At 38.1% G+C, this 101,882-nt stretch overlaps 3 protein-coding genes and 1 long non-coding RNA gene across 6 annotated transcripts; 1 reads left to right on the forward strand and 3 right to left on the reverse strand.

The window, feature by feature from the left end:
- Positions 1-10,876: 10,876 nt before the first annotated feature.
- Positions 10,877-19,778, reverse strand: LOC139982090 (transmembrane emp24 domain-containing protein 5-like). Its single transcript, XM_071994629.1, has 5 exons — positions 19,591-19,778; positions 16,659-16,756; positions 15,523-15,592; positions 13,558-13,686; positions 10,877-13,088 (listed from the first exon to the last, which is right to left on the reverse strand). Exons 1-5 carry the CDS (start codon positions 19,744-19,746, stop codon positions 12,870-12,872), a joined length of 672 nt encoding a protein of 223 aa, XP_071850730.1. The 5' UTR covers positions 19,747-19,778; the 3' UTR covers positions 10,877-12,869.
- Positions 19,779-19,845: 67 nt separating this feature from the next.
- Positions 19,846-37,051, forward strand: LOC139982087 (uncharacterized). 3 transcript variants are annotated; one of them, XM_071994623.1, is made up of 13 exons: positions 19,850-21,186; positions 22,429-22,490; positions 23,105-23,212; positions 24,393-24,482; positions 24,902-25,080; positions 26,376-26,571; positions 27,273-27,453; positions 29,342-29,533; positions 30,004-30,108; positions 31,285-31,401; positions 32,054-32,452; positions 33,211-33,371; positions 34,338-37,051. In XM_071994623.1, exons 1-13 carry the CDS (start codon positions 19,908-19,910, stop codon positions 34,539-34,541), a joined length of 3,273 nt encoding a protein of 1,090 aa, XP_071850724.1. In that variant the 5' UTR covers positions 19,850-19,907; the 3' UTR covers positions 34,542-37,051. The 3 variants fall into 3 exon arrangements, with proteins under 3 accessions (XP_071850725.1, XP_071850727.1, XP_071850724.1); XM_071994624.1 differs by lacking the exons at positions 33,211-33,371; positions 34,338-37,051 and adding an exon at positions 32,747-32,886 and having other exon boundaries at positions 19,846-21,186; XM_071994626.1 differs by lacking the exons at positions 33,211-33,371; positions 34,338-37,051 and adding an exon at positions 32,747-32,886 and having other exon boundaries at positions 19,846-21,186; positions 32,054-32,446.
- A 1,227-nt stretch (positions 37,052-38,278) lies between these two features.
- Positions 38,279-101,221, reverse strand: LOC139982091 (fimbrin-like). Its single transcript, XM_071994630.1, has 14 exons — positions 100,737-101,221; positions 69,413-69,568; positions 65,345-65,498; positions 64,093-64,201; positions 61,656-61,863; positions 60,274-60,418; positions 55,660-55,778; positions 54,638-54,712; positions 53,325-53,448; positions 52,250-52,338; positions 47,026-47,218; positions 44,828-44,937; positions 43,458-43,607; positions 38,279-42,941 (listed from the first exon to the last, which is right to left on the reverse strand). Exons 1-14 carry the CDS (start codon positions 100,803-100,805, stop codon positions 42,771-42,773), a joined length of 1,872 nt encoding a protein of 623 aa, XP_071850731.1. The 5' UTR covers positions 100,806-101,221; the 3' UTR covers positions 38,279-42,770.
- Positions 48,032-52,164, reverse strand: LOC139982092 (uncharacterized). Its single transcript, XR_011797977.1, has 4 exons — positions 51,824-52,164; positions 50,420-50,585; positions 50,003-50,139; positions 48,032-49,413 (listed from the first exon to the last, which is right to left on the reverse strand). It is a non-coding gene; the product is annotated as an uncharacterized lncRNA (long non-coding RNA).
- Positions 101,222-101,882: the final 661 nt, after the last annotated feature.

The following is a 101,882-nucleotide window of genomic DNA, read 5'->3' on the forward strand; positions in this document are numbered from 1 at the left end:
ATTTGAATTTCTCTCTAGTATTCTGCGTAGTATTCATATTTATGAATTAGCCTACAAAGTTTGCTTAGTTCAGTACATATATCGACTAAAATGGAAGTAAAGGTAATATGTAAATGATTTAGCCATTATTTTTCATTTAATGGACAAAGGCTCTTTTCTCGGTGCAAGCATGTCTTCTTTTATCCTTCCAGCAAACTAAAGATTAACAAGTGCTTTTATGGTTTAACATGGTTTCCTTTGTTCATGTAAATATTGAAGACAAGATCTTTCTGAACTAGCACATACATTGAGAAATACCAAAGAGCTATAACAATCTTCGGAGATCTGAAAACAGAATATATAACCAATTCAAGGCACTGCTAGGAGCCAGATACTTAGATAAAGATCCAAGGCACTGTTAGGACAGATGTGACCGCGCCATCTGCCAAATATCTCTATTGCTGTTAAGATCAGTGGGGAAAACCATGGGTCACTAGGTCAGTTGCGGAAGCGAAACATATCAAGTTTTCATATTTGCTGTTGTAACATGGGATTTGTATATGAAGCAAAATCATCCAGTTTTGTCGCTAAGAAATATTTGATATTTTATTGACACTTTACACACGAAACAAAACTGTGATACATTGCGACTTCAGGAAAATAACAGCAAAAAAGACGGTTATCTCGTCATTTAATGACCCAAGGGTTACCTGCATACGATACCCATTCGCCGTGCATTATTCATAACAGTGCAATAGTCTTTCATGATAAGAATGAAGATTACTTTGTAGATTGTCGTGCACAGTTACAGTTTAACATAGTAGAGACATGCGCAGAAGAGTAAACATTGAAAATAAAACATTGGTTGTACGATATAAAGTATACGTCATGTATAATTACATGAACCACAATACTTGCAGTAGGAAGTTAAAGAAAAGACGTTTAACAATACAAACAAACCGGATGGATACACTGCAAATATGATTTCATTCATATAGAAACTTGTTCACATATAATTAATTTGACATTGCAACGCTATTCACTTCTCAAATCGTGTCATACTTTAATTTAATATGAACTTCAAGTGGGCTTCAATTAGTTTTTTTAAAATCCACAGATATCAAAGACAGCTCATTTACTTTGCTTCATATGTAACACGAGGAGATAAACATGTTAGGTGGAGTGACATGTTCTACATAATGCATAAATCTAACATTATTTGACTTATTTAGACTTATTTAGACTTATTTGATAATTATCGTATGTAGTAGCGCTGATGCCCTTTTGTGAGAAATTCAACTGGGAAATGAAAAGGAAGTTCTTCTTCTTCAGCCGTTGTCGATCCACTGCTGGATGAAGGCCTCAGCATGATATCTCCAACTCTCTCTCTCCCTTGCATGTGTGTACCAATTGGTTTCATTCCAGAATTTCTGTATTTCATCTCTCCATCTCTTTCTTTGCCTGCCTCTGTTCCTTTTCCCGTCAAGCCGTGTCCATACAGTGGTTAGCGTGCTCCATCTTCCATCTCCCCTTCTAGTGACATGGCCGGCCCATGTCCATTTACGATGTTTGATTACTTCCATTATATCCTGTGCCTCTGTCTGTTCCCTTATCCACTTATTGGTTTTGTGATCTTTGTATGTTATGTTGAGCATACTCCTCTCCATGTTATGTTGTGCGGCTGCTAACTTTCTTTCCATTTTAATTGTTAGTGTCCATGTTTCTGATGCATATGTCATTGATGGGAGAATGCATTGGTCATACACTTTCCTTTTTAAGCATAATGGTAGATTGCCCTTCATGATGTGGCTGTATCTGCCAAATGCTTGCCACCCTGCTTTGATCCTCCTCCTTATTGCATTATCTTGAAGAGGAAGTTAAATTATGATAATTTGACTTATTCCTCAACGATAATTTCTATTTGAACGAATACAAAAAGTGATAAATTCTCAACAGAACCATTATTTTCTGAAATGAAGTTTCTTTAAAGGAGTAAACTATATGCAAATTGTGAAAGGCTCAAGAAAATAGTCCTCTTGTTATCACTAACTTTATATCATTGGTGAAACCTGGGTAGATTAGGTTAAATTGTTGACGAACAACTTTCTGTACATTTGCAGTTACGTTGGTACGTCTTCACTTATCGACACACAAACTTTTCGTACTAACCTTAAAAGTATTGGAAATAGAAACAATGTGATAATAAATAAACCGAATACTATCACCAGACCGTTTATATCATGATCAACTACTGTAGTACCACCGCTCACTGTAACAGATACAATATGAGTCAATGTTGTTTTCTCGTGATCCGTTTCGCATCTATTCAGATTTACTGAGCTAATCTTTTGATTATTGTATTCATTGGGTGTCGCACAACTAGGATAAAGTCTATCGTGAGTATAGGAAATTAATAAATAGTCTCTTAAATGAATTGCATAGCAATCGCACTTAATAGGATTATCTAAAAGGTTCAATGTTGTATATCCATGCAAGTTGTTTAAAGTGTCGACGTCAAGAAATTCGATTCGGTTTCCAGCCAAATCGAGGAACCGAAGATCGCGATTGTTATAAAAGAGGTTTGGATTAATCGACTCTATCTTATTATATTCAAGTGAAAGAGCACTTAACTTTTCATTTTGATTAAAAAGGTCTGGATCAGCAAGGTTTTTAATAAGGTTGCCAGACAAGTTAATTTCTTCCACGTTAGGGAACTTTGAAAAGAATGGTGAAGAAATATCTTCTATGAAATTATTTTTTAGTCCAAGTTGAACCACTGATGAAGAGTTGTTATTAAACCAATTTATTGGCAAATTTGAAATATTATTATGGCTGAAATTGACAGAACGCAGTGACGTAATTCCGTAGAAATAAGCTGAATTTAAGTTGACCAAGTAGTTATTTTCTAATACTAGATATTTTAGAGATTTATGGTAAACATATGTTCCAGTAAGAAACACTAACTCGTTGTCATCTAAATCAAGTGATTCCAAATTTTGCAGATACTGAAGTATATTAAGGGAAAATATTGATATCTTGTTCTTGGATAAGTTTAAAGTTTTCAGCGAACTAAATCCACGTAGTGTATCGTCTTTAACAACCACCAATCGGTTATGCGATAAATTCAGGCTTTCTACAGAAGTTAAATTTTGAAAAACATTACCAATATCAACGATACCGTTGCTACTTAAATATAGGTTTTCCAAACTCATCATGCCTTGGAAAATTCTTGTGGGCAGTGTTTCGATATTGTTATGATATATGTAAATACTCTTCAATTTCGTCAAATTTTGAAAATATGTCGAATTAATATCATCAAGCAATAGCTTACCATTGTTAATAAAGGATAACTCTCTTAAGTTACTCAGACCGGCGAGAAACCGCCAGTCACCAGTTTGAATGAAGGTTGAATTACTATTGCTTATGACCAGAGCCGCCAATTTATGAGAGAGTTCCTTTTCAAACTGGTCGGAACTATTTGACATAAGTTTGCTGCAAACTAGAGTATAATATAACGGACAACAGTTGGACGGGGTAGGATTCTCGCAGTCATCATATACATCCCAATATAAACCACACGTTTTAGAACATATTTTCAAAACTAGAAATGTCAAAGTCGCGAGAATAAAGTATTGAGACATTGTCCTTGAAAACCTTATTGGCCTTTTTGTGGCAAAAAGACAGCCCAGTAACGAAATGAGTCAAACCCGTGAGAGGGTCTGGATAAAAACTACTATAACGAACACATTGAGTGATATGATCGTCAGCAGGAAGATACCAGTCTTTGTAGGAACCTTACTTAAATTATGTGATCGTTTCTTATAAAACTTTCATACCCGTTCCTTAACGTATTCCGCGCGCGTGCCGTCGTTTCTGTTATAATTCGTTTATGACGGATATTACAATTATTGTTTGATACAAGTTTGATACATTTCTTCTGCTTTCCAAGTTACCTTTAATTTGCGGATATACAATGCAGAGCTGTTAGGAATGAACATGTCCTCTCTGGATCGCTGTGAAGGTATTCACCCAATGAAACCAACATTTGGTAATGTAGTGATATTTAACCTTATAGAATCAACATTGATCAACTCCAACAGTTCCTTGGAGAATTATGATAACATATATTTTAATACACAAACTCCAAATGTGTTGAAAATCGTTGGCGATCAAAAGTCGAAAATAGGAAGAGCATTCCTCCCCAAAAAGGTGTATTCATCTGGAGGTGAGGTGTAAACATCACCCGTATACACAGAACAAAGATTCTTGTTAGCACAACAGAGCGATGAATAAAGTAGCGTCGATACACCAGGACGTTGAAACTAATAAAGCTGATAAACCAGGACAGTTTTATCAAGATATTTGAAATACATATTTCCTCCACAAAATTATCTTGAAAAAATGTATTAGATGCATGAAAATTAATGAGGTATTTTGTCCATAGGAAAAAACTTACTTTAAGGAAATCATATGCAGTTGTAATAGTCGCATCGATACACCAGAACGGAGTTAGTATTATATACCAGGACAGTTAAGCAAAGACACTGAAATTATGTTTTCCAGAACAAATTCCTCTTTGTAATTTTTCCATCAGTTCCATGAAAGAATATATTAGCTACATTCAAGAATAGTGAAAACATTTACTTTGACACAACAAGGTTGAGATGTAAATAGCTGCGTTGATACAATAACCCTCCTAGGACTAAAGTTCACATGATCCATTAGACCGGTGCATAACACATAGAATTTTAATAGTATGTTGGATGTCGTAAAAATATTCACTTAAATCCTTCTAGTTATGGTATAAAAATGTAACACTGGTCAGTTGATGCTTCATTCTCTCCTGGTATTAAATTTATAGAAAAGGATTTAAGAATAATCAGGAGACAGCCGCAAAATCTTTCGACAACCTTACCTAGAGAAAAAACAACTGCCAGTAAACTGCTATGTTAAAGTTAGAGTGCCTTACTTTTGTAACCTATCAGAATCTTCTTCAGTGGCAAACTGAACGCAAACAAATACATCAAGGGACACATATGGACAGACCATTCAATTTTGACAAATTAGTAATGAATAATAATATTAATAATGCCAAATGAATATGCAACTCTTATCAGTCAAGACGTGTTCAATCGCGCTTACAACGACAACAAATTACTAACGAAACAGATAAATGAATGAATAAATGAAGGGTTAAAGCATGACCACTATCTAGCGGACAACACAAGAACTCCACGGTAGTGCTTAAACCAAAATATAAATAAAGATAGGAGAAAAGAGAAATCGGTTGATAGTTAACTTACAGAAGTATTCATCGTAATTAATAAAGAGAAAATGTTTTAGACGTTTTTTAATAGAATAGTTTGGAATGACACGGAGTTCTATTGGTATTGTGTTCCATAATTTAGGGCCACATTTGACAAATGAGCAATCAGCGGACTTGGTTTAAGTTTTTGGTTTGAGTGCAATGGCTATGGAGGGAGTGAAACTAATTATATCATTGATTAACTAAATAGGCGCATAGTCATGTAGACATTTATAGACCATCAGTATCATTTTTAATAAGATTATTTCAAGCACTCCCTATACAATATGCCATGTACCGGCGACTGTGGTTAGTACCATTATGTTGATCGGGGTAACGTAAGTTGGTGTTAAACAAGAGCCCAAGGGCACTATGGTTCCTTGCTTGTAAGGAATATTTACAAGGGAGCAGCACTGTCCTAAAATTGCTATGTGGTCTGATGTACACACACAATATTATTGCCAAAAATATCACAAATCAACTGTTGGTCCTTTCGAGAACCTGTTGAAGACCAGGTGACTAATATGATCAAGAGTTGGCTTTTTTTTTCGTTTACAGAACTCACAGAACCATCCTAACTGTACTAATTAAGAATTTTAACAAAAACCAAACGAACCTTGATCTCTAATAACTTCGCACACAAAGGTTGCAGAGGAGTCAACTTATGGACAATTCAGATCAGAATATGGCCACGAAAATTCAATCAATCAATTTGAAAGAAACTAATACAGGTCACTGGCGGTCAACCTGAGGTCAAAGGTCATCCAATGCAGGTCAACTATTGGATTACAATAGCGTTACTCCCAACCTTGACGGACATTTTGTTCTCAAGTTATTGCAAAATACTAGGTTGTGACCCCTAATTGACCTTTGTTGACCTCGGATCACATGACCATTATGTTTTGATACGGTCCCTTACCCCATTCACAACTAGTCCCAAAATATCAACCATGTCCGTCGGACCCTGTCAGTGGGAGTTTCACAAGTTATTACAAACAATAAAAACATTTTGACTCATAATTGACCTTTTGTGACCTTGGATCAGTTATTTTGGAAAACGTGCCCCTACAACCTTTACAACTTGTCCCAATATATCAGCCATGTCAGACTTCGTGGCTTGAAGTTGTTGCAAAAATTAGCATAAGTTAGCAGTTTTTTGCACATAAGCAACCTTGAATGACCTTGGATGACTTGATGGTTTTTATCAAAAATGTTCCCCTTGATGATGTGAAATCTGACCTAATTTTTTTATGTGCTCCAATGTACTGACACAGTGTTATTGCTAATAGGGTATCAGAGCCAACATTTGGCACCTTATAACTTGAGAACTGGGTGTCCGATTGAAGCAAGAATTAGTTTCCTCTATAGAGCACAAGGAGCTCTATCATATATCAAAATATTGACCAACTTTTTTTGTTTGCCCCATATCTCCTTAAATGAGCATATATTTCAAGATTTGACCTTAGATTCTTTGACCTGACGGTCAGATGTAGTTTGACACGCTGATTCCAAAAAGCAACATGACAAGTCTGTACGACCATCCTAACTGTACTTATTTAAACAAAAAAACTTGACCTATGATAACTTCACACAGGGGTCAACAATAGACAAGTTTGATTGGAAGGTACCTTTGAGATCCGATTATGGCCACCAAAATTCAAATAACCAAAGAAACTAATGAAGGTCACCGGAGGTCAACCTGAGTTCAAAGGTCACCTAGATGCGGGTCGACTGTTGGATTACAATTGCGTAACTCCCAACCTTGACGGACATTTTGTTTTCAAGTTATTGCATAAATTCTAGTTTATGACCCCTTACTGACCGTTGTTGACCTTGGATCAAATGACCCTTATGTTTCGAAACGATCCCTTACCCCATTCATAACTACTCCCAAAATATCAACCATGTCGGATCCTGTCAGTGGGAGTTTCACAAGTAATTACAAACAAAAAAACCTTTTGACCCATAATTGACCTTTTGTTACCTTGCATCACATAACGGTTTTATTGGAAAGCGTGCCCCTACTACATCTACAACTTTTCCCAATATACCAGCCATGTCGGACTTCGTGACTAGAAGTTGTTCTAAAAATTAGAACAATTTTGCATTTTTTTTGGCACATATGTATGTATGTATGTATATGTGATCTTCCCGCAAGCAGGAACTCGCGAAAGAAGCCATGGAGGCTTAAACATAAGCAACTTTGAATGACCTTGGATGACTTGATGGTTTTGATCAAAAATGTTCCCCTTGATGATATGAAATTTATCCTAAATTTGTCATGTGCTCCAATGTACACACACAATGTTATTGCTAATAAGGTATCAGATCCAACCTTTGGCCCCTCATAACTTGAGAACTGGGTGTCCGATTGAAGCGGGAGTTAGTTCCCTCTATAGAGCACAAAGAGTTCTATCATATATCAAAATACTGTCAAACTGTTTTTGTTTTGCCCCGTATCTCTTAAAATGAGCATATTTTTCAAGATTTGACCTTTTGACCTCACGGTCAGATGTAGTTTGACAGGCGGATTACAAAAAGCAACATGACAAGTCTGTTCGACCATCCTAACTGTACTTATTAAAAAATTAACCTCTCATAACTTCGCACATGAAGGTCGCACAGGGGTCAACCATGGACAAGTTTGATCGGAAGGTACCTTTGAGATCCGATTATGGCCACGAAAATTCCAATAACCAAAGAAACTAATGAAGGTCACCGGAGGTTTACCTGAGTTCAAAGGTCACCAAGATGCGGGTAGACTGTTGGATTACAATTGCGTAACTCCCAACCTTGACGGACATTTTGTTTTCAAGTTATTGCATAAATTCTAGTTTATGACCCCTTATTGACCTTTGTTGACCTTGGATCACATGACCTTTATGTTTTGAGACGATCCCTTACCCCATTCATAACTACTCCCAAAATATCAACCATGTCGGATCCTGTCAGTGGGAGTTATTGCTGGTTTCAATATTTTGGTTTTTGGCCTCTAACTGACCTTTGGTGACCTTCACAGGCACCAAAAACAATAGGGCACACGTTCTCACTATGGCAGATCTCTATACCAAGTTTGAGTTAAGTTCAACTTATTCCTTGTTGAGTTACAATGTACCCAAACAAGTGTCGCAGACGCACACACAGACGCACACGCCAACCTGACTACATAGGTTCCTTTTGCTAAAGCAAGGAACCAATAAAAACCAATTTGGAAATGTATCTATCACGAAAATAAATGTTTGCACTGCAGATGACGTATAAGGAACAAACGTATTTGTTATTTCTTCTGAAATACAATTCTCATTCGACCACTCAAAATGTATATTATATGCCATCCTTACTCATTAGGAATATAACCCCTGTGACGCGGTACGAGTACGAAGGTTCTAATATTTTTGACTTATGTTTCTAGAATGACTGGCAGTATTCCAAATGTAATTGAAAATTAAGGTAAGTCATTGACTATGAAGCCAGAATCTTACTACTGATATACTAGAAGACTGAAAAACACAAGAAAGTAAAACTTTAAACTTTCATCTGCCTTAATTTTATTGTCTATAGTATTCCATGAGGGAATGATATAAAAACAAAAAAATCTACATTTACTTCAACGGTATCAGGACAAAGAAGAAAGCCAGCATTGAGAACAAAACAAAACTTCCCCTAAAAGACATGTCTTTTGTAATCGTTTAAAAAAAAAATGAAATAGCGGAATCGCGTGGCGTTAAAGAACGTAACGATTCATATGGTCGAACAATTTATTGGAAGAACTAGATTATGTTCTTGTTTTACTCATCTATAGATGCAGCTCTTACCAGTTTCCATTTCAAAATTGTTATCATAACCAGTAACTACAGCAACCTTTTTATTTGTTGCCCCTTTTCTTTTTCTTTGATGCATTTTTATTTTCAAAAGGAACTTTCCTCTCCTTGAAAGAAAGAATTTACCATTGTTCCCATGAGTGGTACAAAAGTGATAACTTAATGTAGGAAAGCAATAAAAAAAAACATTCTGCTACATAATTTAACACACAAAAACAGCCTTTGTAGTCATCAAGGGCAAGTGGAGGGAAATGTTGCGCCGTTGTTTAGTTCGATCAGTGCTTACTAGTCGTTTCACTTCCATAAGAAAATTGGGTTGTTGTGTGATGCATGAAAGCAGAATCATCACGATTCTTTGTTGGTTTATATCCATGCATATCCCCTGAGCACAGACCTCGCTATATAATGTTACTCGGCAGAGGCCAAAACATTTTGATACAGCGAAGAATTATGATTAAAGCTGGAAAGCAAGGCTTCGCCCCAATTTGGCGCTACAGTACCAAACTATTGAAGGAAATGTAAGGTACCCACATGGGGTTTCGAGCCAGGAATCATGTACCAGGTAGAGGAACACAAAGCCAATCAAGTTTTGCAAAAAAAAATGAAACTTAAAAAGTGCCACTGTACATTAGTTAGAAATTCATTAAGTTCATGAACAGGGGCAAAAATAGTAAAATATTTATAAAATGAAAAATTAACATGGCAATTATTTTGTGTTACATTGAAACTTATGTACTGGAATACATATTATGTAGCGGCAAACAAACGATTGTAACTGTAGCGATATTTCCTGAAGCGTGAAGGTTGTTTTGTGTGAATATTACACGACTAGCACAGAATGATAGAAAATTGTAATCTAACACAGATAACACCTTCAGTAAAAGACTAGAATTAAATGCATGCTATAGTTCTACTTGAGAAGATGTTTTATTTCCTTCAGCCACATTGTGCAATGCCCCAAACCACGTGCATCAACAAAAAAACTTTTCTTGACTCAACTTCCATGTTTCTTAAAACTTTATGACAAGCAAAACCCTGTGCCACAGCGTTTGAAAGAATTTCAAAATTCTAGATATTAGTTTCAAAATGGAGGTTATACAGACTATTTTACATTTTCTCTGGTCCACCCACTGAGTGCTACTTTTTATTTATTATTAGAATGATGTCTTAAGGACTTTGCTTTCTGTCAGACTTTTCTACAATATGATGGTTTTACATTTCAGTTTGACGTTTTCCAGGGATTCCCGATTATTTAGAACTCAATGTGTTTGTTTCTAATCAACTGGAATCATTTTTAAGTACTAAAGTTAATTTGGTGCAAATAAATATTGAGATTGATTTCAGCTTGATTAATCTTATTATGAGTGATAGTTGGTAGGCTCTGTCGGAAAATGATGACCAATTTAAGTAAAAAGTGCTTTAATCCATGAAATAAACAATTACAGTACTACTGCATTTGCAAATTTGGACTTTTATATAATGGAGACTTCAGCAGCATCAAAGTTAATACGAATTTGGTGTCTTATTTGATTAAAATTCCATTACTTTTCTGAGTTTTACCGTGGTCAACGGTTTCAAAGGTACTAGTAGAATTTGATGTATTTACTCTCTAGCTTGTGTTTTAGGTTACATTTGGGTGAAAGAGAAAAAGAAAAGTCCAGAGTATGGAACAACTTATATTCTGAGTGTGTGTGATTGATACATGGTCATGTTTATGCATGACAATTGTAGATATGTTTGACAAATTCAAGTCCACAGGGTATTCAATCTGTTTCTTGCACAGGAAACATATCCAAAGTCTAATGTGTAGGGAATAGGTATCAAGTTATTTAAATATATGCCTTACCAGTTACATAAATAACATAAATTCAGAGAACATAACCTGTGCTTTAAAATCCCAAGTTTATATGATGGGTTTAAGTTCTTTTTTTTTTTATATTGTGATATTATTAATTTTTTACTTTTTGTATCGCAACAGGTGTCATTAAAATCCCAGTTTGGTTTATTTGATGTGTTAAAGCAGTTCTTTTGTTTTATATTGTGATATTATTACTTTTTTGTATCCCTTCGGGGGGGTCATTAAAATCCCAGTTTGGTTTGTTTGATGTGTTAAAGCAGTTCTTTTGTTTGATATTGTGATATTATTACTTTTTGTATCCCTGCAGGTGTCATTAAAATCCCAGTTTTGGTTTGTTTGATGTGTTAAAGCATTTCTTTTGTTTTATTGTGATATTAATCCTTTTTTGTATCCCTACGGGGGTTATTAAAATCCCAATCTTGGTTATCTATGTGTTAAAGCAGTTCTTTTGTTTCATATGGTGATATTTTCATATCTCATTACAATTCAGTGAAACCCATTAGCTTTCACTTTCAACACCAGACAACGAAACCAATTAAAGGAGTTGTTTAGCACAAAATTGGATGAAGATGTAATTTGCAGCATACAGTATGACTCATGATGCATCATTTCACATCTACAATTTTAATTCTTTAAATATCTTCATCTGATCCTAAACAGGTCTACATTGGTCCATTTTTTTTGGGGGGGGGGGGGAAGGGTGGAAGATTTTTATCAAATGAATGAAAAGCTTTACCAAATTCTGTGAGGGAAAAGGGTTCCTCAAAGATAGAAAACTCAGTCTGAAAGGGAATAAATTGCAAGGTATGATAACATGGCCACACCCTTTTCAATACTGAAAACGTAACTGTGAGTATATTTGTCCTTTTTTTTTGGGGGGGGGTGGGGGTGTAGTGTTAGAATGCAAAGCTGTATCTATAATTATGTGACAATCTCTGTATGAATTCAAAAGTTGCAATTGAAGCAAAACTTAGCAACAAAACAATCATCCCTGATATATGTGCCACCAACAGATGCTCTCTTTAACATGATAATGTCACACATCACTGAATATATTACTACCAATGGGGGCTCTCTTTAACATGATAATGTCACACATCATTGAATATATTACTACCAATGGGGGCTACCTTTAACATGATGTCACACATCATTGAATATATTACTACCAATGGGGGCTCTCTTTTACATGATAATGTCACACATCATTGAATATATTACTACCAATGGGGGCTCTCTTTAACATGATAATGTCACACATCATTGAATATATTACTACCATGGGGGCTCTCCTGCATATTCACAGAGAGCACTGTCATATCAGTACTCATTTGCATAATCTCTACAGCTTACAGATCCCCGAACAAAATGACCACGTTCGAGTTGAAAGTTTCCTACAGGCAAGTGAACAACCCCGGATGAAGCTCACAGGTAGATTCCAAAAGAAAGAAAAATACGTGCTTCAGAAAACACAAGTTAAAGGTGCTTAACACATTTAATTTAGCTTGAACCTTTGAAAAAACATGTATCAAAAGGTCTCTCCTTCATTAACAACAAAGCCACTGTAGTGATCAACTCACGGCACCACTACCATCTACAGTAGTCAAATACTGGGTGTTGCCAAGCTTTGTGGAATTAGGACCCATATGACAGCAACATCTGTTGAGTTTTGGGGCCCAGTTGTATTTGCTACATGTTTGTAAAAAAAAAAAGATTACTCTGAGCCTATCACTACACCCTATTAATATCATGTGACCGACCACTTTATTGGTATTACCGAAAAGGCTTCTAATCATAACAACTTGAACGATGAACGTCTGTTGAGTTTTGTGGCCCCGTTGTATTTGCTACATGTTTGTAAAAAAAAAAATTATTACTCTGAGCCTATCACTACACCCTATTAACATCATGTGACCACTTTATTGGTACTACCGAAAAGGCTTCGAATCATAACAACTTGAACGATGAACGTTCCCACCAAGATAACAGATGTTGCGACTGACCAAAAGCCCACCCGTTCATAGTTGCGTTCTGCAATGTATCTATCCCTGAATTCGATGTTTCGCCAGTTGCGTTGATGGGACTGTGATTTAAAGAGGTTTTCTTTGACTGCTGATAAGGTCTCCTGAAATAAAATGAAATAAAAATCCATCAATCTGTCGATTAAAGAAAGAAAGAATATAGGCAGAATATAGGCAGAATACAGTCTGAAAGTGTAATCTCAGGAAAAGAAAAATGTTATGATTTATTCTGAACCCAACCATATTAAATATTCCCTACTGTATATCTGGGTTCTGCAAATATTTCCTCATTTTCTATTATGGTTCTTGGGAGGCAAAATTGTACAGAGCCTTGATTCTACTGTACCCCTGAATTCTACCCCTGTCCTCCCCTGAAAACTGTATGTTATGCTATGTTCTTTTGTTTCAAAACAACATAGCATTGGCAATTGTACAGTAATGTTTTATTCTCTCCTGAAAGTAAACACAGACCAGCATTGTCATGCTTTGTGTTATATCGAAAGCATTTTAAAATTGCTAATTAATGCTTCATGGTCTTCTCGTTGTTCGTACGGTGATTTCTTTCAGTCTCACCTCTATCTCTTCTATCCTTATCTCATAGAGTTCCTGAGCTGCAAAAGTATCCATGTATGCCTTCTTCTCTAGCTCATCTTGTTCCTCTGGTGATTCATCATTCTCTACGATGAGGTCGAAAAAGACAACCTGCCAAGTAGTAACAGAACAAAGAGATAACACACAGGGCTAATGGTTTGATGCATGAAACCTCTGCTAACAATACAGTGCACCCCTAGAAACATATATCTGATGAATGATGAAAAAAAAATATGTACATTACTGTCGCGTCTTTCCCTTCTTGGTAATGGAAAGTGATGGCTTGTATGATTCCCCAGAAAGGGGGGCGGGCTAACAATGGAAATTGTACAGAATTTATGACTCCAGAAGCCCAATACTGCATAAAGTGTGTGTATTTGTTCAGTGACATACTGAGATATTCCCTTTGTTATGTATGATATTTGTAGAAGCAAACAGAGCGATATGATCATAGAGGCAATTATTTATCTGGTAACTCATCACAAGAAATACTATCATGCAAGGCAAATTGCTATACGAGTGTGAAGATGTATATCAGTTTGTGCACACAGCAAGCCTTACATTAAGCAGACCCCGGGCGATTTTCATCCCCCGGTCCCCAAGATTTTGCGCCCGGTTTGCCTCGAAAATGCACGACCAGACGACAGCTGATTTTTGTAAATGGCGCCTGGTCATTCCCCCAACGTTACTACAACTAAAGCTGAATTTTGGCGATTTAGAAAATCAATGCTTAACTCCAACAACGGCTGCACAGATTTATACAGAATTACTGATGGTCCCAATGAAAAAGAGTCCAGATAGAACGTGGTTTATGTATACCAACAGTACCACATTAGCTACACACACCTTGTTGTACATGCTATATGCAGTGATGTACTTCGCAACTCCGGACATTAAGCGACACACTTACGTCAATGGAGATTTGGTTGCGGCTTATGATTCAAATTTACGGATGCCTATAAGAATAACTTTCAATTGCCAACGCCCGCTCCTATTCTTATGAGGGGAATAGGACATGAACATTATGTAATAGGCTGATCGGTGGGAGATACACTACAGTATTATGAAATCATGTTGCTATGACTGAGCGAGTGTATGGCTGCATACATGTACAGAATAAAGAATAACTGGAAACCCTTGCTAACTTTGCTTGGCTACAGTAGCTAGCGCTATTGCAACAACGTAAGGGTGAACGTTTTTTCTGTCAAACCTCATGAGTTGATATCATGAAATTAAACAATATTACAAAAAAAAGAGGATTTATAAGCAAGATGAACATATTTTGTTGTAAAAACATGGAAACTGAGAAGGCAATATATTGGGGTTCAATATGGCAATGAAGAATCACGGTTTTACTTAATAAAATTTGTCAGAGTTGTGAGTAGTTGAAAACTTTCACAGTAATAGGGTATACATTTTACACATGATCTATATAGCAACACACTGGAACATCATCGTGATGCCTAAGTAGTTCATTAGAAATAAGATATTGCTAATACATAAAGTTAAACGCGTTCGTGATGGCTCCCGGCAAAAAACCAAAGGACCAGGAGCCAAATGTGGATTCGACTGGCCCCCCTGTCCTTGGCCTGTTCATGTAAGGCTTGGCACATAGGTACCAAAGTATTATATAAAAGAGACAGTCCAGAGCCTACACATATATGAATAATAAATTATAATACATTATGCGTATACACAGTTTGAACTTTAATACAAATGACATGACCCAAGATACAGTGACAATTTGTCATTTCAGTTAAAATCACCTTGATGAAGTTAACTTTGAAATATTTATGCACAGAGCAATATATGCAGAATCTACTGTGTAAAACATATTGTGGTAACACTCTTCATACATACTTCCCAAGACACTCCCCCCCACCACCCCCCTCCCCCACCTTGCCTCCACCAAAAAAGATAAGGTAGATAAGATTTTAAGATAATCACCTTTTCTGCCATTCTGCTGAATGTGTTGTCAAAACAAAATAGGTACTCCCCTGTTTCTTTTAATGTAATTCTGTATTGGAGACAGGCAGGGTATAGAAACAAGGGAAAACAAGTCAGTTGAAATGACAAAACAGTTTGAGAGTTTGAGACAAGAGTTAGCGAGCAGATTTTAAATTTGTCAATGTCAGTCGTACTGAGAGTAAACATGTCATTACATGAGTTTTCAAGAAAAACTTGGTTCTATCGCCGATTGGCTGCAGACAATTACTGACGAATCAATATTGAAAAAGGAACTTGTAATAAATTATACAGGATAAATAACTTGTCTTAGAAATTATTTCTGCATGGATATTAATTAACATACATGTGCATTAATACTTTGCACTATGGACTCTGGTTAGCATTCTTTTAAAGGTCTACGGACGTCTATGAACAACATTGCCCTAATCATTCCAACAGGTTATTCAAAATCATGAAAATAGCTGCAAAACTCCCATCAAAATTCCATCAAAGATTGACCATTTTACAAGTCCTTTTTTGGGACATATAGATTTATGGTTATGTACGTACATGTCTGTAAGTAGTGGACACACGAATTAAAAACCATACAACAATTCAAAATAATAAACCTCTCAGATTGTGGAGCAGGTGAAATTTTGAAATTTTTGTTGTCTGCTCTGAAAAGAGGATCATCACATTTTTCTAATAATATATGTGGGTTTGTGTAATAAGGGTTTATTTATGAAGGCCTACACTAAGAAACTTTGATGAGCGCAACACTCCACATCATAGTTTGCACACATTTAATGAGTTTCCCATGTTTATCAAAACTTCAAATGTGTAAATCTTGGAAACGAATATCCACCACCATTCTCCTTTCTCAGCAACCTGAGTATTGTTTGTTACATCTTGAGTATCTCTCTTAATGATATACATGTGTTCACCGTTCTGGTACTGTACCACTTTAATACAAGTTTTGAGCTGTCAGAAATAAGGTATGACATCGAATACTCTGGGACAGACTGTTGCTAGAATTTAGACAGAACATGTGCCACCATAAGATCAAAAAGTGAAGGCTTCTTGACATGAAAAAAACTTTGACAAAAGATGGGGGGGGGGTTCTTTTTGAGACTCACGTATGGATGGCATCCTCTTTTCTTGCATCAGTGGCTAAGGCTCTGTTCGATGGTGATCTCAAAATGAAATTTATGTCTAAGTCTCCACCTTCTAAAACCTGTACAAAGAAAAAAAGAAAATTATGGGAACTCTAGATTTTTCTTTTTAATATTTAAGACTAGATATTTGCTTTGATGTCCAAGGTCATACAGTACATAATGATGGCATTTCAGCTTACAGTATTCAGCTGCTCCACAATCACCTCTATGCATGTCGGTTAAGAAGGAAAATATTTAAGTCTAGATGCATCGTGAACAACCCAATCATGAATGTCAAAATGAGGAATTACACAAAACTTTTTAATTCTTTATGTAGTCATATATATTGTTTTACCCAATTTAAAGGAATTGAAAATTTAAGTTCAATAATTAATTATGACACAACTTCCTCTTACATCAAGAAAGCATCTAGGATGCTTGGATGAGGAAAGTTTCTAAGTGTAACTCATGTGACTAATGCATTTACACATTGCATCTTTCACTGAAGTTTTGTAGGTAAAATGCAGTTTGAATATGTATGTTTGTCTAGGTCTTATTGTGGAAAACTTAGCTTATCCTGCTCTTGGGGAAATCGCAAATACTAAATGTATTTGGAAAAAAAATATAAACAAAGAGAAGAACAAAACATAATAAAACAATATAGCAAAAGCAATGCAAAATAGGGAAATGTGGTAAAAGTCAGTCATTTCTCAATATTTTTTGGAAAAATGATAGAGTAATACCATGTGGCAATGAGTTCCAGAGAAACTTTGCATGAGTTCTCCTAAATGCATTATCAGTTCTAAAACATGAAGTGTGAAGGTTTTCAGCTGACCTAGCGTTATAAAATTTGTGGATTTTGTGATTGTAGAAACGACATTTGTGATATTTGCTGAGAGTAGATTATGAACAATGTGGTATTAAAGCAAAGGTACTTAGCTACATATATATATTGACATATCCTCTGATTTCAACAAGCTTGTGCCAAGTTTGAGAAGAAAACAACTTACTTACTAGTACACTCAGCATGTTCACGTGTAATATATTACAAAATGCTTTCCTAAATTGTTAAAGTATTAATTTGTTTAGGTAGAAAGCACCAGACAAGACAGTTAAAAACAGTACATGTCAACCGTGGTAAAATTCATGTGAGATACGGTATAAAGAGCGAGGAATACTTTTTGGAAGGTAATGTTTGAACTTTGAGAGCATACCAGTTCCCCGACACCAAAAAATTTGAATAATTTATTTTGTGAATACTGATGTTATTTTGTGTTAAAAGAATAGTCCTTGAGGTCAAAATTTCGTTTTGACATGTTAAAAGAGGAACATAATCTACAGTAAGCATCCTAGTGAAATTTGCATTCAATTCCTATGTACTGTTTTTTGAGATATATATTGACAGCTGAAGTTATCTGATATTCTACCAAAGGTCAACTTAAAGCAACCAGGTGTGATGTCAAAGTTGCACACTGACAAATAATGTTTTTTCTTTATTTTTCAGTCTATTGATTTGACCTTGGATTGGATAGGGTTACTTGTTTGTCTAAAGGGGATGTGAAGTTTATAAAATATTACCAATACCTATGGTACATTCACATTATGGATGCATCCAATTGTGGAGTATAAAGTAAGACATTAATTTTAAAGGAAAACAAACATTATTTATCAGTGCGCAACAATGACACCACACCTGTTGCTCCAAGTTCACTTTTGGTACGAAAGGTGGCAACTTCTACTGTCAACATCTCAAAAACCGTGCATAGGAATTGAACGCAAGTTCTCCATAATGCTTTGATTATGTTCCTCCTTAACATATCAAAAAGAAATTTTGACCTGGACTATTCTTTTAACTTAGCTTAACTGACGCTAAAGAAATGGATCGTCTTGGGCAGATTAACAAATCATTGCAAGTAAAAAGAAGTAGCTCTGCTGTTAAAAAGAAAAGTTCAATATCGGTTTGCTGTTATCGGCAATTAGGCAAAATTTTACCGATACCAATACGCTGCCGATATTGAAAATATCGACCGATACCGATATTGAAAACGATTATCGTAGCAACACTAATAATTTTTACTACTTATGTTATTAAAAAGAATGTTATTAGTTTTGCACACATTAAGTGACAATTTGTTTGCAGAAAACCAATAATGATAAGCTTGTAATTTATGGCACATTGTGTCCTCCAGCCCATTCAAGTCATACCCTTTCTAAACATATATATGTTTGTATCATCAGCAAAGAGAATATTAGAACTTATATTTCAGACATTACAGATATCATTGACGTAAATAATAACCAAAAATTCAAGTGTCTTAGTAATTCCTTGCCATCATTAAAATAATGTTTAGTCTGTTGCAAGATTTCATGTGTTCATAACTAATGAGCACAACATCAATGTACAGTAGGGATATATTCATGCATGAACATTAGCGTGATTATAAATGGTATGAACCTAAAAATGAAAGGAGACAATGTGAATTTAAATTCCTAAATGTTTCAATACCCAGAAAAGAACAGTCTTCCTACATGAAATATTGCCCCATAGACGTTTGACTAAAATCAACCATGTCCCCATGCAATCATCCCTTTAACAACACAAAAATCTCTTGTATGGGGTAAAAATAATTAGCAGAAAATTGACAATGTTGAGAGTCCATTTGAAATGTTGACCCATTAGACCCTTTCAGCACTTCTTTCAGTATGTCTAAAAATGGTTGTAATGTATGTCACACGTAGGCTGCGGTCACCAGGTTTAGACTAGATCCACACTGCAGTGACGTATCTAGTCTGTAGTGTAACTGTAAGGTGCTGTAGGCTAAGCGTCACACTATTTCGTGAAACTAGACCCTGTAGTACAACTGGACGTTGTCAGGCAGAGGCAGGAAATGAACAAAATATTACGGGAGAGCACCTGATATTCGAAGTCTAAGGTTTCACCTTCCTTCATATGTTGGTGAAAGCATTCTCGTTTTCCTGGTGGTACAATCACTGTCAGGTCATGCTCTGTTAAGGACGAAACATAAGAAAATATAAACGGTAGAAAAAGTATCGCAAGTGACAGCTCCATTTTATTGCCAGGTGTACTAAGTTGACCTTCGACCCAAAGACAATTACGTCATGAGGTGTAATAAAATGTGCGCATTCGCAGTGAGGTCTTATAAATAATTAATCAATCTCAGAAAACGGCCACAGCCCTGATTTTCCAATGGAGAAACCCACGTTCTTTTGATGGACGGGGCTACAGAATTTACGAATCAGGGAGGGAAAGCCCCTTCCTACGACCACAACAAGACACTGTTAGACCTTCATCAAGAAGGGGAAGCCCCTGTCGGAGGTCCAATACGCTTATCTGGAGGTGAAATTTTGGAAGAGTTTGCAAGAGACGATGATGTTCCTCGTTGCAGTCAAAATGGCGATTCCATGCAAAAGGCAACGGATAGTGTACAGTCAATGGACGTTTCAACGCCAACTTCGGAACAACAGTGTAACGTAACGGAGTTACCTGGGATATTGGACTTGAGCTCCACTGCATTTCCCAGTTTTGAAAGTGACCTGTTTGGAAGCCCAGACAGGGACTTGTTTTTATCACACGATGGTGGTGAAAGGAGTCGGAGTTACCCTCCTTCACCGACGGCGCCGAGATCCTCGTTGTCGAAAGCGGACGAGCTGACAGGACTAACAGTCCTAAGTTTAGAAGGTGGCATGGGAGGTTTGAAGAAAGGCCAGCCGATACCCCAACTACCATCAAACTGGCTTACAGCAGGGCTTGAAATATCGGCAAAGGAATTTCAAACCATACGGTTGCAGGATCCGCAGAGGGATGAAGAAAACGAAGAAAATGAAAAAGATAACAATGGTAATGACAGAGAGACAGAATTAGCAAATAGCATAATGATACTCAATAATGAACCACAACAAGTTACCAATGATAGGCCTACGGAAAAACGCCTCAATAATGTTGAGACATCAGTGTCTGAACTTAATATGAGTCCCCTCTTGTCAGACACAACCTCTGTGCTGGGTGAACCTCCTAGTCCATTAGTAACAGGCGATTCAGAATCGACAGAGAATTTCCCATTCGCAGTCGATTTGAAGCAGCTTGCATCTTCACTGAGTCCTTCGATAGTAGGTGAGAGTTCGACCGGCCAGACAGGTAACGTTCTCCTAAATGTGGCCACCATCTCTCCAGTCGATGTCGGTGAGTCACAATTAGAAGATGGTAAACTTGTGTATGTCATCACCACAAAAGACCAAAGTAATGGTCTGCTTCAGAAGATTCAAGTAACAGTTGACCCGAAGGCTATTCAATCCATCCCCGTGGAAACCATCAGTGGGAGCAATGACGTCCAGTGGCTGGTAGAGACCTTGGAGTCTGGTGGAGGAGACGATACCGATAATGACGAAGAAACACAACCACAGACTTACATTTTCCCAAATTTGGTTACCCCGGAAGCAGTACCGTTACTACCAGCAAAACGAACTCGAGAGAGATCCAAGAGTAAAAAAGGTAACAATTAGTATAGCCTTTAATGTAGGATTAGCCCATTATAGATACCTGTCAACTCTCCCGGTTTTACCGGGAGACTCCCGGTTTTTACCCGAATCTCCCGGCCTCCCGGTTTCATATTCTATTCTCCCGGTTTTTCTATGTTCTACACGTGGGACATTTCTGAAAATAGCCAACAATTAGTCCTAGGCTTAGTAATTCCCCACAGTAACGCTGAACAGGAAAGGCTATTCAGTGTAGTTCCCAAGAACAAGACAGACAGTCGGTCAAGTCTCAAGCTTGATGGGACTCTATCTAGCATACTAGCCATGAAGTCACAGTACCCAGAGTCCACTGTTCCCTGTTTCAAATGGAAGCCTACTAAAGAAACCCTGTAGAAATTTGCGAAGCGAGCTGCTGTAAACTACAACAATAAACACTGATTGGATGATTCTCACACTGTATTACATAAGTAGACTATACTTATTTAGGAGTATATATTTAAATCATTTCATTTGAAAATTACCAACCTCCCTATTTTCCCCTTGTTCTCCCTATTTTTTGGCCCTGAAAAATGTTATTCTCCCTATTTTGGGGTCAAACAGGTTGACAGGCCTGCATTATATTATAAACTGGAATCTAAGCCTACTGTGTGGTACTGCACTGTGCCTTCTGTATGTAGTTTGCTATGTGGTATAGTCAATGCAAACGTAAAACGGGCGCCTAGAACTACTAGTCTTACAACCTACAGTAGGTATAGACTACTGTTTAGCCTATAGTTCTTGGCAGTGTGTTTCACAGTAAACCTTTGGAAAATTTTAACAATTTAAACCATAGAGATGCAAAGAACGTTCTACCAAAATATATGTAAAATTAAAATATTTGCATTCTCTAGGTACGTAACACAAAAATTTGCTCAAAGTCGGACAAAATAAATGCGCCCTGTACTTTCCTGGAGGTCTTTACTCTCCAAATTGTCCTCAGACATTTTTGAGGAACACACAAGATGACTGAATGTCCCAGTTGGGAAGATTTCATCGAAGATTGTAATAAAAACAGTTAAAGAATATTGACCAAAGGTGACCATATTTTAATATCTTGGGATCAATACAGCATACCTTTAAGCTAGATGCCATTGTGTAAACATAGTGAAATGCTTTAAGAAACACTTTGATTAAATTCAATGATAAAGGGATCTCAAAAACAAAAGATATTTATGAAATTGCTCGATTAAAATTGATCAAAAATTGTTTCTTTCGGCAGATAAAAGTGTTGCAAAGGATGACAGTGCAGGTGCTCTTAATATGTGGTTGAAGAAGAACCAGGTGAGATAACAGATCTCATCACAGCTTCAGTAAATTATAAATATATATACAGTATAATATAATATATATATATACAGTATAATATATATAAATATATATAATATAATATATATATACAGGTATTTTATATTCTTGAAATGTCATAATCATAACCATATATGTAAAAAAAAATGAAATGTGATCGCTAGTAATGATTTTATAGATATATTCAGGTTTTTTACATGTTCATCTTTAGAATATATATATCAGGGAAAATTTTTAACCTCATATCCTATCGCAAAATGCTTCACAAAATTGGCAAAATGGTAAACATTTATATCCAATTCCAGCGAGATGTACGGTATTTAGTTCTTGTTCACAGGATTCATTGTCTCTTCTAAGAGGAGTTCGCACTGCTATTAAAAACTACGATTGCAAAATATGAATTGACTAAATCATTCTCCAGATGTGCCTATAACCTCTTGCCCGTTTCCTTCAATCCACTCACTGATAACAGAAATTATATATATCGTCTGTCCTCATCCTGCATGGTCGGGCAACGGAAAGTTACCTCATGATAAGCTTTGATTTCACGATGATATCATCAAGTTTCTTTCTCTTCCTGTAATGTTTAGCCTTTGACTATCATCGTCTGCCCTCATCCGGATTGCGGGATGGAATTTACATCCAAGACAAAGTTTGAGGCCCATTCTACCACCCATGCCGAAGATAGACCATATAAGGTAAAAAATTGCAAATAGCGGTAATTTACACACAAGTCGGAAGTTGATGTGTTTGAGACAGACTTCAAGACCTGTATGAGAGTATTGTGATTTTTTCTAGCTTTTCAGATTCCATCCAAGTGTACAGTGGTACTGTACGTGACTTGTTAGTACTGCCAATAATTCCTACGATCGTTTAATACAATCGTATTAAACGGTATAAGTCTGTATCAAATGATTTAGAATTGTTGACACTATTCAATTCAACTAGTTGACGACACTACAAGTATCGTAACAACATTTTGTATGGAATGTATAGTACATTGTGCAGTCCATGATGCTGTATGCAACCACACACCGCAAATGTGACCGTTGATCACTTGTGAGGGTTGGGATTGGGTCAATGAATTGAAAAGATAATCAAATTGTTTGTTTGTATATATTAGGAACCCTTAATCTAACATTTGCTCTTCAAAAGATGTTACATTGATACCTGCTGTAAAAATAGCGCAGTATAAAAACACCTGTGTTTTTCCCAGCCAAGTGGGCCCAAAGACATCATCGACATTGAATTTGTGACACTTCTTGGACTTGTGCCCAAACTATTTAACTCAATCTTGTTTGATGCTAGTATCAATTTTTTAGTTTTCATTTCTTTTGTTTTCGTTTTTTTTTTTTCTAATCCTGTTTTTTTTTTTTTATCCTTTTTTTTAATATTTTCTACGACCATGAAGATACAAACCTTTACTATAACCTAGCCCAATTAAAAGCATGGTTTTTCTCCATTTTTCCCTTCAAATCAGGACTGTGTGATACTGAAATATCTTTGAATGATTTGAGTCTATCATGTACATGGAAATTCTGTGCGCTACGAAATTTACTATATAGTAGTTTAAATTAATGTAGAATATTTTCAAGTCTAAAGCATGTGGTAATCTTGTGTACATTTAGTCCACATCTCATTGAGCTAGATGCCCCATGAATCCTAAAGTTGAGGAATTTTTAATTTTGTCAATGTTGCCAATTAATACAGAGAGTACCGTGTCCTTCCTTTATTTTGCGACTGATATTCTGCATTTATTCTAGTTGACTATAAATTACTCATACACATCACATAGCTCAATGCAAAGAAATACATACATAATCTATCGTTCTTCTTATTGTTTAACTGTAGTTATTGCTATTGTTTTGTATTCTGCAGTGTCCATTCGACGGTTGTGAGTGGTCCTTCCCAAGCAGGACCAAACTGCATAGACATTTAGCCAGCCATGATGGTATTAAACCATACACTGTAAGTATTTAACACCACCCATCTCTTTAACTTAAGGTGGAAATAAGCAGCCTTGAACAGCGTCCATGACTTCCCACCTTGTGCCCAGATGTTACATCAACGAATAGGCTAGGCGCCGCTTTTCTTCAACTTAGTAGCTCAGCCAGCTAATTCCCCATACAGTATATGTGTACCCAGATTACTTTAATGGAATGATGCACAATCACGCACTATTTGGTCAATAGTCTTTTGCTATCTTCATCATCAATTTTAACTAATAATGCATGCAGTAATGCATGGTGTTAGCTGTTTAGTTTTGTACTGATAAATGTAAAAGCACCCGGTAGCAACTAAATATCCTTTCTTAAACATTATTATCATTGTTGTAATTCTTATTATTATGATTATTATTGTTTTTGGTTTTGTTTTGTTGTTTTCAGTGCCTAGAGAAAGGTTGTGGAAAGCAATTTGGCAACCCTTACAATTTAAAAACACATAAGAAGTGTCACCACCAGTCCATGGTATTCTGCTGCGTAGAGGACGGTTGTTCAGAAACCTTCCAGTCGAAGAAGAAACTGGAAATCCATCTCCGAGAGCATTACGCCGAGACTCGTCTCAAGTAAGTTGAGATTTAAAAAAAAAAAAATCAATTATTCCGCAATTTTAGGAAGCTTGAAATTTATTAACAATGTCTGTGAATAGAGGTGGAAGTCTTGCAAATGTCGTGAAGGCTTTTATCTGTAAATGGGCAAGTCATATGCACAGAAAAAGTAACCCCCACCCACTCCTCTCCCCCAACCGTCTTCCCACCTCCGACACCCATGCATGCACACACTCAGATGTCAATGAGAAATGACAGATTTGATGGTATGGTGTTGGGAACTACAGTAGAATGGAGCCCAAGTCATTTCCTGATTTTGATATTGCCCTTTCAGATTATATACATTCAATTATCATTACCCCACCATAAACCATGTTATTATTATGATGATCTTGCAGAATGTGCTCTCATTAAAACATTTTTTTTCTCTTAAAGTCTCAATACATGTTTGTTGATGAATTTTCGGAAAACAAACTTCCGAAGCAGATTCAATGTTTCTTATTCTAAATGCACTCTGACCAGGTGGGTTTCACTGAAGAAAGCTGTCGCAATCTAAAGTTAGAAATTTATTTTCTGTCGCCCTTCTGGCGCGGAAGATTTACTGTTAAATCACTGCGGCCGCCCATATCAACATGTTCATTACAATGTAACCTACATATACACGTACCATCCACTAATTTAACCCAATTCCACGGACGAAACGTCTGAAAAGACCTGTTTATTGATTGCAATGGAAAGAAAATAACACAAATTTGCAAGCTACATCGGTAAGACCAAAAGAAAGATACTATTCAAGAGAATTAGAAACCTAACACAGGCAAGCCACGAAATTGATCTGTTGGGGCGGGGCTTGCAAATTTTGATTGAAGTTTGTAAAATCTACAGACTTGTTAATAAATCTGGAGAATTTTATTCAACTCAAAATGTTTAACGACAGATAACTCAATAAAAATAATGAATATCGATATGAAAAATTGGTATAGAACGGCGCTATTTTCACTGAGCTTTTTGGGCAGTAAGCTGGAAAGGTCGAAGTTAACAATTGGCAAACACACATTGAGACTTAAATAAACTTCCAGGAGTACATTAATTTAAATTTCCTCATATTTCTTTGGAAATGAAGCTTGTCTTCAAGATTTGGACTCGCTAGCTGTCTGTGACTTTTATATTGTACACTTGTGATAACCATGCTGATGTAGTATCTCATAGCTTCCATGTAGGGAGTAATTAGACTTGTTACAAGTTACCATGGTTGTACAATTTTCGCCATGTGGTTTCACTCTTATGGCCTGTACCCGCCCCTCCCCTTGCAGATGTCCTTACCCTGGATGCGAGGAGACCTTCATGACCCCTAACGCCAGAGGTTCGCACCTCCGGAAGCATGGCCAAGAGACCAAAGAATTCTGCTGCGAGTACGAAGGTTGTGACAAGGTCTTTGATAAACTCTCACGTTTGGTCTACCACACCCGATCACACACGGGAGAGAGGCCCTACAAATGCACCTTCACGGTGAGCTCTTTCAGTTTATTAATGCATCGTCTTGCCTGGATGTCCTGTCCGTTACCATTTTATCAGTGGGGAAAATTCCATTGTTGTATGTGTGAGGGGGGTAACTTGGGGAGTGTGAGTGGGTCTTGTGGGGAGGTGGGTTGGGTGGGAATGCATATTGAGTTAGTAAGGGAGTTTGTTAACGATTCGATTTGGGAGTAGCCTTATCCTTTCGTTTGAAATGTCTAAGATGATAATTGTTTACAGGTCTACAAAATGAGTGAAAAGAATTTCATTTGGATGATCTACTCTGCCTTCTACACTCACCATTAACATGCAACTAGAATGACCTAGTAAACTATTTAAATAATTTCTTTTTAAGTAGTCCTCTACCAGTTTTCGGTCCATTCTGAATTACCCATATTAAGTACATGTGTTTCTTGCAATATGAACTATGTATGCAACAAAGCAGTAATTAAAAAGTGCAAAGGTTGTGATTTAGCATTTTGAAGAGTGGTTGGTGAAGGAGGGGGGGGTTGGGGGAAGGGGTAAGGGGGTGGTCTTTGGCAGAGGGTAAAATGTTTATTTTTTATCATATCCAGTTTTGTCATATCATGGTGTAAACTGGTACTGTTTTGACATTTCAAGATTCTTCTAGATCTAGCTTCTTTGCTTCTCAGATATATTTTACATGTATAACACTATTTTTGTTCACTTACCAGGGGTGCAAGTGGGCTTTCACCACGAAACAGAAATTGAAGAGACACGAATGCCGTCACACCGGGCGGAAAGACTTTTGCTGTCCCGTCGAAAACTGTGGCAAGAGCTTCACCCGAAAGGAACACTTGCAGAGCCACGAGGTGTTTCACCGAGGAGAACTTCCATTTGAGTGTAAAGAGCCAGGTACAGTTTACTCAACAGGTTCAGTTACCCCCTCTCACTCTCTCTCCCCCCCCCCCCCGGCAGGTTTTGCCCCTCCACAAAGAGTCAGAAAAAACGGAATGTGCGAAATGGAATTACCACAAAATATATAATTTTTGTTGACGCATTGCATTATTGGCACAGTAGTACATGATATCTCTCACCATCCCCCCTATCCCCCCCACCCAAGAAAAAAAAAAGAATTGAGCCCCAAAAAGGGTTTTGGATTAACTTAATTACATTATTGTCACTCGTTGATCTCTGTGATACAATTCTTTTAAAGGGTTATAGATTTGGCCTGAAGGCATAGGCGTAGGAGGTGGGGGGGGGGGGGGGCTGCAGTCCCCAACCAACATTTTTTTGTAAAAATTTGGGCAATTTGCTGAGAATTTTTCGGGCACCTACTGAAAGAAAAATAATTTGCAATGTGTTTTTCAAATTTTTCGGTGAAAATTCGGGCAATATGCTGAGAATTTTTCAGGAACCTACGGAAAGAAGAATAATTTGCAGTGTGTTTCTTAATTGTTTTGGTGAAAATTCGGGCAATATGCTGAGAATTTTTCGGGAACCTACTGAAAGAAGAATAATATGCAGTGTGTTTCTTAATTTTTTGGGTGAAAATTCGGGCAATATGCTGAGAATTTTTCGGGCACCTACTGAAAGAAGAATAATTTGAAGAGTGTTTTTCAATGGTTAAACTTATATTATTATTATCATTATTCCCCAATAATTATAACCAATATGGAAGGGTAATAACACGGAAAATGATTGTATGTTATTGGCATGTGATGTAATAACCGATGAATGCCTATATGATATGCACATTAAGATGTTGAACGTGCGCAGAGCCCGCGAAAAATTGTGGTTATATTATTCGGGCAAGTCGTTACAGCCCCCCCAAATCAAATTAGGCTCCTACGCCTATGCCTGAACGTTCTTTTAAATTGTCAGCAGGAACTTCACTGAGTAAGCAAATTTATCCACCCAGGATATCCCCTTATTAGACAAATGTTCAATAGGTTAGAGAATTTTCTCTCAAAGAAGCAGTCCATCATGATTATCCCTAACTTTTTGAATGCTAGAATATTTTGTTTTCCAAGATATTCCTTGTTAAAATAGGCCATTTATTATCCCTGGAATGCCCTAACCCCCCCCCCCCCAACCTCAATGTAGATAAGAATTGTCGTTCTTGAAGCATTTTGCTCTTAATGCCACCTTTATGAACAAAAGTCCATATATGCATGAGAGCATGTGTGGATACACCCACTTATCCACACCCTCGTTAGAAAATATCCATATGAGATGTCCTTGTTTGTGAAGGATATATATGCCTAAGTAATTAGTGTGTTCTGTTGTTAATGGAATTGAACAGTCTATATGATATGTCCTTAAAATGTGGATAAAAACTTCAATTGTCCAAGAGAGTGTGGTAGGTGTTTCAGGAGAAACATTGCCCAATTGCCACCACAATTTAAAGGCATTGAAGACTCGCCCCAAACCGCGTGCAGCCATCTGAAAAAGTTAACTTTCTGTTGCTTGCAAGTGACGTTTTGTTCGTGCCGCTACAAAATGCATACAGTAATGAAATGTGATACCTTGTTATCTTTAGCTGGACCTGAGATGTCCATCGCTGTATCGTTTATACACTGTGCTGTGAGTATTGACCGCAGCTGTATGTACTGACTGTACACTAGTGTGTAATTACCGACGGTAGCAAGCTGTGTGTGTATTTTCTGGGATCGATAGTGGTGTCTAACACTTTTGTTACACCTCATTCGAAACTAGGTCAGATTACCGGCATTAGATGTTTCTTTTTGCGCGAGTCTTCACACCCTTTAATTATTCGTCTGATGGTGTTTTCTTTTCACAGGTTGTAATGCTCGATTCTCTCAGAGGAGCAGCATGGCCATGCACAGGAAGAGACATTCATCTGGCAAATCTCACCGAGGGAAGGTGTTCTTATTCAGCTGTCCCCTTGACGACTGTAATAACAGTTTCTCTAGTAAAGTCGGACTCAAGAATCACATGATCAAAGGACACATGGACCATTTACCAATGACAGGTATTTAGAGTTTGATCCTTATCTGATCTGATCAAAATTTTGGGGAAAATAATGAAAAAAAATAAATAAAGAAAATAAAGAAAAAAAAGGGTAGCAACATGGGGAATACCTGTCTTTGATGAGATAAACAAGATCTGATCAAACTGTGAATTTAAAATTCTGCATGAAACTATCAACCAACGGACTATTGACCCAAATGGAGATGGGAGGGGGTGGGGGGAGGGGGCAGATTCCCGAAGCTGTTGAGTCTGTATATGACAAGGGGGGGTGGGAGATTGAAAGGTTAGATAACCCATCTAGTAATGGCACCATAAGAAAATGAATCTAAACTAAAATGGGGGTTAATTAAGTTTCCCATCTTTAACAGACTAGGCTTTGAGTCTGTATATGACATGTTGCATTGAACTGGCTGTGTCGTATTTACAGCAACCCCTTCAAATGATACATTATGATTTATTTTTTCTTCTCAGATACATCGTCAATCGATCTGTTAAACAGCAAGACACTGAGTCAGTGTATGGTCAATCTCTCAGGGTTGTCCCCGACGACGGTATCTCTGTCAAATTCGTCTTCAGGTGAGCTCAGTATTTATGGACAGTTTGATGAAACAATATAATATATATATATATATATAATAGATTATTAAACATCGCTTTCCACAGGAAAGCGACGCTGCATTCTGGAGAAAGTACTTCCGTCAATACATGACATGTCTATTTTCACTGTCTCTTTGAAGCTCTGCTATCTTCAAACTTTATATGCTCACTGCCTCAGAAACTTCAGCTGTTTGCTTTCTCTACATCATTTTAGGGTTTTTTTTTTTTTCCTGTTTTTCTGGTAGCATTTAAACATTTGGTATAATCTTTTCTTTATTATTCGGTTCGAGTCACTCCCAGATTAATGTATGTCGTCCAGTTACAGAGTTGTTGACAATTAACAATTCATAATCGTGGACGTTAAATGTGAATCTAAGAGACTGACTTCGGTCAGCTTGCGGCTTTGATAAGCCAATGAGGCTTGTTCGCGAGTTCCTGCTTGCAGGAGGATCTAATATACATTCTGGAAAAGTGGAGATAAATCTTGAAACTTGAAGACCAGGATAAGTGTGAGAACTGCATGCTGTGTAGGATACTGCAGTTGAGAACACAGTTATAACACCTCAAACACTGCTGTACTGGTTATATTTCAATTCCACTTTTAGGTTGTGTTTTTTTGTCGTTGAGAAATGAGTATTCTAAAGGTCAATATTGTGTTAATCTTTGGTATAATCCATCGCATGTTCGGGAAACTTTGCTAACGAGTGACGTCAACATGTTGTTCAATTTGACCAATCAGTGTCCAGGACTCTGAGTATTCTCTGTCACGTCCGAAACAGACCTGATTTGTGAATTGGCTCGGTTTTTACGTCAACTGTGATGGCTTTAGTCACGATTGCTTCGTTCATATTGCTAATTGTTGTAAAGTTAAGTTTTCATTTTCATTTTAAAGGGTTTAATTTTGAACTGGAAGCCCAGCAATTTTCAATGCAAATATACTCCTTTAACCATCTGAGGTTCAAAAATACACAAAACATGTTGCTCAGACTGTTCATACACTCAGTTCAAGTGCTTTGAAGCAGGACATTAAAGTACAGTCTGTATAAAATTCTCGCCGCTTGGTTCGTTCCATCGTAAAGTCGACCGGTACGGTGGGTGCCATAATTATAATTGATTATAATTGTGATTAGTTATTCATTGTCTTTCACTTACTAGCCGTGGCATCTCTCCAGCACGCTGCCTCATCTGTGATCTCCAACCAATCAGACACCGTCTCTGTCGTTGCCATGTCTCCGACCTCATCGATGTTAACATCTCTCAAGGATCCAGACAGTAAGAGCCCAGATATTACCCACAATCCGTGCATGTACCCATAATGCAATACTTTTCTTCGCCCTGTGAACTTGCTTGCTTTGCCATTCTTCGACACCTTTGTGTGTGAACAGCATTATTTTGGATAAATGTTTATAAGGATGTTTGGTTACTTGCACATAGGCAGGCAAGTCACCTATGCAGTCAAGTTGATGTGTGTATCTGTGTATGTGATGCCCTAGCTTGTAAACATGATATCTCTAAGATGGGTAACCTCTGCAGTTCTCATATTTGGCATGTGGCAATAGTACAAGAACCTTATTGTTTTGAGTGTGGGTGGAGGCCAAAGGTCACTTGAGGTCATCAGAGGGGAATATGTGGAAATCTGAAAAATGCTGGACCTGAACATCAAAAGAGGTCATACTGTACATGAAAGGTAGTATAGCCTTATGAAGTGTTAAGTTTTTATACAATTTGATGTAGGTCAGAGTTCATTTAAGGTCACCGGGGGACAAATCTTGAAATCCTCGATAACCCTATATCTCCAGATTGGTAAGTTGATTGGCTCTCATATTTTGCATGTGGATTCCCTATAATGAGTACAAGAACCTTGTTGTATTGGGTGGAGGTCATTTCATTTTGTGTTTGGACATTTTCATTTCTTCTTCTGTAGATGTGTCCGAGACAGTCCAGAGTACCATTCAAATACAACTGCAGGATGCGGTCCAGCAGCTAGCCCCCGAGCCTTCGTTACGGGGGGCCCAGGGGACCATCCAAATACAGCTGCAGGATGCTGTCCAGCAGTTAGCCCCCGAGTCATCCCTTGGAGGGGACCAAGGGGCCATACGGATACAGCTACAGGACGCCGTACAACAGCTGACCCCAGAGTCATCCCTGGGAGGGGACCAGGGGGCCATCTCTCTGTTATCTGCAATTTCCCTCCCCGGGCCGGGCTCCCGAGTGTTTCATACCAGCGTCGGTGCGTCCTCTGTGAGGGCCGATTTGAGCGGTCTGGGCAAGAAGTCCCCCATGTTTCCCATCACAGCTGGGGACGGTCTCGGCCAAGGTAAAGGTAAGTCCACTCCCCACTGTGGAGGAGGGTCTCAAACAAGTCTCAATTCAGGAGACTGGGTTTCGCTTCAAGTCTCACATGATTTAACTTAAGCAACTCAAGGCTTTAGCAATGCGGGAAAACTTTGTTTAAGATTGGTTGGAGGTAGGGAATAAACTGCTAAATCCTGTTATAGTAAGTCCGAAGATGGAAGGAGGGGAATGGGGGTTGGAGGGATGGAGGGGGCAGGGGCGGGGGCATAAGTCATCCAGTTGGAGACACTGCTAAACATCGAGATGAACACATTCTTTTCAGATTCTGAACTAGACGTTATTGATAGTATGGATATATCACCCCCATCCATCAGTTCTGTTACCTCATCAGTGGTTCCAACCTCATTTGGGTGGGGGCATAAGTCATCCAATTGGAGACACTGCTAAACATTGAGATGTACACATTCTTTTCAGATTCTGAACTAGACGTTATTGATAGTATGGATATATTACCCCCATCCATCAGTTCTGTTCCCTCATCAGTGGTTCCAACCTCATTTGGGGGGGGGGGGCATAAGTCATCCAATTGGAGACACTGCTAAACATCGAGATGAACACATTCTTTTCAGATTCTGAACTAGACGTTATTGATAGTATGGATATATTACCCCCATCCATCAGTTCTGTTCCCTCATCAGTGGTTCCAACCTCATTTGGGGGGGGGGGGGGCATAAGTCATCCAATTGGAGAAAAGGCTAATCTTTGAGATGTGCACATTCATTTCAGATTCTGAACTAGACGTTATCGATAGTATGGATATATCACCCCCATCCATCAGTTCTGTTACCTCATCAGTGGTTCCAACCTCATTTGTGCTGACATCTTCACCTTTGACCCTTCGTGACCCAACAACCGGTGCTCACTTCATCCAAAACCAGCTGTTACAGGTAAGAAAGAACATATTGTTGGGAAGCCATTTTGGGCTTTAATAGTGGGAAGCAACAGGGAATATTTTTTATTAATATTGTTGCAGTTTTGGGGGATTTGGATTCATAAGAATTGTCAAAATACTGAAAACACGACACAGGGTTCGTGTGGTAGAAAACCTGCCATAAACCTTTATATGATCAGCAGTTTGCTCACTTTGTAGGAAATGTTGAAATGTGCTACTAGATAAATTATTACCAAGCAGAAATTGATCTAAAATTGATGTGTCTTGGTCTTATACTTTTCTCTTGTATTTTGGGAGGGGTGTTTGGAATTTGTCACTGTTTTTCATGGAAAATGACAGAATTTTGTTATAACTTTCAGAAGTTATTAACACTGTTTGAACCACATCGTGCTGAAAGTTTGTACTGACAAAGCCCGATATTTTATTTTGTATGCTTCTCTTATCAAACAGTAAACTTGCCTCTGAACTATATATTTACTTTTTTATTTTCGAAAGTTAAAGGGTAAATTTCACTCGGCATCAAAAGTAATTCCAAGAGGCACACATGACATTAAACTCTGTATGGATCAATGATATATGATATAGGGTCACCAAACATTCAGATTAAGCTACACTCTCTCTCTCTTTTGCAACCAATATATGTCGCTTGCCCGGCGAGCTAGATTATCTTTGCGACATTCAGAACATCACTGTTTTGCGAAACACAAACTAAACAAGTGAAAAAAAAAACATTACACTACACTACAGATGTGGGGTAGATTAAAATTTAGTATTTAATCATTTTTGGCACAACCATACTAATAATAAACCACCTTTTGATAAGGAAAATTACTGGAAAAAAATGGGTTTCTCCCACATTCATGGTCACTTAAGCGTCATAAAAATAACTGCTGGTTAAAAATAACTGCTGATTATTATTATTATTATGATTATTATCCCCCCCCCTTTTTTTTTCTGGCAGGATGATCCACCAGATGATACGGACATCAGCTTTCCCCTGGTGGCCTCAGCCTCAACCTCCAACCAATCCTCCATGCACGGTGTATTACCCGTCTCATCCATCTTAGGAGATGCAGATAACTGCCCTGTCTCCACCGCAACAGACTTCCTCGGCTCGGACGGCAGCTTTGAGGAGAGTACCATAAACCTGCAAGATTTGGCTTAATGTAAGAGAGTGCACCTATGAAAACCACTCAGATACACTTATCAATACCACTCAGATACACCTACGAATACCACTCAGATACACCTATCAATACCACTCAGATACACCTATCAATACCACTCAGATACAACTTTGAATACCACTCAGATACACCTATCAATACCACTCAGATACACCTATCAATACCACTCAGATACACTGGGGGCCCCCTGTCACCACCCATCGCTTCATTGCATCGATAGATGTACTATTCCTTACACCTACTACCCCATCCCCTAGCCTCCTCCAATTCCCCCCCCCCTACCACCCACAGTATTGCACAACTGAGTATATCTCTGACATACACTAGATCTTCCCAAGATTCCCCTCTCCCCCCCCCCCCCCCATCACCAGCCATCACGTACTCTTATCAGTCTCAGTACTACTCTTCCCACTTCCGCCCCTCAAAAGTAAGAATATCACCAAAATTAAACAAATTCATATCTTCATCAAATAGAATGCTATGTGGATGTGGTTTTTGCCTAGAGGTGCAGGAAAATTTTGCAGCAGCATTTTTGAGAAGCAATTCACTTCAGCTACTGGAATACTCCTTTAATGGTCACCAGTATAAGTTACCCTCCATATACAGTATGGTAGAAACTTAAGTAATGTTCCCTCATGCTCAATAATTCAGGAAACATTTGACCGCCACTGTACGCAGACAGATATTTTTAAATAATCCTTAATGTCTAGAAAGAAATGTGTGAAGGAGGAGGACGAAGAAGAAGATTATGGAAAAAAGTAGCAATTTTTTTGGGTGATAATAAGATTTTCTGGCACTCAGCTCTGGTCGTTGGATTCTGGTTATGGGGCGGTTTATGGCCGTGGGATTCAAAACTTGGGGTCAATGAAAATAATTTAGAGCGACCTTCACAAAATTGCAGAAGAAATCATGTGAAATAATTTGTGGTAAAAATAAGGTGGACAAATCTTGAAAATTAATTACTTCCAAAGTGGTCATAATACGAGAGCATTTTGTAATTAAGCTCCTTATATCATAGAAGTAGTCTCAAAGGAGGGGATGGGGAGGAGGGTGCCATACCTTCTCCCCGTAGATACTCCTCCCGAGGCCGCCACATCAGACTCTTAGAGGGCTGCGAAGAGAGCCATAACATTGGCGTCTGCGAGGAACACAATGTGAATACCAGGTGGTATATCAGACTGTAGCTAGAGACACATAGGCTATAAACTGAATGCAAAGAAACTGTGATAGGGAACATTGTTTGGTGCTGGTAGTATTTGGATGTGGTAAGGGTACAGAGCAAACAACATTGACACCAACGTAAAGTAACAGTATACTAGATGTGCCGGTATTTCACAATTCTCGTGGGAGGATCGTTTTACGGTCATTACAACAGCATGCTCTGTTAAAGTAGTTAAACATAACTCGCTTTGTATCCAGTCATTGCCGATATTTGGACAAACCCCGCCATTCTGTTACGTGCGAAACTCAAGGTTGAACTGTAGATTCACTGTCCAGAACTGGACATGATTGAGTCCATACATAAGGTATATATGATTGTGTGGTATGTGCATACCATCACGTAATCTAATTATTTTCAGTATGCAGCTTAAAGCTCATTCCAGAATATAAGTCTTACAGTGAGAAACATTTTTTTTTTTTTTTGTGGTTGTTTCTTTCTTGTGTTTTGGTTTTTTTTTTTAGAATTTGTGTTGGCTTTCATTAGCATGGCGATTGTGTTCATTAAGGCGGTTGGCAGTGTTTAAATTTAGTCAGAAATTAATGAAATCACAATTTTTTTGCATTCATGCAAACACGGGGGGAAGGGGGGGTGCTTAATACCTCAAAAAAGGTTGCAATATTAAAATAAACAAAAGTGTCTAAATCGCCAAGAGATGAAACACTGTCTTATCAGATGTAGCTAGAATTAGTCTAGCATATTTCCCATGTTGGAATCTGGAATGTGGTTAACATTGTTATACGTTATATAATAATAGCAGTGAAATAAAATTATAAAATACAGCCACCAGGCTTAGTTTAAGAATAACAGCAGGCAAAATTTTATTGTGGTTGTAATTTAAACATATCCAAATGAGTGTTGTTCCTGAAGTTACCCTGAAACTATGAGATTGCCTGTCTTGCCTAGCTCAGAATCGTGGACCTGGTCCGAGACCTGGTCCGAGACCTGGTTTGAGACCTGGTTTGAGACCTGGTTTGAGACCTGGTTTGAGACCTGGTTTGAGACCTGGTGAATGCCTTGTAGTTATGTTTCCTCTCATTCTCTTTCCGAAACACAACAATTCTTTTGGCAAGTATTAGTAAATGTTTATGTTAGAAAAATGTGGTACATGTAACACAATAAATTATGCAATGTTTATCAGAAAACAGTTTATATTATTTGTCTATTTAAAAATATTGAAGATTTAAAATTTTATGTGTGTAAAAATTTCCCTTTTTCATTTTGTTAGTATTGTCTGTGAACTTGAATAAACAAAAGTGTTCAATAAAATGCTGTTCTTTTTCTCATTTTGGGGGTGGGGTGGGGGATTTTTCAATTCTAGAAAGTGGTCCCCTTCGACCTTAAGTGTTTTTTGTCTCTCTTTAACATGCTGGACTGAATTTGTGTTGAAAAGTGGGTTTAAGTTTGATTTATTTATTGTAAGGTGATATATCATTCAGATCCCTGTGTGAAATCCATTAAGCTATCACTGGCTTGACCTACCAGGGAATAGCATCTATTACCTACCAGCTAGGGACCTTCATATGGACACCTGGATATATGTGCACATCCATAATGAAGGGTACCCTTAGTTGGGTAAACCAAAGGTATAATACCCCAAAATTTGGTAACATTAAAGAGAAATTGGTTGTAACATTCATTACTCGACTCCACCCCCACCCACCCCCCTCGCCTGAATTACTTTCTGACAGCTGAACCCCGACCAGCCTTTGTAACAACGCTTCACTTATTACACCCCTGATGACAGCAGAGGTTACTGTAATGTCTACAAGGATGCTAATGTTGGATCTCAAAATGACCTCTGACAAAAATGTTAACCCAGGACATCCATGACAACTTTGTGGAATATGTATTAAAGCCCTTAACTTAAATTGAACAGACTAATAGATATATTGACAGGCTTAGATCCAGGGGATCCCAACTCCCCCTCCTACAAACCCTCACGAACATCAAAAGTAGTTATTAGCACAACCTTCCATCTAGACCTAATTTATATCCTCACTGTGCCTCAGAATGCACCATTTTTTATCTTAAAGTTTACGTTCCCCCACCCCAGATTCCCCTAAAGGGGAAACAGTTTCAACTCCCCTGGCCAGGTTCCATCCTTTTTAAAATCCTTGATTCACCCCGGATTGACAACATTGTTGCAATTTGGGAACAATACACCAATGATACTTTTTAAGAAAATTCACCCAGGAAAGAACCTGGGCACGAAAACCAAACTACCGAACGACTGATCCGCTCTCAACCCCAGACTCCTTACATCGGGACTGTGACTGTGTGATCATCGTCAGAAGTGCATCACTATTCCACTCGAAAGGGGAACAGATACTACACATGATCTTAGCCAAAAAGGCCAATGTAAAATTTAACTCAGTCCTGCTAAGCAGAGAATTTAAGTATTAGTTTATTATGGGATGATGTCCAGGTGGGTAGCAATGCAATGGAGGCAGGGGTAGAAGAAGAATGACAAAAAACAATAACAACAACAAAGAATCATTTTTTACCAGTGCATTTCCCCAATAAATGATGCAGGCTAACAAATATGTTAACAACATAAACTACCATTAATATACAGATCACAAAAGAAAGGAAACTTATTAAATCTTAAAATAATTCAATTTTATTCTTGCATAATTGTGCAGGTGGTTTTAAATCTAGCAGATACTAACACCTTCTTAATCAGTTCATACAACATAGTTCCTCTTTCCTTACAGTTATTTCAGGGGGGTCTCTGTCCAGGAAAACCTAACCATTTTGCACCTGTAGGTCCTGAGGTTTATGTATCGAAAAGAGAGAAGAAAAAAAAACATGAAATACCAGGGCTATTATTTGATTATGTATGAATGTATCTTTAGAAGACAAAATAGAATTTGTTGAAAGATTCAAAATAGTATTCTACTTCGATAAGAGTGACATTTTACTGGATGTTTGAGTATGAAAAGCTGCAAGGGACAGGAGAAAGGAAGGGACAAGGTGGGGAGGGGGAGCTGTGTGAAAAATTATAATAAAATTGATATATATGTACATACATTTGTGTAGATGTGGATTCGGATATATCTTGGTATTATTTCTTTCATAGATGGAATGTTATATACTATAAATAAAGGACTTCTTTTTTTGCTGAGAATTTGTTACTCATTATCCGTGATTTCATATGAAGTATATAGACTAAAAATAATCATGTGAGCCAAGTAGAAAAGTCTAAGCTTTGTCCTCTGTCTAGAATGACACATCATTTTGGAATGCTTATTATTCATATGCAGAAACGTAGTATGTTTACTTCTAAGTTTGCTGATGAAATTGTTTGGTCATACCCTTGGTTCTTTACCCAACGATAAAAACTCAATCAAACAAAAATAGATACATCTCGAAATGAAACCGTTTTGATGGCTTGTGGAAATGCACAAGTGACTTGCAATGCAACTTCCACAGCACTGACAAAAACATGATGAACACTATTAATTGAACGTCACCCATGGCAACCCATAGTAGTATATGTCAGAGTTTTCCATTGGTCAGAATTGTCAGTTTTCCATTGGTCTAAAGAATATTGCTAGCATTTATATCCCAACATGCTCATTTCTTAAGAGGTCACAAGAATTAGTGGAAAGACAAAGGGATTGTGGGATATTATCGGACTTGATGATGTCATAATCTCCATGGCAACCATATTACATGATCAAATTGCTTTACTTTCTAAAGTTATGGAGAACTTTGAAATGTACGTCATGTTTATTGGATGAAAATCCTGAGATGGAACTGCAGACAAATGTTGTTAAATAAATTAGATTTCATATAAAAAATTTCAATAAAGAGAAGTTCATGTTTGACATTTTGATCCATTCCTAAAGAATTCAGTTTATAGAATGCATGATTACTCTAATCGTACAACTGAGTAATATTTTACAGAAACTATAATCCTACCACTGACATGCACAGACACATTTTAGCCTAAGCTACTGTACTTAAACATTCAATGTAAGAAAGCGCTGAATCATTTGGAAGACAATTTCTGCATTTCTTTCCTTTTCTTTCGAAACAAACTGCAATGGAATGCAAAAACCTATCCGCCAAGCTGAAGGAAGATAATTAGGCTATTCATTGGTAAAAGAAGAAAGTGGATTTTAATAACTGTGTTTAATAGCTTTTCACACACTTTGTACTGTTAGAAAAAGCATAATCGAAACAGATTTTCAAAAAGCTCCATTTACACATCCATCAGAACACTTTAAACATGTATTATCCTGCTCAAGTGTCGAATGCCGATGGCGAAAACAAACTAATAAAACGCAACGTTTGCGACCTTCTGCAACAAAAATCGACTTCATTGAGGTTAATTAATAGGTCACAACGAAAAATGTCTGGTAGTGTATGGTCACACCAAGAGTAAATAAGTGGATCCTGGGTATGGACCAAATCAGGGCATCTGCCCAACAACAAGACATCATATGCACATAAATACAATATGACTTTATGAAGATTTCAATAAAGTAGCCTGGTGACATAGTTGTCCCTGGGGCCCAACCCAGCCCTTCTTATCGAAAGGTCAAACAGAAACTGGTTCAAGATCTCAATGCAAGACATGATCATTTTTTAAAAGACACAAATCTGTCACACTAACCACCCTTTAATTTACAAAAGTAAGCGGAAGTTAACATAGCAACCGACATGATGCGCCTCTTTCCTTAAAGCCTGTGCAATAACTTCCCTTCAGGACGAGCGCTACTCATACTTTGTAGCGCCCGATTGGTATGTATGTCCTTTAATAGGATTTTTGCCGACTTAACCGATTCAGATTCAAACATTTGTTTTGTACTTCAAAGGCAGCTCAGTATGTTACCACGACTACGACGCAACAAATATGACGTCATCAGCCTAATGGTGACCAATATCCTAACGGAATTGTGCACATGTATTTTTCATTGTTTTAAATGGAATGGTTTCATACAACAAGCAGTAATAGAGACAGACAGATATTTAGGTTACAAAACGACCGCGTACTAATTCACAGACAATTAGACAAACATCCTATCTTTAATAGCGGAATTTATAGTTGGAAATCTCTGGTATAAAATATGTCTGTAAGAATGAACAAGTAGAAAAAATACCTCTGTATTATTACACATAACATAACTAGGTCACAAATAACCCCATCTTAATGGGATAATTTAAACAAACACACAAGTAAGTTATGACATATATTGTTTACCAACAAACAGTGGCTACATGCCAAACAACAACAATATTCACTGACGGTATCAACTTTGAAATATAATAAATGGTCATTTTTCTCGAGATTAACATTTCTCACTGTATAACTACCTGGCACTGTACCACCGATTGAAAGCATACATCGATGTAGGTTTGACCTTGGAGCAGCTATCTGAGTTTATTTCACAATCTTAATCAAACTTTAATCCACTAGTATTCATCAAAACTAAGATGACATCCCTTCTAAACTAAAGTATGAAGTATTTAATGATTTCAATTTTCTCAGCCAGACAATGTTTTCTTGATCTTTCATATTAATAATAACTCACAAGTAACAATGAAAACTACAAAGTAATAAATTCATGTTATCATCATTGTTTATCATGTTAATGATAAATATTTTTTACGGCATTTCATGATCAAATCGTACCGAAACCGCAAATTCAGCACAAGAAAACAAACCCTGCTCTGAAGAAAAGAGAAAGGAGAACTGCTTAAAAAGCAAAAACTTTCAGAGTGTTTACCGCAGACCTCATAAAGAGAACGAAATAACAGGAAGTCATTAAAAGTTGGAGGAACCCAAGATGCTTTCAGGCAGAAATATCTCTGGAATTGAAAGTAAACGTGCTTCTTCGAAGATTCTAAATTTAGAGTCACTTGAGAGTCATTAATTAATATTGACATTAAAATATATCAACAGACATAGCTGGAAACGATGATATGCTTGACTTGAAGCTTCCTTCATTAAAAAAAAAATAAGGTGTAATCGAAACCACTTTTACTGGACTCCCTTGAAATGGCTTACATGGACAGATTGAATATTAATATTGTGGTTGTTTAACATCTTTAACTATCTTCTAAATGTATCTCACACAAAGTCAAAGTGAAAATAAAACGATCACTGTGAAAACTTGAAGGGAAACCAAAAATAGAATGAGTGCCATAAAATAAAACACGATTTTCGAAAGCATTGTTATGAAAAATAAATAAATGACTATCGACTTATTAAAGAACAAGCATATTCTTTCTACTTTCGTTCGCTGTTTTTAATCTGTTCAATGTTACAAAAGGAAAATGAAGCTGTATTCAAAAGTTTGATAGCCCCAAGCCAGACCAGATGAAGAAGTAAAGGGTATAGTTTGAACATACCAACTGACTTTTTTTTTTAAGATTTACAGACCTATGATAAGCTGTCAGTTGGAAGAAGAATTTACAAAGCAAAAAGTTTTCTCATCTACCTTTCCAACTTATCAATTTAATTTTTCTAAGAAGAATTGGAAAAATTATTATTTCTTGTGAAGTTGCTACTTTTCTAAAGAAGCATAATTTTTAGCGCAGGTAGTTCGCAGCTGAGAGCTTATAGAGAGACATGACAAAAATAAGAGCTAGCGAATAATTGGGCAAAGACGTATTGTGTAGAGGCGTTTGCAATAATTTTCTCGGTAAAACGTTTAAATGAAATTAAGTAGAACCACCTTGCCCATATATCTTGTTTGTTTTATTTCTATTTTTTTTTTTTGGTGTCACACTTCTTTTTGACTTTTTAATTCTTTTCTTTTTTTTTCATTTTTGGATGTTACTATTGTGCAACTATAAAGAAATAAACCCAACTATGCAAATGCTTTGATTCCATTTGGCCATGAGAACATCATGATAAATTGTTACTTAAACTTCCATCAATTCTCATTCTCAAGACATGGAAAAGAGGGAAGCAGGGGGGTGTAACAGGGGGGAAGCAGGGGGTGTAACAGGGGAGTGGGGGTGGGTGTTCTTGCTAGTTTTGCTCAGTTTCTCCTTTATTTGCGTATGCCACCACCATGAGGAATGCGAACATTATGAGAATCGGCTTAGGCTTCACTTCGACGATATCTTCCGGCAGAGAGTAAAACGGCGCCCCCACTCGACGACCCAGAGACAGAGCATACTGGGCATTCAGCATTCGATCCTGGAAGAAGAAGAAGAAGAAGAAGAAGAAGAAGAAGAGATGAAAAGGAATAAGCAACGTCAAACTTGTTCGGATTGAAACTATTTTCACCTGCTTTTGGATCATCGGTGTCACACAAGTTGCTAACCTTATCCCTTTTGAGTTCAGTAACCAATTTTACTAAATCAAACAAATATATTGGGGGAAACCCAAAAAATATCAAAAATGGCTCAGAGAACTGTTTTTTTTTTTTAAATTGTTAGAAACTTAAGTCATTTTATCTCTCACAACCAAAAGTATAAACACATAAATGTAATCCTACCACACAATTCCATGTAAGAAACCTAGCCTAAGTTACACATTTGTCAGTGCTCTGCATGTGCAAGCTGTGCTTCTGTATGCGTGTCTGTGGGTGTGTGTGCATCTTACCGTGATTCACAATGCCGGCTCAAAGACCCCAAACTTAAAGTAAAACCTGGTGGTGACAAATCCGGTATGGATTAATGTAAGATTAACTTCAAGGGATTAAGTACGTACCTCTTCGGTCTGTGGTTTCATAATCACATTGTCCCACTTGACGCTACCCTTCTTGATAGCTTCGATGACTTGTAGGATAGCTATACTGTCAGCCAAGGTGGGATCCTTGAACGATCCGATACGGACCGGATTTTCAGCATTGTCTTGGATCTGCAAAAGAAAACGAAAAATTTAAAAAAAAATATATATATAACACCTTGACACTTCTCTTGGTTTTAAAGATTGGCTTGAAAGAAATTCCAAAAGATTTTTTTTTTTTTTTTGAAAAATGCAGAGATAGAACATATACAGTCTAAGCAACCTGGTGAAATTTGTGCATGCAAGTACTAAGTTGTGGTCTTTGTATGAAGATTGATAATTATGATTTTCATAGTTAGTACCGTAAGTGGACAGGTACGATGCAATAACTGAGCAATGAGAGCAGAATGCTTTCATTTTCTGCTTTACTTTGAACAGGGTTCCAGCATTGCCTAGGGGGGGGGGGGGAATCTGAAGTTATCAATACCGCAATGACCGCAATGTATTCATAAGTTTATGCATCTCATTTTTTGAAGAAGAAAATTGGATAAACATTTTGTGGAAAAAAATATGAAACAAATTCGTCAAAATGTGTGCTTTAACGACATCACACCTGTTTGCTTCAAGTTCACTTTTCGTACGAAAGAAACATGTCAACCTCAATTCCTTCCTTTTGAAAGACGATACGTAAGAACTGAATGGAAATTTCAACTGGATGCTTAGAATATGTTCCTCTTTCAAAAGCCCAAAATATTACTTTTTTCACCCGGACTATCCTTGTAAACTATGCAGCTGTTTTTGAGTTGATACTGAAAGATACAAATGAATGCTGCTGTTTGCTGCTGAAATGTCTCCCGAATAGGTAACAAGGGCAGTATTGATGAACTTACAGTAGCATGCATAGAATCTGGATGTGTGAGCTGATTAATTCACTTTGGCTTCGGCTTTGAGTACAGCGTTTCTGTATGCTGAGCTGTGCTGGACGAATCTAACCGTAATAGTAATTATCGACTTTGCTATCTGCGTTATAGTTATTGGCGACTATGCAATAGGCGGTCCCGTCACAACATTTGCGAGGTCAGTAGGAGTGACTCCATTCTTTTCCCTTTCGGGAAACTAATCATAATAAACTAATAAATAATCATACATAATGCATACATAGAGGACTCATTTTTGTAGTCTACAAAATTTACTGGACGGTTTCATTATAGAAGGAAAAAAAATGTTATCAATTAGTTTGATTTGGTATCCAACGATGCTTAATGGATGCCTTTAGGAGGGAGAACTGGTCAGTATGGCGGATATGGTAGCAAATTACAAACTATTAAACTACAAATACATAGTTTTCATACCATCTGATTTGCCCAATCAAGAATTTCTGAATCTTGTATGGGTTTATCTTGACCCGTCAAATCTGTTAGGATCTTCAAAGAATGAGCTCTCATCAACTGCCACACAAGAGCTGGAAATGAAAAATAAAGAGAACAGATGAGAAATGATGACCAAATTGCTTGAAAGAATTGCTGCAAAATATTTAACTTTAAAACTTGTCAAGGTTTACAGATGTTGTCAACATCTCCTTAAAGTACATGTAGATCCTAATGACCCCCCCCCCCCCCACCGCCTTCACCTCTTCCCCAATCCTCTTGTCCATTATCATCATCTCCATATCTGCCTTTCCTGCCAATACATAATTTTCATTGGTCAGCCTCTTCTGTTTCTATAGTTTCACGATTGATTCTAGTCAGTGGAAAGTGAAAGTAACTCCCTTTTTAAAGCTCAAACAGTTTCTATTACCACCAATTTTTTTTTTAAAAAACACTTTTCCTACTATTCTTACTTCTTGCCAAATCAGCGCAAAACAACCACGACAGCGCTGACTCACACTGGAAATTGTGAATCTTGAATTCAGGATTAACAACTGGCAGTACACTACTACACAGAACACTACTACATAGTACACAATACACTACTACACAGTACACTATGACACAGTACACAATGCACCACTACATAGTACACAGTACACTACTGCACAGTACACAATACACTACTACACAGTACACTACTACACAGTACACTACTACATAGTACACTATGACACAGTACACTATGACACAGTACACTATGACACAGTACACAATGCACTACTGTACACAGTACACTACTACACAGTACACAATGCACTACTGTACACAGTACACTACTACACAGTATACTACTACACAGTACACTACTACATAGTACACTATGACAGTACACTATGACACAGTACACTATGACACAGTACACTATGACACAGTACACAATGCACTACTGTACACAGTACACTACTACACAGTACACAATGCACTACTGTACACAGTACACTACCACACAGTACACAATACACTACTTCACAGTACACTACTACACTGTACACAATACACTACTACACAGTACACTATGACACAGTACACAATGCACCACTACACAGTACACAGTACACTACTACACAGTACACAATACACTACTACACAGTACACTACTACACAGTACACTACTACATAGTACACTATGACACAGTACACTATGACACAGTACACAATGCACTACTGTACACAGTACACTACTACACAGTACACAATACACTACTACACAGTACACTACTACACAGAACACTACTACATAGTACACTATGACACAGTACACTATGACACAGTGCACAATGCACTACTGTACACAGTACACTACTACACAGTACACAATACACTACTTCACAGTACACTACTACACAGAACACTACTACACTGTACACAATACACTACTACACAGTACAAAGTACACTACTACACAGTACACTACTACACAGTACACAGAACACTACTTCACAGTACACTAATACACTACTACAAAGTACACTACTTCACTGTACACACAGTGCACAATGCACAACTACACTGTACACAGTACACTACTACACAGTACACTACTACACTACTACACAGTACACCACTTACGATACACTACTACACAGTACACCACTATACAGTACAAAGTACACTACTACAATGCAGTACACAGTACACAATGCACTACCACATTGTACACAGTACACTACTTCACAGTACACAATGCACTACTACACCTTACACTACTACACAGTACACAGAACACTACTTCACAGTACACAATGCACTACTACAAAGTACACTACTTCACTGTATACACAGTACACAATGCACAACTACACTGTACACAGTACACTACTACTCAGTACACTACTACACAGTACACCACTTACGATACACTACTACACAGTACACAATGCACTACTACACTGTACACAGTACACTACTTCACAGTACACAGTACACAATGCACAACTACACTGTACACAGTACACTACTACACAGTACACCACTATACAGTACAAAGTACACTACTACAATGCAGTAAACAGTACACAATGCACAACTACACAGTTCACAGTACACTACTACACAATACACTACTGCACAGACTTACAAAGTACACTACACTACTCTAGTCAAGCTGAGCTTGTTCTCACCCAGAATTAGAGTTTTTACACCGGCATTGATGTCGTTTCCACCGATGCCCACCAGCGAAAATTTCATCTGGCGACCGACTTCGACTGCATAGTTACAATTTTCTATCCTCTTCATGTTGCCGCCCATTTGCTTGAAAGGCCGCTGGTTGACCTTTGACCAGTCCACGATACCTGGCTGGATCATATCCTCAAGCTAAACAAATAACAAAATCAAATTTATGTGGAAAAGAAGCGAAAGGGTGATATTTTTTGACATGCCCAAACAGAAACGGACAAGCCTAGAGTGCCATATACGTAGCTATAATCAGACACAGGATATTCATCAGTAAGAACCAGACGCCAAAACTACACAATGTTGGAAGAATCAAATTCTTGGATACATCGGATAAATCTAATACCTTCTATGAATTCAATTTACAAATTTAATTCAGCTTTTACTCAATTAGTTACTTATCAAAAGTAGTCTTTTTATGAGTAAATCAATTTATTTTGATTCATTTTACGTAAATATCAGGTAAAAAAGACATTTGCAATGGAAGAAGAGTGCAGTCATTATATGGAGACGATCGAGGAATAAAGTTAATTATTCTGATGGCATTCATGTATTTCTTACTTTGTCAATATCGATATTGTTTTGGTGGTATTGAAGACGATTTTCTAATGACGTACACTAGCTGCGTAAAATATACACTCTTAAAACATCCGGATCAAATTTGATTCATTCCGGATCAAATTTGATCCGGTTTCCGGATCCCAGGGGCACCGACCCCGTCCGGATGAAAATGATCCGGATTTCCGGATCAAAGAACATTGACCCCATTCCGGATCAAATTTGATCCGGCTTCCGGATCCCAGGGGCACCGATCCCGCCCGGATCAAAATGATCCGGATTTCCGGATCAAAAAAACAATGACCCCATTCCGGATAAATTTGATCCTGTTTCCGTTTCAAGGGTTCTTACGTTCTGGATATGTTATGAATAAGAAACAACATGCAAATCTGAAAATAACTTGGCCATGTCTTTATTCTTTTTAACAACTTCGTTAACAAACAACGTCAATTATTTCTACTTATAGAAAGAGGTTGATTTGGGTTACAATACTGATGAACAAAAGCGGAAATGGAAAAGTGGATGGAATGCGAGAGTTTTATCAAGGCAGCAAAAGTATACTATTTTTAGTTATATCCCTGCTATATATGTGACTCGTGACTTGTTGTGGCAATTTATGTGTAACTTTTTGCTTTCAAAATCTTTATTTTCTAACTAGAAGCATGTCTTATGCTTTAAAATCTCCACTAAAGATATATCCTACAATAGGTTCAAATGTTAGAATGTGCTTAAAAGAGATCATCTCCTGCTAACTTTAACCTTTGAAATCTACATATTGCAGGAAAATGAAAAATTCTGAAAAATGCTACTCCACCAGCCTCTCAACGAATGGTCTTACATTATTTACCAAATAATGATACTTTGATATATGTTGGTTTGTTACGAATAACTTACTATTATAGAATGACACAACTTTGATATTGTACAACTTAACAATAGGTAAGACTTTAAATTGCATGCACAAAACTTTGTTACACACAGCAGAAATGATAGAGATGTGATTTGTCATGGGAATAAGAAAATGTTTGTAAAAATAATTTCCTTACTATGTTTACCTCTGCAAAATTGTATTAAATATTAATTGCATCGAATGTTCTATGTATTAAAATAAATGAAAATACTTTGAAAACTTAAGTATTTTACTGAACCACCAACATGTTTGGAAATGGACAAGTGCTTGCATAATCACGTATGAATGCTTGATGATGTTTCTCTTGTTACTTTGAGTGGCATAAGCAGATTTGAGTTGGGGGAGATGGTGGGGGCAGGTTAAGTACCAATGCATCACTCACTCTTTATACTAGAAATAACACAATCCCTCTATTCACCTCTTTAAAATCTGAACAGCTCACACACAACAATGAGGAATTTGTGCAATTAAATTATGCAACCGGCTCACCCGAACTATTCCAGTGCAATTTGACCTGTCAATATTGAACATTAGTGGACAAACTGAACTCAAACTATGATAAATTTGTTATCTAAGATAATGTGATATCCATTAATACCATGACGGGTAAAAGAAAGGTGATGATTACTCAGTCTTCTGGTTCAAAAAGTTCTCAAAAAGTCCCAGGTAGTATCATTCTATTTCAAGTATCAAGCATTTTAAAACATATGTCAACTGTCTGCAGAAGTCATTGGCAAGGTAGCCCCCTTTTTTCAACTCTACTAAACACCTGCTCTGGTTGCTCTGGTTGCTCTCTTGGTCCTCATGCCAAAACGAAAGGCTGTGGCTGTTGAACTTTATCAAGGACAGATGGTACGTTTGTGCCAATCTATTGAAAAGATATATGAGAAATTACACATTTTTGTTTTCAAATTGCAACATTCTGACATACAAGGATACAACCATACATTGCCACAATTTTGAAATTTTGCAACCAGCTCCTCATCATCATCACCATCATCACCGACACCACCATCATCATCATCATCACCACCACCATCACCAACACCATGCATCATTATCATTGTGATTCTCAATCATTTCATAACCTTAAGTCATTCTCTCTGAGAAACATATATGAGTTTAAGAATGTGAGGCAACCTTCGTTAACTTAAAGTACTAAAAATAGTAGAGTCATAAAAGAAAGAGAAAAAGCAGATTTGCATGATTTTGAAGCTCAGTAAAATTGCAATCAACCTAACAGGTACCCAAGGAAAGGCTAGGAAAGGACCAGCAAAACACTCATACCATACTCTTATGGCCCAATTAACGTTGATATATAATGTGTAGCCTACGACATGGCATTATTCACTCTTCTTAAGTCTTACAGCAACAGTAAGCTTGTGGCACTTCAGTTCGGGTTCCTGTTCGCCAAGTGACTGAGCTAGAATAGCACATGTATTGAGTAAAACTCTTACCATGTCATCTGTTGTGTATTTTCTGAGAGAATATCTCCCACAGAACTCTTCTTATTGTCTCTGATATTAAAGGCTCTGTGATACTCCAGTCTCCAGACACGTTACCACCGCTGAAATAACACACTCCTCTGCATCATCTGTGAAGAACAATCATTGATATCGTTTTAAGCAACAAAAGTAACTAGATGCAAAAACTACATGAATGAATGAATGGATGGATGGATGGATGGATGGATGGATGTATTGATGGATGGATGGATGGATGGATGGATGGATGGATGGATAAATAAATAAATAAATAAATAAATAAATAAATAAATAAATAAATAAATAAATAAATAAATAAATAAATAAATAAATAAATAAATAAATAAATAAATAAATAAATAAATAAATAAATAAATAAATTTAATTTACCTGATGTCAATTCCAAATCTGTTGTGTCAACCAGCTTTGAAGGTTTATGAGGGTCGCAAACAGACTTCTTTGTCTTATTTTGGTCCTTTCTCCTCACATATTGCAGTCGGTTTTCCAGGTTGCCTGTTGCTTCATGGCGACCTGTGCCAGCACAAAACTAGACTTCCTGAAATTTAGCAAAGACAAATGATAGCAAAATATGATAGCAAAATGTTACTTCTCTAAAAATTTATTGTAGTAATACCTCCATGAAAGTTCATTTCTGCATTTTTTTTATATCTGCAGACCTCATGCAATTAAGAGCCTATTCTTATCACAAGCCATACTGTACAGCACCCACTTTTGCACACAGTATGGTATATGAACACAATTTGAAAAGACTTGTATTTGGCCAATTTTTCCTTACCATATTTTGCATTTTAAAACATATTGCCATAAATGAAGTTTACAGAACGTTTCAATACGGATCTCAGATCTTTATGATCTATTTCCATGAACAGTATAAGAATTCAGAGAAGTTTCTGCATACCATTTAGTGTGTTATTTTGCCCCTCTTTTTGCCATTACTAGGCAAGACCATAAGCAACTTTATGCTAAGGTGCATCAGTATAACTAGCATTAACATAAAGCGGCATACCTGCTCGGTATAACCGGGTATACCTGAAATATTCGCGGAACCGCTACTTCAAGCGTCGACTGTACTATTACACAATACCATGAACCTATGGACAGCCTACAAATTTATTTGCGATTTAATGATGACTTTACCATCTGTTTTTTTTCTTTTGCAGAAACTTATTTAAATATTGATTAAAAAAAAAAAAGTACGAAAAATCGGTGTTGTTTTCATTTCAACGCAAAAGTACAGTTCAGTACACTCCACTACTGGGCCCAGTCCAACCACAACACTACAGTAGCATATAGGCCTATGCCTTATTTGTAAATGATCACCTTATATAGAACATACTGTACAGGGAAAGACTGATTCCCACTGTAGGCAAGTCTTACATTACCTAAATCTAAATTACCAGGAACCCTTATTAGGCCTTGCCTGCCTTACTTATGTCATTCAATTTATTTGGTTATCGAAAAATGACAATCCACGTTGTGGTGAAGTAGCAACTGAACATTAGAACCCACTATACAGTAATACTGTTTGCCCTGTAGCACCATAGAGGCTTCACAATAGTACTGCATACTGTTGTGTGTAGGCATGTACAGTACTGTAGTATACTGTACAGTACAGTCAATCAAAAACCACCACACGCTACACACTATAGTGCACACTGTATAACGCTAGGCCAGAGTAAACCCGTCACGGAGTGAGCATAGCTTCTTCAAATCACTAAATTGATTGCGTATGATTAACACAACAAACGAAATGGAAAGTGCCTAATAACTCACCTTTGAAATTCTTGACGTACTTCTCCAATCCCCATTGAAGTAATTTTGCTTCTACGAGATCCATAAGAGCATTTCGTGAGTGCAAAGTTTGGAAAAGATGGCTACGATAGCGTACGTTCGAGAGCTGCAAGCACAATCAAAGCTTATGTCACATGATGTACATCAGCCAATAGCATCAAGCGCTACGTTCTGATCAGGAACGGTACAAAGGAATGATACCATGCCTAATGAAATTGAATCGGGAATGGTTGAATTTTATCCGGGAATGGATTAAACTTATCCTGAAAAGGATGAAACTATTTTTATCAGGAATCCGGGTCACAAAAGTGACCCGGAAAAATTAAGAGTGTAAGCAAATGACATGCATAAAAAAAATAATTCAGGAATTTCAGCAACAAAATACGATAGCCTCTTTTTCTTTTATACCTGGAGCAAGATGAGGCCATCGTTGAGGTCATTGTATAGGTAATGTACACGGGGAGTTGCGCCCAAACTGTTCATCCAATTACGGAAAGCTGAAAATGTCGAGAGAAAAAAACATGCCAAGAGTGAAAAATGACACTAAATCACACCTCTTTTATCTTGTATTCAAGCAGCTGTATTTTCTGTTAGGTTTGAACTTTTGCATGAATCTGAATACATCTATACCGTAACATTTAGGGACATTTCGGGAAATATGTCAGTTCTTTGATTGTTTTGAATCAAGACGTTTCATAGTATATAAATAAATATATATATATATATATATATATATATATATATATATATATATACATATACTAATACATATACATATATATATATATATCAGGGATGAGACTGAGCCGGGGAAAAAAAATCTGAAATTTATCGATCGCCGTCCTGGGGGAGGGGTTTAAGGAAAGGGGGTGTCCCCCTCCCCTTTAGAATTTTTTTGTCAGGTAAGGAGGGCTTAAATGCAAAATGGTGGACTCTAGATGGAATCTATCACATCACGTAACTCGCCAAAAAAGTGTGGAATTTCTGCTTGTATAATTTATCCATTAGCTTTTTTTAACCAAAAAAAGGCTTTTTTGCTTGCTTTGTGCTACTTGATTCCACCACTGGTCAAATTCGGTGTTCCTTTCCTTCACAGTCCAGCATGTTCGGCAAAAAAAATAAAATTCAAAAAAAATTCAAAAAAATTAAATAAAAAAAATTAAATAATAAAAAATAATAAAAAACGCGAATTACTAGAAAAAACGTGAAAATGAAAACAATAAAAATCGGAAATCCGTGTTTCCGCGCAAGAGTCTCATGCCTGATATATATATATATATATATATATATATATATAAATATACATTCTACATCATCCTTGCAAAATCTGATCAAAGTATAAGTAAACATCTATACTGTAAAATTTGGGGATATTTAGGGAAATTTAGGGACAATTTAATGCCTTGACTGTTTGGACCAGAGAACGTTACCAGTATATATATATATATATATATATATAACTGCTACATCAACAGAGACTTACTCTTTTCTTCTCTGGTTTCCTCAATATATTCAATTTCTTCTTCCATTGGTTCCAGAGCTGGGTAGTGATTGAAGAGGTTAGCCACGAAAGCCATATTAAGCTTACTGTTCCCCTTGACAATGTCCTGTAAACAACATCACAAACATTAAATACTACACCCAGGTTAGAGGATCACTGTTTGGCAGTGCTTGATATACCATAGTCCAACAAACTAAAAGATAATGTACAGTAAAAGTGTTTATTAATAGTGATGTGTCCACAGCTATTCAGCGATCTCAAAAATATTTCCCATTCAAAGTTTGTGTCCCATAGCCAGATGCCAACAAAACAAGACTGTGTCCTAACCTTTACTTAAAGACTGTTTGTTTCTAAATTATTATTCACATACAAGCACATGTTGATGATCCTGTTAAGTGTGAAACTGCATAACCTACAGTGTGCTGCGTTACCTACTGCAAGCTGCCTTATTTACAGCTTGCTGCATTACCTACAGCGTGCTGCATTACCTAAGGCATGCTACGTTACCTACAGTAAACTATGTTACCTACAGCGTTACCTACAGCGTTACCAAGTTTGCTGCATTACCTACAGCGTTACCTACAGTATGCTGTGTTACCTACAGCTTGCTGCATCACCTACAGCGTGCTGAGTTACCTAAAGCATACTACGCTGCCTACAGTATGCTATGTTAACTACAACGTTACCTACAGCGTTACCTACAGCATGCTGCGTTACCTACAGCGTACTGCGTTACCTACAGCGTGCTGCATTACCTAAAGTGCTGCGTTACCTACAGTATGCTATGTTACCTACAGCGTTACCTACAGCGTGCTGGGTTACCTACAGCGTTCTGCGTTACCTACAGTTTGTTACCTTACTTACAGTATGATACTTTTACCTATAGTATGCTATGTTACCTATAGTAAGTCAAGGTCGATTTTAACTCTTTCTATGATCCATTTCATTATTTTTCGTCGAGGGGGGAGGTGAGGAGGGTTCAAAGAGTGGTGAACCCCAATCATACATTTTCAACAAAAAATGATTTTAATGCAATTAACTCTTTAAACTTGCTGGTGTAAGTCATATGATATAAGAAGGAGAAGTGTGCAAATGAAGAATTTATTTTTCTCAATTTTCTAGACTAAGCATCAAATTCAAGAACTTTCAAGATCTACAGAATAGGTTTCTTTCCATCACCCTCATTTTTTCCCAGACTTCTCATATTTTCCAGCGGGTGTGGGAGCCAAGTTTAAATAACATACAGATCACCTATGTATGTAACAGGAAGAACAGCAAGAATGATTTTAACCTACATTGGGAGTAACGAATGCACGACAACCGATGACATCTGCATTCCTAAGGACACTTTCGGCTCGTTGTGTGTGGTCCTGTGAGTGGAAAAAAATCATGATAGAATGATGAGTAAATTTTTGTTTTAACATATATAAAGATCTTTACCCTCTTATAGATTACTGTCCTGTATCTGTAAAGTCAGCAAAAGTTGAGACTTGCGGCTTGACTCTGCTTCATGTTTCCCCACCCAAAGCAACCAACAAGACAGTGTCAACCCGGAATATATTCGGTGACACCCAATGGCATTAAAAAAAAATTGGAACATAATCTGGCAAATTGAAGAAAAGTTCTGTCAAAAGTTTACAAAATTGTATATAATGTTAATAGTAGTAGTTCATATTGTTGCTCCCTTTGTTTCTCTTTTCTTTTCTTTTTTTTGGGGGGGAGGGGGGGTACCTCAAAGCCCTATGACTTTAACAGAGAAATATAGCTATTATTTTGATACATTATATCTTATTAATTAAATAATAAAGAATTGATTACTATAATTCAATAAAATTATTTACATTTTTAACCACTCCAAAAAACATGTGTATATCCTGATAGTAAATGTATAAAGAGTACTGTTCCAGTGTTACATCATATTTTTATGAATTTGCCGAGCAGTAGAAAAAACTTATGAAACGGAATTTAAGTAAAAAGCCTCTCAAACTTTTGTTTTCATACTTGTGTAGTGAGTCGGTTCTTGTACTTCTACTTCCCAAGTAAAGATTTGTACTAGGACTAGGTGCATTAGGAAATCCAGTATACATATCATATACTAGTGTAGGATTTAGAAAGTACTTGTACTCACGCTTTGAGCCTCTACTTACTCATATTCAGTGAAAATCTACTCGTAAAACAAGTCTGCTAGCAAGATCGTTTCTTTATTAAGGGGCTAAACCACAAGAAGATGATAATAATAAGCCTATTGAGTGCCATGTAGCCCTTCCCGCCCCCTTTCGCCCCCCCCCCCCCCGTTTAATAGATTAGAGATACTTACTGGTCCTAGCGATATGTAGCCCAGAGGGTTATCCTGGGGTGCAATCTGGTGAAGGAGGATGGAGTACACCTCAGAATCCTTGATGTCTCCGGAGAAATTTTTAATTCTTCGCATCGAGCCTGATGGTGGAAACAGAACGGTGCAAAACTATTATTCAAATGAAAATGTAGACGTAAATAATGTACACTTTCATGGCTCTACGAGTCATGTCTCTATATGGATTCAAAAATCTTTTGAACGTTCGAGCAAATTTGTCCTGCAACAAAGATAACGATCAGCATTCTGCAAAGAGTCGCATTGAGATTTGAAACACTTAGCAGAGATGGACATTACAGATTTGTGTTTTAAGTTCAGGACCAGATTTTTAAAGCCTAAGCTAGCTTAATAATGTTGGGTAATTTTTTTTTTTCTCAAAGCTGTCTCAAATTTACAAAGCCAGGAAATCAGTGACCTTATCACATTTTCAAAATCTTTTCCATTCCTAATTTTGAACTCAGTAGTTATACTGCAGGAATGAAACCGGTCTGCTAAAAAGTTTGTAGGCTTGATAAACATAACCAAATATTTTGTTAATAATTCAGTGGTCTAAACAATATGAATCGTAGATATCTTTCAGTATTTTTGCCATAATGGAAATAAGGATATTGAGAAAGATGTCAAATCTAACATCCTTAATTATCATGACCTACTGTAATAGTGACACTGGTTCATAAAATGTTTAAAAACTGTTTACATACTCATGACATAAATTGCCCCCTTACAGAAATTGTGCAGCCTGGCATTTAATGATAATCACTTGAGTCAACAAACCAGTGTCACTGATTTCCTGCCCATGACTTGAGTCTTATCTGTGTAAGAAGATTATCTTTCTTTGGAACAGTAACATCATATTTAAGCACTCAGGCAAAGAAGCCAACTCTGAAGTATAATAAACAGTGGTCTTTCCTGGCCATGCTGTTTGTGTACAGAAGAGATTATAAGCATCCAGGCACTTCCACAGCATGCTCCTAAACCAGCTGTAGTATTTATATTAAAATTTAATATGACAAAAACATAATATTACAAAAATCGAAATACTGTAGGGATATCGCAGACATGTTGAATCTAACATCAGTGGTATCTCCCTAAACCGCAGGTTACAGTGAGTTTTCGGTATTTTTGCAGACATGAAAATACGGATATTGCCAGAATGTCAAATCTCAAATCATTATCATGACCTTATAGGCCTTAAATGGTTTAAATGTCCACTAGTGTTCACATACTCCAAAACCGGCAGTACTAGTACTAATATTAAACTTGTGACTTCCATAACATAACAAATTTAAAATTTAAAAATTTAAAAAATTTAAAACTTTCAAAAATTTCAAATTTCAAAAATTTCAAAATTTAAACATTTCAAAATTTAAACATTTCAAAAGTTAAACATTTCAAAATTTAAACATTTCAAAATTTAAACATTTAAACATTTAATACTTTTAAAATTTTTAAATTTTTAAATTTTTAAATTTTAAAGTTGAATACTTTGAGATACTGTAGCAATCCAAACTACACAGATGGTTCATGAGACTTCCTGTCTGAGTTTAAATCAGCAAACGATAGAAAATGAAAATGACCTATAGATGTATGTCAGCTGTTTCCTTTCCTTATGCTTCCTTAAATATTAGCTTTCAATTAGCAGTTTTCTCCCCAAACTTTCATGCTCTCATTTCGTTTTCATTATTCAGCTTGTCAATTTGGGAGTTTATGCAAATATTTAAGAATGGGAGCTCTTATTACAATTTCAAAGTTCTGAACAAATTTAATTGGCTTTTTTTCGAAAGTGTGGGCTCTTTCACTTTCCTTGATCCTTAGCATTAATGCCATGTCAGTATATTTCAGGGAAAAAAACCTAATACCTCCTCAATTTGGCAACCTTTGAATACACTGGGGTCAACTTCAAGTTGATGTTATCATACACTGCTGACTACAAAGAAAGTCCTTCAATTATATTACGATTCTGTTGTACGGTTTGTAAATTTTGTAAATTTTCAGCTTAAACTCAAGCAGTATTATTTTCTCTTTTCTTTGTTTTTTTTTCTTCTTTTTTTCCCCAAACATTTCCCTACCTCAATTGACTTCTGTCCTAGATGTTATCATCTCCATGGATAGACACTTAAAAGCCTTGACCCTTGACCTGTGACCACCATGCTATAATATCGTGCATATCTTGAACTATTCTCAATGAAACTAAAGAGTACATTAAATATATACAATTCAATTGGATTAATGTCCTGATATAAACAGAGTCAACGATTTACGAACCATAATATTTACAGAACGACATTATTAGGAGGACTTTCATTATAAATAAGCCCTTTGGACACTATGCTATAATATGGTACATGTTTTGACCTATCCATAACGAAAGTCAAGAATATTTTGAATTGATTTCAAATGGAGATACAGTTTGTTCCTTTAGCCTCTATGATTTAGGAACAACTCTAAAGGACGACCGTATTACAGGGATGAGACTGAGCCCGGGAAAAAAAATCTAAAATTTATCGATCCCCGTCCTGGGGGAGGGGTTTAAGAGGAGGGGGTGTCCCCCTCCCCTTTAGAATTTTTTTGTCAGGTAAGGAGGGCTTAAATGCAAAATGGTGGACTCTAGATGGAATCTATCACATCACGTAACTCGCCAAAAAAGTGCAGAATTTCTGCTAGTATAATTTATCCATTAGCTTTTTTGAACCAAAAAAAGGCTTTTTTGCTTGCTTTGTGCTACTTGATTCCACCACTGGTCAAATTCGGTGTTCCTTCCCTTCACAGTCCAGCATGTTCGGCAAAAAAACAAAAACAAAAAATTAAATATAAAAAAATTAAATGAAAAAAATAATAAAAACACGAATTACGAGAAAAAACGCGAAAATGAAAAGAAAATAATCGGAAATCCGCGTTTCCGCGGAAGAGTCTCATGCCTGGTATTAGGAGAACTGTGATAATAAATAAACCCTTCGCAAACAAGGCTATACTACAGTGCATGTTTTAACCAGATCCATAACGAAAGTAAATAATAATTTAATTTCTTTTCAAATGGAGATACAGTATGTTCCTATAACCTCAATAATCTAGGAACAAATCTAAAGGAAGACCATATTAGATGAACTGTGATAATAAATTGAAACCCTTCAGCCCCTATTCTATCATACGGTATATGTTTTGACCTATCCATAATGAAATTGAGGAATATATATTAAATGTATTTCAAATGGTCATACAGTATAATTATCCCTATGACCTCAATTATTTAGGATGACCATATAAGGATAACCATAACAGTAAAGATATTATACATATAAGTGGTTTCCTGGTTGATCTGGAAACAATGACTCCAGAATAATAAACAAGGTTTCTTTTATTTCCTGTATGAGTCATTAAAAAAGCTCCCAGGGGAGTGTGATATCAATCATACTCACATTAGATAGCCAGACTGATAAAACATTTGAAAACATAGAGTAGACTAACAGTCTCATAGAGTGCAAGAGAGTAAATATTAATTGGCAATCTCTTCACTCAGATAGACCAATTCATTCTGAACCTCTTTCAAAGTCTCTAACAGTTCACACCATATCATTTGAGGAGAAGAAGTCCCAACATGTACGTATAAAAAACACTTTTAATGGATTGTTTACTTTGTAATTGTTCAATGTAGCATCACTTGATCTGCTGGAAAGGAAGTGAACAGCAAAATCAAATAAAATGAGAAATGAATTAGGGATGCACCGGATCCAACTTTTTGGATCCGGCCGGAACCGGATTTTGCCGGATAGTACATGAAATCCGGCCGGATAAAATCCGGCCGGATAAAATCCGGCCGGAACCAGAATTTTTCATTACACAAAAGAAAATCATTAATAAGAAGTAGAAGTATGAAACAAGGAGAAAATCTTAGGTCAGACCATTGAGAAAATTAAATTAAACATGTTAAACCTAATTTTTCCTTACTTTGAATGTTTTTATTAAGTTTTGGAAATAGTTTACATTGATTTAAGTTAATACCAACACCTTTTTAAGGAATAAGTTATGCCAGATATTGAAAAAGATCCGGCCAGATTTTGAAAAAAAACCGGCCGGATTTTGAAAAATATCCGGCCGGAACCGGAACCGGATAATTGCTCACTATCCGGCCGGATAGTCCGGCCGGACCGGATATCCGGTGCATCCCTAAAATGAATTCTGTAATCTGAGACCAGGTTTCAAGGCTATCCAATAAAAAATATGGGTTGGTTTAGTTGATTGTATTTTTGTTTTTAAGCCAAGCAGTGAGTTGAACCACTATTCTTTACTTCAATCGACTGCTGATTTTATAAATTTTGAGGAAACTGCAAAGTACAGCTATTTGTGTTTTAATAAACTGAAGAGTGGATGTCTTTATATCACAGTCAAAAAGCTCTCTTTTCAGACTAGCAGATCTAACTGTCTTACCCCAAGTGGTTAGTTTCTCATAGAAAGGGAAAAGTGAATCACTTATCTGTGCGTTAACTCGATTGAGTTTTCTAAATTGTGAGGAAACTGCAAAGCTTTTTGTATCCAGTGAATTGTGGATGAGTTTATTTCTTCCGATTAACAACGTCTTACCGTCTTGCTCCAAGTGGTAATTAACCCATCGGATGAGGAGGTCCTCAGGAGACAGCGCCCTCAGGTCTTCAATTGTCTCACCGTCCCTGAGAAGACGGACCAGTCCTGGCACCTCTGCCAAGTCAATCTTCGCAAATAGGCCAATCTGGGAGAGAGAGAGAGGATAGATATTAATTGAGAGCTTCACCGATCCATAGACCACTGAATAAATTCATCAAATGTTTACCTCAAAAGGCTATCATGTACTGAGTTGGGTTGTAGCCGGGGCCTGTAATAATTATGACCCATCTGGCTCCTTATTTGCAAGTTTAATAAAATGGACACAAAAAAAATTGGGCCCACAAAGTTAAGGATTTCCTTTGTTTTGCCTCATCAGCCAAACCTCATGCACAATTTGATCATTTCTGTTGCATAAGAGATTCTGTTTTTGGTCAGAGGTGTCATGTGTCACTAGGTTACTGAGTGTAGCTACAAGTAATGTTACTGAGAGTAGCTACAAGTAATGTTACTGAGAGTAGCCACCAGTAACGTTACTGAGAGTAGCCACCAGGAACGTTACTGAGAGTATCCACCAGGATTGTTACTGAGCGTAGCTACCAGTAACGTTACTGAGAGTAGCTGCTAGTAACGTTACTGAGAGTAGCTATTAGTAACGTTACTGAGAGTAGCCACCAGGAACATTACTGAGAGTAGCCACCAGGAACGTTACTGAGAGTAGCCACCAGGATTGTTACTGAGCGTAGCTACCAGTAACGTTACTGAGAGTAGCCACCAGGAACGTTTCTGAGAGTAGCCACCAGGAACGTTACTGAGAGTAGCCACCAGGATTGTTACTGAGCGTAGCTACCAGTAACGTTACTGAGAGTAGCTACTAGTAACGTTACTGAGAGTAGCTACCAGTAACGTTACTGAGAGTAGCTATTAGTAACGTTACTGAGAGTAGCCACCAGGAACATTACTGAGAGTAGCCACCAGGAACGTTACTGTGAGTAGCCACCAGGATTGTTACTGAGCGTAGCTACCAGTAACGTTACTGAGAGTAGCTACTAGTAACGTTACTGAGAGTAGCTACCAGTAACGTTACTGAGAGAAGCCACTAGTAACAATACTGAGAGAAGCCACTAGTAACAATACTGAGAGTAGCCACTAGTAACGTTACTGAGAGTAGCTACTAGTAACGTTACTGAGAGTAGCCACCAGGAACCTTACTGAGAGTAGCCACCAGGAACGTTACTGAGAGTAGCCACCAGGAACGTTACTGAGAGTAGCTACTAGTAACGTTACTGAGAGTAGCCACCAGTAACGTTACTGAGAGTAGCCACCAGTAACGTTACTGAGAGTAGATACTGGTAATGTTGCTGAGAGTAGTTACTATCACTTACCCTGATAACTTGCCAGAGTAAGCCAAGAATGAGATGTTCTTTCCCCTTTGTGATGTCTTCTGCACCGATGTTTACGATACAACAGCCAATTGATTTTGCAGAGTTGAGTGCGAGGATGCAGTTTTCGTGCTTGGTGTAGAGACTCAGTTTGGTTAGGTTGATCGTTCGTCTGTCGATGGTATTTGGCACTGCTGCGTTTATCATTTTACTGGAAAAAGAGTGAACAAATTAGGAGATCTATCATGTTTAATTATTGCAGAATATCCGACTGACAAAACACAAAAACAATTTACAGAAGGGACGGCGGTATTCTCTAGCGAGCACTTCCGACATTCTCGACAAATTTAACCAATCACGGGAAAGTCTTATTGACCTAAATAGGCACTTGCCTTTTACAGAAAGCAGACGATGTGTGTGTGTGTGTATCAGTCGTTCGGAGTACAGGGGTCGGTTGACAGACTGTGAGGCCTTTACTCTCATTGACAAGTACATGTTAGGAAACGATGGTGAAGTGGTCATGGTCAGTAGTGTAGCCTTTGTCGTATATATATAAAATGGGCAATCCTAGCCAAAAATACACATGATTTCAGGCACTGACTGTACAAGTTTACGTTACAAACCGCAGTTGCCTGGACTGGTGCACTCATCTCCATGGAATTATACTTTATACTCTGGATATTTTGAAAATCTACCCTGTCCTCATTCTTTTGCATATTCATACCAAAAGGACTCGCATATAGGCTAGTATTCATTCTTTTCATTCTTTTGCATATATTCATACCAAAATGACTCATGAATGTACTTGTATTCATTCTTTTGCATATTCACACCAAAAGGACTCATGGATGTACTTGTATTCATTCTTTTGCATATTCATACCAAAGGGACTCATGAATGTACTTGTATTCATTCTTTTGCATATTCATACCAAAAGGAATTGCATATATATGTACTTGTATTCATTCTTTTGCATATTCATACCAAAATGACTCATGAATGTACTGTACTTGTATTCATTCTTTTGCATATTCATACCACAGGGACTCATGGATGTACTTGTCCTCATTCTTTTGCATATTCATACCAAAGGGACTCATGAATGTAAGTTTGTATTCATTCTTTTGCATATTCATACCAAAAGGACTCATGAATGTACCTGTATTCATTCTTTTGCATATTCCTACCAAAATGACTCATGAATGTACTTGTATTCATTCTTTTGCATAATCATACCAAAGTGACTCATGAATGTACTTGTATTCATTCTTTTGCATATTCATACCAAAATGACTCCTACATGTGCTTGTATATGGACATGGGTTTATGGATATGACACATATTATCTCAAGTTGCCATGTATCCTGTGCAAGATTTGATTTTCAGTGCAGGTGTTCTCCAGAGTTGTGAGTCACCATCCTGTCAGCACTCTGAATTCATCGAAATACATTTCCCTGGAGTTCTTTAGTAAGCAGTTTTTTTTTAGTATTAGACCGTACTGGAGTTAAAATAGTTTAATAGTTCAGTGCCGGGAATCCCAAGGGTAAGAATGTCAAAAATAAAGCTTGGTTGAATTCCATATGATGACATAGGAAGCACACTGGCATATATCATTATGAAATTTTCATCCAGAGAACAGGCAACCGAGAATGTTATTTTTGACACCTACTCCTAACCTGAGAGACAAGAGTGTGTGTTCCCATGGAGTGAGTATCTGGCCATTTCCTCAGACACTGAGGAAGGTAGGTCTGCAGCAGTGAAATGTCAATGCAAGTCATATCGAAATGTCAATGGAAAATAGAATAACAATTAAAAGCCAATATCCCAACTGACGAATGTAAACCATACATACAATATATAGCAAGATCCTCAACACCTCTGGACAGCTGAAACTTTGAAGATGTCAAGACCATACCGTTGGGGACATCTGGGTTTTGACCAGGGAACGAAGGCTAATGTGACACATACGTCAGCCACTGCAACGACGACTTCACCTTTCTCTCTCTCAGTTTAAGTGATAAGCAAACTTCACTTCACGTGTGTGTACAGTAATAATGTCATTCATAACATGCACAATGATTGTAACTTTGAAACTTAATACTTTAGCTATGCAGGTTTCAGCATGTGATGAGCACACATTCTAAGCTAATGCTTGTTTGACTCTGTTTCTCCAGTTTCTACTCAATATCTGGTTATTTCTAGCCAAAGCAACTGAAATCCCAACAAAGGAATATCGGGTTTGTCTAAATATTACACAAGCGACAAGCTTACCTGTCTCCTCACACAACATTAGCTCAGGGTGTACAGTGTTACAAAAGTTACCATTTCACTCTAGACATGAACTAGTAGAGTGAGTGAGTCTGCTGATGCTGTGCGGACAGGTGAGCTCGTGAGGAAGCAAATTAATTGATATTGTGTTTACTAATTAATGCAAACTTACCAGAGCAAAATACCATCCTTGACTACTTCAAAGATGGCATCGGAAGCAGAATCTATTGGCAACATCTTTTGGACATCTTCATCATCTCGGAGCCAGTTGTTAATGTAGTCTAAAGGCATAGAATGAAAACGTACAGTTGTCACGCAATTAGTTGGTAGTTGGTTTCTATGCAAGGCAGTTGCTTAGCAACCAAAATGTTAGAATTTCTTTGCACACTTCTTTTCAATAATGTTTTGCAACACTCTTAGGCTAAATCCAAGTTAATATACAATCATATTGTTCAGGTAAATATAATGCAGTAATATTGAGCAAAGTCGGTGAATCAAATTTCTCTTTTCATTGTAAAGTATTCCTAAAATATGTAGTGAGATTTTATAGTCAGGGACACAAAAATCTCTGTGCACTTTAATCTATATCACATTATATACGCTGCCATTGCGTACAAGCCGATGTGCCGTCAGGGGTCATCGTAACAAAAGTGTTGTTTGTTACCGTAGCGGCATTTCTAAAATGCAAGCTTTGAGGGCCGACTGAAGGGAAGCAAGCTTTCTCTGAGCAGACACAGACACAGTTTAGACTAGATGCGTCCTGTTACAAACCTAGTAACATTACTGCATTATACTGCGTTATACCTGAGTTTAAAACTTCACAGTACAATTATAGATCAGGATATCATGCCAACCACTACAGTGGTAGTTAGCATACAGTACTGACAGGAAACTCAATAAGCTTGTCCGACGGTAACCAAAACCTTGCGTTCCGGTCAAAGAGATAATCGGGTCATGTATATGAAACTCACTCTGTGTATTACTTTTCCTTTCTCCAGTTTCTAATCAATTTCTTCTTTTCATGGCTTCAAAGTTTCTGAAATTTACCATTCGGGCTACTTTAGTGAAGGCTCGCAAATCTATTGTAGTTGCCCGTGATTGCCCGACAAGATTATAATATCTATAGGTATTGAGCCAAAGAACTAGATATTAACCACAAAAACTTACTGGTTTGGCTATTTACAAATGAGGATCTATAATTTACTTGTCTCCTACACATACACACAGCTCCTATGGGAGTGCCTTCCAGTGGGAGAATGGGGGGAGGGGGTTGGGAAGGGGAGGGGAACAGTCCGTATCTACTGTAGGAGAGAGGAGAGAGAGGAGAGAGAGGAATGAAGTGCAGTTATTTACATGCATACCATAGCAGCTTAATAATATCAAAATAGTATACTAGACTCATGCTTCGATGCAAATTAACATACCAACAAACCCGACCTTCTCCGCATCTGAGTAACTGTGTGTGGTGCCTTCAGCTGATGTCGCTGAGGTGCCCCCTTTCTTGGCAATGCCTGATTTGGCTTTGACAGCGGCTTGGAAAGAGTACTGCACCTTGCCCGACCTAATCCCCTTCAACATCTGTGAGAGATTTATGAATGATAAAGAAAGTTAGCAGCCAAGAACAAATGAGAGTGCATATATACAGTACAGGTCTGTCTTCTAGAGCCCTAGGCTACCGAAACCTTTCTCTTAGCTGGCCGTACCCTCCATAATTACAGCCTCCCTGGTGATATTACAAGGATAGTTCTACCAGAGCAAATTTCATAATATGACAGGTTAAAGGGGAATAATATTTGTTCTTAGCATCCCACAGTTAAAATATTAATTATATAATTTACTTGCAAATCAATTAAACTGAACATTATTTGAAAATACAACATCACAGCTGTCCAGTTCCCAAGTGATTTATTTTGCGGTCTCAACCCATATTTTGTGATATTTAAGCTTTGTTTCAGAGCTCACGGAGATCAAATGTGCAGAGCAAGAGAGATTGTGTTCTATAACAGAGAAATATCTGATTGGTTTCCAACAACAATAGTTCAAGATTTGAGAGATCACATGATCTGTTTCACCCTTGACCTATTGCAACCAAATATAAACACTGTTTGTACTGTGATATTACAAGACTCTAATGTGTGTGTTTTATCTACACAATGGAATCATATACAGTATTGTATTTCAATAGCTTGACCTGGCTTGCATCACAGACCAGTAGTGTCCAATAGTAAGTGATTAAAAGACAATTTCCTCTTTCAGAGAAAGAGGTCAAAGGATTACTAATCAGAGGCTTAAAGGGATAACCTGTTGTCTGACAATGTGTGAATGTTTACAAGTAAAATATTATACACTGTAAGTTGAGAACCCTGATGATCTCAGATAAATATATACCTCAAGTGTTCCTAGCTCAAGATATGGTTCAATGAATGGAACTTATTTTTGGCAAGGCTATATTGCAAGAATCTTCCCTAGCACCATGGATCATAATATAAAATAGGGTATGTGGAATTAAAAGTGCAGATGTGGAGTGGGGAGACAGGTAAGAGAGGAGCAAAGTAAATAGCAAATGTTCTCTGTTGACAGATAAGAGTTTGATGCCAGCTTTACTTTGTTGTTTTTCTTTTCTTATAAAGCCAGCATAATTTCCAAAAGGAAGTTGTCTCTCTTGAAAGTGATGTAATCCTAAATGTGTTATCTTTTTAGAACAAGGTATCCCCTAGGGAGCTGGACAGTATTACCAACTTCCTGCCAATTTATAATGCAATAAAGAAGTTGTATAGATCCGCCAGTCTATCCAGACACTGTGTAAACTACTGCATACTGTAGCACTTACTGTGTACATGTAAACAGTATGTAGTCTCCAGCTGCAACATCCTATAGTAAAGTAATGTTAGAAAGTAAACACTATTGCATAGCCAGGGATCAAATTGATCTGATAATACTGAGCAATTTCAGTACATAAATATATAGCGCTGCTACATCGAGATCGTAGCGCTTTGACAACTTAGCCTTGGTCATTGAGTAACTTGTCACACCTACACACCAAAGTGTGCACAATTCAAACAATCTCTCCTGGGGCACCACAGTGCACCACAACCATGTGTGCCCCGAGGGACTTCCCATAGGGTGCAGCCACAAACCGCCGCACGCAACTATATTTACAAGTTACCTCGCATGTCCCCATTTATACACCTGGGAGTGGGTGAAGAGAGGCAATGGAGATAAAGTGCCTTGCCAAAGGACACAACACAATGATGATTGATCTGGCCAGGGCTCGAACCTGTAATCCTTAGATCACCAGTCCACTGCCTTAACCACTTGACCAGTTCAGTTGTATTGTACGTATCAGTGCAGTCAATGCAGTCAGTGTGTCAGTGCAGTTGTATTGTAAGTACCTCTCTCCTAGCAATTTTACCTCCCTCCATCAACCGTTTACTATTGATTATCTGAAACATATATTAGGCTCTTAGCAGCCACTTCTCCTCTACTCAGGTTAAAATGTCAAAGTCATAACATCAGTTGAAGTGCTTCCCTACAAGGTGTTTGTCAATACTCATAAAATGTAAGAAGCTCAGCTTAAATTAATGTAACTACGTAGCATATATATATCAGTTACATTGGAACAATCTTCCAAAGTTCAGAGTAAATACTGTATGTACGGCTCCAAGGCTATATATCCCAAACAGCGCAATCTGCGCTGGTTTTACATTCGTACATGTATGTATTAAAACATTTGCAGTACGTACTTAATAGGCTACAGTGACGCAACATTAAACATGTAAATTTTATTGTTTTCCTCAAATATGAGTATAAATAGTAAACATCCTTTTGCACAAGATCTGCACAATTTTCCTTTAAGACTTTTGTCGTAAATGTATCAAGCATTCCAGATATCAGACCACACACAAATATATAAACCCATTCCTCATTTTTAACATCCTAGCACTAACACTGGTCTGTAGTACATGTAGTGACCTTCCCAGAAAGTGGCAACTATGTTATAGCCTGGTAAAAATATGTCTACATCTAAAAATACCAAAGCTGCAAAATAAGGAAGTCAGTTCTCAATCCAGGATACCGTCCATTCCCAGGATCTGTTTTTGATTTCCTCATGGCTGTTAAATGGGTCGTAACCACTTCTGGCTTGCCAGCATTCTGAAAACCAAATTTCTGAGTACCCGTCTGAGAGGGGGAAATCCTTTTGGCACACTGGTAAACCAAGCTTGGAGCAATTGGGAACAAGGAACTGCAGGTCACATAAATTGAGAAGCAGTGCAAGAATATATATCTTGACTGGACTGAAATGTATTGATCCAAAGTATACCATCAACTACCATGGCATCCTATACCCTCTGTAGAACGAATCCTGTAACAGGTACCTTAGAATGCATGCTGCGTCACAAAGATTGTGGAGAAAATCCAGTGTGGAATTCTGCAGAGCTAATGCGTAGTGCAGCAATTACTGTACGTATTATTGCAGAGGTGATGTAAAACCTCACATATTTCTCTCTGTAAATGTTTTCATCGCTATCATGTGTACAAATGTGACGATATCCTTACCTATTACAACTTCCCCCAATTGTTATTCTAACTTCCCTTTTTGTAGTGGATGGAAAAATTGTTTTAAACACTACCCTATTTACGTGATGAAAGACAAGTTCTGTAGAGCTGCGATTTGCCAGTACTGTATATATTCTAAAGCAAAACGGTGCAGGCTAACACAAATTTAATTTAAAAGACTCATTCCTAAACATTCTTCCTTTCAATGGCAACCCCATGTAGTGATTTTCCCAGGTAAGCTGTGCAACCCATAATTAATTAATGTAAACTATTTAGTGGTTAATCATTAAACATGCACACTGACTGCTAATTAAAATGTAATTTTAATAATTGCATATTAACTTTCAAATGATTAACCAAGAACACACTCACTCATGTTTATCAAAACTTGGTCAAAACAAATCACTGTAGCATATCAGGTGGGAAATTTGCTCGCAGATTCCACTGGATAAATTTGTTTATCTTTCCAGTTTTCTTCCTTTTTTCTTCCTTTTTTTTTATTGTAAAATTTGACTAACAAGCTCATTATATACCCCAAACCATTGAAGGTCAATTACTCAAACTGTGGGAAAACTGTAGCTAATATGTATATACAGCAAAAGTTGAATTTACTTAAAACTTCAAAAGAGGGCCTGATGTATGATCCATCCATCCTAGCATGAACTTTTTCAGAGGTTAATTGAAACCAAAAATTGATTGTGAGGGACAGAATTCTGAAAGACAAATGGACAGACAATTAAAACCAATTAAAGAGGATTGTCTTAGCAAAAGCATTTTAGGGACGACTGGGGATTTTACGAGCGAGCGATAATCCTCTGAAACTTACAGATTTTCTTTCCTCGATTTTCAGAAATAAATGTCATCTCAATCTGGCCACGTACCACGGTACCTGACCAGGCTAAAGGAAATCAAACATGGCTGTAAAAAACGCTCACCTCTATAAACTCGTCAAACTCAATGGTGCCATTCTTGTCTCTGTCCACTTCAGCGATCATCTCTCGGAGTTTGTAACCAGGGATGGATTCACCGACCGATTTCATGACCTCCCCTAACTCTTTACTGCTGATGTGACCATTCTTATCCAAGTCAAACTGACAACAAATAGAAGAAAAATCATTTAAAGGAAATGATCAACAAATAATAAAAGATATAAATCTGAAAAAAATACTTGGAATATTTCAAATTGAAAAAAAATGCTATATGCAAAATATGATTGTATATTCTCCAAAGGTAGGTTCCTTTTTGCTTGGCTTTTTCTTTTTTTGTTTTGCCATTTCGGTCATTGTTTTGAAATTGATGATTTCATAACACTGCCGCAAATTTCCCTTTTTATTGGAATTTTGCTAAATATTTGGTAACGGCCTGAAGAGTTAAATAACAAGGAAGCAGCCAATTTAACTGTTACTGATTGCTGTAAACATCTGTGTAGAAGAAACGTACAAGAGAAATTTTGTAATATACATTGTGAATGATCAGGGAATCTTCCACACACTTAGTAAATATGGATCAATTTTTCAGTGAATGCCCTTTATTACAACCTAGAAAATCCTTCTTTCTTCCTGGTTGGGATAATTAATAAAACAAAGATATATTTATCATGTCTATATAATACAGACGCTCCAATCTAACTTAGCTGTGTAAAATATATACCGAAAATACCAAACACCAATGGTGTGGATGTTTACGAGTTACAAGCTTACCTGTCTCCCCACCACCTGAGCACTTTCATTCTGCTATGCCTAGAATGAACTGGTAACCTTTTTTAACACTATGTGCCCTCTATGACCAGCCCCTCCGGTCAATGCCCTCCCTTCTCATACTGCTATCCAAAGTGCCAGTAGTTTTTCATTGCGATTTTTTGTACGTAATTCGTTCGAAACTGTGACCAAAATTAGTGACATTTTAGCACAGCTACCCCATTGTCCCATATAGTGGAACTGAATCATCATGATCAGTTAGATAGACTCTTGAAACAGACTTGTAGAGACTTATATGACCATTTCAAAGAAGGAAAAAAAGTCATAACAACCCTCCCACATACTTCTGTCATCTATTCTTCATGACTTTACAACCTAAATGACCTAGAAAACTTGTCTATCTTGGGAGTTGAAGAAGAAGGTTATTTCCTGATACAGCAAAATTAACTCAGGACAGCAAAATTAACTCAGGACTGCAAACTTCCATCGGTTAGATCTATCTACATAGAGGAGCTTTTGTTCATTGGATTCTATTAAGGAGAGATTGCATCTGTGACCTCCAAGATTTCTTAGTTTTCTTCCTCAAAGGCAGGATGTTATAAATAGGAGTTAATCATTGACAGTAGCAGGGATCTGATTCTTATTTGATTGGATTTCCTCTCCATCAGATGTTCACATCCTCCACTTTATAAAGTAACGAGAAAAGAGTTTAACAAGAAAACCCAGGACATGTCTGAAAAACACATGTGCTAGTACTTATTGCATGCTATCAAAATACACTTATAAGCAATGTACTGTACTGTAGTATGCCACTTACTGTTAAGTACTAATATCTATATCTATACTTTACACAGGGGTCATCTTGTAAGTAGGACATTGTTTGACGTTTTAAGTACCTTCTTCTGTGATACTTAAAAATTTACAGAGTAACCGATATGTTTGTCTGTATTAAGGAATGAAATGATACACGCTTATGAATTTTTCTTTCTGTACTAACAGTAGGTGTGGGCACTACGTACTGTAACGCTTTCCGCTTCGGTGTGTATGGTGAAGTACCCAGTTGGCAATTGAGGAAGGGGGGTTGTAGAAAGAGACTCGAGGACACCGTTGAAAAGAAGTACACTAACAGTGCATTAAGAGTTTAAAAAGTATAATTAGGTAAACAATGTACCTGCCGTACATCTTTCGTAAAGCATGATAAACAAATAATATATACAGAAAGTAGAACAATAAAACCTAAACACAATAACAAGGGCGTCATACATGAATTAGCCCTAATATGTAAGCTGCCTAGCAGCGCAGCTAACTATAGGCGCTGCGTCGAAGACAACGCAGCGCAAGCACAACGCAGCTAATCTATAGGTACTGCGTCAAGGGCGACGCAGCGTAAGGACAACGCAGCGCAGCTAACGATGATATTCGTCAGCCCGCGAACCCTACGCAGCGACGACCTCGCGCAGGCACAAGCAGTTACGCAGCGCAGCTGCAGAGTGCATGCAGGCACAAGCAGTTACGCAGCGCAACTGCTGAGTGCATAACTTGACCCTCTGCACAAGCCAAAAATAATCTAAGTCCCTAAAACAACATCCAAATTCGGCATAGATTCTGCCTAGCAAATTACACTAAATATATCGCAACTTAATGTCTAATATCGCTCCTTGCACGACATTATAAATACCCCCGTAACTGTATAGAACCCTATACACGATTTAATTAACCAATTATGAAAAAGCCAGTGAGATTGACAAGCGCTATAGCCCAATGACAGCCGGTCAACGGTCTCTACAATACTATACGAATATGAACTAACCCCGCCCCACTGTCTATGCACCCCTAATAATTACCCGTATACTAAGAACAAAGGAGGCCTTGTCCACCGGACTGTTTACATAAAGCCCCGGCAGCAAGAACCAACTTCCGCAGCCAGCAATAAACTGATACTCAAGTTACACAAACTAGAGACCTCCTAGCTGAAACGTTACGTAAGAAACATTTTATAACGGTAAATAGAAAATACGTACACACGAGAAAATTAGGTTGTTTTCCCGTAACACTCTTCCCACCCAAGATACAAATGCGTCCTCGCATTTCTTACCATCTAAAACATGAACTAAATGTGTAACCTAAATCAAAATGGAATACCTCGTAAATCGAAACAACGGAATACCTATCAAGTGCATAACCCGCAAAGTAAACGTTCACGTATTCAAGAACAAACTTAACATTCAAATGTTACTTAACGAGGTAAACAAACATAAACAAAGTAAAATAGCATGTACATGAATAAAAATGAAAAGTATAAAAGTAAACATAAACAAAGAATTTGAAGAAAAAAAAATAGTAAACGTGTTTGATTAAAACAAACTCAATAGAAGAAAAATTCAATGATGAAAACTTAAATGTCGCACGGTAATATACATTTTGCAATAGTGTCTGACTATGACGAAATCTTGTGCAGAAACTACTGCTCACCCACTCCGCCACACCTGACAGACAACAAAATAAACAACGATAAAGAATAACAGCAACACAACAATTTGAGTGTCACCCATGCAACGCTTAAAATACAGCAAGATAAAACATTATTTTGATTTAACTACCCCTTCCCGCCAAAGAACCAAATGCGTCCTCGCATTTAACGGCAAATTGAACAAAAATCAAAATGCAAGTTACAACTACAACAGCTTATTAGCAATATGAATACAGTACTGACCTGCATACGGTCCAAACAGAACACATGAATGGAAAATATTCATACACAAGTAATAAAATCGTCCATGTTAAAGTATAAAAACAATAAATCTTTGAGTGTCCAACTGTCCATGAACAACTAGGAAACATTCAACTTCGTGAAAAGGAAATGCCGTAGCAGAGCGTCCACAGTAAAACACGTAAAATATAAGTTACCGCGGTCCACAGACAATCAAACTAGGTGGTTACTAATTAAAACAGAAACGAGCAGAAGTGGTTTGTGTGGTATTGGTATCGCTGAAATTTCGAAAGTAATGTAAGATAAAACCGCGATTTTCAGGCAGAGAAAGTGTTTGCGTAGTCTTGTTGCTTTATCCGCTTTCACATCTCAAAGTGTGAGTTACATTTTAAACTTTGTGTTCAAATTTGTCGACCGTTACGTAAATTTGTCCGTTCGGCAAGACTACAGTGGAGATTCGCTCGCTCAAGTTATTATTTCGTAGGCTGAGGTTTTCTTCGGCGATGTTCAGGTCGGCTGCTTCTTTAGCTCGTTTAATAACACGCAGTGCGTTTTCCTCACCATCGACTGTCGAAGGCCGCTTCGCAGGTGACACCTGTGGGGTGGGGGGAACATCCCTCTGTTGTGGGTCGTCCGTTCGTGGCAATCCATGTTCTGAAAGCGGTGTCCCAAGTAGTTCGGACAACATTGGCCACCCTGGTCCGTCAGTGTTCCGCTGGGGCCTCGGTGGGGATTTGAGGTGGGGAACGGTAGAGGTCGCTTCACCGGCACTAGTGGAAGTCCCTGCCAATGCATTTGTAGTTGAATGGCGGTTACTCGCATGGCGAGTTACGTCCGCTTTCCTCTCCGACGAGTAGTCGCATATGTCACACTTAAACATTTTCTTCACATCCCCGTGCTTCTCACTATAGTGTCTCTTCAGTTCGGTAAGAGAGGGGTAGCGCCTCTTACACACCTTACACTTGTATTCAGCGTCGTACAGGGAAGACATCGTAAAAAAACAAACAATTAAACACAGTGTCAGCAAATGGTCTTGCAGTGTTGATAGCTCCGGAGGTGTTGATATGAGTGAAATTTATAAACAACGGCCTTCGATGGTTGGGCGCTACGTGGGTATCTTCCCCAGCGGGATATCGTCCGGTGGTTAGGACTTCCCTCTTTTGTTTATGTTTTCCCGGGGGATAACTTTTGGACAAGAGGTGGTAGAGGTGATAGTTTCGTCTCTGTTTTAGTGCTTTCGCAGTTCCTCTATAGTGGGTACAACCAGGGGCGTTAAAGACTGACTTTTCAGTGGTTTGAGTAACCACAATGGCGGATCGTCTCCTACATACGGTTTTAGGCGGTTATGGTGTACAACGGTTGGTTTCTTCTTAGGTCCCATCTGTACTCGATATACAACATCCGTTAGTTTCTTGATCACCCGTCCCGGACCGTCCCATCGTTTCTGTAACTTGGGAGACACACCTTTTTTCCTCTTGGTGTTCAGGAGCCAAATTATGTCTCCTGCTTTGTATGTATGGGTATGTACGGCCTTGTCATGGAACTTTTTCTGCTTCTCACTAGAGAGTTTCAACCGTTTTCTCGCAAGTTCATGCACTTCGTACAGAGTTCCCTCTAGTTCTGTTACAAATTTCGGAATGGCTGTAGAAGTGGTTCCGACGTCGTCCGGTGGTGGGGGGACTGTGGTGCTGAGTGGGAGTCCCAGTTTGCGCCCAAGCATCAGTTCAGCCGGGGAGAACCCAGTGCTTTCATGTTCTGCCGAACGGTAGGCCATTAGCACGTAGGGAATCCAAGAATCCCAATCAAGTTGGTCTTTGGCGACAACAGCCGATAACATCTCTGCTAACGTTCGATTAAACCTTTCAACCATCCCATCAGATTGAGGATGGAATGGTGTCGTTCTTGTTTTGTTGATGTCGAGCAACCGACACATGTGTTGAAATAGCTCCGACTCGAATTGCCTGCCCTGGTCGGTGTGTAATTCATCAGGCACTCCGTACCTACAGATAAACTGTTCTACTAACAGTCGGGCAACCGTTTCGGCCTCCATATCAGCCATCGGATACGCCTCTGTCCATTTAGTAAAATAGTCGGCAATCACGAGAACGTAGCGGTTTCCACGAGTCGACTTCGGCAGCGGTCCCATGATGTCCATAGCACATCGTTGCATTGTGTGACCTGATCCGTACTGTTTAAGTTCTGCGTTAAATTTCTTGCTCGGTCCCTTCCTCGATGCACACTGATCACAACCCCTACACCAGTTCTCTACACTTCGCCGGTAACCACTCCAGTAGAACTTATCTCTTATTCGGCCCAGCGTTTTCTTCGCCATCAGGTGACCCGAAAGCCTGTGGTTGTGCGCCTGCGTCAATATTTCCTGCTGCAATTTCTTCGGTACAATCAGCTGCAGCATTACAGAGTTACCAGAGTCGGATTCAAGCTCCCGATAAAGCACGCCCTCTTTACGTTTCAGCCTGTCCCATTGGCCCCAATAGTTTTTAAGTGCAGGACTGCCAGGTGATACCTGCGCCCAGTTAGGCCTCGAGTCCTGTACGTCCTTCCATAGTAGGATCGGTCCGATGTCATTGTCGTTCAATTGCATCTCTCTTAATTCAGATTGAGTGTGTTTGTGGTACCAGGGAGACACTTCGTTCTGATTGACCACCTCCGACTGTGAACCAGTAGCATCTGAGTCTGAGAGTGTTGCGGGCGCATTAGTGATTGCAAAGATATTTCCCGTCTCTGTTTTTGCTACTTCTTCCTTTGCCTCGGAGTTGGTGCAAAACCGACAGTCAGTACAAGGCCTCCTGGACATGGCGTCAGCGTTACCATGTAGTCTACCCGGGCGGTGCTGAATTTCATAATGGTATATGGAAAGGGTTTCCAGCCATCTTGCAAGTTGACCTTCTGGATTTTTAAAGTTTGTCAGCCAACGAAGAGCCCCATGATCAGTACGGATAAGAAACTTTGCACCATATAGATAATGGTGAAAATGTTTTACCAACGCCACTATCGCCAAAAGTTCCTTTCTTGTGACGCAGTAATTCCTTTCTGCTTTCGACATTGCCTTACTAAAATAAGCTATTACACAATCTTGTGTGTTTCCTTCCTTGCGCTGGGAGAGGACTGATCCGTAGGCTAGGTTGCTGGCGTCTGTGTCCAAAATGAAAGTCCCTTTTTCTTCTGGGTAGGCTAGTATTGGACTGGTGGTCAAAGCATGTTTTAGCTTCTTAAAAGCCAGATCGCATTCATCGCACCAGACAAACTTTGTTTCCTTTTCTGTCAATCGGAACAAAGGCGCGCACACTCTGGAAAATCCCTGAATGAACTGTCGGTAGTACGAGCAAAGTCCGATAAAGCTACGAACTTCCGTCACAGAACAAGGTGTCGGCCAGTCGACAACAGCTGTAATTTTCTCAGGATTCGGCGCAATACCTTTACTGGAGACAATGTGCCCTAGGTAACTGACTTCTCGCTGAAACAAGCAACACTTCGATGGGTTCAGCTTCAACTTAGCTTCCCGAAGCCGTTGGAAAACTTCAGTAAGTCTGCTCAAAGCCTGATCAAACGACGTTCCGTAGACAATCACATCGTCAAGATAGAGTAAACAGGTCTGCCACTGAAGTCCTCTTAGAACTCTCTCCATTAACCGTTCGAAAGTTGCGGGGGCATTGCACAGACCGAAAGGAAGAACCTTGAATTGAAACAAACCCCTGTTAGTTACAAACGCCGTCTTAGGACGATCCTGTTCGGCTACTTCGACCTGCCAATACCCGCTTGCTAGGTCCAGAGTAGAGAACCACTTCGAACCCGCCAGCGTGTCGAGGGAATCATCGATCCGGGGGAGGGGGTAAGAGTCCTTCTCCGTCACATTGTTCAGTTTCCTGTAATCTATACAATATCGAAGCGAACCGTCTTTCTTCTTCACAAGCACCACCGGGGAGGACCAGGCACTATTTGAGGGTTCGATGACTCTTTGTCTTAGCATTTTGTCGAGTTCTTTGTCGGCTTCCGCCTTCTTATGAATAGTTAGCCGTCTAGGCGCCTGGCGGATGGGTTTCGCAGTACCAGTATCGATCTCGTGCTTAACCAAGTCTGTACGACCAAGGTCTTCTTTCGATCGAGCGAAAACATTTGCGTTATCCGCAAGAAGCTGCCTTACCCTATCCGCCTCTTCCTTCGAAAGGTCGACGCAACTCTTTTCGGCCAGAATTTCGAGGTGTTCCCCCAACGCAATTATCCCTTTAGCCCCTGACCTCTCCCCTTTAGTCACCGTCCGGCATTTCGCCCGCTCAGAAGCGATACCGTCGACTAGTTCGACGGGCTGGCATTGCCCGACAGAAGTTCCTTCATAAAGGGTAACTGGTTGGTCTGTCACGTTCATAAGCCTTAAAGGAATCACTCCCTTAGACGGGTCCACGAGTGCCCTAGCCACCATCAACTGTCGACGTCTCAAGAAGCTTTCGCTGCACTCCACAATTGCACTTGCCGACATCTCCATCTGCGCAGACGTTCTCGCCATGACAACTTTCTCGCTGCTAGCAGGAACAACTACAGTGTTAGCAACAACAACCCGAGTTCCAACAGATTTATCCACATCTGTACCCAGTTGCTCCAGTTGCCTCTTCCCTATTGTTAACTTTCCTGCTCCAGCGTCAATTGTGCAGTTATACAACTTCAAAAAGTCATAGCCCAGAAGCGCATCAGCATCGATATCCGCCACCAAAACTTCGTGCTCCACTTCAAGTTCACCCACTTTCAGAAGGAGATTTCCTCTTCCAAGAAATGTCAGCGGCCTACCGTCAGCAGCAGCCAAATCTAAAGGAACTTCATCCAGTCGCAAAGCTTTCCCCGTGGTCAGCCTCCTAAACACTCCCGTCTGTATTACAGTAACTTCAGCACCAGTGTCTACCAGGAAATTCACCCTAACACCTTCCAGCTTCCCAGTTACATACAAACTGTTGGATCCAACTGACCACAATCGCTTCCGCGAAAGTGCTAACTCTATGGGCTTATTTTGGAAACAAGTTGACCTTCGCCCCGCAAGGTCAACTCCTAGCAGTTTTCCTTCTGAAGTTCAGTTCCCTTCGATGCTTCTTCCTTTCTAGAGTTCGTGCAATCTCTGCTAACGTGGCCCACTTCCCCACAGTTCCAACACGTTATGGTCTTATTCTTCCTTTTTCCCTCATATAAGTTATTCCTTGTGTCTTTCCGCAGTAATTTCGTGAGGTTTTCCGTCAACTCGGCGAAACCCTTCGACACAGCATTACTTAAGACTTCACTCATCCCTTTGAGACTTTCGTCTTCTTTCACACTTTCCGTTCTTTCGCCTACCGCCCTCACTCTCTTTATGTTCCCTCTCTTCTGTTCCGACAACGCAAAAGCCTCGAGCTCAACAGCGATGCTAACCGCCTCGTTAAAGGTTTTTGGGCGCGCCTGGTAAATCTTCCACCTGAAGTCACTATCGCCTACAGCGTCAATGAAGAATTCTCTTGCAAGAGTTTCCTTCATCTCAACTGATGCGTGAGGGTACGCTCTAGATAGGAGGCGCTGAGTGTCGTGCGCAAGCTCAGATACCGTCTCACCGGGTTGCCTACTCCTATTCCTTAGGAGTGTCCGGAACAGCTCTGTCTGGTTCGCCTGACCAAATCTCTGTTCAAGGGCCCCAACAACACAATGAAATACACGACGTTTTGCGCTCTCGAGGTCACTTAACACCGCCTGAGCCGGCCCTCGTAGGCTTGCCGCTAATTGTAGCGCCTTCGTTTGCTCAGCCCAACCATTCAGTTCTGATATCAGTTCAAACTGTACCACGTAGTCTTCCCACGGGGTGGAACCGTCGTATGTGGGGGCCGTTACTCTGTTCACTTGAGGCCTATATTCGGGAAATGGTGGCGCATAGGTCACCACTTTATCTGGGGGCTTCTCTGCAAATTTATTCTCTAGAGGAACCTTGTTATCCATCATACTACCAGGTGGAGATCCAACGTATCCAGGTCTACCAGGCACTCCCTCACCAGGGTGGCATGACAACCCCCATCTCTCCTGCCCGTTACGTAACATCCCTCCTCCTGTCCCGCTAGGACTATTGTTACCCCTGGTATTACACCAGTGGCCCTCCTGCCTGTGAGATCTCCCCTTCACGCCCTCCTCCGGCCATCCCGAAGGTCGGTTCATCATTGCATTCCTTTCATGCACATCTGCCCAGTCCCATACTGGGGTTTGTAAGCCCACACCTGGATTGTTGCCAACAGTGTCCCTGACCCTCTCAGGACCCTTAAATGGATTCCCAGAAACCCGCCGGTTGTAAGTGTCATCCATCTGCCTGTACCCAGGAGCACCGAACCCGAGATCACCTTCCCGTCTCTCGTCCCAGTCTCCACGTCCAGATGGCTCCAGCCTCAGTCCCTGTTCAGCCCTCGGGGGATCCCCAGTCTGCGTAGTAAAGGTGTTCCTCGCCTCCAAGTTAGAGGAAACACCATATCCCTCACTTGTCCTCGTCTCTGACGCCCCTCGATCTGCAAGGTCCGGTCTGCCATCAGTACCCCCAGCAGCATCCAGTCTGCGCCCCTCCTGTCTGTGACCGCCCTCCGAGAATCTCCGTTGTCCCTCGTCCAGTAGCTGGATTAGATCCCCGACACCAGATGATCTCTCAGGGAGAGTCCACGCCACCTGATCACTGCAGACTGAACTGCCATCAAAAGGGTTGGTACCAGACATCGTTGTCTACTCACCATACGACCGGAAAGGCACCAAGTCATCCCACCGCTGCCACCAATGTAACGCTTTCCGCTTCGGTGTGTATGGTGAAGTACCCAGTTGGCAATTGAGGAAGGGGGGTTGTAGAAAGAGACTCGAGGACACCGTTGAAAAGAAGTACACTAACAGTGCATTAAGAGTTTAAAAAGTATAATTAGGTAAACAATGTACCTGCCGTACATCTTTCGTAAAGCATGATAAACAAATAATATATACAGAAAGTAGAACAATAAAACCTAAACACAATAACAAGGGCGTCATACATGAATTAGCCCTAATATGTAAGCTGCCTAGCAGCGCAGCTAACTATAGGCGCTGCGTCGAAGACAACGCAGCGCAAGCACAACGCAGCTAATCTATAGGTACTGCGTCAAGGGCGACGCAGCGTAAGGACAACGCAGCGCAGCTAACGATGATATTCGTCAGCCCGCGAACCCTACGCAGCGACGACCTCGCGCAGGCACAAGCAGTTACGCAGCGCAGCTGCAGAGTGCATGCAGGCACAAGCAGTTACGCAGCGCAACTGCTGAGTGCATAACTTGACCCTCTGCACAAGCCAAAAATAATCTAAGTCCCTAAAACAACATCCAAATTCGGCATAGATTCTGCCTAGCAAATTACACTAAATATATCGCAACTTAATGTCTAATATCGCTCCTTGCACGACATTATAAATACCCCCGTAACTGTATAGAACCCTAAACACGATTTAATTAACCAATTATGAACAAGCCAGTGAGATTGACAAGCGCTATAGCCCAATGACAGCCGGTCAACGGTCTCTACAATACTATACGAATATGAACTAACCCCGCCCCACTGTCTATGCACCCCTAATAATTACCCGTATACTAAGAACAAAGGAGGCCTTGTCCACCGGACTGTTTACATAAAGCCCCGGCAGCAAGAACCAACTTCCGCAGCCAGCAATAAACTGATACTCAAGTTACACAAACTAGAGACCTCCTAGCTGAAACGTTACGTAAGAAACATTTTATAACGGTAAATAGAAAATACGTACACACGAGAAAATTAGGTTGTTTTCCCGTAACAGTACTTACTACTATAGAAAAATGAAACGCAGATATCATGTACGGTACTCGTCTGTTAGGAATTTCAAGATTCCAAAAGTTACCTAAACATATCAAAAGTATAACAAGGAGTTATAACCACGCGTGGTGTTGCACAAAAGAGGATTAAAGGTCTTCTGTATAGACCCCAACTATAGCACGCTATCATGGAAAAGTTTCTTGAGATAATGTAATCGACCTGCCTTGGTCATAAAATGACCTCTTTTTACCAATTAATCTGCAACGCCTGCCACATATTTTGTTCTTGTATGAGTGTCTTTGTGTGAATGCTGTATGATAAACTACCCATGTATGTAGATATGAACATATTTCCACACAGTGTTTACACAAAGAGCCTAATGGTGTTAAGAAGCTACGCAGGCTAATTTAAGGTCAATTTACGACCTTGGCAGGTCGATTACGTAATCACAAAACTCTCCTAGTGATAGCCTGCTATAATTGGAGCCAATGAAGCAGATCTTTAAGTAAACAGAAGCAGAGATGAACTGTTTTAGTTAGAGTTCATCCAGGCACCTACCGGGGAATAATTTAGTGTTACAAATTTTGCATAGTAGCTTTCATGGCTATAGCCACTTCTTCTCTCATAAGGTACTGTACTGTGACGTCCTGTGTAAACAACTGCTACTGTATGTGTGCATTTTTGCATTTGTATGGAGCTGTTGCCCCAGGAGCTGTTTGTAACCCATTTTGCATAGCAATTTGGGATATGTGATACTGGATAAGTTTATTCACTGCCTATGTACAGTAAAGCACTGTATATGATGAGCTAGAGGACACAATGAAGAGTGTATTGAATGTGTGGGAATAACTGCCCCAGTCCTGAATCAAACATTGGGATATGATAACAGAAGTATATATAGCATGTATGTATGTGTGTGTGTATGTATGTACATATGTATGTATTGTATGTAAGCAGGAACTCGCGAAGAAGCCTCATTGGCTTATCAAAGCCGCAAGCTGACCGAAGTCAGTCTCTTAGATTCATATTTAACGTCCATGATGATGAATTGTGAATTGTCAACAACTCTGTAACTGGACGACATACATTAATCTTGGAGTGACACAAACTCGGGACCTTATGACTTAAAGGCACCGGCGTTAACCACTAAGCTAACATTCCACAGTATCATGTACCACCACGCACATTACTACACTGTTTCTAACATCCAATAATTATAGTGTACATACATGAATAGATGAACTGAAACCCACGGGTCCCGCCGAGTGCAAGATCTGCAATGCAGGCAGAGTGCGTGCTCGTCCCAAGCGCACCCGGGGCGAGAGAGCGAGCAGGTCGCACACTTGATCGTAGCTCTCCCGTTAATACAGTATTGCAACCGCAAGCAAAAAGTACAAACAAACAAAAAATGCCAAGACGGCAACGTTTTTGTTTGCAAATTTGTGCAACTGAACTTATTTATGAGTTATCCTTCATTTCAATGGAATTGTTCATATTATAAGTGTATATATATACTCTACCTTTAAGCCCTGCTATGGTCTCGAGTATGTAATTTCATTGTAAAAGCATGCATCAGAAGTAAAAGGGCGGATAACTTTAGTATATATTGATTTCAAATGTTCACCATTTCCCGTTTCACATAAAACTCAGTTCCTCTTTAGTTTTGAATAACAACACTTGACCAAATATTACCTTCTTAATAATGTACATTTTCATATCCGGATGCAATTCCAGCTCTCTTCTGAAAGTAGGGCTGTTACAAATTCATAGCGTTGGAAGTTCTGCATTCAGCCAGTTTTACTGTTTCTGTACTTCGTATATATTTTATCATAATTTAAAAACGATATACTGTAGTACCTTTGCTGTGACTCTCTGTTTACTTTATACACAAGTCTGTAACATATATGTACATGTGCATATGAAACCAGTTTTGAATCACAGGGGGGGCAGCGCGAAGGCAGAAGGGGGAAGTGGGAGGACCCAAATTCATAAGTCACAGAAGCCAAATGGCCTTGCCCTCACCAAGACTAATTTCCAGCCCTGTTAGAATATATATTTAGCATTTTTTATCTTCACATAATGATGGTCTCTTTAATCAGGACGTTTAAACGTCATTGCTGAATGATAAAGGTCATTTATTTTGGAAAGACAATATCATACAGTTACTGGATCCTACCTACGATTCACTGAGAATTCATTTGTAAATTATGTATTTAATCTAAAATAAATAAATAGATCTGATATTTCCTTTTCGCGCCAGACTCTAGGTGATAATGACAGCCAAGTACATGGTACGAGCTACAGGGGAAAAATAAATTCCAAGAATGGTGTTTAGTAAGTAGTACTATTTCCCACTTTCATAGGGCACATCCGGTCACATCCTTGACATAAAAACTAATTAACCTGCAAACTGAGCTGAATTTGTGCTATCTTGCAAAAATTTGATCTTTCATGCAACATAAAATTTGTACCAGCTTGCGAATTTTTGTCATCTATATGTTTTGACGACTAAATCCAATTTCAATTTAGTTGGAACAGTCAGTTAAATATAGAAGTAAAAAGCATATTAATCATCATGTTTTAAAGGTTATAAAGAATAGCGCACGTCATCGGGCAGTTTCCTGTTCCCGTCAGTCATCCTTTTGTGCAGGATGAGCTGACTTTTGTTCCAGACTGAAATCAAAATATATCAACTATAACATAATTCATGATTTTTGCATACACGTTTAAATTTATGCAAGCAATTTAGATGTTTACTTAATGTTCTGCAGCTTAAATATATTGCAAAAAATATGTTTTTGTGCAAGTTAAATGTTATCTTTGGATTTATTCCAAACATTCAGCAAATTTATCATAACTGCACTTTGAGGTCAATGCTAGTGACCTTTTCATAAAGACCTGATCATTTTATGAACAATACTGCGGTCGATCTGCAGCCAGTGTTGTAACTTAACATAAATTCCATGGTTACATCTTTTTATACAGAACATTGAAAATGGGAAACTTTATCCATGTTTCATGATATTTGGGGGGAAACAAAAGCTAGTGTTTCTACGCGAAATATTAAATTCAATTTTTAGGTTTGTATATTGGAGACTAAACCGCTTAAGAACTACTGTAGCTATAGTAACCCCTGTAATATCCAATTCATTGTCTCATCCAGGAAAAACTACTTTGAGGGCGGCAGTCAAATGCTTGTTGAGATTGAGCATTGGCGACCATTTTCTGACTGTCTAGCATATTTCGGGTTAATACATATTTTGATATATTTGGATATTTTGGATATATTGATGTGTGTACACTGATGACCGGCCGTACAGTGCATTTATCAAGGACAAGCACTTTTTAAGAAAATTTGTCACGTAGAACCAGGGCACGGAAACCAAACATCTTGATCCACCTTTGACTCCCACACCCCCACCCCCCTACCCACCCCCCCTGCCCGTACATCAAGACTGTATTTGGTATGATCATGAGAATGTCACCTTGTAACACTGTGCGGATGTCAATATCCAGACCTCTCCGGTCAATGCCTTCTCTTCCCGAATGGACGTAATACACATGATCACAAATATACATGGATGGAGAGTGTGTTCTGTTGTGTACATGTTGAATGTACTGGTTACATGTATGTGATCACATTAATCATTGACAAAAGGCAGACAAAAAGTGACAGGTGAGTGAAGGATGAAGTCATCTGTATGAAGTTTAATAAAGTTGAGCTGGGTTTACAGTCTTGTTGAAGGCCAAGGCCCTCTCACACGACTTTAAACCAATTGTCACGACCACATACCAAAGTCTGCACAATTCCAACAATCCCATCCTTGGGCATGTGCTACTGTACAGTAGTTACAGTGTACCATATCTAGGTGTCCCCTGCCCAGGGGACTTCCCATAGGGTAGGTGCAGCCACAAGCCAGGCGCTCGCACACACGCAACTATATCCACTACCTCGCAAGTACCCATTTTAAAGCAGCATTTTGCGTCCTTTTCTTTGATTTTTCTCAACCTCACTGACTCCACTATGCCATAACGACATACATAACTAGCTTATCTATTTATATTTTACTTCAAATGGTGGCATAAAAGTCGAAAAAATTGCAACTTTCAACTTTGTTGTTCTCCAAGATATTTTCCGTTGGGAACCCAATAAACCTCGCCCATAATATGAATATTTAAACACTACAAACGTCATTGACAGATACGTAATATAACACCACGCTTGATTTGTGTACAGTCTATATGGCAGTTGTACCAGGCAGTTGCATAACAACTCCCTGGTTGTACCAACGCAAAGTCTTGAATCTATTTTTAGCAACGGCTCATAACTAAACCAGCATCTCTGATTGGTTGAATTCAAACTAGTGGGTTTGGGAACTGAATGCGATTAATTTTGTATGTGGAATACTCGCCAATTAACGTTTTTGGCAGGGAAAAACTTGGCTAATATCTTAATTTGCTGTTCTGTGATTTGATGTATGTAAAAAGCTCGATGGACATGTCAAAAAAGTAGAAAACGGCGACCAAACGCAAAATGCTCATGAATAAACATACAATTCACTGATTGGTGGAATTCAAACTAGTGGATTTGGAGATATGAAAACTTTGTCGAGGACACTTTTACTCGTTATCGACATAAATCGTTAATTACTCGCTAATTAACACTCTTGGCAGGGTGAAACTTGGATGGTATCTTAGTTTGCTGTTTTATGATTGATACATCTAAAAAAATCGATGCACATGTTAAAAAGGTGGAAAAAAGCGACCCAACGCAAAATGCTGCTTTAAGATTTAGTGCCTTGCCCATGGACACAATGTACCTAATGATCCGGCCAGGGCTCATACCTGCAATCATTATACCCCCAGTCCATTGCCTCACCCACTTCACCACAAAGCCACCTGACCACAAGTCACAGCCTCTGACCTACAATTCTGACCAATGCATGATGAAGACAACACAGCTCAACATCGCAGCCCAAAGGGATGAATTCTCTAATTTACAATATATAAACCTTCCTTTCCTACAGGAACAATATGCTGCTTTCTTCACAGCTCTGTACAGTACTTTTGTAAGATAGTTTGCAATATCACAAAGCAGTTGATTACAATGGCCTTGGAAGTTATTGAAACCATTATTACCAAAAGGTTGGTTGAATGCTCAACTAACAATTTATATGCAATCTTACATGGATCTAGGTAGGGAACTCTATAGAACTAACAGGAAAGATGAGTATACATGTACATATATTAATTGTAACAGGTAAGAAAGCTGTAAGACTGGTCTGTACACAGTAAGGTATATGGGGGAGGTGGAAGTTAAGTAATAATCACTCTCGGTGTGCAGGTACTTTTAAATGTAACAGTCGAGAGAGCTCTACTACAGTGGAGCAGGTGCGATATTTTCATTGTTGTTAAAAGGTTGTCAGGCCCAACAAATATAATGAATTCACAAGCTGAATACATGAAAGGAAAATATGTCAATATAAATGATCTAACCAAAAAAAAAGGACGGGAATTGTAAAATGGAAGGGAAGTAAAAGGGGAAAAAACCGAACGGAAGAAAAGAGGAATTAAACACAAAGGTGCAGGCATACGTACTACAGGTGAAATAGTTTTTAAAATCAATTGAAAATGCAAATTTTCAAAGTTATACTGGACTGCAGCACGAGCTACAGGGCATGGTAGATTCAGAAATATAAATATTAAACATTTTTTTTACACTCTCTGGCTATCTGATGCCGTGGCCCAGTAACGGTGCTGGATTGGTAACAGTTTTAGGAATTTGTGCACACAAAAGCCACCGATCACTACTTGTAACCTGCTACAATCTACCCGTGGAAGAAAGTGCCCAGAAGTGGGTTTTTTTCTGTTTTCTCTTCTTTTTATTTATACGTATTTAAATAAATCGGAAGTTTGTTCTAAATCTTTTCAAATTATCTGCTTCCCTGGATAGCTAGTACTGTATCTTGATTCTGTACTGTATAAAGTAGAATCAGTCCCAGTATGATGCTGGCACTTTGGAGGGTAGAATGAGAAGGAAAGGGCATTGACTGGAGGGGCGGGTAATAGAGGGCGCAAAGTGTTAAAAGGAATACCAGTTCATTCTATGCACGGTAGAACGAGGGTGCATATGGTTGTGGAGAGACAGGTAAGTGAGCAGCGAAGTTAATAAACATGCTCAGTCCCAGTGACCACAATTACATGATTCCATATGAAATGCATGCATGATATTGCATAAAGTCTGTAAATGTCGATACATGCTAACATAACAAAACTAAATCGATTAAGTTGCACATGGAAGCTAGGAGGAAGTGAAAGGGAAACCAGGTACAGGAAACATAGAGAGGAAACTGTGCAGGTACAGTAACTAGAACTACCGTAAAATACAGTAGATGAACGAGTTTAACTTCTGGCTTTTAAACGAGTCAAACATAATACTTGCTGTATTATAAGGGAATCACGGAAAACTGGCTGGGAGATTTTAGACAGTTAGTGAAAAGCCCAGAAGCTTGTCACTGAGAGTCACTGGTTGAAATCACGTTCTAGCCATAAATTTCTCTGCTCTTTTCCATTGTAAAAAATTTCCCACTCAAGTTTTTGGTTCAGGCCAATAATTTTAATTAGAATATTGAAAAGCTGAATTTCTCTTGAAATCCCATCCCAGCTGAGCACTGCTTTCTGGGTTGTATTGAATGAAACTGGGGTGTAATCCCTGGTTACATGGTATGCAAGCTACTGTGGCTTCTGACTGGTGCCGCCAGCAAAGAAATGGCTATATAAATAGCAGAGAATTATTTATCCAGTATCGAATAGATATCGCAAAATGCTACATGTATGCAAAGTGGTCAAGTTGCTGCGCAAGTGAAAAGATGTTTTAGCCTTTTTTTTGGGGGGGGGGGCTTCAAGTGAACCATATATTTTACATGCCAAACTTCGGGACCATCAAAAATGCTAAACACTAACTTATTCCTCGTATATAGGGATCAAAACAACTAAGTGTTGGATAGCTCAGTTGATAGAGCACTGGGTTTGTGACCCAGAGGTCACTGGTTTTTGCATCCTGTCCCATAGCCACGAAAAAGGTCCGGACATATGTATAGTGCTAAATGGTTACCAGTTCATTCTAGGCACGGTAGAATGAGAGTGCTAAGATATTGGGGAGACAGGTGAACAAGGAGGGAAGTAAATATCTTCAAATGCTCTTTGCCACTGCTTTACATTTATTTACAAAAAATCCAGTTAGCATTCGCTGAGGGTGCACAGTGTTAAAAAATTACCAGGGCATACTAGACACGGTAGAATGAGGTGCTAAGATTGTGGGGAGACAGGTAAGCGAGGAACGAAGTAAATATTTATTTACAAAAAATCCAGTCAGCATTCTGAGGTACTCACTGTACATGTACAAATGATGTGCAATACACATCAGCCTGTAACCTGTCCTGACCCACTCCACATAAAACATGTAGGCCCTTGCTCACGTCCTTGTTAAACACCTACTTTAAAGAGCATGAGTAGGGACTTGGTGGAGGTAAGGGGTCACACTAAGTGGAGGTCAGGGGTCGCACTAATTCTCCTAATTTGCTTATATCCTGATCACAAAGGAGTGCTTCAGGGGCAGGAAGCTATTATCTGTTCAATCTTTTTGATCAATATATTCATTATTTTACCAATTATCATAAATTATCCATACATGTAAGTTGTTAATTGCCCACGTATCTCAACCACACTCGCTGGGGGCAGTGCTAAAATCTTACCAACTGTTGTAGGCTACAGTAGGTAGATTATGTGTATAAGTAGCATGGAGGCAGGTAAGAGAGGAGTGAAGTAAATATATTATGTACAATTTGCCGCACGCACAGAGTCCAGTAATCACCAAGACAAATATGTAAACAACTGAAAAGCATATTTGTCTTGAACTCCAGACTTCAGGGCTATATGGATAATTACTGGACATATATACGGAGATCTGTCTCCACACATCTACAGTACACTAATAAAGAAGTATACATGTATACATGCATTTTAATGTCCAATGCAAGGTAATAGAACAGCTAAAAAGATGTATGCACTTTATCATGCAGAGATACGGCAGAACTTTGGTTGTGCATACTGTACTTTATACCCTGACCTGACCTTTAAATCTGACCTTAATTAAGGCTGTCATCGTTATCCACACAATTATATCCCATCAGTGAGCAAATCTGGACCCTGCCCTGATACCCTTATATACCCTATACAGTACACATACAGTATGTATCTGACCATTATCTATATCCATCCATGACCCAGAGGAGGGAGGGTCAAGGGGGGGGGGGGGGTGGGGGTGGCAATGCTGATGTTACCGGTTATGAGGCTAGGTAGATGGAAAAGTGCAATAGTATAGTAGATACAGGTAAGAGAGGCACGCAGTAAATACTACATACATCCATTTGAGAATATAACAGAATCCCACTTTATATATTTATGTTAAACTGTGTTAAGAAAATTTCAGGTCCACAAACAATGTTAGTTAAATTTCTGCTTTATAATTTACTCCATCCAGGGTGCTTGAAATGCAATCTTGAGAATTTTCAGAAACTTGAGATGACCTCAGAAACTTCCACTGTAGTCAAGAGCGTACAAAAAAACAAACAAAAATTCACTGTGGATTGAAAATTACACTAGAAATTACGGATTGTATAGGCCATTAGAATGTAAGTGTTGGAAAGAAAATTATATCTGGAATTTGGACAAATGCAGGCCAGTACTAGGGTGTACAGTGATAAATTTAACTGAACGTTACCAACTTTTGTAGAATATAAACTATATAGAATGGATAACTGGAATGCACCAATCGTACAGAGACACGTAAGCTAGATGTCAAGGTAAATATCTTGCATGATCAGATCATTGCAGTTCCATGTTCACATGAAGGTCATAGCACTAAATGTTAAGTACATAAATGTTCTACTGATGCATTTCAGAAAATCTCTATAGAGGAAATTCAGCTTAATGTGATTAAATCATACCTTTTTGTTTTGATCAGGTGACTTGTAATTAAATCTGGATATACCTGATAATATTACCTTTGATACATCAATTAAATCTTGTTAAATCTTGTTGACATGGGTTGTGTTACATCCATGTCATACTGTAGGTACAGTCACTTGTTGAGCTATCTATATAGAGATAGATAGTTCCCCATTGACGGTGTACACTTATAAAGCGTTGATCGAACATAATTGTGTGAAGTGAAGCCTATGGACAGAGCAGCAGGACTTAACGTTTCTGTTGAAGGTTTTGTTAACTTGGAATACAGATTAACAGTACTAACATAACCACGGTAGAAGGGTGAAATTTAGAGGCCTGCAGCTTTGCAGATAAACTACATTCAGCATGTCCTCATATATTTAAATGAGGAGAATGTGACCAATTCTGTGCCAAAATTAATTGCTACTGTCAAAATGGAGAAAGCTTGAAAAGTAACCGTACTGTAAATTCCAAAACTTACTGGTTTGGATAATTTACGAGCTTACATGTCTCCCCCACGGTGGAACGAGAGTGCTAAGGTAATGGGGAGACATGTAAGAGAGGAGCAAATTTTCAGTTTTAAAATCTTATTGATAAAAACCTTTGGTGCACTACATTTACACTTGATTATTAAAAGTAAAATGGAAAATTTAGTAAAATTCAGTAAAATGGTCCCATTCAGATTCATTTCAAGCATGACTAGACATAAGTATAGTCACAAACGGTATCTGGAGATAGACACTTATTTTATTTCAAATAAAACTGAGGAAAATATGCCAACGAATTTTGAAACATTTCCGATAAGTTACTCGAACTAGCTTGCATGTTGCTTTACAATAATGGATACATGAAAGTGTCTTAAATGTTAGTAGTGTGAGTCAGTTAAATATTAATTATTATACCCATACATAGAACTACGGTATCTGTGTACATGTATAAAACACAACACTGTAGATGTCAGCTTGCTATAATCTTACCCTCACCAGATATTGGATAAACTTGGCAAATAAATTTGCAAAAGGGTGCTCAGTGAGGATACTAGGTCAGGTTTTGGTTTTATTAATCTGAACATCTATAGAAAAATTTGGATACTGAAATTTCCACAGTATCTGTACCCTACAATAAGTGGGTGAGCTACACCCACACCTTATTTGATTACTTGTAGGAGGTGATTTACAGGTTTATCTATAGAATATTGTATTAGCAAACAAAGGTGAAAGATAATAGGTCGACACGATCAATATACAACTGCCATTTGCCATGAACAGCAGCCTACGTAGATAATAGTATATATTTACACCCACCAAACTTGATTTAAATTCCCTCACCCAGATTAATAATCTGTTGGGATATAATGGATCCATTTAAATACGCCCCCTACAAAGTATCCATCAATTTTTTGCATATAGTATATTTTGTTTACATACAGGTACTGTAAAGGGCTCAGACATTGACCTAGGCTGCTGACCTACAATAACCTCTGACCTCCACAAAAAACACTACATATATGGATAAATCACACACATGTAGGTTTGTTGGAATGCATGTTACACTGTAAACTGAAAGACCACTCAATTGAAAACCTGTAAAACTATTTTGATTAATTATTATTTAAGCTTAATTATGTATGAATGCATGTACAGTCATGTTAGTTGATATCGATTACAATTTAAGTTCAGCTAAAGGGGAACGTTTCCTGTGGGTGATATTTTAACGAGAAGGTACTCATACTGTAAGTATGTACACGTGTACTGCAGTCTAAATAGATCTTAGATTTGCATTAATTAATTCATTCGATCAAGCTGCTTTCGCTCTGTTTCTAATTCAAAAGGCAAAAATATCAAACTGGATGTTGACACAGGCAATTTATGCCCTTCCTGAAATTGTTTGTTGAAAAATAATGGTTAATGTACAAATCAAAGCTTTCATTTCACAAATATCAGAATGATACAGGGCAGGTAACTATACATGCATACTGTACATACATACAGTATAGATGTATGATGGTATATATGTGGTATATGTACAGTGTGCAGTAAGATATAAACTGTGCAGCTGTGTGGAGGACTTTAACCGAGCTGTTAGTCAGTATCCTGCACATGGCTTTCAAAGTCAAGTAAATTCAACCACTGTTTCTTTTCCATTAATTCGTATACTTTCATTGTTTGGTTTCCCTAAAGGGAAAACTATGGAGTCGTTAATACCGACCTTGCAAAATTGTTACGGGGAAATGGGGTGGCAAATAACGGGGAGCGCAGTCGGTAATTGCTATAACGGTTAGATTCCTCCAACACGGCAACATACAGAAACGTTGTACTCAAAGCCATTGAAGTGAATTAATCAGGTCACACATACAGACAGAGTCTATGCATGCTAAGTTCTTAACCGCCCTCAGGACCTCTCGGGAAACATTTCACACTGTAGATTTGATTTGTACATGTATGAAACAGGGAATAAATTAGTGTTCAAAATAAATTAGTGTTCAAGTGTGTGGGTATGTAATTTGCCCATTTTGCAAAGCATTTCGCTATGAGATACTGGATAAATGATTCCCTTCATTAATATCAGTAGTACTTAGGTAAAAAGTTGAAAGTTTAGTCTTGTTTGAGGTCAAGGCCCACTCACATGACTTTACAACTTAAGCCTTGGTCATTGGTAACTTGTCACACCCACACACCAAAGTGTGCACAATTCAAACAATCTTACCTGGGGCACCACAAGTGCACCACATCCACGTGTCCCCTAGGGGACTTCCTATAGTGTGCAGCCACAAACTGGCACACACAACTATACATATTTACAAGGTACCTAGCAAGTCCCCATTTATACACCTGGGTGAAGAGAGGCAATGGAGATAAAGTGCCTTGCCAAAGGACACAACGCAATGACCTAGCCAGGACTCGAACCTGCAATCCTTAGATCACAAGTCCACTGTCTTATAACCACTTGACCACAAGGCAATGCTCTGGCCAGGACTCGAACCTGCAATCCTTAGATCACAAGTCCACTGTCTTATAACCACTTGACCACAAGGCAATGATCTGGCCAGGACTCGAACCTGCAATCCTTAGATCACAAGTCCACTGTCTTATAACCACTTGACCACAAGGCAATGCTCTGGCCAGGACTCGAACCTGCAATCCTTAGATCACAAGTCCACTGTCTTATAACCACTTGACCACAAGGCAATGATCTGGCCAGGACTTGAACCTGTAATCCTTAGATCACAAGTCCACTGTCTTATAACCACTTGACCACAAGGCCCCCAGGTACAGTTAAAGCGTTTGTTCCCATGTAGTACCCATACATCAAATCATACACCTACCTGTCCACAGTGTACTGTACCCTACAGTACTACCAGATAATGTCATTGAACAGATACATCTGCTATATATAGTAGAACTGTTATTGAGCTCAACATTGACTGAACCTTACACTTCAGTGGAGCTGTATCGGGACTATCTATGCTCAATTACACTAGCACTGAGAACTGAGGCCACAGATTCTGTACTCTACAAAGCCAGCACTGAAGAAAACAAAACTAACAATATATTACATTGTATCTACAATAGTTTTAACAATTATTCACAGGTTCATTTAAAATGCAATTCACACAATGTTTTACTATATATATACGTATATTGCACACCTCACATATATACTGTACATTTAGTTTAGCTCTGGAACATGGGCGTCTACTTGATGATTAGACCTTTTCTTTTTAAAAAGCGAAAACAACATAAATTGTAACATCTATAGGCCTAACTGTAGTTTTAGTTTCTATTCCAATTGCAGGAATGTTACCAGCACTTTATTAGGCCACGGTAGATCTAAGGTTTGCATACGTAGTAGGTTAATGAGACCTCAGAAACTAGATGCTCAAGACTAACATCATTTTGCTGTATTGTAAACTCATTTAGGGCCGGTAAACATACAAAATTTACTTTTCTTTAGATCTTTCTTCGAGGAGTGAAGTCAAAAATACAGGTAGCATACAGTTCTGAGTAGCAGCATAAATGAAAACAGATTAATAAATTTATGTTTAAGACTCCAAAACTAAGAGCAATTGTCACATTAATTATTGATGTTGATGTGATAAGAATATTACGGAAAGAGGGGAAAAGAAGAAAAATGGAAGAATATGTAGTACAGCTGCTGTACGTGTGCATAAACCTAATAGCTAGTATTCATTGCACATGAATGTAACGTACAGTACAGTAAAAAATGCATGAATCAATCTCTTGTGGTTTGGCGAGCTGTCGGTGTATACAACAAGGACAGCCAAGTAACATGTTATGTTTCATCCTGGCAATTCATGTTAAATTAATGTAACATTGGCATTGTTTCTGAAGCAATGTTCAGTCATAGTTACATTACTATAATAGTAACAGTAGTAATATTTAGTATGGCACTGCCTTACAAACTTAGCATATATACTTTATGTGTACATTAACTTTAATACTCAAATTAAAAGTGAAACTAATTTCTGAAAACCTGGTTAATGTTAATGAGGTTAACAATCATTATACAATGCTATTTATCCTTTAAACAATCTGTATTGTTAATTATTGTTTTATGGACATATGACAATGTAAACTTGAAACTGTTTACCTAGCATTTCAAAGTATTTTTACATTACATTTTACGGACATATCGTCAACTTGAAACCTCAGAGTTGCATTTTGCATTGAATTGTCATACTTAGTCTGTAAACTCAATATAAAAAGTATACATGCTGGTACTTAAAGTTTCTAATATTCACAATGGCTAATAAGCTTGCAAACGTAGTCCAGTTTCATTTTCAGGATGAGTTTAAAGTGGAAATATTTAAGTAAGTCTTATATACTGTAGTACAGGATAAATCAGTAAGCTTGTTACTGGTCAGAACTGAGGGCTGTGTAATTCATCTCAAAGTAAATTGAATATATAGTGAAGGGGTGGTAACATAATATGTGCCTCGCACAGCTCGATCAGGCCTCACAACCACAGTGCTTACTTGTAAATTGTGCATTTCTACACTTACAGCTCTGACTGCAGACATGTGTGTTACCATTTTTAAATACCCAATTGGGCCAGAGTTATTTCTAAGACAAACAAAAGTGCAGTATAGACTACAAAGTCAATGTCACACTTATTGTAAACACATATTATCAACCAAATCTTATCAACTGTATTTAGCATGACATTTCTCAAGTACATATATCAGTAGGACACATACATTACAGTACTTTACATAATTTAATGTTTACTCTCGAGTTGTATTTGATCATTAAGGCGATTAGACTCTTTAAAGTGACATGATATGTCCAGCACACCGTGGCTACATACAGATCTGATATGTGTGCAGTACATGGTAGGCCTTCAGTAAATATACAACTGTACACTTGATGCAGGTCAATAAAAAACATTTGTGGCAACCTCCACAAGTCTTTGAGCGCCCCTTGATTATGAAATAACACACACACAGTGGCAACCAGTGTCTTTGATTCCACAGACCTATACAACCACTTACTTTCACCTGTGATACTGTATTTGGAACTTGTGCCACAGGTTTCTTTGTATAAATTTCCTTTTAAGGTATATACCCACATACTCACAGTAAGTCATATGGTATACATGTATGTTATCCTAGTACTTTAGACTGCAGTAAGTAGAGCTCTGATGAAATAGCCTACTTACAAACAGCAACCCCAAAACTTACCGGTTTGGGTATTATTTACAAATGACGATCCAAGTACTCACAGTAAACCTGTCTCTCCTACGTATGGATGTACTTAAATACAAACACCCAAATCTAAGCAGCCTACATGTACTGAAACTAACACTCTTGCACTAGCTATGAACGCCCCCTAATGACCATCCTAGAGGACACCTATGGAACGCCAAAAGGACCACAGTGACATGTACCACTACTAATTTGACATGTACTACTACTAATTCGAAGTGTACTACTACTAATTTGAAGTGTAATAAATGTAAAATGCCGCGTACTACTACTAATTCGAAGTGTACTACATCTAAAATGTCGCGTACTACTACTAATTCGAAGTATACTACATCTAAAAAGTTACGTACTACTACTAAATTGGAGAGATGGCGCTATTCACAATCTTTCCGATACCATGTCATCGAGTTGCGCATCTGCATTAAAATAATGATGAAGAAAACATATTCTTTAATACTCTGTTGATTCAAATGTCAATTTTACAGTTTATACCTTCAAGGTCTGTGGCAAATATAGAAAATAGCATATAGTTTGGCACAGCTGGGGAATCAAAAGCATTCTTGACATTTCAACGACGGGGAAATTGCTGCTTGTGAATAATAATGTGTATAACAATTTTAAGAGTTAAAAACTGAAGCTACATTAAGCACATTCTTGGGGATCGATGGTTCCACCTGCTGGGGCTTCGAAAACTTGTTGCTTTGCCACCACTCGATTTTATTTTTGTGATGCCCAATGGTCACAGACAATAGTGATTACAGTATTAGTAATGAAGGCAAGGAGAAGGGGAACATTCAGGAAGACTGACACGTACATATATACTCCTAATCCTACGCATACTAAGCTCTGCATATACACACATTACTGTGCCAAAATCTAAATTTAAACGGTAACGTATATTTGGGCTCTTAAGTTATGCTCGGAATTAATCCATGACCTAGTACTTTAGTAGGCCTATATTCAGGCCATTTGTAGAACACCTAAAATGCATACGGTACTAGACCTGTATATAATTTAAACAAGTAGCAGTTTTGGAATATCATTTAAATTAGACACTATATCCTAGCCGCAGCCTGGCCTAGCATATAGAAAAAGTCTAGGAAGCCTAACTTTAGCTCATTAACAGTAGCACCTCACCGGTCTTTTCTGAATGTAAAGCAGCATTTTGCGTTTGGGCGCCTTTTTCTATTTTTTTTTTGACATGTCCATCGAGTTTTTTACATATATAATACACCAGTTTTTAACTCTTAAAGTTGTTATACACACTATTATTCACAAGCAGCAATTTCCCCGTCATTGAAATGTCAAGAATGCTTTTGATTCCCCAGCTGTGCCTAACTATATGCTATTTTCTATATTTACCACAGACCTTAAAGGTTTAAAATGTAAAATAGACATTTGAATCAACAGAGTATTGAAGAATGTTTTCTTCATCATTATTTTAATGCAGATGCGCAACTCGATGACATGGTATCGGAAAGATTGTGAATAGCGCCATCTCTCCAATTTAGTAGTAGTACGTGACTTTTTAGATGTAGTACACTTCGAATTAGTAGTAGTACGCGACATTTTAGATGTAGTACACTTCAAATTAGTATTATTACACTTCGAATTAGTAGTAGTATGCGACATTTTAGATATAGTACACTTCGAATTAGTAGTAGTATGCGACATTTTACATGTATTACACTTCAAATTAGTAGTAGTACACTTTGAATTAGTAGTAGTACATGTCAAATTAGTAGTGGTACATGTCACTGTGGTCCTTTTGGCGTTCCATAGACACCTGCCTCACCCATTCGGGATAGACACATTCAGAAACAATACTGACCCAACAAACTATACCTAAATTCTACAAACGCTGCAATGAGTTTGTCAGTCAGAAACTAGTGCGTTCAATTCATCATGATTTAAGTGTACTTTCATGAAACTAATTATAAAGCTGATCAATACAGATTACTGTATCACATTCACATTGTACATAAAACCATATTCCAAACACATAGTTCATCTAGATATATCCAGACTAATTCCATCATACAGTCCTAAGGTTCTTTATCATGCTGTTTGTAACATGTACTTTAGTGTGCATTGTAATGATCATGTATTATATTCAGTGAAACATATGGACAAGCAGTACAGTACAGTACATAAAACTATGCACAGATCTCATCAATATTCATGAGCATGGTCCTACCAGTACATCACTCAAGTTTATAACCCTCAAGTATGTACCACTCAAGATGTCGGAGTTTGTGTACATACAGACAATGCAAACTCTCAACACATGTCCATAAAAAGATTATGAATAACATTCATAGATTCAACTAAAGATATAAACGGACACTTCATTTTACATAACAGTTGCTTGGTAATGTTGCTAGATTACGGGATTTCAATGCAGACTGCCAGACTGCAGTACTAATTTAATTTGAATTCAAAGTTCGATTGATAACAAAGGTGTGGCATGATTGAGAGGTGTATTTTGCACTCAAATCATTCCAACACAACATACCGTACACTATTTATACCAATGATATATACGTGAAATGCAATTTCTGAATTAGATGCATGTGTAATGTATGTTATCTAGTTCATGTATGTTATCTAGTTCGTTAACAATTATTAATAACTCTAAACAGCTTGAATGCTATTTAAATGTCAGTTACACTCAGTTGTTTGAACGGTTAGATGTGTACACATTAATAACATGAAATTAATGATTGTGAAACTCCTAAATATATTCATGTTCCTCACATTCTGGTTTATAACTGTACCATCAGTCCTGAATCTCCCCCTCCGCATCCAAATCCCCAACCCCACCCCCACCCCCACCGACCTCTCCAATAACGATTACGTTGTGGAGTTCAGATTCCTACAAAAGTACAGTATTGTCATACTGTGTATTAATTACAATACACACACTACCAAACATACACTACTGCATACATGCATTCATGAATATAAATTTTCTGAACAATCATTCTGAGCTCAGGGTCCATACGGTCTCTTAAACTCACAGAGCACTGAAACAGTTATTGTTCATGATCTTGATACACTGACCTTTTGTAAAATGTTTTGTCACAAATGAAGCAATTTTTTACAACCGAGGAATCCTGGGATATATTTGCTCATTAATGCACAGGTGTAGTTGTGCATCCGACGGCTGCTAGAAGACATTAACACAATGGCGCTACCCCCAGTACATCCCCTCACCCGCTACCCCCACCCTTCTCCCTCTCCCATTCCTAGATCTTGCTGCATTCACAATCTCTGTCTTTGAAACTTTTTTCATATGTTTGTACATATCAGAGTATATACAGTGTGTATAGTAGAAACTATACAGCACTGCTACTAGTTCAAGTATATACTGCTACACAGTACACATACAGTATACTGAACTGCCTGCAGCTGCACTTACATGGCAAATGATCACAGAACAAATTCTGAAACGCACATCGACCAAAAATTGCACACAGTTTGCACTCTACAATGTTATAAAATAAACAAGTTATACTACAGGTGTGGAAATTAACAGTTACTTGCAAAAGATTTTTCACACTGTAGCAACCGTAAGCTCTATAGACAATGACAAACTCTACAACTATATGTGACTAATTTAGGGATTTACCAATCAATATGATCCATACACACAATACATACAACAGTAACATGTTGTATGTCAGGGCTCTCTTTGTATGGTCAGATGAATGGAGAGATGTATGTCAAGGAGAGATTAAACAGGCATACTCTAAGTGGTCTAGCTAAACATTGCCAAAAGAGAATAGTAGAAGTACACTAACAGAATATATGCTTTCATTCAGAAACAAAAGGTAGGTCAATGGTTGATTCCGGGAGCAGAGTTAAACTTGTGTTAAATATGTAATTTACTTTGAACAAGCTGAAGCCTAGCCTACACATGTATACTAAATTATGTCAATATTTGACAGAGCTGACTTTTCCTAGGTGGTGGAAATTATATATTTACAGTCTAATTTTAAACACGTAACTGGTTGAGTTTATGATGGTATAATGTATGGTGAATTCCAGATAGTAAGGGAATACTATAAGGTTCTTTTAAAAGATAGCGTTAAGGACTAAAGTATCTCGCTGATTTTGGCTCAGCGGTTTTTGTTGTAGGCCTATCACTCAGCAATGTGATTTCATCAATAATGACCAGATTCCACCAGAAAAAGTAGTAGTAAATTTATATTTGCATCTGCTCAAAGCAAAGAAAAATTTCCCAAACTTTGCGCATGAATTCAAGTTTTCTATGTATAATTCTGCTAAGGTGGCACAATGTTAGACCCCTTTAAGCCTCCCAGGTGCAGCGTACAAAAATTGTTTACTACTGAGTGAAGAGGTTTGTTTACAACTGGCGGTAAACTTCAAGCTCTCATAGCAAAATGTATGCACGGTCATGATACGGAAAATTGATGGTGCCATAAATGGCCAACTTGTCAGCTATCCAGTGATGGGTAGCGATTAGTCAGTGAGAACTTCTATCTAGACTTGGAAACCACATTTGTGATTTATAATGTAAGTCAACATTTGGGGCTTTCAATAGTGTAACATGCTACTTTAAATGGATAGCATAAACCATGAAAGCGTCTCAATTTAATACAAACTGGATGTTTCCGTGTTTCACTGCACAAGGCAAGTTTGTTCGTTTCCATCCAGGCTTTGTAGATAAATATTGCGATTGAAAAAGTGGTTGTAATTTGACTGATGGACACGGCCACTAGTGTCCATCAGTGCCTCTACATATATGTATAACACAGAACCGTACACAAATTTAGGACATGTGAGGTTACATACCACCATACACAAGGAAGTGCCCCAATGTACGATACACGCACAGCCAGTTGAAATATTGGAATGGATCATTTTAAAAGTGACATAGGTCACACCTTAATTAATTTAATTTAAAGTAATCACATTACAAATATTTGGTGTAATCCTATAGGCCTACACAAAGGCTACAGCCTATGACTAATTACTCGACATCCAACAACAAATGAGGCCTGATGATATTCTGAGCTCTGACCACACACACCCATATTTATCAACATCTTGGACCAATTCTTACAGCACACATGTAACAGTATATTACTGGAATATAAGGGGTGAGTCACATTTTGTCACAAAACACCTCATTATTGTACTGTAGGATTTCCAGTACTAGACTATACAATCGACTACATGCAACCTACATCATACATGATTTTCATCTTAGAGACCTACTGTACGTAACTACAGCAACAACACTGAGTTCAAGTGACGTTAACTGCAAAATAATGTTTATTTACCTCCTCAAAAGACGCCCTTATCTCCGCTAACTCCTCTTCCGAAACGACATCTTTTTGTGCGTTCGGCATCTTCGTGAGCTAAATTGAGTCTTTTGTGATTAGTTTGAAGTAAAGCAAGACACAACCTGTATTAACGTTGCCGCTACCACTGCACTGTAACTTGTAATAGAAGAGAGGGCGGTTCCGGTGCACTGTTATATTATAATACGAACTGTTCGTAAGTCAATGAAGTTAACAAGTCACTTTCTTCGCATAATAGTAACAGTCCTAAATAACAGGTGGTATTGTAGTTATAGAAAACGCTCACGGCGTTTGTGTTCATGCAAATTAGAAGAAATTGAAGTCACTTTTATGCCTTCGAACAGGTTCTTTGTCTCAGATCCACAAATCTCTCCTTCCTTCTACGAGATTAGTTCGGTCAGATTTCTTTACCTCAACCTTTATTGACACAAGTTGTGGCAAGTATATTATTAGTGCTGTGCAGTACACAATACTATATATAGACAAGGTTTAATACTTCGTTAACTTTTAGTCGGACAGAAACTTGAAGCAATGTCGGATATAGTATTTGTATTGTGATTGATCCCTCCCGTAAATGAATATTCATATTTAAGAAGGTTGCACTTTTCGCTACTTTTAACGAGTTAATAAAGGGAGCGAGCGTTAACGGTTCTCCCAACCACCATTCAAATGAGGGGAGGGGTTTCGTCTTTGTGGGTTTATTTTCTTTTCTTTGAATCGTTTATTTTCAAGATTTGTTTTTAAATTGCTTAATCTGTCTGAGTAATCTTCTCGTCCCCATTAGAAAAATTAATTATGAAACGGATCCGAGGCAACTCGGTATATGATATTAGCCCGACAAGCAGTGGAACTTAATTAATAAGTATTAACTCCAAGTAATATATAGGCTAAAGTGGGTAAAACCTTCATTCTCAAAGTCATATTTACTCACCAGGGAGGGGGGCTCTATAATTCAGACTAAAGTTCATTCTGACGTCACGCGGACTGAAGATTTTCTGCAAATATTTGTTGATATTGATTTAGAAAATATATAGTATATGGACTTATAGATAACGAGGTCAGTGCATATGATAATGACTCTGGTATAAATTTCATAAACTTGTAAGGAAAAATACTACCTTAGAC

Source organism: Apostichopus japonicus, chromosome 16 (genome assembly GCF_037975245.1).
Source record: "Apostichopus japonicus isolate 1M-3 chromosome 16, ASM3797524v1, whole genome shotgun sequence".
NCBI classification, from domain to species: domain Eukaryota; kingdom Metazoa; phylum Echinodermata; class Holothuroidea; order Aspidochirotida; family Stichopodidae; genus Apostichopus; species Apostichopus japonicus.

Coding starts and splice junctions, on each gene's coding strand:
- LOC139982087 (XM_071994623.1), top strand. CDS start 19,908: ATGGACGGGGCTACAGAATTTACGAATCAGGGAGGGAAAGCCCCTTCC. Junction 21,187..22,428: donor GAGATCCAAGAGTAAAAAAG/GTAACAATTAGT, acceptor TTCTTTCGGCAG/ATAAAAGTGTTGCAAAGGAT. Junction 25,081..26,375: donor TACGCCGAGACTCGTCTCAA/GTAAGTTGAGAT, acceptor CTCCCCTTGCAG/ATGTCCTTACCCTGGATGCG.
- LOC139982090 (XM_071994629.1), bottom strand. CDS start 19,746: ATGGAGCTGTCACTTGCGATACTTTTTCTACCGTTTATATTTTCTTAT. Junction 16,757..19,590: donor CCTTAGACTTCGAATATCAG/GTGCTCTCCCGT, acceptor TTCTTTGTACAG/GTTTTAGAAGGTGGAGACTT. Junction 13,089..13,557: donor TAAGGATAGAAGAGATAGAG/GTGAGACTGAAA, acceptor ATTTTATTTCAG/GAGACCTTATCAGCAGTCAA.
- LOC139982091 (XM_071994630.1), bottom strand. CDS start 100,805: ATGCCGAACGCACAAAAAGATGTCGTTTCGGAAGAGGAGTTAGCGGAG. Junction 65,499..69,412: donor AGTTTGACGAGTTTATAGAG/GTGAGCGTTTTT, acceptor AATCTCTCACAG/ATGTTGAAGGGGATTAGGTC. Junction 54,713..55,659: donor GCTACATATCGCTAGGACCA/GTAAGTATCTCT, acceptor TTCCACTCACAG/GACCACACACAACGAGCCGA.